Source organism: Chlamydotis macqueenii, chromosome 1 (genome assembly GCF_036417535.1).
Source record: "Chlamydotis macqueenii isolate bChlMac1 chromosome 1, bChlMac1.mat, whole genome shotgun sequence".
In the NCBI taxonomy this organism is placed as follows: domain Eukaryota; kingdom Metazoa; phylum Chordata; class Aves; order Otidiformes; family Otididae; genus Chlamydotis; species Chlamydotis macqueenii.
The window spans coordinates 94,631,269-94,770,858 of NC_141556.1; the positions used below are offsets into that span (position 1 = coordinate 94,631,269).

Here is a 139,590-nt window from a genome sequence, read left to right on the forward strand (position 1 = left end):
CAGAGTGATCACATAAATTCATACAACACATCCCATCTAAATCTTCACAACCATGTCCATGTGCTAGCAACAAAAAATCTATAGCAGCTCGATTTTGCAGTGTTGCATGTCGTATGCTATCTACATCACTAAGCAAACCGTCTAGGGCTAGTGAAGTTAAATTGCTCTGTTTTGCCAGCCAACACCCCAACTTTTGCAGATTAGTTAAAGCACTTGCGACCCCTACTCCTGGGGCTAAAAAGCTGGCTGCTATAATTTCACCAGGAGACCAAAATTCTGCGTGATCATTGCAGTCTGATTGAAATGCATGCTGATAAATTTTCCGTTTATATCTTCTGTGCCTTCTTCTATGTTGCCAAATTTGAGTGTCATTGGGAAGTAATATAGTCAAACAACCCAAACTACACGGCCCGCCCTGCAAACGAGAGGGTATACCAGGCCAGGCTCTGTCTCCACAGATCAAAAACACCCCTGGAGGTAATTGTATTGGTGTATTGCTAGATTTCAAGATATTTGGACTAGTGTAATTGCACCAATCAGTTGCATTGCGATACACCGGCAATGTTGCATTGACTACTTGTCCTTTCTTGTTATGATTACTGCTATAATTAAACATTACACAATAATCCATTTTTATAGAACCCAAAAGTTCTAATTCTTGGGGTTCTACAACTGCTTCAGGTAAATGTGGCATGATCGCATCCCAGTTGTCAACCCTTCCCTTGCCCATGCTTGGCAATGAAGTAACTAGCGACGGCCATGTCTCATTGTCCAAAGGCACTCCCACCAAGCATGTAGAAAATGGGTTGTCAGGGTTGGTCATAGACAAACACAGGGTTGATTGTCTGGTGAGATTAGCAATCGTGAGCCATACATTGGTTCTGGGTGAAGAAGGAACCCAAAATGTTCCAACACTGTGACAAAGCATTAAAACAACAAAACAGCACTTCAGCATTGTTAACAATAACGACAAATGACTGCGTGGACACGGTGATCGTCTGGCTTGATTGATACTGAAGACAAGCATCTGGCGAAAATGGTGGTATAAGATCGATCACTGCCCATCCAGGTTTCTGTTAAAAACAAAAATGATAAAGTCATGAATCAGATTCCTTGTTTCCAGGGTTTTACCCATCTACTTGGTACCCATTTTGGTCCCTCATCTGTTAAAACACAAACATAACCACGACCGGTTAATTTCACTTCTGCTGGACCGTTCCATTCTCCAGTTCGTAGATCTCGGTATAGCACTTTAATTGCATTAGTTTCTCTCTGAATCCCTGATTGCAATGACATGTGATGAACTACAATAGGAGGAGAGTCTCTTCCTTCTGTCAAGCGTAAATAGTTCAACACATACAGCGCTTTTGCAAGTCTCTCAGAAGGCGGTAACAGTTCTCCCTCTTTTTGTTTTTGCAAAAGTGATTTAAGAGTTCCATGAGCTCTTTCCACGATGGCTTGTCCAGTGGGTGAATGAGGAATTCCTGTTAGATGACGAATCCCCCATAGGGTACAAAACCTGCTAAAAGAAGTTGAAACATATGCAGGACCATTGTCCGTCTTAAGCTCTCGTGGGATACCCAAAGCTGCAATAGCACTATGCATGTGCTTCACTACATGTTTAGCTGTTTCACCTGTTTGAGCAGTTGCCCATATTACATGTGAAAAGGTGTCAATACAAACATGAACATATTTTAAACGGCCAAATTCAGGCACATGGGTGACATCCATCTGCCACAGCTGTAAAGACTTTAAACCTCGAGGATTCACTCCAATGCCTAAGCCAAATCCGACTTTTTGACAAGCTGGGCACGACTGCACAATACCTTGCGCATCAGAGACTTTCAAATTAAATTGTCGCGCTAAAACTTTTGCTGATTGATGGAAAAAATCATGTGATACTCGGGCCTGCTCAAACAGATTAATTCCTTGCTGCTGCCATGCAGGAGCAACTAACTTGTCTGCAATATTGTTGCCAATAGACAGTCCATGCTGAAATTGATGACTGCGAATGTGAGTAATAAAATACTCTTCTTGTCTCTGATTTAACAAAAACAATAAGTGTATTAGTAACAGGTATAAGACAGGATTTTTTATCTGCTTAATCATTGCTCGCTCTAATCTCTGAGTGGTTCCCACCACATACAAGGAGTCTGATACAACATTGACAGGTACGTCAAACCAATGTTGAAAAACCCACAAAACTGCTCGTAATTCTAGAGTTTGTAAAGAATCCCCAGCATGTCCTGAAAGTAGCTGTTGATGCCACTGATCCACCCACACTGGTTCGTCTGTTTTCCAAGTGAGTTTTAATACAGGCTGCTCCTCAGAGGCCGCTCCTAAAAAGGCTGTGTAATTAAACGAGCACCCGTTTGGGATAAAAGATCCCGACCAATTAGAGCTATCGGTAAATGTAGCACATACGGTCGAGTAGTTACCATAGTGCCATCTGAAAAATAAAAGGAAATTGGTACTTTACTGATCATTGTTCGTTGGACACCTCCTACTCCCACTACCCCTGTAGTTGCGGGTACTAGCGGCCACTCGCCAGGCCATTTGGATGCAGGGATGATGGTGACGTCAGCTCCAGTGTCTATGAGCATTGACACTGTCAGGGATTGTCCACTAGGGTGCGCCATTGTGACCCTTTCCTCAGGCTTTCCTCTGGCGATGTCAACAGCCAGCAGCACCTGAGGCTGACCCGTGGAAACAAGGCCCCCGTGGCCTCGCTCCACAGCCTGCGCCCTGGGCACACATGCCCGAAATGGCACCGACTGAGCTATTTTCGATTGAGCTGGTATGGTAACAGGAGGAGTCAGTGTATAGACCATAATTTTTATCACACCACAATAATCTGCATCAATAAGCCCTGGCACTACAAAAATGCCTTTCCGAGAAACAGAAGAACGACCTAATAGTAATGCACTTAAGCCATGCCCTAATGGTCCTTTCTGATCAGAATCTATGAGTTGTACTTCAGATGTTACCAGTGTAATATCTACTGCTGTTGCCAAGTCCACCCCTGCGCTTCCATATGTTGCGGCTGCGCAACGGTCCAGGCACCCCGAACTTGTGTCGTCGCGCGCGGGTGAATCGCGCTCTGCAACCTGTTTCCCGATCTCCTGCACTCTTGGGTGTTATGATTATTTCGCTGACAGTTTACACACCATCTTTTCTGTGAATCATTCAGGTTAATCCCACGCATGCTAACAGCTATTTGGCTTCTGCAATCCTTTTTAACATGCCCTATCTTTCCACAATGAAAACATTTTGTATCTTTTTGTCCTCCTTTGCTTTTTGTTATTAGAGGTTTTACAACCGCTCCTACCGCAGCGGCCATCACGGTCGCTTTTTCTGATTCTAGCATCCGCTCTGCAGCTTCCAACAGCTGAGCAGTAGTAGAACCTCTTGGCAGTATACTAAAAGCCTTTTTGGTCTTTTCATTTGCATTATCGAAAGCAAGCATGTCTAAAAACTTAGTTTTCATTTCAGGATCCAAATCAGGATGTGCCATAATAGCGTTATGCAATTGATCAATAAAAGCTGAAAACTTTTCAGTGGGGCCTTGCTTCACTGAGGTAAAGGTATGTCTAATATTCTCATCATGTACACTATTCAATGCTTTAAATGCTAAATCTCGACTGAGTTGTAAAACTTCTGTGGCAAATTGTGCTTGCCAGTCTGTCCTGACATAAGGACCTGCACCCAATAACATTTGAGCTTGTATTCCAAATAAAGGATCCCCATTCTGTCTTGGGATAGCGGCTGCATTTTCGCAAGCCGCTTGCCAGTTTTGATAAAACTGGATTTGCTGAGATGGAAGCAATATCATTTGCACAATCATCTTAACATCATACGGTGTCAGCAAATACGCAGAAAATACATGTTGAATAATAGATTGACTGTACGGTGATTTTAACCCATATTGAGTAACTGCTGCCTTAGCCTCTTTTAAAACTTTCCAATCCACTGCTTCCCAAACAGGACCCCCATGCATACCCCTCACAACTGGAAATGCAGACGGAATAAATTGACCTTCAGATATAGCATCTCTGATTACCCCCCTCCACCTATTTGCCGGATATCCCACCCCGCTCCCCGTTAATAAGGTCGCTGGAGGTGGCGGCAAAGGTGCTATGGCACCGATCTCACCCGATATGTCCTCGGAGATAAAAGTGTTCGTTGGAGGTGGTTGCGGGAGTGATGACGCTCCTGCACTGAAAGATGATACCGGCACAGGCTTCACTTGCGTATCCCCCATATCTGTCGCCCGCTCCTTCTTTCCCTCAAACGGCGGCAACGGTGGATACAGAGACGTGCTGACTGGTTTAGGTGATGAAAAATGAGAGCCAGAGACTGAGTTGTATCCCGTCTCTTCTGCTGTTGGCGGCGGAAGTTTTACCAGGTTGTCGGCTTTTTCCAAGGGCTGGTCCCCAAGCTCTGGAGCTGCTACTGCAGAATTTTTGGCTGCACAAACCCTTGCGGAGACTCCATTTTCTCCAGCTACACAGGCAGGAACAACAGCTGGAATAGTTGGTTCTCTGAATAGCATACTTGTCGCAGAAGAAGTTTCTTTTGAATCTTCCGGAGTTAACGCGGCAAAAGCAGAAGCTGCTGCCAAATGTTCTGCCTTCATATTTTTTAAAGTTTCTATGATTAAACTTCCACATAGCAGAAAGCTTACTCGCCTCCTTGGATCCCTTACATACTTCTTCCCACAGCTCTGCCCCTATCTTTTCCCATGTTGGGATTTCAAAAGCAGCATCAACTGTGAGGATCAAGTCCTTTTTCTTTGCCCAAAAGAGCAAAGCTTCTAGGAAGGCTGAGTCATATCTTAAGTCTCTCTTAGAGAGCATATGTTGGAGGAGCTTAACCACTGCTGATTCCTCTTTGGTCAGTGTGGACCCCATCTCCTCCCCGGCCGCTCGCCTGGCCAAGACGAGATTCCCACTGTACCTTTTTGCGCTTTAGCGTCTTCCGAATGCCGGGGCAGCACTCGATTTCGGCCGGCTTCCGTCCCCTCACTCCGTCGGTTTTCTGTCGTGAAATTCAACACCGAACCGAGGGTCCCCGAACCCTTTCTCCAAGGGTCCCTGTTCGGGCGCCACTTGTCGACGCGGAAGTAACCGACACTGCTGACGACCAATATGATCAAGCAAATGCCACTTTATTGCCTAGATAGCTCAGGTTATATAGACATAGCAAGTCATTCATTGATTGGTTAGTATGTGCTGTCCGTACTCCTAAAGTCATAATTTGATTGGTTAAAAATGTATACTGGATATAGTCACGTATTTCTTACTTTGTCTATTGTACCGTTGCTTCTCAGCATGTATACTCGCTTTGTCCATTGTGCTCAGGTCCTGTTCACTTCGATACATTCACCCATATTCCCATCTGCATAGCTCACTTCGCTACATTCGCGTACATTGATACACTTGCTCATATTCCCATCTACTACATCGAGGGCCTACTGCCTGCAGAGGCCTCTGAAACAGTCCATTGTGTCTGGATTGTTCACTACGTGTCCATTGCTTTCCAAATATCCCACAGGCTTCTGTTGGAACGGACCTTCAAAGGTCATCTAGTCCAACCCCCCTACAAGAAGCAGGGACATCTCCAACCAGATCAGGTTGCTCAGAGCTTCATCCAACCTGGCCTGGGATGTTTCCAGGGATGGGGCATCCACCACCTCTCCCAGCAACCTGTTCGAGTATTCTACCACCCTCACTGTACATTTTTTTTTCCTAATATGTAATCTAAATCTGCCTCCCTCTATTTTGAAACCATTATGCCTTGTCCTGTCACAACAGGCCCTACTGAAGAGTTTCTCCCCATCTTTCCTGTAGGGCCCCTTGAGGTACTTGGAAGAATGGCCTTAATGTCATATAGGTACACCCTAGAATAAAGTACATAAAATAATGAAACCTGAACTAAGATGGGTTTATTCTTTCATGCAGAGAGATTGTCTACAGTTCCAGAGTGAAAAAGATTTTCGCCTATGATGATGACAGATTTTACAGGGGAGCATACGGTAAGGTTGGGCTTTACTAGAGTAGAGCAAACTGGTTTTAAATGGAAAATCTCATCAAGAGTACTGCACTGCAGTAGTATTTCAAATATGCTAACTGCTGTAAGAAACACTAGCTGAATTTACAACTGAAGAATCTTACAGTCCAAACAGAAAAGTGGGAGGAAGGGAGAGGGATTTTTTTTTTTTCTCCCAACAGTAATTTTTTAAAAGCCAAAACAGCAATTGTAAAGGCTGCCAAAATAAAAACCATTGAGTATTGCATTTTTATATAGGTAATGAAGGATAAGCAGGAATCAACACTCATTTAGAATGTATATTTGCCAAAAAGAAGTATAAATGTATTATGCAGCTGTATCTGGAACAATTTATAAGTGCTGCTTCTTCATTCTATAAATGGCATTACTACATGTCGTGGTTTTGTTAGTGAGGGGGGGCCTAAGGTGGTAGCTTCTGTAGGAAACTGCTAGAAGTCGCTCCCCTTTGTTCAGTGGACTTGGCCGGGCCTAGGGCGGACCTGCTGCTGGCCAAGGCCGAGCCGATTGGTAGCAGAATGTTCCGTGATAACGCCTCTGTGATAACGTATTTAAGAAGGGGAAAACAGAAGAAAAAAAAAAAAAAAAGAGAAGATGTGAAGAAGCTGAGCGGGGGCAGAGGCGCAGAGTGGGAGGAGCAGGCCTCGTGGGCCTTGCAGGCCTCACCCTCTGGCCTCTTGCCAGGCGGCCGACTGGGCCCGACTCGGTCCGGCCTGGCTGCAAGAAGTGGAGAGGAGATGCGTAGTCTGGTCCCGATCGGGGCTGAACTACGACACTACAATAGAATCAGTCCTCTAGACTATTAAGTATATGATTTTAAGGTGCTATTCAAGTGAACTCTTAAGTGATAACCTCCTATACGTTGCTTCAGAACTTTTCAGTTCACACCTCAAAGGCAATTTTAGGAAGGGAAGTCATACCTGTGCCTGATGTAAAACCATTTTTTTGTTTGTTTCTGCTTCCTGAAATCTTCAGAAACCTTTCACAATGCTTTGTAAAGAGGTATTTAAGTAGATGCTCAATATTACATACACAGGGTTTAATTTGGATTCACATATCCTTGTTTTGGAACTGAAAAAGCAATGTTATTGCTAGCTGCTGAAATAAGAGCATAGGAACTTCCTGTTCATAGTGCATTGGGAAATTACAGTCTCCAGCCTTTTAGGAGTGAGGAGAGAAAGGGACTGAGAGAAGTGGTAGACAGCATGCTACTCTGCGAGGAAACTGCATTTGTGTGTTCCTAATTGTTAGAGAATGTTTCCTCTGCTTCACCTTTCTCCCCAGACATCTTTCCTTAAACCATGTCTGCCTTTTCTCCTGCATCATTGCGTGGGGAGAATATGGGTAGCTTCCTTCCTACTAAATATGATCACTTTTGTGTGAATTGCCCATATTTCAGTAGTATAGCAAACAAGACTGCCTTCCCATCTCCTTTGTGTCTTTCATGCCTTCCTGCAGAATGAAAAAATCAGATGAACGTGCGCATTTGCAACTTCTTTGTGTGTTTCCATTCCAAGAAACTAGCAGGCAGTAAATGGTTTATATATCGTAGAATCTGAATTTTTATTTCTCCCCTTTTCTATGTGTACTTATTTGTGCTGGTTTTGTGAGACAGGAGATTAAAAAAAAAGGAGAAGGTAGCATTTTGTAACCTACTCTCTATTAGAGTTGCTCTGTTGAAAAGCAAAGAATTTTTTTTTTTTTTTTTTAAATTTGGAAGTGTAAGAAATAATTTTCAATATGCTGAGCAGCTTACGTAAGGAGACTTGCATTCCATGAAGGAGCTGGGCTCCAACTCAGGTCGCCTACATGAAAATGTTCACGTCACTTTCTGTCCTAGTAATCAGCTTTATCAGATGGTATAGAGAATTTAAACATAGTCGGAAAGTGATTTACTGTGTTCTAAAAACCTCTGTTAGTTCAGCAACAAAAATTTAAAGTTATATAGTAGCTTGTACCAATGTATTTGCCAAATATAACTTCATATAAAGCATTTGCCAAAACAAAATTACTGTGTTAAGATGATAAATTAATTTTTGAAATACTGATAATTGTGGAAATGCAATGCTTGCAAATCTCTGCTGTTAGGACAAAAATCCTATAAAAGTAGGATGCTAACCACACAAAAGGTTACCTCATGTTTACTATTCTACAGCCAGTGACAGTCAGTAGCAAACTAAAGAGTTATTAGGAAAATAAAAGGCTCTGATAAGCTTAATTTTTTCAGTTGCATGGCAACCACTTTCTGGTATGATTCTTATCAGCTGATCAGCCATACAAGTTGAAAAATTATCTTAGCTGAAACTAGAGACCTCAATCTAATCCCATGAAAGTTTGCTGCATGGACTTTCATTTCTCCTGTTCCTGGATCACTGTGGCTAGCTTATTCTGTCATCCATTCCACAATTTCCATGTGGCAAGTGCTTGCAAGGATGAACAAATAACTGGAGAGATTAGTATTAATGCACTGCTGTTGGAATTTAGCAACTGAAATCTGTGAGAGGCTTTACAAGCAGCTGGTTTACTACAGACCGGCAAGAGATAGTCTCTATCAATGAGTACTTTGTTTGCAACCACTTTCAAATCTGAATGCTAATACAACAGGTTGTCTTTATGTAGGTCCTGTATGGTGGTCTATCACTGCATTGACATAGTCTTTTTAATTTGCAGTGGTTAAAAATACAGCACGAACTAAGCTTGAGGAAACTAATTGAGAATTCAGAGTATCAAGAGGAACTGAAGTACGACTTCAATGTAAAAGGGGAGCTGAGGCATCTGGATACAAATGAGTCCTTTGTTTTCAATTATTACAAGAATGCACATGAGCAGAATCATAAACACTATCAAATTTTGGGACATTTGATTACCCAATATGTTTATGAGCTCCTGGAACGACTCTGCATGCTGCAGAAAGTTTATATTCCTACTGATGCTGCAGAGGATGAACCAAGAAGTTTTTTTTTCATGAGTGAGAATGCACTAACAAGTTCCTCTAGCCTAATTGTCCTTCTTCAAGACCGTGGAGTTTTCCGTGCTGGACAGTGGGGGCAAAGGACAATTATCAGTGAGGGCCTGGGGCATGGAACACAAATACCGTTCATCCAAATGGCCCTTCAAAGCCATGGAGGAGTGATTGTACTGAATCCCAATGACAACTTTGTTGATCTGAAGAATGAAAAGGGGAGGTTAAGCTCTTCTGCCAGGGAAGAAGCACTGACTTCTACACGGTCTGTCTGGTGGATCCCCAAGAGGGGCAGCAGCAGCCCCGAGGAGCATACCATGTATGTGTGGGATCACTTCATTTCAAAGAGCGCAGCCAGGAACGTGGCCTTCATTGCCCATGGCTATGGTGGCTTGGTGTTCATCGATCTGCTGGTGCAGAAGAAATGGGAGGTGATGAATAAAGTGTACTCTGTGGCATTCATCGACTCCATGCACAACACACAGCACCAGACTAGAGGCAATCCACAACTACAAGAATGGATAAAGGAACACTGCCGTGAATGGGTGTCAAACAGTAAGCCTCTGGATAAAGCTGTGAGTTCTGTCATGAAGGTGAACTGTCCTACTGTTTCTGCTGGAACAGAAAAGTATGATTTAGCACCCTCCTGCTGCTTACATGCCGTCTTTAAGTACCTGAAGAGCACGCTGAAAGCCAAGACCACAACAGCCTTTAGGTATTCACCTGTTGCAACCAGAAGCAGCACAAGTAAGAAGAGAGGCAATAAATAAAGGTATCCTGGTTTGTTCTGGATGGTAGTCTCTTCCTTTCATAACTACCCCTGCACCTTTCAGTTGTCTAAGGACCTTCATCTCACTGGGGAGCAAGTTACAGTTCTAAGTTTGAAGCTTGCTTGTTTGTTTGTGAGAAACACACAAGTTAATTATTATGAAAAAAGTGCATTGTTGAAAGCTTTAAGCCACAACCCTTCAGCTAGCTGTGAAATTTAAAGTTGCACAAAAATAAAGATGTTAAGGTATATCAACTCTCATCTGTATATTTTTTTTTTTTTAATAAACATTTTGCAAGTATGGCTCTATAATCAGAACAAACTATCAGGAAAACACTAAAGTGCATAGCTTTAATTAAAAGGACAAATCTGGAACACAAAAAAACATGTAAAGGATCTATTTTCTCCCCACTGTATACCACATGGTGCTTAAAATTTTTCAAGGGCTGGAAAATTCACATTGACAGGGAGCTACAAACTACTACTTCCTCCGGTCAGAGACGGCATGCCCCAAACATGATACAGTGAGCTAAAGTAATTTCAGTTTTAAAGCCAACTAAGCCAGTGGGATTACTGGGCATGAGCTGCTATAGAAATACAACACTCTAGCAACCTGCATTTATCAAACTGATACAAAAGAATGGCATTGCTGTTTTCTCTTAGCTGTTTGATTGTAGACAGAGGTGGGAAAAAGAGACAGGTTTTAAATGTCCATACTCAGGGTTTGCAATTTATACAAGCAGAAGATCAAATAACCTTTAAAGCAAATGTAAACAAAACAGTTATTCTGAATTTCCAGTTTAATCCTGTGGGAATTAAATGTGCTCAGTGGCTGTAAAAGAGCTTTGAAGGATAACAAAACCTTGCTCTACACCTTCAGTTCCCATCTCCACCAAAAAAATTGCTGAATAGTAGTACTGGGTACTAGAAAAAAGAGTGTCAACTTCCCTTTTGTATTTATATCCATTTTGGATTTCAGTCATCTCTACTACTGTTTGAAAAAGCTTCCCTTCTGTTATCCAGCAATGAGTAAAAGTGTAAAATTCCATTGGAAAGGCACAGTCAGTTGAATGCTCTTGAGAGCAAGTATAGCCTTTTAAATAAAGACAGGTTTACTGTTACTGCATCTGAATGAAAGTGGTACTAAATAAGGCAATCAATAGACTATACAGTGCTTTAATTCACTTAGGAAGATTGCCCTGGAGATGCCATCATTGAGGATGCATATAACCTCTCTGTTTTGTAGGTGCTGCTTAGCATGCAACTTAAGGAGTAGTCACTTACATGAATTCTATGCATGAACATATAGCTTTATTTAAGAGAGAAGTACAACGTGACAGAATGTCTGTCTTCAGGAGGAGACCAATATGATCCTTCAACATAAATGCTCAAACTGTCCCACAGTGTCAGAGGTGGCTAAAAAAGCTTGAAGGAAAAAAGGGATCTAGAACATCAGCTATTTCCATAATTCTTTATCTCAGGTCAACCCATTAAATTCCTTGGTAGAGAAGGTCATATTTAGGAATGTTGTTGGGATCAATAGGACTTCTCACAATGAGCTTTCCACGCATTGCTCCACGGTAAATCACTTCAATCAGATCTATAAAGTCTTGCTTTGTTTTGAAGCTTCCTACAAATTTGGTATGATCTGGAGACCTAAATATAAGCATAAGATAAAGGCAGAATTGTAAGGTTAAAGTGTTCAAAGCAAAAACACCTAAAGACAAGAAAAGATGTATCATGAAATTAGGTGTTCTGATTCATCATTCTTGAAGAATGAACCACACTGGTAATGGCATAACCAAGTCAGGAATATACTGTGACTGCCAAAGTCCAAAAAGGTGCAGTGTCATGTCTAAGACTTTAACCATACCATTTTTTTTTTTTGCAGAGTCAGGCATATTTAACAGCAGACACCTACTTACTGCATCAGAGCATATTTCAAAACACTTCTTAATTTTACATCCTTCTAGCTTCCTACAGAGTTCTCAATGCTAGATGCTGGTAACAAATTTATAGTTTTCAAACATTACCCTCCCCAGACATGGTAACATAGAGAAAGACTGATAATTCTTACAGACATAGTAGATAATGCCAGGTAGGATGACATACCCATAATCAACCTTCATGTGTTGTCCATTGAAGAAGAATACAGTAGATGGAATATAGCTGATGTCAAAATACTGGGTGTACACTGGAACCTTGTTCACATCCACCAGGTAAATGACTGCCATTTTACTTAGGTCATGAGCTGTCTTTGCAAGCTGGCAAGAGTGAGAAAGATGGATGACAAACGGATTGAGACACAAGGGGATAGAGGGTGGCAAGCTTTATAACGCCCATTTCACTTATGTCTTATCAGCTGAAGTAGGGATAGAATATAATCTCTTATGTACTAAAAGCACTTTGTATACCCATTACAATAACATAAACATTTGCTTAATTTTCAGACTGCTTTATGAATATAGTATTATTTCATCTTACAGTTGTCACCAAAATTTTCCTGAGACACCATATGATCCAAAAGCAACGTATGACATTCTCTTGTATGCAACATGTATACTAGTAGCTTTTATTTAAAAAGAAAAAAAAAATTGCTCTTACAATATCATCGAGCTGCAGACAAACAGCATCGTTATCTCTTCCAAACCGGAGAACCAAAACCTTCTCGGCCACGCTCTTGATTGCCTGATCCACTTCCCTCTTACAGGTCAGTTTGGGCAGCAGAAAACTCATCTCGACAGACCGCGGCTTCCACTAAAATCCCTGCCTGACAGTTAGGAAAAAAAAGCAAAAAAAAAAAAAAAGGACCAGGGAAGCTTCTCCACGCTATTAAAAAAAAAAAAAGAGAGAGAGAGAGACATCATCGACCACTGCCCAGCGTTCACAAACCCCTCCGGCTCCAGCTCCCTCACCCCCCAGCCCAGCACGGCGGCAGTGCCCAGACGCAACCCCCGCCCGCCCCCGCCAACCGTAACGGCTCTCTCTCCGCAGAGGGGCGGCGGCGGGGCCCCACCTGCAGCCCCCCTCCGGGCCCGGAGGCTCCCAGGGGCTCACCGCACCCCGCAGGGCCCTGCGGTCGGTGAGCAGAGGAGAGGGCCGGAACCTTCCCCGCGCGGCCGCGGAACCCCGAGGCCGGCCCAACGAGCACGGCGCTGCGCCCGGGCGAGAAGACGCGGCGGACCGACCCCTGCCTGCGCATGCGCAAGCCTCTCCCCTGAGGTGAGCTGGAGATGGCGGAGGGCTCGGTGCTGCCGCGGTACGGCTGTTAGCTGCGTTCCCCCCCCCCCTTCCCTTCTCCACGGATGGCGGCCAGGCGGGCTGGAGTGTGGCCGGGGCTTGGTCAGGTGCAGGGGCAGCCGCTGGAGGGGAAGGCCTCTCCCGCCCCGCGTTTCCCGCCACCGAGGGTACCGGCGAGAGATTCGCCCCCAGGCCGGCGCAGCCTGAGGCGCCCCGCCACGCTCCCCTCCTCGGCCCGCCGGTGGCTCCCGGTAGCCTTGCGAGCTCCCTCTCACCCCCTTGCCGTGCCGCCCAGCCCGGCCTTCGCCGGCGGGCGCGGGTTGGGCCTGCGGCGTGATGCCCCGGAGGCCGCGCTGTCCCGCCGGTCCCTGCCGCAGCAGGAGGGGCAGCGGGAACTCGCCGGTATCCCCGGGAGGGCTGTGGGGCGCAGCTCGGTGCTTTGAGGTGCTGCCTCTCTTGTCGCAGTTCGGTTCAGTTGGGGGCAGCGCTGCTTACCGTGGTCTGGCGCGCTCCCCACGCAGGATTTCGGCCCGCATCACGGTGTAGGGATCAGGCCTGTGGGTTGCCACACGTGGGCATCTGTGCCATGGGAAGTAACCGAATTATTCGGTCTGTGAAATATTAGTGAAAGACTTTTCTGTTCCTGGGATTAGTTACAGTGAAGTCATGCTTAAAAAAAAAAAAAATCAGAAAAATATTTTCAGTCCTACAGATTTAGGTTCTTCAAAGAGATTTAGAGTCGTTCTTGTAATTACATGGTAGTGTGCATGTTGGACGTACTGAAAGGTAACTTGGCTTTTATCAAAAGCTGTCATTAAATATTCAGATTATGTAAATCTGCCTTTCAGCTGTTAACTTAATTTACATTACTGGAGCTCAGATTAACTGAGAAACTGATAAATTGATTACTCCAAGCTGGACAGCGTGGTTTTTTGATTGTTATTTTTGCCAGTATGCTTAATGCTTAAGTGTAAAATTATGAACATATAGAGTAACACTTAGGAATTTTTTTTTTTAAGTTCACACTATTAGATTGTTGGGATTTTTTTGTTCATTTTATCTTAATAACTGTAGAAAATGAAATGTCAGTCACCACTTTGACCAATTGCAGTATCGTAAAATGCATGCCAGTTTACATTTCCTGATAATATGCTGCTCTTTCTGTGGCTTTTTATCTGGGCAGGTGTGTGTATATATATATAAACTCCAAAATTAGATATAACTTGTTCTTCTGTATATCAAGCTGTTTTCAGGTGGAGAGTTATTAGGGAGATTATGAATTTTGATTTTAAAATTTGAGGCTAATTTTTATATTTTGGCCAAATCATGTTTTCTCAAACACTTGAAACTTCACTGATTTTATTTAAGTAGGTTTGCATAGGACAAGGAAAATATTGAACATTTTTTGGTGTTTTTCTTTGGTAGCTTCAGTAGTTCCAATTCAATGTGGAAATGCATACAAGAGGAAAAACTTCAGTACTGAAGTTTGCCAATAAAACTTTCCCAAAATATAATGGTAAAAAGAAAAACGCAATCTTCCTTGATACAAAGTTGTTCCAGAAGACGTTACTTGCTTTGGTTGCGAGGGTTCTTGTTTGTCATATGATACAGACAATTTAAATAGATCTCAGACAATACTTAGAGGTTGTTTGACCACACTTTGAATTGCGGTAAGCGTAGCTGGTTTAAGCAGCAGAGCTAACTGTGTCTATTCACAACAGTGCCGCATACACTGCTTTTATTTAGAAAACAGTAGAAAAGCAATAGTGGAAGTAGGAATTTCTAGTATTCTCCAAGAAGTGAGTTATCGTCTGTCAGTGTTACTAAGGATGAAAATCTTTGTTTTCTTCACGATTTCTGACAAGTTATTTTCCCCTCTTATTGGTGTTTTGCAGATAAGTGTATGAACACAGCACATGTCTAAGTATGCAGTCTGCTAACGTGCTTCTGAGGAAAATTGTAAGAAGTTCTGTCCTTCCATTTGCTGTACAACATGGGATGAGAAAGGATTTGTTTCCTCTCAGTAGAACTCTGAGTTTATCACCTTGCCTGAAGCAGGACAATTCATGCAATCCCTCAGAAAAACTAGATTTAGATGCGTGGAAGAAGGTAATGAAGTCTGGGTTGCAAGAAGTCAGTGAGACGGTCTCTGAGCATAAGGAGCTTTCCACTTTGGCTGCTGCACGTGAGCTTTTGGAGATGTGGAGACTAGCTGGCAGATCAGTTCCAGAAAACATCAGTGAAGAACAGCTAAAAACCTTTGTGGAATGTCCTTCCAAGTCAGCCAAAAAGAAGTATTTGAAATATTTGCATGTCAAAGAACTTCACAAGAAAAGCGACAAAAGAAAGATGGAAGAGAAAAGGGAAAGGAGGCTGGAAACAGAAGAGCAAACTGCTAAAACTGAGACCAAAAGGAATTCGTTCATATGTTTGTGGGCCAACTGTATGGACAGAGCGTACAATTGGAGGGTCGCTCAGTCTATGATCTTTGGCCAGCCTCTGGTATTTGACATGTCTTACGAAAAAGACATGTCCGTCCGAGAAGTCGCAAATACAGTGAGGCAGTTAGTACTAAGTGAAGGCTGCAACCGAAGATCTCTGGATCCGTTCCACATCCACTTCTGTAACTTCAAAGAGGACAGCCTCTATCATAAGGAATTTATCAAGCATTATAGAGAGGCATGGGGCAAATTGCTTATCACTGTGACAGACCAGTGCTACACAGACGTCTTTCCAAAGGATAAGCTTATCTATCTCACTGCTGATTCTCCCAAAGTGATGAAAACATTCGACCACGATAAAATCTATATTGTCGGCTCAATGGTTGACAGGAGCATAAAAACAGGAGTCTCTCTAGCACGGGCAAAGCGATTGGGGCTGGAGACTGCAGCCCTTCCGCTGGAGAAGTACTTGCTGTGGAATACTGGTGCCAAAAATCTCACACTGGATCAAATGATGCATATTTTATTAACCTTGAAAGATACCGGAGACTGGAAGAAGGCTCTGGAATTTGTGCCGAAAAGGAAATTTTGTGGCTTTATAAGCAAGCCTGTGCATGAACTGAAAAAGACTTTAAACCTGATGAACACACTTAAACTTGGAAAGAGGCAGGAAGACGTACGAAAACAATTTGCCAAGAACTACTCTAAGAAGCGAACGCAAAAGTAAAATGATGGGGAAGACAATGATTTATTACGGGCAAACTGTGCCTGGGAATGCTCCAGTTTCTTGGGACTTCTGGAACTGTATTCAGCTCTTTATCTCTAAAAATGCCTTTGTTGGTTGAGTTTGAAAGAACTGTTGTTAGGGATTTTTTTTTTTTTTTTACCTTAGTATTCCAGCTGTTTGACACACATTATTGAAATTATGTAACAGAAATGAGATAATCGGTTTCAAACAATTGCTCTGTACAAAGAATATAAATCTGTTCAGTTGAGTCATGCTGGGCCAAGAGTGATTGTAACGGAATGTAAAGGTGGTTCGTCAGGGGCACCTCAGGGCTTTGGGTTTGCAAAGGGTGGAGGCCACCTGCAGTCGTCTTCTAAGAGGTTAGCTAAGATGAAGTGGAAGAGACCTTCTCCCCTTTCCCCTTGATCCTCTTTTGAGGATGTAGATGAATTGACTTCTGATAACTAAACGAAAAGCACATGGTTAAAACCTGGCATGAGCCTAGGGAGTTGCACAGTTGGTTTCTGAGTGTTCTATCTGTCACGAATCAAGGAACAAGGAAGGAATAATCCAAACTTTTCTTGACCCTGCCAAAAAACACCTCATGTGCTTCTGTGTAAGACTTTTATCCCTGAGTGCTCGTGTTGTCAGTCCGTGTAGTGCGGAGTTCCCCAAGTGCTGGCGCTTTGATCAGCAGTACATCCAGAAGTGGAGAGCCTTTTAAAATTTCTCACAGCTGAAGATTTATTGACAGGTCTCCCCATGACAGCCCGCCTTCCGGCTGCGGAGCTGCAGTCGGGGCGTTGTTCTGCTGACTGTAGGAGGAGGGATTTCTCGGCGCCTTTACAGGTGCTTAAATCTTTCTGATTTAGGCCAGTGACTGCCCCAGCAGTCGGTGACGGACCGGCTGCGCGAGCGTGCGGCCGCCCCTCTTTTTCCTCGCCTGAGGAAGAGCCGGCATGGGCGCCGTGCGCTGCTGGGGTGCGCCTCTTGGCATTTGCCGTTTCTCGGCGAAAACGCGGCCTCTTCGTGAACCGGTTTGCACTTGGGAGAGGGGAAATATGGCGTCATTGCTCACGTGAGCTCACGGCGGTGAAACAGGGATGGTATTTTTTCCAGCACTGGCGGGGGCGGGGTGGGGGGGCCGTGCCAGTGAGCCGGCGGCGCTGTGCGTGGACGTGATTCTTCCGAACACCCGTGACGCGGGGTTCTGCGTGTGACATCGGGGCCGGGAACCGGTGGGGGTGACGTTCACCCGCCAGCCTGGCCCGCCTGCCCGCGTGCGCAGCCCCGCGTCACGCCCCTTTCGCGCCCCAGCCTACCCGCCGGAAGCGCGTCAGAACAACGTCACTCGAAGCTTTCCCGCCCTCCCTGCCGGCTCGATAGGTGACGCTTCCGGGTACGTCATTCCCGCTGCGCCGGGGAAGGCGGGGTCAGTGTGGTCGCTCTGGCCTCCGCCCGCGGTTTCTCTATGGTCGGGGGAGGGCCGAGGAGGGTGGAAGAGCCGCGGCCGGGCGGGGCGCATGCGCAGCGCGGGAGGTGGAGGCGGGGGAAAATGGCGGACGGCAGAGCTGAGGGGGAGAAGGCGAAGCGGCCGCAGCCCGGAGGAGGTGAACACGTAGCGCCTCTCGCCGCGTAGCTGCGGGGTGGGCAGGGGGCCTAGGCCGGTCCCCTGGGGCGGGGGGGGGAAGGTCCGGGGGAGCCGCCTGCGGCCGGGCAGGCCTGGGCCAGGCCGGGCGGTGCCCGGCCCTGCGGGTAGAGGGGGCGGCCCGAGCCTGAGGGGGCCGCGCTGGAGGAGAGGCCGCGGTCTGGACCCGCTCTCCTCGCGCCGGAGGGTTAGCCTCAGCCTTGCAGCAGCTTTTAAAAAATGTAATAGCTTCTCCTTGCCCACGTAAATGCATTATTTCTTTCTCTAAAAAAATGCGCAGAATAGTTCTGCCGTGTATTGAGAGAAATTTAACTTAATGCTGGCAAGGGTGAAGAAAACACTTCAAAGATTAGCTTTTAACAGCTGTGGTACCTTTTCATGACAGTGAATCTTCCTTATCAGCTGTTTTAAGCATCTTGGTTTTTTTGTTTGGCAGCAATCTGCAAGTTTTCTGTTTGGTTTTATATTATTTATATTATTACTTGGACGTTCCTGTTATCTTCTTTCCTACTTCTTATCACTTCTCCTGAAATTTTTAATCATATGTTTCTTTCTTTTCCCCCTGACTTAAAATTGAGAAGATAATTTATTTGCAAAGCTAAAAGATAAAGCTTCCCTGTCCTGGTTTTTTGTTTAAGTATATCTGTAGGCAGAAGACATTTGTTTGATCTGTTGAAAGATTAAATTAAGCTTGTAAACCAATTAGGATAACTTCAACAGTGAATGTTATTTCTTATAATCGCTAAGTATTAACAGTAATACCTGATTTTTACCTAGTTCCTTGAGTCTTGGTTTTCCATTGTTTTGTTTTGGTTTTTTTTTTTTTTTTTTTTTTTTTGGTTGGTTGGAGTTTTTTTTTTTTGTTCCTCCCCCCACCCCCCGTGTTAGTAATACAATAACTGGGCAGCGTCAGTATGGCAGTTATCCGTACCATCTTGTGTGATGGAACGTGATCTAATGAATTATGGTACATTACCCCTAAGGAAGGATAGTTACTTCCTGGTGATTTTTGGAAGCAATTTAATCTTTAGCTTTTCCCAAGGTCAGTGGAGAGTTTACCTTAAAGTTAATTAGTTGTGACTGTTTTTTTTTCCCAGCACCACCAATTCTCAGGGGCAAGACATCCTGAAATGGTGTGCAGTTAGCACTGTCAGTCTTGTCACTTAAGCTACCTAGGTAGTGGAAGTTGTTCACTTGCGTAGCTTGTTGATACTCTGAGAAAAACTCATCTGTGAAGTAGGACAGCTTTTTATTGCAGTGATCCGTGAAAAGATCACTGGTCAGACTAGTTTTTGAAATACTACTGTTGTTTTCTGTAGGTGAAGTATGACCACCTTGAGATCTCTAGGAAATAATAACGAAGCCTTAATGTCTTGGAAAATATATAAGCATTGGCATGGGTGGTGGGAGACCTGTTTAATGGATAGTATACATCTGAATTTCTAACCGTTTCCTGTGGAAATAGAACAGCACAACCACTCACTCCCATCCTATCCCAATTGTCCTATGCCCTTTATAGCTCCTTCAGCAAGTATTTCTTTCAGCAGGCTACAGTTCATCCAAAGTGGAGCCTAGTAGAGGTAGCATGCAGAATGCAGTGATGGTAGGAGCTAATTTTAAGAGAGAAACTATTTAATATTTTGGTGAGAAAACAGTTGTGGGTAGATAGTGTTAGGCTTCATCTTATGCTTAGCAGTATTCTAGAATTTGCAGGCAAAGAAGCAATCTGTGGTGTAATTAGCTTCAAGCTAGCATTAGCTTAGGAGCCTGGACTGTTCCTGTGAGCCCTGAGATTTGAGCTGCTGTGGATTGTGTATCTTACGGAAAACAGGACTTTTAGGCCCATAGTTCCAACACTTGTAAGGCTAATAAATCTTCTACCTATCCTCAAATCACCTTACAGTCTATAATGTACCTGGACTGGACTCGTAGTTGCATGATCTGTTTAATGTGATTTCGTGAATGAGCTGTAACAAGCTTCTCATAACCTTGCAGACTGCTGTTTGTAAAACTGTGCTAAGACAACAACCAGTACCCAAGGTCACTGTGTAAATTTTTGTTGTTTCTCTTTTTCTCCTTTGTTTGTCACTTTTATATCTCATCTTTCTAGGTCAAATTTCTAGTGGTGCAGATTAGTACTATTTTTTTAATAGAGTGAGATTGATTAAAGTTATTAGTTTGGGGGAGGGTGGGGGGGTGATCTGCCATGTTTCCAAAGGTGAATATTAAATTCATTTTTGTTCCGGTCACTTATTATCTTGATAGCTAGAAGAATGGAGTAGAGGGGGTATATTCTGCTGCTTATGATTTGGGAAATAGCAGAAAAATATATATAGATGATGTCCCTATTTTTTCTTTCTCCTGATGTTGTTTGCTTCCTTTTTTTCTCAGAGCTACAATGTTGTTGACCCCCAGTTCAGACTAGCTTCTGTCCCATTGCTCTATCTTATTTAATAGCTTTTTGCTGTTAGAGAGCAGTGCAGAGAGCTTTCTTCCTCAATGGTCTGAATTTGCTGTGCGTGGAGGGTCCTGTTCTCCACTTGATATAGTGGGGAACTGGTGCTAGCTCCAGTTTTTCTTAGACTGATAGTATGAGCAGTTTCCTACTCACTCCCCAGTGCGTGGAGTTTTTTTTTTTTTTTTACCTTTTGCTACTGCAGTGATTCGCTTATTGCAGCAGCAGAGAGATGTGTTTTTGCTAAAGCATTTACTGTGTTCAGTACAAGTTTTCCAAGGACACCTTTGTCTCTTGGTGTAGCTGAAGAAGTGTATAGGAATGAAAATGTGGTTTGAGTGCTTTTTCTCTGTGGATCATTGTTCAGCTGCTATGTTTTCATGATTTTCTGCAAAACCAGAAAAGATGAAGTCTCTCTCTCTCTCTATATATATATATATGTTTTTCTACTGCTGATTCCTTCCTCAAGCAGAGCTTGGCAGATATGTTACAGATGAGATGCGGACAAGCAGTGACTTGAGACAGCTGGATTCACTGTAGTCACTTCCATGATTTTAGAGTTGTGCCAGACAAGCCTAGAAACTGGCATGGACATGTTTTTGTAGAAATTTAGTAGAATTAATTTTAACTTAGATTATCTACTCTAGGTTTGGAATTGGGATTCCAATTATGAAAGCTTATCTGTGGCAACTTAAACTGTAAAAAGATTTAGTGACCTACATTTAATTTACTACATGAACTTTGACTTTCATACTAAATAAAGAGATGGTGCTTCAAGATTGTTTTCCTGGCTCGTAAACAAGAAGTTCTTTACAAGTAGTGGAGTGCTTGCAGTTTCTTCTCCTCTTTATGTTTTTGCTGTCCACTAAATGTACATTGGTGGAAACTGCTGTCACTAAAAACACCTTACCTATTGCACCCAAAGTATAATGCTTTTTGAGGTTGCTGCTCCCATCAATCTGCTCAGTAAAAATAGCTCATCTTGGTAAGTTGTTTCGACTTCACCAGGACCTGAAGAAGAGGCAGAAAAACCTGTGAAAACTAAGACTGTTTCTTCCAGTAATGGAGGAGAAAGTTCGAGTCGCAGCGCAGAGAAACGGGCAGCTAATGAAGAAGCTGAAGACTTCACCACAAAACCTGCTCCTGCCAAAATGTCCAAGTTTGGATTTTCCATAGGCAGTCAGACAGCAAAGAAGACATCTGCAATATCCATCAAACTAGGAGCAAATGTAAGTTATCTGAGGGCTTTTAATTTTAGCGAAAGTGGGGCAAAGGGGGAAGTACTTTGGGGAGGCTTCCTTGCAAAAGGAAAGCCTTGAATTACATAAGGGTAACTTGGATAAACTTTAAGAAAGCATTGTGGGGTCAGCTAGTTGTGCATGTAAATGTGTAAATACTTCAGGGTGATTAATGCCAGGTCATGTGTCTTAGGAATCATAACACTTGATTGCAATAAACTGTAGATCTCTGAACATACAGAATAATTTTGTAATGAGATTTAATAAGTCTGGAATAATTTCCTGAGGGAAATGAGCAGGCTTGTTAAAACTACTCAAGCTACTTTGAAATGAGTGCTGGGAGCTCTGTTGCATAGGCTGCTTAAAGCTACAAGAAAGCAAGTACTTTCTTAGATGGCTTCATAGATCATCTTTCACTCCAAAGCATAGGGAAGTATAGTTCATTTTTCATGACTTTGTGGGTTCTTTGCAAGGTCAGTATGATTTGTTTGTACTATATGCATAGATTTCTAAGAATTCTGATCACCTTTATTGTCCAGTACAAGGTATCCTTGTGCTTTTTCAAATGTGAATCTGATGCTTCTCTTTACTACCAAAATAGTCCTCTACTAGCTTGGGCAAGGACAAGCCAGATGCTGTCTCTCCGTTTGATACGGTTCATTTATACTTCCCACGTATCCCTGTGATGGATACATTATAAATCCTTATCTGGATTAAATTCAAACTGTAGTCATGAAAGGCTTGCACCTGCAATGCCAGCATTTTACAGATCTGCAAAAGATGAAAAGAGTGCTCTGTTATTTTGAAATGGGAGGGAGATGTGGCTTGGCAGCATATAAATGCAATCAGGTCATCTCAGACTTCAGAAAAATTGACAAAGCTGCTTTCTCTGAGCCGCTAGCAAGCTCTGATTTCTCAAGTAGAAAGATACTTTCAGTGGCAATAAATTTGGCTCAGGATTTCCGGCTCACTGAATTTAGTGGGTGACTGACAGTGCTGAAACTTACCCTGTTTCTTTTTTTTGTAATTTTTACTCCCTTAGTATGTTACCCATTTCTGTGGAGCTGATGCTTTAAAAAATAGCACAGTATTTGTACGTTATACACTATTGGTGAGGAATAGCTGTGGGCAGTCGCACAGGGACTCTGCTGCAGTACCAGCTTCGAAACTATGAGTGTATATGAAATAATCACCGATAAAGTCAAAATGGAGGAAGCACTGTATATGATTGATTCAGATAATGGGTAGTACTGTAGAAGCAAACTGTAACTGATGAGTCAGTGCTTTCTTAGTGGTCTCAAAGTTACTTTTGCTATCTCTGCTGTATTAGGTATCACAGTTGTGAGTTTGATACCTTCTTACACTTAAAACAGAGGAAGGTATTTACTAGAAATCAAAATAATACTTTTTAAAGGAGCCTTATATTAATCAAACTGTGCAATGCACACTGACGCTAGTTTAAAATTATTGACTTGTTTTATGCCAGAAAGCTGTTATGTTGTTAAAAGACGAGAACATAAACATGCTCGTCTTGCTGGCATTGATGGATAAGAATACTCCAAAACAGTAATGGGAGCAGTGACATAGTAAAATTTTGAATACCACAACTTATTCAGGTTCTGATTTAATTGTTCATGTCATGCACCAGTGGCTGCATACCCCTTCAGTGTGCTAGAAAGTTAAGACTTGCTTGTGGGGAGTTGTAATATGAGAGGACTTGGCTTGCTTTTCAGAGCGTATCTCACACAAATGAGCAGCCATTTTCCGTTTTCATTAGGGAGAAACCTTTATCTGCTTGATTAAAACAAAAACGCTTTTCCTCCTTATTGCCCGTTTCAGTGAAGATGTTTGACTTAATTTTACCAAAATGTTTAAAATAGCAGGAGTAGCTTGAGTTAGTAGACTTACTTTACTTGTGCATTTGGTCTTTTTCAGAAGCCTAAAGAGCCTGTTCCAACCCTTGCTCCAAAAACCCTTTCTGTAGCAGCAGCTTTCAATGAAGATGAAGATGTGAGTAATAAGCCAATGATCAACACAACTTAAAGTACCATTGGTGTGGGTTAGAGTTAGGCAGAGAGAGTAGGTCATTTAAGGTTCTTTACTTAAATGTCAGGGATTTTCAACCTAGAAACATCTCTTATGTTTCTATTTAAGAGTGTTCAACTTTCTAGCTCTGTGTTGGTTCAAGAGAGTGCTGATAACTTTTCCCTGAAAATGAGATGCACAAGGTAATTTGGATTAATGGTGGCTTGTTGAGGTGAACAGTTGTGCTGCTTCTGGTTTGCTAAATATTTTATTGTTGTGTTACTGCTCCTTCTTACATAGAAGTGGAAAAAGGATTTTGTATTTCTTTCTGTAACCTTGTAGAACCTCTGTTTTGTCCTAAGTCACTTTGCTTTCCTATAGGGCTGTAGTCCATACTTCATCTTGTCGGGTGTTTGAAAGATAGCTCCCAATCACACTCAAACCTCCTTTCTCTCTGCAGAGTGAACCAGAAGAAATGCCTCCAGAAGCCAAGATGCGCATGAAGAACATTGGAAGGTAGGTCAGCTTTTAACTCTGGTTTGGAGAAGGGTGTGTGCGTGAGAATGCCTCCTCTAGCACAGGTCAGATTTTGCAGATGGTTTAGAACTATAGGAAGGTAGAATAGGTTCAGAAAGTTTTTCTCCAGAAACAAGAAAATTTTAATACAGATATTTTCAAATGTTTCAGCTGTAGGTTAAAAGTAGTACATTGACATTTGCATCTGAGTTTTATTTGCCTTCTTTCTGATGAAGAAATTGATTCTATATTAAATAGAAGCTAATTTTCTTCTTAGAGGTAGGAGCTGGGAGTTCCTGCTTGTTGTTAAACTTTTTATCTTTCTAGTTCTTCATTTTATAAGTTGCTCTGAAGTAGGGTAGTCTGGTCAGATTTTTAAACTCCCATGCACAGGGAAGATGAGAATAATCTCTTTCAGAGAGACAAAGAATAGTTTGTTTACTTGTAAAACAAATATATATAATTCTTCTGCTTGCCACAGATTTGAGACAATATGGGGCCAATACTAAAATAAATAGGGATGTTTTCAGAAGAGGCTTCACTTAAATTAGGGATGAGTTTTGAGCATGTGTATTTTAAAGATGCTTATAATGATAGACTGCTTTTAAAGTCAGTCCCCTGGAGACTCACAACTGTTTAGTGGTTTTTTGTTTTGTTTTGTTTTTTTTTCCTCCAGTAGCAAATTTGGATCCTCAATTTTATAGCCCTTGCAAAAAATTCTTCACAGCTGGCAGCAGTTACTGCCACTCCCACCTCCTTTGCTGCCCCATCTCATCACTCTGTCTTGATATGCTACAGAGAGGTGGATTCTTTGGCCAGTTTACAGTTGCTAATAGTGAGGACTCCCGATGTAATGGCAAGAAATGTGTGGTAGTTTCTGGCGACAGGTTAGCTGAGAAATTGGTGTTTTCAGTGTCACGTTGCACAAACTACTGTAGGTGAGCTGATGTTCTCAACTGGTCTTGTTCTGCTTTTCACAGGGATACACCAACCTCAGCAGGACCAAATTCCTTCAATAAAGGAAAGCATGGGTTTTCTGACAACCAGAAGCTATGGGAACGAAATATTAAATCTCATCTTGGAAATGTCCATGACCAAGAAAATAACTAAATGATGTGGATTGAGAGTTGGGTGTTTGGGGGAGGGGAGGGTGTAACATTAAAGGAACAGTTTCCTTTTTTAAGAATGATGTAAGACTATCTTTGGAGCCACTTTTTTAAGATTTTGAGTGGTACACTAATACTGAGTTTGAAATTAGAGGTAATTTATGTTTTGTATACAGATTTCAAGGCATTTGCTAATTTTGTAGTTCCATGTGATTAGTTTCAAAAGGTTACAGATAATAAAGAAATTGGAGTGGTACCTTTTTAAGATTTTTTTTTTTTTTTTTTTTTAATTTGGTCAGTGATTAAGGTGGATGAAAAAGGTTACTGTCTCTTTAATTGGATTAACATTGAATGCTCTTGCATTCTTACTTCTGGCTCCCTCTTCGTAACAGGAGAAACAGTTGACTCCTAGGAATACTGTTAAAGAGTGAGCATTGTCTTGTGCTAAAAGTGTTACTGGACTATTAATTTGAATTTAAATTTATGCAGGAAATAATAAGAACCTGGATTATTTTTTTTTCTCCCTGCAGTCACCTTTTGTTAAGTCTCTGCAAACTAGGAGTTATGTTGCTCTGAGTGGCTCTGGTAACTTAGTTCTAATTTTGTTTAAAACTTTATGTAGGATGTGTAGCCTTCTGTAGCCTGTTTCATCCTAAGGAAATGGGCCTTGTCTGTATATTAGATACAGTCTGTAAAGAATATTCACTACAAAGGTAAATCAGTATTTTCAGTGTGCTCCTCTTAAATCATTAGCCTTGAGTAGTACTTGTTAGCATTTCCTTGTGGTACACAAAAGCCGCCACCAAAAAGACAAGCTAATGTACATTAAGCTTCACATTTGGTTGAAATATTTTTCTTTACTCTGCCTAGAAGGAATAAAAGCCACACCAAAAATTGGTAACTCACTGCTTAAGTATGAAAAATCTAAGATGCACTTTCCCTGTCCTGCCATTTAAAACAAAATACCTTGATGCCTGTGACTTCGGTGGACCCTATCAGGTTAAAGAACACCACTGTATTTGCAGTTCTAATGCTTCTAACAAGTGTCGACTTCAGATACAAAACTCCACCGTTTCCTACCTGTTTGCCTTTTGCAGTAATTTTCAACAATTACATGAGTCTGGTCAGTTCAATTTCCTAGTGTTCATACTACAAAACAGCACTGTAGGATTTCAAACCTAGTAATGACTGTCTAGATTTCAGTCAAATTTAGATTGCATATTTTTAAAACATTTTACTACCAGAACTGGTTAAACAGTGTTATCAACAGCAACGTCAGCAACACCACCCCCACCCCCCAAACAAACATAAGGTTGTTTTTAAACTCAAATGCCTGATAGTGTTGACCACTAAATTAATTTCAGCCTGGAATTGGTTGTAGGATTCAATATGTTAATTACTTTCATCCTGCCTCCAAAACCTTTCTTCATACTAAAGTTGAACCTGCGAGTGCAGAAAGGAAAGTGCATCTTGAAGTGTATTTTTTTTTTTTTTAGTATATTAGGAAAGATCTGACCACTTAGACTTTTGAGTTTGTAAGTTCTAAAAAATATTTTTTTTTGTATTTTTGTATTGTATGTGTAATCTTTTTTCTTTTGAATTCTGATGCAGTTGAATACCTGTAACTATTTTCTTTAAAAGCCTTGTTATAAACGTAACATAAAAACGTATACATTATTTTTTTTTCTATAGCAGAAATCTTTGATTTATTTGAAACAAAACAAAACACACTTTCAGGGCTTACAAAACTGATTTGGGCATTACTGGAACTAAGCAAGGCAAAATGAAGCATTTACTTTTCACTTATTTTTATTACATGTGGTTACGTTTGTCAAAATAAATCCCTTTAAGATAGTACTAATTCACAGTGAATAACTACTTATTTTATCTTACTCCTTAGTAGTTACTTGATACTGTCTCGGTCACTTGTATTAGGAAAAAGCAAAAGGGAACTTTGAGTAAGAAAGACAGGATGACTTAGAGACCTATTTGTTTTGAGTTAACCTGCCGCCCAACAGTCTTCCGCATCTTTGGCTGAAGTAGACATTGATTTCGGCAGAATTTTCTGGAACTTCAAAATCCTTTAGGAAATTGCTAGGCAGAACAGCGGACACACTAGGAAATACCTTCCATGCAAGTGAGAGCGCAAAAGCTATATTTATCTTACTTACTCCCATGGTTAATAAATGTAATCCTAGACCTTGTGAGAGACTGCAGCAGCTTCTAGATCTCAGCTGAAGGTGAGCAGAGATCCTGCCTCACTGGGATGTATGAGTTCTGTTCCTTCTCAGTGTTTCAGGGAAGAGAATTGATCAGGATGGCCTAAACTCACTCAGGAATGAGTGCCTAACAAGCTTGATCTTGTTGCTACGAGGGTGTCTGCTGGCGTTTAATGTCTGATGCTTGCAGGAAATAACTGGTCTGAGAAGTATTGTCGAGGCAAATGTTAGCTCGAACTTCACCTGAAGTTCTAGGCTTTTTTTATCACAGTCAGGGTTTCGCATGAAGATAGTCTCGGGGCATGCATGTGTTATTTTTTTGTTCTTTTTCTAAGAATATTCAGGAATCCTAAAACTCATGGTAAACTACCTGATTTAGCTATCAAGTGCTTCCAGGAGATATGCTGAGACCTTTAGCTGCTTGTTGTAGCAGGGTATGTATACCTATCAGTGGTTGAAATGTCTATCCGTGTAACTATCAGAGTTTTCTCAGAAGGCTTGTGCTTGCTGAGCAGTAGAGCTTGACCTAGCACCTGAGCAGCTTGCAAAACATTCAAGAACATAGAAGTAGTTATTCAGTAACCTTCTCTGTGCTACCCTGCAGCATGGCCACTCTTGAGCCTGCTGTGTTGTGAACCAATCCAAACTCGTCTAATGATAACTATTGTTATACTAGTGATAACTGAAAAACAAAACAAAAATGTGCAGTCAACTACTAGTGGCAGTGTTTCAGGCAATCCTGGGTGTAGCCCCTTACACACCTAACTTAATTTCTTTAAAAGCGTAGGAGGTGGACTGTCCAGATTCTTAGTATCTGTATTTTACCAGCAGAAAGAAGTACCCAACCAGTCTGTCTGTAAGATAAACTGATGGATGCTATTTTATGGGGTTACTCCCATGTTGTAGATGACCAAGTTATGGTATTCAGCCAATTTTGACAAAACCAACCCCCATGTCCTAATCTGACCACCACGGAAGCAGCCACTGCTACCTTCAGGCCTGTTGTGCTTGATCTCTGCGTCTGCCAGATTTGTAGAGCGTCTCTTTGTCAGAACCCATGCAACTCTGCTGAGTTCTGTGTGCTGCGAGTGGCTTTACCAAAGCTTTCGTTGTGAGGAGACTGGGAGAGAAGGTCTGCTTTTGACAAAATGGTGACTTCTGCTTCCTGAAGAGGTTTTAAACTGTTGGAAATCGGCGGTGTAATTAAAACTCTTTCTAGGCCGCTGTAAGCTAAGATGATAAATCTGTTTGGAGAAGCAACAGAATTTCAAGAAGGCTTTGTATCTGCATAGTTAGTAGCCTTAAAAGGTGTTCTGCAAAAAGATTGAGTTTTTTTAAAATTCATTATAAAATTGTAAATTGAGAAATGATGAGTAGTTCTGCCCTTAATCTACAGAAAGGAAGGTAATGTTCTAAAATCACCGTTATTTGTCTCGTTCTGCCAAGAGACACCAGAACACCATAAAAATTGGATAGTTAACAATTTGCATCTTTACTTTATGCTGTTGGCACCTTCCTTATTTCTTCTGTTAACGAAGGGATCTCCTACTGTTCTCTAATTTTGATATATTAGAATAATTGTAATCTTAAAAGCTATATAGTGCTTACTTAGGAAAGCTGCTTGTGTTTAACAATTTGGAGCCATTGCCTCAGGGCAGATGCATAGTTATCTGCAGAATTAAAAGCCTGAAACATGAACTGTTACACTTGAACTCTATATAGCGTGTTAAATTTCTGTTTATGAACTTCCATTTAAAAGTCTGGAGTGGTGGGAGTCCAAGCAAGATTTACTTACCAAAGCAAGCTTCAGACTTTACAGTACAGTGGCACCTTTCGCAGTATAGATAGGAATATGCCAGCTACCCTTTAGTCTAGGTACAGTAGGTAAGCGTGGCAGAGACTGTCACAGCTAGCAATTAGAGGATGTATTTTTTTATTTGCTCATCTGGTGACATAGTTCTTAAATTTGGTTCTTGGGATTGGATTTTCTGATGAGACAGATGCACAAATAAAGCGTTTGTGGTTCTGTAGCAAGAGCTCCACTGAAACTTGATGTCATAAGCCTATGTTTATTTTCCTCGCAGTGCAAGTTTATTAATCCAAGGTAATGCAAGTCGTAATACAAGCATAACTATCTCTCCTTTTCTCCCGCAGCTTCCCATAATTTGTAAACATAGTTGCATATAAAGTGTTGGCTGATGCTCAGTAGCTTGTTATAAAAATCATTATTCTACCTTTGCTTTTGTGAAAGAAGTGTAACTGTGCTCGCCTTTCACGTTCTTATGTACACCAGCTTCTACTGTATAGAATTGCAGGCACCAAATACAGCAGTGGAAAGAGTAATTGCAAAACTAGCGAGTACCTTAGGCTGTGCTTTATTTTTGTACTCAGATGCTTGTTTAACATGGTCTTGTGATAAAAAAAGCTTGGGCTACTACACATCTAAAAGCACTGAGTAAGTTAACACTGGTGTTACCATCTGCAAGGGAAGGCTCTTCAACTAAGACAAGAAATACTGCCCGCAGGACAGAACTTTCACAGGGGTGCAAGGCAAACTGTTAACTTTCTGAAAAGTCCCTTCAAAGTCACAGTAGACTTGTCAGCATATTCCCCGGTGCCTGATGGTGGCAACCAAGTGACCTGGGGCCTCTCACCTTCAGTTGTGGTCAGCAAAGAACTGCTTGAGAGGTGCTAGGTTCCCATCACATCATCATCAGCAGCTGTAAGACTGGCTTCTGAATGTTACCGTATTAAACGCATACACAGTTCCAGGGCCGTAGAAATCCATGGCTTGCTCTTCAACAGCCAGGAATCAACAGCCAGCTCCAGTGAAAACAAAAGCGGGGGGGAAATTATCCACACATCACTTTGCTGGTTTTCAGCTATAATTGCTGCCCTGTTGAGCAGTAGTTGTTCAATGGTAGGCTGTATTACTTCTTCAGCACTTGGCCTTTTGAAACCCCTGGTTTTATTTAATTACCTACTTCCCACTTAGCTTGCTTACCTATATGGGCTCACAAAAGAGTTGATTGATAGACTAAAACGCTCCTAGCATTTCCCCTAGGAATGAGGATGAACCACAAAAAGTAATCAGCCTTTCTGCAACGTTGCCTGGAACTTGCTCTAACAGCAAAGGGCAAGGTGCAGGACACTGTTCCCAGACCAGGAGTTGCCTTCAGCCAGGAGAGTGACACTGGAGGACAACTTCTAAGCCACAAGCCTTGTGTTCAAATACTCGTCCCAGAACGGAGGCCAAGACAGAAGTGCTGTGTGATGCTTGCTTCTGGGTGGAATTACTGTACGGAAAACCAAGTCAAGAGAAAGAACCTCTGAAACAAACTAAAATGGTTACAGCTGGGTATTTGGGGGGCTGAGCAGATGCCTCATCCACCAAGAGCTCTTGCAGCCAAAGTGATTTCAGTATAAAGATATGCTGTGCTCTCGTATAACCATGTTCTGACACAATTTAGGAGGGCAGTGGGTTTCCTTTCCTCATACAAGTTAATTCTTCAAGACTTGAGCAAAAATTAAAAAAAAAAAAAAATAGGCATTACCAGATATCTATGTACATAAGTAAGGCTAAATGCTGAAAAGGAATAAATAATTCTTGAACACTTATTTTTGTCCCCTGAAAAAAAGTGTTACTTGAAAGAATAATTAATGGCAAAGCTCAGTTTATTTAATGACAGAAATAAACATAACTTTATACATCTAACACTAAATAAAAACAGCAGAATGTACAGATCAAATTCATTATGTACAGGAATTCACTTGAAATACTTTATAAATGAACACTTTTCATGAACATTATTTAAAAAAAATCAAATTAAATAATATCAACTACCTATTTGCAGTTTGACTTTAAATAGATTGCAGAAGAGTAGTGAACATCTTAAATTAAGAGCTGAAATCTAAAGAAAAACATCAGGCAGCTTCACGCATACGGGAATAGCAAAGCTAAGAGTGACACTCCCTACTGACCTCATGCCTTTCTGAAAAGGTAAGGCACAGGATGTTAGGAAAAGGGTGCTGCAACATCCAGCTTTGATGTTCCTGGCTGAGTCTTGTTTAGAAAACAACTTTCTGTGATTTTGTTGGTTGGTTGGTTCGTTTTTATTTTTAAATGGTAGGCCATCAAGCCAGTTAAAGTATTTTTACATTGGGTAACAAGGCTCTGAAGTTCAGATTCACTTCCGTCCCTTCCATAGGTTGGGCAAAAAATAAATGCACCAAAGATTAAACTGAGGTGCTGGTAATATTCTTTTTGTAAGGTAACACACTAAATATACAAATAATGTTCTAGCACTATTTACAGCTATTTTTCCTTTAACATTTCCTCACTTTAACAATACATGATTATTTGTAAGATACAAACATGGAAGTAAATTTCAAAGTTTACCTAGCGTTCTTTTAAATCTTTTCCCATCATAATGGCAGTATTTCAATTTTAAGCAGAATGGCTATCTCCAGATTCTCGACCATACAAAAATTCAAGAGTTACAGCTAGCAGTATTAAGTGTTCATTTTAGTTTTACTTAATTTGGTAATTTTAAAGGGCTGCAGGATGTATAACTAACTGCATTACTTCTCTGCAGGAAGACCTTGACCTTTGAAATAGTCATCTACAGATTAATTCTGAGGCAGGAACTCAAACGACATGTTGCTTAAAAAAATTTCAACAACTGCTTATCTACATGCTTGCAAAGTATAAAAAGAACAGTCCATTCTGTAACTTAGTAGACAGATACTCAAATAGTTAAATAAGATGAAAGGTAGAAATACTATTTCAAATGAGGTGGTTACTTTGTCACAGATTTTGCTTAAATTTTGTTAGGTGGATCTGTTTCTCAGGTAGCACAGAGTTAAATGCATGTAACTTCATTTACGAGGTTTACTTGGCAATATTACTGGCTTCTGTCTCCTTGGATATCTTGCTGCTGTCAAAGTTGGGAGACATTTGATAATACTATAGACTGAGAACAATTTAAAGAATACAGTTCTGATTGTTCATGTGCACAGCACATTCAGTTACCTCGACAGACATGTTTCTTGCTTAAAAAACAAAACAAAACAAAAAAAAAAAACCCAAAACCCAAACAAATGAAAGAACCCACAGCTTGTACAGATTAACACGTGCACTGTTCATGGTATAAAATCAGAGACATTTAAACCTGGGCCAAGCATGGCTGGTTCATGCTTAGTTGCAGGAAAACCTAGTCAGAATTTTTCCATGGTGTAACATCAGGAATTAGCTTGCCCTAGAAGTATTTTCTTACAGCAGCAGTAATAAGGTCTTCTGGAGACTTTGTTATTTTCAGAAAAAATTAATTTTTACCCCATACTAAGATTTTCATAGTTCTCTGTCCTGATATTGCTACGTGTCCCATTTGGGAATTAGCAAGGCTCCCGCTTTCAACATGACACGAGGCAAGATCAGACCGTAACTGCTGGACTTTTCAGGATATTTATATTCCCAAAGAAGTGTGCCATTAAGATTTTTTACATTTGAGAGTTTCTGCATCAAATGTAATGCAAAGTTAGAAACATTCATCACGCCATTGCCTGATTTGGATACATACAACAATGCCGGCAATAGCTTCCTTTACGCAACCAAACATCATTAAATGAAACATGGTTGTGCACAGAGGCTGAAGTGCAAGCTCCTCGCTTACAAATAAAAAGAGGTTTACTCCTCTAAGTAGTCTCCCTGCAGTGGGCTGCCCTCTGGTCAACTCAAATTCACCATTCATCTCAGAGAACTGCTTCCTCAGACTTCAGTGGACCTCCACCCATTATCCGTAAAACATTTTGCAGTGTTTTGCTGAACCTTCGACCTGCCACCCACTGACCTGGAATTTAAATAAGTTCTTCAAAACTGGGACTCACTAACTGCCAGTGGTGCATCTACCTAAAGAAAAAAGTCTCAGATTTTCTGTATGTTGCATAAAGCACACACTGCACGAAGCATCCTACCATCCTCTTGTCTTGGGGCGTAAACAGACAGAATCCAACACAGATAATTTGCTCATAAACTATGAAATGCACATAAAAACAAAAGTAAAAAAAAATCTACCAATACCTGTGCATTTCTGCTTTTCAGTGCAGCCTCTTTATATTTTTTCTTTTCATTTTTTTTTTTAAAGTTACAGCACGATACTTACTCCATGACACAGTAAACATTATTATTCCAACTTTTTTTTTTTTTTTTTTTTACAGCTATGGTCAGTGCAGAAATTTTTGCCTTCAAAGCCTTGGCTGACACTGAAGCATCTTAACTTTTTCCCTGTAATGCATGATGCAGTATTTCATCACCAAGACGTTCAGTACTGGTGATTAACTGTTTGCAAATAGGTATCACTGTAAACCTCAGATACCCAGCTAAATACTTAGCTCTCACAGATCATAAGACCTCACACCCTTCTTGCTCTCTCAAATACTGTATTCAGTCTGTCTTTGTAACATGGGCCACTTCTACTTCTACAGTTTCGATGGCCTGTGTCGCTTCCGCCAATTTCTGTCCTTGCTGTTGCGCCAATACGTAATTTACCACCTGCATGATGCTTTGGTCAGAAAGAGTAGAGACTGAGGTACATTCCTCAGTAGCTGCAACTGCTTCGATGGTTTCAAGCGTCTCTCCTGTCACTACCACAGTCTCAATTGCACCACCACCAACACTAATCTCTGTTTCTTGTTCCTGCACGTCTGCTGCTAAAATGCTGATTGCATGCTCCACTTGTGTCCCTTGGTTATGAAACTGAAGAGTATCTTTTTCCAGCATAATTTTGCAGGGTACGTAGTCCCTGTGAAACTTGGTCATGTGCTTCCGTAGCGTCCGAGCATCTATGTAAGCTTCATTGCACACCGGACAGACGTACGGTCGTTCTCCGGTATGCGTCCTCACGTGACGCTTCAATGAACGTGCATCGGCCCAGGCTACTCCGCAAGTCAGACATTCAAATGGCTTCACACCTGTTCTCAAAGGGAAGGCAAGGAAAATCTGACCGTCAGCATTGGTAAATATGCATAAGCGATGATGAGAAGTGACAGGGAGAAGAGTACTAAAAAAGAACAAAGGAAATAACTTTTTCCATGTAAGAAAGACATCTTGTTTACCATTTCTGTACTACAATATAATGCAAGCATAATAAATTCAATGGTAAGATTTTTCATAAGTGCTCTGCCCAGTCTAACATTTTACTTTTAAAAATTTTTCTTTTCAAAATTTCCATTAATGCAGCTTCTCCCCTATTTTAAGAACATTGCACTTAATTTTTTTAATTTTTTTTTTTTTGTCGGTGATGCCCTTCTGAAACCATGTTTTATTTAATAGAATTTGTCACTTACATTCTTAGTCACTTTGTTTCTGTAAATCTTACTACACGTCTCATCAAATCAGCACTTATTCTAGTTAGCTTGTAATGCCATCTACAGCTTTTTCCATCCTCCTCCACACCATGTATGTTCAAATACTGCATCTGATGTTTGTATAATCTTATTCTCCCTTACAACGTGAGTTCTGTGGCCTGTAGTATCTAATGGGGCATGCAGGTCACGACAAACACTATTTCCATACTGGCTTTTCCTCTGTAACAGTCACTGTAGATTTAGGCTAGGTACCTATTACAGGACACTTTCCCTGTTTAGAAACAAACACAAAATCTCTATTTCAATAGTTAGACAGCTCTTAGATTTATCCGTAACAGCTCTTTAAAAGGAGACATGCTTCAAAAAAGTGGTCTTTTGCCCCAAGATAGGAGCATCTATAGACTACCAACACAGCTGGAACAACCAAATACTCAAAAATCAATATCATACTTACATCTAAAGTAAAAAATGCACATACTTTTTTTTTAATTATAAAATGTTTTCATATTTTCCTCAAACATCATATAGTTTACTGCTTGTTATAAATCACCAGGTTGACCAACTTCCAACAGTGGTCCTTTTTTTAAATTCAGGTCAATCACTCTCCTGTTTGAAGAATATTTTGTTAACCTTTCAAACTGGAACATGTTTTACATCCAATTCTTTGCGACATATACACCTTTTAATCACTTCTAAGAAAGTTCCTCTTCATTAACGTTCTGAGAAGCACAAATTGTCATTGTCCCTGTGTGTGACTGCAGTTTTAGAAAGATCTCAGCAGCACTTTTGGGAATCACAGGAAGCAAGTTAAAAAACCAGGACTGGCATAAAACTAACTGGAGAGAATATGCAAGAACTTCTGTGCATCTTGCAACACAGGACACACAGAGACTCAAAGAAACAACTACTCCTTTCTCCGTCGTGTTTTCAGGGGTTGAGGGATGTCATGACTACTTGTTTTCTACATACCTTCATGATTGTTCATGTGTCTCCTATATTCCCGAAGTTGTGTGAATTTTCTTCCACAATGCTCACAAATTCGTTCCAGATTTTGTTTTGCTCGTCCTTTTTTACCATGTGTGGCTTTCTGTACATGTCTTCTGTACAAAGCTTTCTCATAAAATTCTTTACCACATATATTACACCTAAAATGTGTTGAGAAATCTATTGAAACCATTATTCTGTGCTTATGTTATGCTTTTAAACCAAAATGCACTTCAATTATAGTAGACAAAGTCTAATGGGAATACTGTCTCATATGACAACTAGTTCCAGAATTAGAAATAATATTGTTGTACTGAGCTACATTTTCTCTTATTCACAGCCACAGATCCTCCACTTACCATTCTAGAGAAGTGAGATCACATACAAAGCATTTCTAACTTCATAATTACATTTACCCTCTTACAACCTCATATGTATTCGTTCCAGGATTGCACCAGCAGGTTAACAGTTGGACCACACCACCTGAAGTCATCCATCTGTTCTCCAGCACTCAAGACCTCAGTCAACACCAATCAATTGGACTAGGCAGTTCCTTGTTGACTGGCTGTAGATCTGTATAACTGCATACTGCTTAGTACATTTCAGCTGTTAAATGCATTTCCTCTTACCTATAAGGGTCTGTGACAGAATGAGACTTGACATGAGAATACCAGTCTTTCTTCCAACTATAACATTTTCCACAGAACTGGCACTGAAATGGCTTCACACCCAAATGTTTATTCATATGCTGCCGAAGATCACGAGCTTCATAGAAACTCTTTTCACACCTGTAACAGTAAAGGTTTTAGCATCCCATGCATCAAATCTTTGGAATAAAAAAAACTAAGTGTGAAAAAAAAACCACAAAACCTTGGTGATTCTCATTTCAAAAGGCACTGAAACCCTCTTCTTTAATGGCAACTAAAGACTCTGAGAAGACAACACCTACCGTGTCATCAATATCTATATAAAGCACAATTCCTTTCCAAACTACGGAAAGTTAAAAAGGAAGAGCAGCTTATTTGAGAGTCTGGAATATAACTTGAGGATCTCTGAAACACTTTTGTCTGTTATAGGCAACTTATTATTTCTGTTATTTTTATGGGGAATAATCAAAGGCAAACTGACTGGAAGACATCAGAAATTTGTATTATACCATATGAACTTATAAGGTTAGTAACAGCTGTTTCTTCCCTTAACCAGAGATGATTAATTATTGATATAGATAACTGGGATTTGTTGTTTGTAATGCTCAAATGTATTTTTTTTAGAAATCAAAAAACAAACTCAGAATCCTACAAGAAAGCATCTGAAAGTAAAAAACCACATAGCTACTGATTATGGCTACAAATGCAAACACACTCATTAGAAAACAACTGTATGAAACTAGAGGTAGGTAACAGTCAAAAACCAAGCTTTTGCTCTGCAATGCACCTATTAACAAAAGTGCATTTTTTACTTTTATGCTTTAAAAGTCTTATTCCAGGCCCGTGAAGAGTTTTAAACTACAACAAGGAGCTGCTTTTAATCGTTAAAATTACTAGGATCATTAATGTTAAGAAAAAAACCCGACCAAAAACACCCACCAACCAACTTACTGAGTACACTGATATCCACGAACTTCAGGCTTTGGCTGGTGTTTTTTAATGTGTTTACTGAGTCCTGATGCCCTGTGGAAAGATTTTCCACAGATGGAGCAAAGATACTTGGATTCTCCTGACAAAACCAAAACAAAACATATTACAAAGCCAGGCCTCCGTATCTCTGGAGTGCTTTGTGAGAGTGTTTTTTTTTCTTCTCATATAATTTATCTTAAGTAATCAGAGCTGTGCTACAAAGAGAAGTTGGTTTAATTACACACAGATGGATTTTTTCAGTGTATTTTGTATGTGCCAATGTAACAATACAGAGAGGTGGGAGCAGCAACTCTCAATTACTTTATTGTGTGTTTTTAAACACAGGTACAACACTGCAGGTACTAATTAGTCATGAAAAGTGAACAGCCTAAAAAATTGCCCTCTTGTGTGAGGAAAAAAAAAGAACCCAAAACCAATTGTCTGTGTTCATATAATATGCAACTTCTCCAGCAATGCAGCATTGCTTATGGATGACTTACACCTTGAATTTGTGGAGCAACACCTTAAAATAAAAGTTTTCTGCTCCAATTCATCAATTTAGGAGTGCTGAGTACTAATACAAATTCCTTCACTTCTGGAACAAACTGCCTTAACAAAAACAGTCTCTTACTTTTGACTCCACCCAACTCGAGAAACAAGAAACACAGACAATTTCTACACATCACAATTTTAAAACTCTGCTTGTATTAAATTATTATGCTGTCATCTTTCACATGCTAAAATCTTTCAAGGTAGCAGATTTTATAAAATTTCAGTATTAGTACAGCAAGTCTTGTTAAAACATATAAGGAGATTCTAGAAATTTAACTTAGCATATTTTCCTCTGAAAGGATAGGCTGGAATTGCAAGCGCTTGAGAACATTCCAGCCTGTTGCCTATTTTTGTTGGACTGACAAGACACAGGCATCAATACGTACATAAAAGCACAGGAACAGACCAACCACGATTCCTTGTTCTTGTATCTTTTGCATAACAACATTAAGCTATCGTAAAATAAACCCAGAAAATAAATGTAAAATGACTACTTACCTTTATCTCAGCTGCCTGACCAGTAGAAGAAAAAGGAGAAACTACTACTTAAACAGTTCCTTTGACGCTGAAGAACAAGGTTAAAAATCAGCAGTATACAATAGCCAAACAAAGCAAAAGGATCCTTTTTCTCATTACTTACCTGTATGAATGCTCTTATGTTCCTGAAGACTTCTTTTTGTGACAAAAGACTTTTCACATAAGTCACACTTGAATTGTTTCTGTACTTCATGGAGAGCTAAGTGCATTTTCAATCCATGCTTATACGTAAATGTCTTTCCACAAACCTAAAAAAAATCCATATCCGGTGGAATAGGACAAATAAAACTCATTATGTAATAGGTGTTTAACTTCAAACACAATAAAACCTCCTGTATTTCTCAGGAACAAGGATGGCCAAGCCTGTGAGTTTGCACCAGTGACAGAACTGGTCTGTTAAAAAAGAATACTGAAGGGAAGACATTCTTCTAGACACTGGAATATGAACTTTCATGATTCAACTTCATTCTAGTTTTCTCAGTCCTGGGTTACAAGAATGTTCATCAGGAATGTTACAGTCGTTTTCCCCATTCTGAAGTGACCTAACGTAACCTAAATTTTAGGGTAGTGTGTCAATACTAAAACATCAAGACAACATTACTAATTTGATTACAGAGTAAAAGGACTTTCTCTTTACCTTGCATGCATGTGGTTTCACACCTGTATGTTTGAGCATATGTATTCTGAGAGAATAGAGCTTAGGTAGAGTTCTCCCACATATGTCACATATAAATTCCCGTTTAGTTCTCCCTTTCACCGAAGACATGCCTGTCTCTTCTACATTAGCAGCTGCAGTGTTCACTTCAGTCTTCCGAGTGTGCCGGACAAGATGGGCTCGCAGGGAGGCACCATACTGGAATTCTTTTTTACACAACTGGGAAAGAAAATATTACAAGTTTACTTTGCATTTAATAGTCCAAAATTATTTCACAGAAGAGTTTTAAGTATAGTAATATGATTAGCTAGGTCTATAACCTGACTCAAATAGGCATTTTATCTCAGGTTAATTAATATTTGTAAATTTTGAATTTTATGGCTACTGACAGAACCACTTATCACTTCCCAGTGAGGCTAACTTCCAGGCTAATTTAAACACAGTTGCAAATTTACTGCTAAGGTTAGAAGTACAGCCCACAGCAGCACTGCCTTAAGCAGCAAGCGCACCTCCCAGTTGTACGGTGCTGTCAGGCCATGTGGCTGCACCATGTTTTACTCCACCCCATCCAGATCAGGGCTGCATCCACCTCTGAAATCCGTAAGGAAAATAAATACAGGAATTAAAAGAAGCAAGAAAAATAATTACTATGTCATTACTGAATTAATTTTCATATAGAGGGAGGTTTACAGATAAAAACCCACCAACTTACTGGACATTTATAATCTTTAGATCTTTCATGTTTCAGTGAGTGCATTATAAGTGCATAACGCCGCTGGAACACCATTCCACACTCAGTGCATTTGTGTTGAGTTTCTACTTCGTTATTTTCCGTAGTCTCTCTTTTGGGCTGTTTCATTTTTTTCCCTCTTTGTACCAGCTTCATGGCAACCTAAGTTGGAAAAACATAACCCTTGAATGAATTTTACTACCCTGTATTTTATATTTCCTCTGCAAGTTGGTCCTAAAAGCTGATGTTTCTGTGTGTTACTATAATACCACATAATTTTGCTCAGTTTACTTAGCTGCTAGACAGTTACCCCCTTTCAGTTCACTGCAAAACTAGAGATCACATGGTGGGTGAAAAATCAGTCTTCTTTTAAAACCATAAACGGATTACAATTATAGGCAGACAATGACTTACCAGTTCAGAGAGAACTATTCAGCCCTGAGTAATTGCCTAAGTGAGAGCTAAGAGAGAGTTACAGAGGAACCACAAAGTACTGCTGGTCACAATTTCTATCAAAAGTTTCCAACCTTTTCCTAAACTCCAACTTCCCTTTTCAGGATTTACATTTACTTTACTAGGAAAGTCATAAGATTTTTTAAAAGTGGCCTAATTAATTTTTACCAGTCAGCAAAAACTGAGTTATTAATAACCTATAAAAAAAATTCACAGTATTTAAGCAAAACTCTTTCCTGCCAAGAGCATTCCAGCTTTACTAGTGGGTTTTTTTGCTAGACACTAGTGTTTTGTTGTTAAGCAGTATTGGCAGTGCTACCTGGAACTGCTAATCTATTTTACTTTGTAGAAACTTGCTAGGAAGTGATCAGGCTGAAATTTCCTGTATCAGATATCTCCCCTTCAGGTTTCTGAGAACAAGGAAAGAGAAAAAAGTACTCCATTTCTTCTTCCTGTTCTCTCAACAAGTAAAATATCTAACAGTTTTTTAAAGCATGCCAGCCCTTCCATGTCTCTCAAAACCAAACTGAAACTCAACACAGGGACATAATGTTTGTTGGTTTTGGTTTTTTTTTTTAATTTGGGTTTTGCTCTTAAAACTTATGCAAACTTGGCTAAATTGTGAAGCCACAAAAATAATTTTGTTTAGTAGATTATTTCTAAGAGCTCAGAAAATAATCCATTCATACAAAGCATGCTTCATCCTCAACATCTCCATGCCAATTTCAATTACTGTAATTCAAAAGTCAGCAGCATTTTTCCTGCAAACTTTCCTTCCTGTTATTCTTCCAGCACCAAAACTGGGAACTCAGGAAGGAGTGTCTCCTTCCCAATGCTTGTACAACATCCAGTGCCCATGGAGGGGAGTTGAGGGATGCATGAGACAAAAATGATAAAAAGCTATGAAATGAGTTAGGAAAGCAAAAGCCTATTCATTAATCAAATTCTGACCAATTATCAAAACCAACTTCTTTTTTCCATAGGTGGCCACTGTCTGTAGACCTCATCTGTCAAGGGGCCAGATTTAAAAACTGCAAAGTAAGTTAACAGGAGCTGTTCCCAAAGGTAGATATTCCCCCTCCCAAAACAGAACAAAAACTTGTCATTCTCCAACCATCATAAATAGGTTGTTCAAATATTTTGATTGTGCTGGTTTTAACATCTGGGCTTTAAGTTGTCCATCTGTAAAAGGAGACTAAGACTACAATTTCTTCCTAGGAGGGCGTTGTAATGATAACAAATTATCCCCCTGCCTGTGGCACTGGTGGCTTTAGTATGTAAACATCTCACAGAACATCTCTGAAAATTAACAGTTCTTTTTAAGATTTAGCCAACAGGGAATGAGTAAGGCAAAGTGTATCCTGTCACAAAAATGAATGTAATAACACTCAGTGAGGTGAATGTCAGCTATCCATAGGCACTAAAAGTGGAAAGGCTCCTGAAGCGGAAAGAATAACAGGATCACTTCATTTAAAAAAAAAAAAAATTGAAACAACTAATTTAATTACTAAACATTTAATATGCCCAAGTGTTTGAGTTTTTAACACCGGTGCTCTTTGAACCTCTCTTTTTTTTTTTTTTTTTTTAACTGACCTCAATCTGAAGGTAGTAGGACTGCATTATTGTGACTCATGACTATGTCTTAGATCTACAAAGGATGTCAAATTTTTCATCCCAAATACCCTGTTTTCAAGTCTTAACAAATGTGAGGTCTCACTTCTCTAACAGATAAATACGTTTGTCTATGACTGACATACACACATGCTAGTTAAGAATTAAATTCCAAGACCATTAATAATTTTAGGGAGAAGATACACCTTCTGCCCAACCGTAAGAAGCTGTGAGGAGGTACTCAAGCTGGGCTAAAGTCACTAAGCATTCTAAAGACCTTCAAGATTGAAGGAATTTTGAGGCCAATCTTGTTTGTTTTTTGGGGTTCTTTTGTTTTTGTTTGCTTTGTTTTGTGTCATGTCCCCCCCTCAACTGCCACATCTTAGAAGTTACTTTGGTTTGTAGTAATGTTAATCACTCAAAAAGGAAAAACATTTGCTAGACTGTGCTTGGAATCAGGAAATAGTCTTTTCACGTTGGTCTTGGAACACGGGACGATTACTGACAACAGGCCTATACGCATATAGAGTACCTGCTGTACTGCAGATTTTGGATTCGTCTTTCTATTTTGCAGTTTTTTTTCAATTCCCTTATGCAATCTGATATATCCCCCTTCAGTAACGGAACGCTGGCGAAGCTTGCTTTTGTAAGTATCATCTTGGCTGGAAGCTAGGCTTTCCAGCTGTGAAACTGAAATGCTCTGTTCTTTACTTTGTGTGCCACACGTTTGCTTGAGTGTTTCCAAAGAGTCTTCAGAAGCAGTGTCCAGATTTGCTTTACTGCTTTCATTTTGATCTGTCTCAATTTCCGTTTGACTTTGTGTGTCCATGGCTTCCACAGCTGATGGCTCAGCCTCTCTGACAGGCACAGTGCTATTCGAAATGCTCTCCAACAGCTGCATCTTGACATAATTTTCAGTTGTTTCACACTGCTCCACAGGCTTCGAAAGATCATCTGGAGCAGTCTCCGCAGGCTCTGAGGGCAGGAGATCAGGCTGAAGCGCTGCTGCCTCCTCTGGCTCAGCAGACGAAGGAGTTCCATTCACAGCTACCGGCACTTCACTGGCTGCAAGCTCAGGTCGCTCAGCACTGTCCACGGGCTGCATCTCAACTTCAGTCTGCTCTGCTAAATTTTGTGTTGACTCTACTGTTTGAATATCTCCCTTTTGGTACACTGTAATTTGTTTCTCTTCCATCTGTTTGTGCACATTTTCACAGATTTCAAGGACCTCTGACATGAAGAGATGCCGGGCAAGCATGGCCACTTCCGCCATACTACAGAAGTCAAAAGTTAATTCTGAAGTATAAGCAAATTCCAGTAGAGGCAAGAAACTGGACTTGCAGAACCCTACCAGAAATAAAACAAGGGATTAGAGCAAACACTGATGACCCTGAATTACACCAAAATATCCCATGATGAATGCAACAGTTCACCTTTGATGTGGTTAAGTCTGAAATTTAGATTGAAAGACACTTGGAAGTAGCATTGAAGCCCCTCCACTGGGACTCAATTGTCATTTATGCAAAAGAGTCCACCTTGTGTTATTTGCTACGTGGAAGTAAACAGAGACAACTTTTCTAATAAGTAAATAGAACTGAGGTATTTTCACAATAAAATTCTCGAGAAGAATGTTTCAGGATGCTGGGAGAGCCACAATATTTTTTGAAGAGGATTAACCCTAATTTAACCAAAGTCCTTCTGGACCTGCTACAGTCAGAAAGTAGTCAGGACTTAAGTAACAAGTGATGTGGCAGAAAAATAAGACACGTAAAGGTGTGGATATATAGATAAAAATGCTTAAAAGTAAACATTTGGTATAGTTTTCCACAGTCCTGGAAATCATAAATCAAATATATAATTTGGGGGACCTTCTGGACCATCACTCTAGAAATCTATTGTTCATGCATGCCTATCGCTCATGCAGAGACAGACACAGTTAAGAAACTAAGAAGAACGCAACACAGCGGCATATGCTCTGTACAATACTCTTCATCAGTACGAAGCTATTTTTAGAACATTTATTTTAGGATCGTCTCCTATCTTTAAGGTACCAGAAGGTTTGAAAAATAAGCAGAAACAGTGTTTTACAGACATAGGAAACAATTTAGTATTTGTTCAGCAAAGAGCTCTCTGAGAAGCTAGTTAGCATCCTCTCTTGATGTATTCAAGCATTTGATAATGATGCCTTTTTTAATGTTTGTGACTAATACAAGGAGAAAACACACCCAAGCAAGGTAAAAATCAATCCAAAACTTCTCAGAAATTTTAAGGTGAAATCCCATAGTCTGTTCAATATAGAAGATCAGATTATGCAAAACCAGAGTGATCACTTTAGCACTAAAATCCACACAAAATACTTTTAAAGAGAGAAAAAAAGCAAGATAAAATATTTGGTTGTCTTGAACACTCAAAAAAGATGGAATCAAACACCATACACCTTACTTAGGATATTATGATTTCTAACTTGAAACCCACAACAATTCACCTGACAGATCCACTACAGCTTCATGACTAGAGACAGCTCCCTTTTCAATGAAGAGCTCTCGGAAGTACTCGCTGTTGGCTGCCAAGACAGATTTGTGAGCTTTGTACTCCTCTCCTTCAATCAGCAGAGTCACATCACAGAACTGATTGGAAAGCCTCTGCTGATTCAGTTGGTTTAAGACTGACAGACAATGTTTGGAAGATGACTGCTTCACAAGGCCCTTACTGTCAACCTGTCATAAACAACATTACGAGAACTTCATTACATTTAGACTGTGCCTTTTCAAGCATTCACACTGAAACACAGAAAAGGATTATTTTCTGCAAATGTACAATAATTTCAGGCCTGTATAATATACAGTTTAATTTTACTATTGTTTTCTTTCTTTAAATGCGTCATCTCACCCTCCCTCCACACACAGTTAAAACAGACAACTGGAAAAATGGGAAGACACGGGTATTCAAACAGTTCTTTGACCTTTATCATTATTGTTCAATGCTACAGTCTGAACCAGTTTCTAGATTCAAAAGTCTTTATATGTGTATGAGCTCCCAGTTATCATCAATAATTTTATATATAAATACAGCATAATTTATTAAGGAACAGATAGGATTCCATGAGAATCTTGCATGTGATGCTTTACTACTTATGCTTTTGCCATTCATTTTCTCTTGGGTCCTACATGCACAAATAGGAACTGGAGTGATTTTTTTTTTTTCCCCAAAGAGGACATACTATAATTAATTTCATGTCATATATACCAGTAACCCGTTTCCAGATACTGAATATCCTTGGCAAAATTTATGTCATCTTATCATTGCAAGATTATTACAACAATGGAAAATAAGTATGTGACTAAGAACATACTAACAAACATCTTAAATACATTCAGATGTAAACAATGGTACTTACAAATACAAGCTCATGCTTTGCTATTGGCTTCTTCTTTACAGGCTTTGGGGATGCAGCTGGGATTGATGACGTATTACTTAATTCATCATCTGTTTCATTACTGTCTTCATGAGATTTTGCATCCAGTCCTAGTTCCTCCAGCATTTCAGAAGGATCTGACAGAGATCTAGAGCGATCTAGCTTTTCCTGGCACTTGCTGCATTCCTTAATGTAATCTTTAACCTGCTTAAGAATACCTAAGAGAAATTAATTGAACTTAATTAGACTTCTAATCTTCACTCAATTAACTTTTAAACACACAATTAAATACATAGGTGATTAGCAAAACAATACTACACACTTCCTGAGAAAAATTAAGTCAGTCACCTACACTTTCCACCTCTGACTTCTTTTTACCAGTTCTGTTGGCCACTACCATATGCCACTACCGTAATCCACCGTTACTTTCAGATAGAACATTTGGAACATCACTGTATCAAGCAGACTCTCCTAGAAAGATTTTTAAGGCTAGAAAAAAATACTTGTATTTGTACATTCACCCTAAAGATCCCAAGACAATGAAAGCTATAACCAGATCCTGTGTTTAGCCCAGAGGTGGATCTCAGCGTGTCCTTAGTGAAGGGGACAAGAATTGGAAGGCTCACCTAAGGCCTTTTGCAAAATTGGGACCAACTGTGTTATATGCAATGATGCTGATGTGTATTATTAACACTGATTTAAACCAATTGCTTATAATTTGGGGATTTAAAAAAAATAATTTCCCACCACTACTTTAACTTAGAATCATAGAATGGTTAGAGTTGGAAGGGACCTTCAAAGGTCATCTAGTCCAACCCCCCTGCAAGGAGCAGGGACATCCCCGACTAGATCAGGTTGCTCAGAGCCTCATCCAGCCTGGCCTTGAACGTTTCCAGGGATGGGGCTTCCACCACCTTTCTGGGCAACCTGTTCCAGTGTTCTATAACTCGCACCGTCACTAAATAATCTTAAATGCTCAACAGTTCCTAAACTCAAGGTCCTCTTTTAGGTACCAAGGCATTTTCAGTGTATGGATTTTAACCCAATTAATTTTCTTCACTATAAATAAATATAAAAGCATACATAGAATGTGTCCCTATAGATCAAAATCTAGCACAGCTCAAAAACTTGCCTGACACAGAGTAAGACTTGCACTGCTCACACCTTTTCAGAGCATGAGATGCATTGTCATTACATATGTATCTCTGTAAGGATCAGGAAAACACAGACTTCAGGCAATCCAAGACATTCCAACCCAAGACATTCATGCCTATTTCAAACATTTTTACATTTCCTTGATTTCAGCTGAAACCAGGACTGGTTCTCAGGACAGAAGGCTTCTGGACTTCATACCCCATATTTAACACCCTTCCTGGCCACTGGGCCACACTCCAGCCCATCGCTTCCCAGTTACAGAGGAGACAGACACAACAGACCGGCACCTATCTCAGGATGACAACTGGGTCAAAGCTGCTGTCCATTAGCAGCAGAAGAGTGTTACAACAGCAGGGGAAACCAATGTTTTCAAGGAAACACAGATAAGAAACAAAATGCTGGAACAGAAAGCAGGGCATGAATTTTAGTATTCTTAGAGAAATAAGAGAATACAGGTTGTGCAAGGAGAAATAACCAGGAAGATAAAAAGATGCAGAATAGAGAGTGCCCTCTTCTGACGAACAGAAGATATACTGAGGTCCATTAAGGAAGTTTCCTGCATAGGATGATAGCAGATGCTAGAACAATCCAACCTCAGGCAGACATTGAGAACCCAGATAAAGGCAAGACCACCATCATCCAGAATGGATGTATCAACTTTGAGACACCAAATCCTTTTTTTACGTCAAAGATCCTCAAGTCACTGCGATCTGAACTGTAAGAATGGGCTGTAGCTAGAGCAAAAAGCCTCCGAATTAAGATCAGGAAATCTAAAGCTGAAATGACAGACGTGCTGACTGATGGATCAAAAAAAAAGTAGTAGAAGAGAAACAGTACAAAGAGAAACTGGGCCCTGTGCAACTGCTTAATGGATACCTAAGAGTAACAGCAGAACATCGAACCCAACAGGAACACAGACACCAAGTCACTGGCTCAGCGAAAAGGCGGCCTGGACTGGGAACTATTGCTGTTCATACACTACCGTTTCTAACAGCTATGACACCACCCAGGGCCCAGCTGAGAATTCATTTGGTCTTTTCGGCTTCTCGTTGGAAGGAAGAGACAAATACAACAATGAGCGCAAGGACTACGAACCGTCACTGGCTGCTCTACTATTTAAAGGTGAAGACCATCCACATGCTGGCTGGAGAAGGTATTGTGATGTTAAAAGCCAAACGAGGTCACAGGGAATGGATTATCGCCCTACGGAATGGGTACAAGTGGAGAAATTGCTACCTTGAGTCACGCACGGATAGGGACTGTCACGCTCTGTGCTTCCACCTCTTCAAAACACGGCTACCGAGGACGAAGTCAGAGGACGATCCGCTGACCCGGGCGTACCCGGCACGGCCAGGCCGGCCGCCGGAGGGGCGACCCACGACCGCAGCCCACAGACCGCGCGTTTTGGGACGGGGCGTCTAAAGGCACCGGTTAGGGGAGAGGCGACAGCTCCCCCCTCCCACACCCCCCTCGCTTTCTCCCGGGTGGGCACGCAGCCGCCTTCTTCACAAACCCGGCGCCGCGGGAGCTGTCACTCCGCCAGCCACCTCCTCCTCCTCCCTCCCCCGGCCTCGGCGGGGCTTCTCCCGCTGACCGGCCGCGGTCCCCGACCCCCCCGCTCCAAACTTCCCGCCCCCCCCCCCTCGCCCGGCTCACCTCGCCACCAGTACTTCTGCGAGAGCCCCTGCCAGGTCTGCAGGCGGGTGCGGTGGGCGCCGTCGGGCGCCAGGTGGGCGGCGCGGATGAGGCGGGCGCGGCGCTCGGCCGGCAGCACCACCTCGAGTTCGGCGAAGCGCTGCTGGTCCCGCTGCCGCCGCTGGTAGTAGAGGGTGCCGCCGCGCACCACGTAGCAGGCGGCGGCCTTGCGGATCTTCCGCTTGGCGTTGCCCTCCGTCCCCGGCGCGTAGGGCTCCCGCTCGTTGGTCAGGTAGCGGAGGATGGCCAGGTAGCTCTCCTCGCTGGACATGGCGGGGCCGGCGGAGAAAGAGGATGGTGGGGGGTCGGGGGGGTTAAGGGGCGGCTTCCCCCCTTCGCCGCTGGGCAAGGGCACGCCGCTCCCGGGGGGAAGGAGGGTCGGGCTCTCGCCCCCGGGACGGAGGCGGTTACGGGCAGCGTCTCGCCGCGGGACGCTAGTTACATGCGGCGAGCCGGTGGCGGGAGAGGTGCCCCGGCCCTCGCCGGTGGGGGGGTCCGTGGGGCTGCGGAGGCGCCTCCCGGGGCTGGGAGAGCACGCGCTGCCGGGGGAAGGAGGACGGGGGCGCCCCGCGCCTCCGCCGGCCCCTCGCCCCGGTGCGGGGAGGCCGGAGAGCGCGGCCGGCGGGAGCCGGGCCCGGGGGGGAACTGGAGTTTCGCGGCCAGCGGCGGCGGGTGGGAGGGAGAAGCTCGGGCAGCAGCAGCGACGGAAAGACAAAATGGCTGCTGCACAAGCGGAAGTGAGGTCAGAAGCCCGCGCGCATAGGGAGGGCGGGGAGGGGCGTGTGTGCAAGGAGGGCGCAGCTCCTAGGGGGAACAAAGCCGCCATCTTGAGACCGGGCAAAGGAGAGGCCGGGCGGAAGGGTGAGGGTGGCCATCTTAGAACCGGGCAGAGCCGTGACGGCAGGCACGGCCATGGCGCTGGGAGGCGGCGACGCTCGTAAGTAGATGTCTTTACAGCCCTAGCTCGGAAACGAGCAGCCTTCCCTTCAAAATTGCCTCAGGAGTAGGAGGCAAGTACGAGAAAATTGGAAATGTGGTTTCACGTTGCAGTGTGAGCATACCTATCGGGAACCGCACAACTGGTGACAGCCACACCAGCACAGGCAGGGTGGCATGGCAGTTACATCTCAGTGCGTTGAGTGCATGCTCTGTTTTATTTGTAAAAGGAAAGAAAGAAAATCTTTTGAACGTCACCTGCTGGTTTTCCTTGTCCCAGGTTCTGACCTGATTTTATTGTACACCCGTAACAAGAGACAGGAGGCGCAGGAGCTGCAGGATGCCTGTCCCCGGGCAGGAGCATCGCCAGTAGCAACCCCTCCCATCACTACTGCTTGCAAGATGGCATCTGGACTACTGTCATCCCACCAAATACAAAGGTACTGACTGGATGGAGCAAGTCCAGCAGAAGGCCTCAAAGAGGGTCAGGGATCAGAGCAAGAGGGATGAGGAGAGGCTGAGAGCCGGGCTTTTTCAGCCTTAAAAAGGGAAGGCTTTGTGAAGGCCTTGGTGCTGTCCCCGGCTGCCTCACCAGAGGATACAGGGAAGCTGGAGGCAAACACTTCTCAGAGCTGCATAGCAATAGGCAACAGGCATAGGTTACAATACAGGAAATTCTAGTCATAAATGAGGTTTTTACATTTTTTTTTAAACTATGGTGGTGGTCAAATACTGGAACAGGTTGTCTTAAGAGGTTGTGGAACCTCTATCTTTGGAGTTGTTCAAGACTCAGCTGGGTACAGACAGCCCTGAGCAACCTGATCTAAACAGACATACTTTGAGGAAGGGGTTGGACTAGATGACCTCTGGAGGTCCTTTTCAACATAATTTTTTCTGTGGATCTATGAAAAAATCTAAGTATTCCATTTTTAGTGATAAATACTTAATAGAGGATCAATTACATTGCATTAGACAAACATAAGGACTTTAATCTATTAATTTCCATGTTAATTCATTGCATTGTATCTATGTTTGAGCTGAATAATGTGCAGATACATCAGGTTAATGCCCTGCTCTGAACAGCCTGCTGCACTCACTTGAGGCTTGTGAGAGGAGTAACCTGATGGGCTGTTACTCTTACTCTGTCTCACTGTGTCAGTCAGAACTCATGAATAAATGGCAAGAGTAATCTTAAAGTGTTTCTGTGCACCTCTGCAGTAACAGCAGGCAGCCAAAGCCTGCAGACTTCAAATATTGACATGCTAATTAGTCATATCTGACAATCAATCCCTATATATCATTAATGGTAATTCAAGCAGATTGTTTGTAAAAACTCTTTAGCTGAAGACTTGCACAAGCATACATGCAGTGTACCAGGTGCTTGATAGAAGATATTGATATAATCAGGATTTTATATAGTTGTCACTAGCATAGGTAATGTTCAGTGGCGTTTTCAGCCTTCAGTTTTATATGATTAAAAATTCCTTTCCCTAGAGCATCAAGCAGTTTTCCTTGCCCTCTTTTCCCCTCCTGTTTCTGGCAGCTTCACTTTCAAGTGTGTTTACCAGTTTAAAAGCTTTCAATTTAATTCTAAACATAAGTAGCTCCTATGGTTTAGGTTTAAGAGTAAAAAGCATAATTGGAAGATAATGGTGCAAATTCCACTAATGTAATCATGCTAGACCTATTTTAAATGGCTTGCAAACTTGATCTAGACCTCTATCTATTTTTCAGTAAACCTAAACCAAAGTACGATATAACTCAAAATATAACCCATAACTCAAACTGCCTGTTACAGCCATGTTTTTGAAGCCGAAAGAACTGTAGGAATCAAAACTATGAACAGACAGCTGTGTTTTTGACTAGTTGTCGTGCCTGAACTACGACACTAGTGTGGCAAGATAACAAAGCAAACGCTCAAAGCCAACAGGTATTAAGATGTGGCATTAATAAAATGAGAAGTATCTGATACAGAAAGTAGAGAAGGTTCATTTTCCCCTACACTTCTAGTAAGTCAGAGAACATGGCTTTACTGAAGCTCTTACTGTCCATCAAAACTATGTCGAAGTTTGGGCACACTGTCTACCCCGTGTAATTACTGAAGTAGACAGATGAATACTGTACATGAAGAACTTAACAAATGGCCAGCCCCTCTATGGGTGGGACCATGAGGAATTACAAAGGGAACACCTATCTACATTCTCATAGGTAAATATGAACCTAAATGGGCTTGACATAAACGTAGACTATCAGCTGCATTTGAAGCTCATTCAACCTGTTACCAATATTGCAAGTGCTCCTAATTAGGCCACAATTGCAGAAGAATGGCCATACTGGATCAAGAAACCCGTTTAGCTTAGTGAACAAGTGCAAGGCAGCACCTTCAGAGCCGTGCTTTTCCTGACACCAGCTTCCAGCAATACATGGTTTTGTTACTTCCTGACCCAGGAGTTGCATCTGAACCTTTGCACATAATAGCTATGTGGTCCATGAAACCATCCGTTCCTTTTTCCAATGCATTTCTCCTTTTATCCTTTTTTTTTTTATCTTGCTACATCCATTGCACAATACAGGAGGTGCATCAGCCTTTTAAAGGTGTGTGAAACAGTACCGCTGGTAAGTGACTTTTAGTTTGCATCTCTGAATTCAGAAACATCCTTTTACGCCATTTGACAGAGATATGAAATAAACTTGTACTCGTATGCTGTTTTGTCCTTCAGGTAAGAACAGCTTCTCAAATATCAGCCATTTGGGTTGCTCATTAAAGACTTACGAAACATGTGCTAATACAGCAGATGCTCTAAGAAACCAAGTGCTTTATGGCAAGATGTTTTTCAGTCTGCAAAAGCAGACATGGCTGTTTCATAAGATTAATTTTCTGCAGTATATCTCCCACAGCTGAAGAGAACATGGCACAAGTTATCAAAGTTAGTCGGATGTTTATTCAGCACAACTAACAGTTTGGCAAGTTAGCGCTTTCCACCAACACGGGGAGCAGAAACCTTGACTGGCTTCACAATCTTCTGCTTAGGTGCTGCCTTCGTAGGAGCCTGTAGAGAAATAACAAAGTATGAGCAAAGAGAAGCAATTTATCTGAAGTCCTGAAAGTATTCCTGTGTATTTAAGATTCTTGACAGAAATCAGGCAATTTAAATCAGATCACATGAGAATTAGATTAGAATTACAATCTTTCAGGTTAGAATAACGTTAACAGATTGTTACATACATACCACTGTAAGCCAACATGTTATGATGCCAACATAGCAATTCATAAGCAATAATGAAATATATGCTAGCATTCATAAATGCATTGTTACAAGTTCCTAATAGTGAAGATGTCACAACCAGACAAGTTTTTAGCCATCAAGAATCTCTGACATATGGTCAGAAAGTTGTTTTACTGTAACATTTATTTCCTCTGTAAAAAAAGTTCATTCTATTCAGCTGTTAGGGTATGTTTAACTTTTGTACTAAGGTTTGGCCAATGTGCTTCCAGATCAAAATAGATAAGCAAATGCTTCTTCCAAACATAAATGGGAATTTCCAACTAAGCGCTGCAACAGAACGTTGTGTTGAATATACGTTATATTCCATCCCATGATTTCTGTCCACCTATCGCAGCTTACCTTTGCAGCAGAAACAGCTGTTTTCTTGGTTGCCTGCTTAGCCTTCTTGGCTTCTTTTGCAGCCCTGTTAATAATTCACAGAAAAAGAGTAACAGTTATTTGTGTCTGCCATTCACTGTTTCTTTGTCTCAGCACTGTAAGAACACCCTAAGATCAAGAAAGATTCCCAAGATCATTATTTCAGGTTTATCCTCTGCATTCAGTACCCTCTAGGGAGATTACTACAGAGACAGCAGAACTGTGTGTGACAAAAGTAATATTTTCACAAAGGGAGAGGGCAAGAGACGACCCTTCTCTGTTGCTAGTATCTCTTGCTGAGATTACTCAGTATTGCCTCCAAATATACTGATTTAAAAAGAAACAACAAACTCACAAAAAAAAGCTTATAAACCACAGAACTCTAAGAGTTTAAGCTCTTGTGTGAGGACTCAAACTTTGAAAAGTCTAGGATAGCTCAATTTATCTCCAATTTCTCACCTAATAGCTTGTTCTCTCTGTGCCTTTCGAACTTCGGGCTTCTGATTTCGTTTAGCCATAATCTCAGCTAAAGATGCACCAGTGATAGCCCTCTGAAACTTAACAGCACGACGCGTGCGCTTCTTTTGTACCTCTTCCTAAAATGGCAGGAGATGAAGACAGACAATTAATACCACGAGACATTAAATAAAAGGCTTTTCAAGACAATTATAGAAACAAGCTGCTATTAAGACTGAAGCTATTACAAAACTGTACACAGAAGTAGAATTTTACTGCTCACTTCAGAGATAAGAGATTTCCTGATTAGTTAAAAAAGAACAATGTATTCTCCTTTGCAAGGTATATAAAAAAAAATTCCTGGAAGAATGTCAGAAGTTCAACCTTCTGTAACTCCCAGGAAAAAAAAGGGAGGAGGGATGAAGTCCACTTTGATGGACTCTTCTGAAAGGAAGACAGTTCCCAGCTGTTTCAAGCGGGATGACGGTGCTGGGCAGCAGTATAGGCCATCGAGCATCAACCTTCCTTCTCCAAACAAACTGGTAAAAACATTGACTTATAACACATATATAATCCTTTCTAAATAATCTTTTGCTGTGCAAGTGTAAGCAAGAGCACTGAAAATACTTCATGCCTTAGTAATTAATCTTTTTCATGCAATGACAACTACATAGGAAAGACCTACTAAGTTACAGCCCAATGTTTTCAAGAAGGGCACGTGAAAAGTTCCCTCATCCTTTAACCCCCAAATCATCTGAAAATAGGACCCACCAGATTTTCAGCTCTCTATGCTATCACCATACAGGAAGTTTACAAATCCAAACTTTTAGAAAGTCTACATATTAAACAGCATTACCCACCTCTGTAAAACTGTTTTTTTAAAAGATACGCCATTCATACAAGTGTTAAAATCAACTGAACCTACTGTGGTTCTCAGTGAGCCCTCAAACAAGTCATATAATACAAACAGAAAGCTTTTGCTGAACTGGTTAGCTTTCAAACTTAAAGCAACATATAAACTCATGTAAAGGCACTCACATTTTCACCATTATTGGCCAGTCTTCATCCTGGTCATATGGGTCATGCTTCTGCTAAACACCAGCATACTCAAGTTACCTCTACTCTAACAGACCAGCGACATCTTTTCGTAGAAAACTTTAGAGCGCTGTTAGCTGGTATATACTTACTGACTGTCCTTTCTTGTGTTTACGCCTATACAGAACAGTCCAGTTGATTTGACGGGGGTTTCTCTTGGAAAGGAATGCAGACTCACATTTTGCGTTCAAGAACTGAAAAACCTGGGAAGGTAAAGAACTTTGTGTAAGCTTTGTTTCTATGAAAGACAATTTTACAGTTTACATTAACATATCAAGTAATTCTTTGTTTCAGTGTTTTTCAACAGTGGTGCTTTTGTATTTCTTTACACAGCTCTGACAATTAAAATTTTAGAAGACAATTTTAAAAAATCTAAACTTTGGAGTTTTGTTCCATTGATCAAACTGATCTCTTAACAAGGCATTCTAAAGCAGCTTTTTTTTTTTTCTGAGGAAAGCTCAAATTACCACTTGCATCTACTGCTGCACTGTGTTCTAAGCGTAGTATGAACGGCCATATCCAGCATCATACTTTGGAAGGGTCTGTCCTCAAATAACTGCACTTCCTGAATGTGTAGGTGAGTCAAAACTTGGCCTACGAAACACAGGGAGACCAACACTCCACCCAATTCCTGCTTGCATAGTTACACAAATCTTCTTGCCTAGAATAACAGACAGAACTAGCAGACTGATTTGTTATTAGCTATACAATTCAATTTAAACTATAAAGCTAATTCCCAGCAGAGCACCTGAGGATTCCATCTACTTACTTAGCTGTTACTTCCCAGGAGATTCTGTACAGCAAGATAACGGCACTGCAATATCCAAAACCCAAACCCTCCTTTTGTAGATATGAATAGCATATTTATGACAATCCCATCTGTATGAGATTTGACAGCCTAAAAGGGCTCTCCTCCCTATTTTATGCCAGTGATCCATGCCCAAATTATTTGCAAATTCAGTTGTTTGCTTCAGCAAATCTCTGCATTAGAGGCAGTACGTCTAAACAGCATTTTCTACAGCACTCCCGCACTTTAGACCAGATGCTTTAAGACACCCTTCCCAAAACACAACCCAAAACCCGGCTCAAAAACCCAAGCTGAGGATAGTTCTCCCGCGCAGCAGATCTGACGGTAATCGCGGTACCGGGACACTGACACAAGCAGAGCCAGGCTGTTCCCACACCGCTCCACACGAGCCGTTCCGGGAGGCGCTACCCCAGCACCGCCGGAGACGCCGGGCAACACCGAGCTCCCCGCCGCGCGTCCAGGGCGAGGCCTTCGCTTCCCCTAATGCCGCCCGCCCTCCCCTTTCTCCAGGCCCCGCTCCCACCCGCCACCGCGGCTGCCCGCCCCTCTCGACTCCCCGTGGGGCTCGCCCTACCCTCCCCGCGGCCCCCGGCCTCACCTTGCCGTCGGTGCGGGCGTAGCGGCGCCCGTGGCCCGGGTAGATCTTGTACCCGCTGAAGCTGCACAGCTCGACCCTGCGCGGGAGAGAAGAGTTAGGGGAGAGAGCGGGGTAGCGGCGGAGGAAGACGCGGCCCCTCCGGCAGCCTCCCCGTGGCGGATGGCCCCGGATGGGGCGGCGGGGAGCCGCCAAGGCCCTTACTTCATGATGGCTGCAGCTCCGAGGCGGGCGGCGGCCGGGAGGAAAAGGAAGAGAGGATGACGGGTAAACGGCGTTCCCTGCGCCGCGCGCAGCACGCCGGGGCGGGTCCGACCCCTCTCCTCCCCCGCGCAGGGCCTGACGGGAGGGAAGGGGAGCGGGGCGGGCAGCGCGTCCGCGGGTGGAGAGGCGGGCGGGGGTACCTGCGGGAGCGGTATCGCTGGACGGGTTCTCCACTCTTCGGTTAAACTCCCGCCGGGCGGCTTTACACACAGGATAGTCCGTCCTACCGGGAATAAAAGAGACTATTTTCCCCCTCGCGGAGCAAGGCAGCCAATCGGCGCCCGACGCTCGGTTGCCTGGCGGCGTTGGCAAGCGGGAAGCATGGCGGCGACGGGGGTCGTGGCGAGGACGGAGGCCGTTTCGCCGGCTGGAGCCGGTAAGGGGAACATCGGAAGCAGCGAGCCTACGGAGGGCTGCGGGGCCGGGCTGCGGCATGCCGGTGAAGGTTTGTTTGGGTCTCCGTTGTGTGCTGTGGGGCGGCCGGGCCGCGCGGCGCACCATGGGGGCTGTAGTGCGGGCAGGGCCCTGCCTTTGGTGCGAGCGCGGAGTTTGAACTACGAGTCCCGAAAGACCTTGCGACCGGCGGTGTAGGGCTCCGTGGAGGCTCGGCTGCCGGGGCGCGGGCGCGCCCCGTCCTTTCGGGGGTGAGGGGGTGGCTTAGCCGCTCCCCTCTCCCCGCTCACGGCCAGCCCCTGAGGTCCCCAGGCGGGGCTGGAAGCGGTTAGGGCAGCGCGGGGCGAGGGGACCGGCGTCGGCGGGGCTTCTCGCAGTCGGGCAGGCTGTCCTGAGGCGTGGGGGTCGCCGCCCAGCAGCGGGTTTGGCTCTGGACGTGGGCAGGGGACGCGGAGAGTGGCTGTCGTCCTGCTGAGGCCCGGGCCCCTCAGGAGGGATGTGCCCGCAGCCTCGTAGGCGGTAGGCCAGGAGTTGACGTGAAGCCATTTTTCCTACAGTGGAGGGCAGAGGGGTCTCGGGAGACAGCGCCTCCGCCGAGGGTGCTGTTTCTTGCTTCCCGCCTCTGTCTGGAAGGGCCGTGTGTTAAAATAATGCAAGTCTGGCTCTGAAGGCTTAAGGGCTCAGTGAGTGAGCAGAGGCCTGAGCAAAAACTGCGAGTTTCAGAGGTCTGTTAATGTACACAGCTGCCCAACCCAGTAATCAGCAATTCTGAAACATTTCCAGGGTATTGAGAGCCCATTAGGAAAATCTCATTCCTGAAGTGTTATACCAGTGAGTCTTTATAATATGAAATCATATTAACTTTCTTAAGATATATATATATATGCATAATTCATGCTGTATACTGAGTAGTCATGCTTAAGCAAGCAACCTAAAGTTTGTCACAAGGAGGAGAAGGACAGACCCCCTTGAAATGGGATCTTTGCTTCTCTGAGTCTTAAAGCTGCCCATAAAGGATACCCCCGAACAACTGAGATAGAGGAGCTAGGATGCTGGTGCTAACACCTCTACGAACCTCCCCCCCTCACCGTTGTCTGGCATCATAGATAAGTAACTGTAGCAAGGCTGACTTCACAGGTGTCTAGATCAATAGAGAAGCAGGTGGATGATGACACCATAGAAATATCGTTTCTTTGCAAATGGTAGCATGTGTGTGTGTATTAAGTAGCAGTTAGGTGAATCATGTTGTACCCAAATGCTTGAAAGGTATAAGAATCACATGTAAAACCACATTCCAGGTGCCTCAGTTTGAATGGGACACCTCATGTGCATGAATAAAAGGATTACTCTTGTAATTCTGTACTGCAGGTCCTAGCCTCTATCCTCAGTCGCCATGGGCCAGTCGTGAATTTTCATAACCAGCCCTTGGATAAAAGGGAAGATGCAAAATTTCTCTGTTTGGTTAAATTGACCAAGTAGTTGCAGAAGTGACTATTTAAGTGAGAAACATGCGGTACCTTCTCCCTGAATGTGCAAAGACAAGAGTGTTACTATTTCTGGTACTGCTGGCTCTTCTGCATTGCTGCTCTTCAGGGCTCTTCAGGTGGGTGTGGATTTGAGAAGCAATGGAAATGTAATAAATGTCATCAGAGATGCTTCTTAGAAAAGCGTATTCTCTAGTTGACAAAATGGTACACCAAAAATGTTTGTCTCCATCCCTGGCATAACTAAACCCTAAAAGCCTGCAAACTGTAGGAATGCTAACATGTGGTACATGTTAGGGTAAGAACGCTATTGTGGAACGAGCCGCTGAAAAAGGCGGCAGGATTTACTGAGCAGAGAGTAGCAGAAGAATGGTGCATGCATGTAAAACACACAGCAGAGGCTTAATGTATGAATATTATTATTAGCAAGAGTCACTGTGGGTACTGTTTTACCTCAGAGCATGATCAGCACAGAAGATTCAAATACCAAAATACTCCACAAAATTAAGTATCACTTGATTGATTCAAGTAGAGAAGGTAATAAAGGATTGGTAGTGATTATCAACAGATTAACAGTAATAGCATTTAAAGGCAATGCATCTAATCATTACTACATGAAAATAACTACAGTGATTAAGAAAGATACATCACCAATTGCCCTATTAATATGTTACCATCATTCAGATCCACAGTTGCTGGGGAGCCCCGCTTGCAGTGAGGATTTGGAGAGCCTGTCCCGGCAATTGGGAGGTCCTATGCAGTGCATCCACTCGTAGGTGAGGTCTCCAAAATCGCTGCAAGAGGGTCCAGCCTTTTACAGTGCTAAATAAACAACGTTCATTATTCTAAAATGTGGAATCATCTGGTTTCACTTATCCCGGTGCCCCCCATCCCCACTAGAGCTTGGCCAGAGCTCAAAAGAGGAAAGAAGGGAGTTGCTGTGATGTAACGCTTCTCTTTTGCCTATTTTCTGTTTTTTTTCATACAGCAGGCCAAAGAGTTGTTATCCATTCTTATGATATACTTTCTCTCGCTCTGTGTATACTGAAGAAGTTATAATTAAAACAACACAATCCTGCTGAGCATAGCAGAGGGATATGGATCATCCATGGGTCAACTCTTTCTCAGGCCTGTTAGTCAGGTCCAGTCACTTCATTCGGTCCTTTGACCCATGGAAGACTCCTATCCTGAATAATTCTTATTAATGTCCGATATTACAATATTAGGTATGATTCACTTATTTATACAATTTAAATGTGATATTAAAATTGTATTATGGATTTTAGATCAGGGGCATAGGCATTGCCCTCCACCCCTCTATCAATTTTTGTTCATCAATCATAGCTACCATTTGCATTCCCTTTAAAACATGCTTAATCGATTGCCTAAAACAAGGAATCAATCACGGAATAAAAATCAACCCAACAGTTGCACAAAGGAGAAAGAAAAGTATGCGTTTAACCCATGGTCCCCCCGGCTTCTTGAAAGTAAGTTCGAGTTCCATTTTGATGTTGCCGTGCCCACTGGGAATTGCTGTTACTGGTTCTCTGCGGTCCTTCACGCTTTGATGTATCGTAATGTGAACAATCAATTCCTGGTGAGAGAGTTCATTTGCAGATGCTTCTACATATACCTCCCCTTTCTTTTGTCCTATTTAGGCAATAAATGCCTTTTTCAGGAAAACGAAGTCACCAAGGATCGCCATCTTTGGTCCAAAATTCCATTCCAGCATGAACTGTGCTCAAATTGCTAACCCACCATTTAGGTTGTACCGGTAGGGCTAGCCAAGGCCAATCTTCAAATCCTCCTGGGCTTCCACACACCCAACAGTTGCCGACATTGAATGAGTTTGCTATTTCTGCTCATAAAAGTAAAAACCTGTTTCCCCAACCCATGTTCTGATTACAATGGTAACGTAAAATTAGTAATGTCAACAGGAGTTTCATTGTCAATGTGTCCTTTTCCATCCATGAAAACCAATCAGTGTTCACATCAGTCTTCATATCCAGTCACATGTGGAGTATCCTCTCCTAAATGGACTGTTGCAGTAAATGGGTAAGTTTAGTGCAGGATCTGTAAAACAAGATTCGATACCATCTAGTTATTCTCATATACAACACTTAATTTTTTTTTCTTCATTACATTATATAACAGGGTTAATATTTGTCCTAAATGCGGAATGTGTTGTCTCTAAAAACCAAACAATTCAATAAATCTTTGCACCTCATTCTTATTACATGATACTACGAAGTCTAAAGTTTTCTGTCGAGGTTTGGGTAGTATTTCCCGATGCCCACAGTGCCACTGAATTCCTAAACATTTTACTGTCTAAGATGGTCCTTGAATTTTAGTAGGATTAAATTCCCATCCTTAGTTTCTCATATGCTGAATTAACAATTCCAGTTGATCCAGCACCTCTTGTTCAGTTTTTCCTTGAATCATAATGTCATCATATCGTCAATGTAACATATTATCTGCGTGGTGGCTGGTAAAGTCAGTGAGCCCAAATGCTCAGCCACCATCCGGTGACAAATAGTAGGGAGGGGTGTGTATCCACCCCTGAGGCAGACGAGTAAAGGTGTGCTGTCTGCCTTGCCAGGTAAAAGCAAACTGATCCCGCTGCTCCTCGGCAATGGGTACTGTAAAGAAAGCATTAGCCAAATCAGTTACTGCATGCCAGGTTCCTGGATGTTGTTATATCTTTCTGATTAGAGTAACGTTGTCTGTCACCACAGCTGTCAGCGGTGGAGTGCATTTATTTAACTCTCTATAGTCTACTCTAGTAGAGTAGACCTTACTAGATGAGTAAGGTCTCATCGCTTTCCTTACTGGCCACACTGGATTATTCCAGGCAGTAGATACAGGTTTTAAAACTCCTGTTTCAAACATATCTTTAATTCTCTGTGATATCTCCTCATGCTCTCCTGGAATTCCATATTGTTTCATAGTCGCTAGTTTAGTGGCAGCGGGGATCTGTGCAGGAGGTATTTCCACTTTTCCTACCAGGATTGTATTAATACTGATATGATTTTTTCACTCCAAACTGGTACCAACTGTCCAGGAGATTCAAAGTCAGTCTCCTCAAAATATCCGTCCCTATTATGTATTCATGAATGGGGACAATCATGACTGAGAACCATCGTTTCAGGAGGCTCCTTATTTTCATTTCTATTTGTGTTTGCCTATTTGCTTGAATTTGTTTCCCTCCTAAACCTGTAATGATTACAGGTTGTCCTTTAAATTTCTTAGGATTCCCATATATTAAACAGGCCTCTGCTCCTGTGTCAATTAAGGCTCTTACTATTTGTGAGGACCAGTTTTTCCAAAATATCTGAAGCTCCACATGGGGTCGCCAGTCCTCCACGGTAGCTTGGCCGTCATTTCCTTCTTTATTATGGTGGACTATTTCCCTAGTCTCTTTCCATGAATACAAGTCAGCGTACGGTTCCCAATCCTCCACCTCCCCTGGAACAACCGATCTACTTGTGGGATACGTCTGCAAGCAGATGTGAAATCCCATTGGGGTTCCAGAGAGGGTGCCATAGGCTGAGTTGTCCCTTTATCTTTTGGTTTGGAATTCTGTACCTTCTTACTAGGTTTATACATTCTCCATAACTGCAGAGTCGGAACACCATCAATCTTATCCTGAGACATACTGTCTCTTAATAAAGCCGTAAACATTTCTCTTCGAGTAGTCCTGTTTTTGCCACATTTAGGATTATCCTGAGTATCTCTCTTTCCTGCACTTCCTTGGGGGCTCCATTCTCCAAGGTCACACCTAGCTGCATGTTCTGGGTTTGCCTACAAGCAGGAATTTAGATCAAATGCCTACACATAGATAGGTAGCTGTCAAATTGCTTAAAACTTGAAATCTTTGAAGAACTTAAAAATCTAGGGGCTTTTGAAATTTGGAGTTTTGAGGATCACACCTTTAAATTTAGCTACCAAAATTTTGTGCTGCTTCCCACTTCAGAGGATCTGTTACTGACTTTCCCAGAATTCCAGCAGAATTCTTCACTGGGACAGAGTCTGGCATCCATATCTTCCAGTATCTGGATCAGTTACTCTGTGTTTGGTCTGAAGTAATTTGTTTCAATTTTACATGGAAAAGAAACTTAATTTGTATTTGCAAATTAGCCGCATGCATTGTTGTAAAACAAATCTGTGTATGTCGTTTTGATTTTTTGGTACGTATTCTCATATATAAAGTGTTGACTTTGAGACTTCTTTTTTTCCTTCTCCTTTTTCTTCTAAGGTTTGGTAGTCAACTGGTCAGGTCAAGGATTGCAAAAACTGGGTCCAACCTTACCTTGTGATGCTGATACTCACACTCTGATTCTGGACAAAAACCAGATAATTAAACTGGAACACTTGGAGAAATGCAGGAGTCTGATGCAGGTCAGTGTTACTTGACTTGAATTTGCTGTGAAAGTATGGTGCTGTGATGCTAATTAAAATGCTTCTGCTTTAAGCTATATCATGTAATTGAAGTTAGTTAGCAGTTACTGTTGTCATAGGAAAATAAATGATGGCTAACTAAAATAGAAAGCTTTGTTTTCAGTGTAGCTCTACAACTGATAGAGGGAGTGGCTGTTTTGCTAGTTACCTAGGTAACTAAAAATGAACTAAATAAATCCTCCTGAGGAGGATGTCATAAGGACACTTAGAAAAGTCAATGATAACCCAAAATTTTGATACTTCTTAGCTTTTGAATATTTGAGCTTTGAAACCTTGTGTATTTGTAAACATGCAGACATACATACAGGCCTCTCCCCTCCATTTAGGTTGCAGAACTCTTCGCAAAGGAAGAGGATTAATCGCCTCAATTTACAAGAAGAAAGAAAAGTCATGTGGATTAGGTTAAAATAGAAAGAGGAAAAAAAAAAGTGAAGTGAGAGGGATCTATGTGGTCTTGTTAACGTATCAATTCCTATAGGCCCTGATGTTGCTAGTGCTTATCCTTAATTTTAATATTAGCAGCAGTCCATTTAATTTTCTGAGGGTATTAGTGATAACAATGTTAAGCCTGTGGATGGTGCTTGCAAAAATCAGAGTATTAATTTCTCTGGGGCAAAGCTGTACAAGTCCATTTTGATTATCACTGAAAATGCCTCCAGATAAACTTGAAGTCGCCTAACAGCTTCTAGAGACAAGCTAAGCTGAGAAAAGAGAGGTGGGGTTTGTTGCTACAACAAATCTTCACCAGTCTGCCAGCTTGGTGATTGTGTTATTAATGTGTATGTCTAATCAGGATTCATCCTTTTAAAAAGTTTGTGATTTACAGTCCTATTAGCATAGGACTTTTTTGAGAATCACGTGAAATCTATTTTATTCTCTGCCCTCTTAACAGTAGGTATGATTTTTACACGAGAAATGGTGCAACAATTTGCACAATGATTTGAAAATTCTGATTTTAAAATCTTATTTTTGTATGACATGACTCCTTATTCATTCTCCTTTATTTAGCTATTGCTAGGAGGAATATTTCCTCTTCAGTTTGTAGAGTGAGTTGTGAAGACTGTTTGATCAGTAATTTATTTCCTGGTTCTTGCAGTTTTTTGTGTGTGTGTTATTTGCTTGAAAATGGAATACATAGATTTAAGAAGTTCCTGTTGGATTAGATTTTTAACCACTAAAAATAAAAGCCTACTGTGTCTGTACAGTTTAGTAGTTAAAGCTGTTTCTTTCATTTGTGTGTCAATCTGCAGCTCTCTGTAGCCAACAATCGTTTGGTGCGAATGATGGGTGTAGCAAAATTGACTAAGCTCCGGGTGCTAAACTTGCCTCATAATAGTATTGGGTATGTGGAAGGGCTGAAGGATCTGGTGCACCTGGAATGGCTGAACTTGGCAGGAAATAACCTTAAGGTAAAGTATTTAGTCTTTATACATTTTCCAGAATTTAGTGTTGTAGAAATTTGGAAAATGCCGCAAAGAAATCTGAATATGTTTCTGGTTTTAATTGGAGCAAATGTTGAAGTTTTATGTGTAATGGTTTATGAAATAGATGAGGGCAACTTTTGGACAAAAAATTTCTAGGAAAAAAAAATAATAGAATCATAGAAGGGCTTGGGTTGGAATGGACCTTTAAAGGTCATCTAGTCCAACCCCCCTGCAAGGAGCAGGGACATCCCCGACTAGATCAGGTTGCTCAGAGCCCCGTCCAACGTGGCCTGGAATGTTTCCAGGGATGGGGCATCCACCACCTCTCTGGGCAACCTGTTCCAGTGTGTCTCACCACCCTCATTGTAAAAAATTTCTTCCTTTTATCTAGTTTAAATCTACTCTCTTAGTTTAAAACCATTACCCCTTGTCCTATCATTACAGGCCCTGCTAAAAAGTTTGTCCTCATCTTTCTTATAAGCCCCCCTTAGGTACTGGAAGGCCACTATAAGGTCTCCCCGGAGCCTTTTTTTCTCCAGGCTGAACAGCCCCAACTCTCTCAGCCTGTCCTCATAGGAGAGGTGCTCCAGCCCTCTCATCTTTGTGGCCCTCCTCTGGACCCTCTCGAACTGGTGCATCTTTCCTGTGCCTAGTGCACCAGAGCTGGACGCAGTACCCCAGGTAGGGTCTCACGAGAGTAGAGTGGAGGGGGAGAATCATGTCCCTCGACCTGCTGGCCACTCTTCTTTTGAAGCAGCCGAGGATACAATTGGCCTTCTGGACTGCAAGTGCATATTGCCGGCTCATGTCCAACTTCTCATCAACCGGTACTCCCAAGTCTTTCTTGGCAGGGCTGCACTCAATCCCTTCATCCCCTAGCCTGTATTGATACTGGGGAGGTTCCCTGATCTAGGTGCAGGACTTTGCACATGGTCTTATTGAACCTCATGAGGTTCACATTGGCCCACTTCTTGAGCTTATCCAGGTCCCTCTGAATGGCATCCTGTCCCTTAGGCACGTCAATCGCAGCACTCAGCTTGGTGTTATCTGCAAACTTGCTGAGGGTGCACTCGTCTATGTCATTGATGAAGATGTTAAATAGTACTGGTCCCAGTAACAGACACTTGAGTGACACCACTTGTTACTGACCTCCATCTGGACATTGAGCTTTTGACCGCTACCCTCTGGATGCAACCATCCAACCAGTTCCTCATCCACTGAACAGTCCACTGATCGAATCCATATCTCTCCAATTTAGAGAGAATAATTTGGAAGACTGTGTCAAAGGCCTTACAGAAGTCTGGGTAGACAACATCAATAGCTCTTACCCTGTCCACTGGTGTAGTCACTCCGTCATAAAGGGCCACTAGGTTGGTCAGGTAGGACTTGCCCTTGGTGAAGCCATGCTGGCTGTCTCAAACCACCTTCCTGCTCACTTGCATAAAATAAAACGTTTGATATCAAAAATGTAATGGGAATTGGGAAATAGTCACAAAAATAATTATAATCTTTAAAATGAAACTGTGTAAAAATATGGTTTTCATTTTGGGTTACTTATCTGGTAGGTTGTTGGCTTTTGATTTTTTTTTTAGTTTTCAAAATAATTTGTAATTATTGATACTTGGTTTTATTTAATGACTGAAAAGAATTACTGTGAGTAGTTGACTTCTTTATTTTTGTAGGCCATTGAACAAATCAATTCCTGTCTATCTCTTCAGCATCTTGATTTGTCAGACAACAACATAGCTCAATTAGGCGATCTCTCCAAGCTTGTGTCGCTGAAGGTAGATGCTATTTTATCTCTGGTTTTGTTACATTCTTTTCATAAATAAATTTTCTTTGAAAATTGCTACCTTTTAAAGTATTCGTTATTCAAACACTAGCTCTTAAAACATTTTAATTAATCGCTATAATTTCTAGAGGGAAGCACGTAAGAATTCTTTTCCTTGTTTTCACATGGCAAAAACTGAGGCAGTGATTTTTCTATAACCACTCTAATGATTTTGATAAAGATAACATGGTGAAATCTTGTTCATAGCTCTTGGTTCTCTTATGTCATGAATCAAAACAAAACACAGTGTTAACTCTTTCAGTGTGAACACTGTAGAGAAAAAAAGTTTCCAAATACGTTTTTTGTAACTGTGACTGTACTTCAGGTCTGTATTTTAAAATTAGAAGGTTTTGCTCTAAAATATAAAAGCAAGTTTTCCCTTTCTGGAATAAACAAAACTATTTTTGATACCAGAAAGCATTAATTACAGTTCTTCTGTGTGTATTGAGCAGATATTGCCTGAGCGTAACGTGTGATGGTTTTGATCAAACTTACATTTTGTCACCGTATTTTTGTTTTATAGACTCTGTTGCTGCATGGAAATATTATAACTTCACTTCGCACTGCACCTGTTTGCCTACCTCCGAATCTGACTGTTTTTTCTTTGGCAGAAAATGAAATCAGAGACTTAAATGAAGTAAGATATAGAAGATATATCACCTTATCTTTAGGTAGACTGAAAACAGATAGTTGGATAGTTCTTTGGAGGATGTGACTGAAGATGGGCTCACTTCTTTGAAACAACCCATGTTGATAGAAATAACTCTTAGGAGTTTGTATTTGATAACTGTACTTGCATTAGCTGCACAAACTAGGTGATGCCTTTTAAAATTTGACCTTGAAAGAAACTTTGTCTTTTTTATTTTATATTTTTGTATTTTTCAAGGATGTCAGAAGTATACTTTGAGGACTAAATTTATAGACAGCTTTTCCTGATTGTCTGAAGGTTGAAAGCTGAGCTGATTAACGGCTGCAGAGGGCTTCTGCAGTTGCTGTGTTTAGAACGGAGGTTTGAATTGTGCTTGTTGCAACTGAACATTTTTGGGCTCATGTTTTTCTTTATCTATTTCTCAAACACCATGTAAGAGAAACAAATATTCTACCTGTGATTTTTATCTTTATTGTTTTGTTTGAGCAGTGAAAATTGTCAGTTGGACTTCCATGTTGGAAGAAAAATCTTATTTCGGTTATACCTTTCTCCTCAAAAGAGGACAGTGTTTCTCCAGGTTTTTGAATTGCCATTTCTTTCGTCAGAATCTCAACACCTGTTGTAGTGAACTGGAATCACAGAAGTACTATACCTTTCTGTACCTAAAGTATCATTCCCAGGTTTTTCAGAGAAGGCTATAGTACCTACAGGAGAATTAATGGGAAAATGGCAGCAGTTGATAGAAAGTCCTTTGAAGGTGTTCATGTTCAAAAATCAAATGTAATTTTCAATGTATTTGTAATTATGTTGTTGTGTGTGAGGTGTCTAGATTTAACTAGGAGAAACATGGTATGTTCTTTAAGCATTTGACAGGTTCTGTTAACAAATACTTGGGGTTTTTTTGTTTTTTTTCTCAAGGTTTCTTTCCTGGCCTCTCTTCGTCAGTTGGAACAGTTGTCAATTATGAACAATCCTTGTGTGATGGCCACGCCTTCTATTCCTGGCTTTGACTACAGGCCATATATTGTCAGCTGGTGTCTGAACCTTAAAGTTCTTGATGGATATGTGATTTCTCAGAAGGAAAGGTGACATAATAGTATTAAATCTCTAAAATTATTAAGTAAAGTATGGCTAAACTGAAATTGTGGTTTTATATAATTAAAAATTGGAAAAGTGCTGATGATCTGAAATTCTGTTTGTCTTGCTAATGGCCATACAAGAGGTACAGGCCGATTAACATTGGTGCTTTTGCTAAATTTTTCATCTGTTACACAGGAAGTATTATGTAAGATCACAAGTTTATTTAAGTAGAAGTATAAAGTTAAGCTTTTGTTTTGTTACTCAACTCACAGTAGCACTTTTACAAAGCAAAACTGTGATAGCAATTTATTGATGGTCTGTTACCCAAGTTTACAGCTTCTTTGACTTTGCAGAATAAGACAATCAGCAGATATTAAAACTATTGTCTGGGGGGAAGCTCAAACATGCCCTTTTATAAAGGGCCTGATTTGCATGTGCATTTCTAGATTTGACACTTTTTATATCAACTAGTCAAATATTATTTTGCTCGAATCACTTGTTACTGTATCATTGTGGTTGTTACATCACTGTGATATCTGTATGGCAGCAGAGATGTCTTCTTAAAGTTCTTGACATTAGAACAGTCTAAGTGTAAATATTATCTGGTATAAACACATTCTAGTCCAATACACTAACATATTCCAGGACATTAGTGTCATTTTTCTCCAATACTAAAGTAAAAAGCTGCCTTTTTGGTCAAAAGTAAACCGATTCATTATGACTTTCCCAAAAAGTCACCTGTAAGAATTGTGAAATTTTTTTTTCAAGACTAATGGAGCTTCTCCTGTATTAACTGTATTATTATTTTTATTATTATATATAGATATATTAAACATCCTCAGATGGAAGAGCATTTAATTTAAAAACTTATTTCAATTGTTGAATACTTTTGGCAAGATTTGCTCTCTGTGCCTATTCCGCATGTTTGTGTGAAATTTTCTGTTTCTGTGAAAGCTTTGCTGGTGAGTTCATTGTCACAAGTGTGTTTTCAGTGCTCAAAGAGTACACACAGATAAAGCAGAGACTGCACAGTTTTGTTCAGAGGTGTTTTTTTTCACCCATGTTTATGTGAGGGAAAAATTTATTCATTATTCTGGTAATGAAATTCCCAGTTTCTCTGAGCTCATGTTCCAAGTTTTGATTAGATCTGTAGACTAGCTTTTAGGTACTCACTAGAAAAAGAGTAATCAAAGGGGACTTAGGAGTTTTATGCCATGCACGAATGGTGACCATTTTCCCCCCTTTCTAACAGTTTGAAAGCAGAATGGCTTTATAGTCAAGGTAAAGGAAGGTCATATCGACCTGGGCAGCATGTTCAGCTGGTCCAGTACTTGGCTACTGTTTGTCCTCTTGTGTCTACTTATGGGCTCCAGACTGAAGAGGATGCCAAACTGGAAAAAATACTGAGTAAACAAAGGTGAGAACTTCTTATTTCTCTATTGTTAGAGAATGTAATTAAGAACGTAACTGTATGTCTTGTTATGTGTTAGGTATAGTATTTCCCTTTAAGAATGTCAAAGCAACAGTGAGGACTAGAAATGGGAAGAGTAATGGAGGTACAAGATCTATCTAGAGGGGAATGAGAAGCAAGACAGCAGCAGCAGGAGTGTTTTCCCATGTGTTGGGCCATCTAGGGGCAAATTCACTATGTTTTTCAGTCTGTGCTCTGTAGGACATTCAAGATTATTTGTGTTAGGACTGTGATTAAAATAAACTACCTACTGGGATTTTTTTTTGCTATGGAGAGAATGAGGAAAACCTCAAAAAGGAGCTTAGATTATTTTTTTGTTCTAATAGTAAATGAAGACTATTGTGGTACTGTTAGCATGTTCTTTCTTGGTTTTAAAGTTTAGATTGTCCTTTGAGAGACACTGTTTCCAGTGATGCACTTGATAATCTCTGCATCTGGCACCACAGGTCTGTCAGGGAGGCCTCTGTAGAGCCTGCTCATAGCCATTTTGCTAAGGTCTATGTAAGCAGATCAGGAGAGTTACCGTGGTGCACTTTCCTCCCATCAAAAGGTGAACTAATTGGGATTAAAAGCTAGAAAACATAACAATACCACTATCCCTATTCCTGAGGACCTGTTGACAAACTTTTTTTTGCAGAAAGATCGGGGCAGAAGACTCAGCTCAAGGAGCAGGCTATATAGATGGCGTAGTCTGGGTAGAAAGTTGGGTAACAGAAGTGTTGTGGTAAGCAGAAGGGCGGTATGTAATCAAAAAGACTGGAAACTTGAGAGCATCTGGAAGAAGTACTGCATACTTTCTCAGAGTAGATTGATCTCCAGGAGGAATTTATAGAAATGTTAGAGCCGTTTCAGAGGAGAAGGTAGAATAAAAGCGTATTGATGTTGGAATTTCCAGCTAAGTGCTCTGAGATTGACATGATGTTTCTGGGGAAAATCCATGAAATCAGCTTGCAAAGTATAACTCTTGAAAAATTTTTTTTAAAAAGCAACCAAAAAACCAAACCAAATAAAAAAAGCCTCACAAAAAAAACAGTCTCCCAAAATCCCTATTTATGATTAAGGCAGTTTGACTTGCTGACCTCTACCTCCCAATCTTTGAATTTAGCTGGGCTGAAAGAAGCTGTGTACTTTCTCGGTTTGTGACAGTGTTTGTAGATTTGTATTAGGATTTTACCCCTTTAGGGGGTACCCTTTCCTTATTTCAGTCATCTTCAAATGTAAAAGACACTCTTTCCATTCCTCACACTCCTCTACGCATGCATGCATAATGTGCCCTGCAGAAGACACTTAAAATGCCTGCATATGTTCCTTGTGTGTAAAAATACTTTGTGGTTTTCAGTCTGTAGTCAGAATTGCATGTTGGATTTTTTCTGTTTTGGTTTGGTTTGGTTTTTTATACATGTAACGAAAAAGGGGCAGGAAGAAGGGGAACAGGAGCAGTGTGTACAATCCCCTACTTTGTGAGTAGTCCTGTTAGTGTTTTGTGGGTGTAGGGATCTGCATAACTATCTTCTTGTTTTAGAATGGTTTGATCACTTGTTTCTTTTGAAGTAGTTGATAGTTTATTTTAGATGTCTTCTGTACCAAAAAAAAAATTTACAAGAAATATAAAATCTGCTGGAACTCTGTGCTCAGGCTCCACCAGAGGCAGCTGATGCATCAAAACCAAAATGAAGGACCACCTACATCTTCTACTCCCAGCAAAACCCTGCCAGTTACTTATGAACACAGCAGTCCAGCCCAGCCATCACAGCTAGTTCTTGAAAGTGGTAAGAAGCTAATCTGCATCTGTGATCTAACCTGTGGAATTTATTTTTTTTTAACATAGATAACTGTGCAGAGAACTTCAGAACAATCTGTTATGATTTTATTCTATTGATTTTTGAAGATTTTCAGCTGAAGTTACACTTTGTTTTCTAAAAATACATTCCATGTTTATTCATGTCTTGAAATGCTAGTAAGATTGTTAGGTGAAGAACACAATCCAATAAACTAAAGAGTTATTACTTTGACTGTTCCGTCTGATAAAGTGTAACTTCTCCAGGGGGAGGCAGTTTGTGCAATTTACTGTACTCAGTATTTGCAAAGTTTGTGGATGTTACTATGATAAGTAGTTATTGTCCTTATTGCTATGTAGAAATAATGCTTATAATTACTAGAATTTTAGATCTTCTTACACACTCAGGTTCTAACTATCTAAAACAAATTGTGAATCTCTATGACTTAAAAGAAGATATGTTATTGAAATACTATGACACTGTTGAATATGGCTTTCTGCCTATCTAGAACCCATCATCCAGAAGAATTCTTGGGTTGGACCAAGTGCAAACGATGATCATTCCTATGCAGTAAAGAACACTTTTCTTCTTGAAAGAAGTTTTCACAAGGAGCTATACCTTGAAGATATACAGACAGATGAAGACAAACTAAACAGCAGCCTTTTGTCCTCAGAATCTACTTTCATGCCAGTTGCTTCAGCATTGTCTCCAGTGTCTCCTACTTCAGACCTGAAGCTACATGGAAGCAGTTTGGGCCTAGAAGATGATGATATGGTGATCAAATGTGTGAGAGATGTTCATAGTGGAGAAACAGCTAACAAGCAAGAAGCTTCATGTGTTACAAAAGAGCACTCCATCAGAGCAGTGGGAAGTGTGGAAACTCAAGAGAATATCAAAGAGAATATGCTGTTGCCTTCTCCTGATCCAGTAACAGCTAGTCTGACTGCCAATACTGGCAGTGGTTCAGCATCCTCTGCCGACCAAGTTCTTCATAGTCACCCCAGCACCTCAGTAGGTGCCGAATCAGGAGTTACAAGTCTCTGTCCTGACCAGGTGGCAGGAGAAAGTTCTGATTCATTAGCTGTTTTTGATCAAGGTGCAGCTGAACTGCAAGCTAAAGCAGCTACCAAGCTTCAAGCCTGCTGGAGAGGATTTTACACGAGGAACTACCATCCCCGAGCCAAAGAAGTGCGATATGAAATTCGACTAAACAGAATGCAGGAGCACATAATTTGCTTAACTGATGAAGTAGAAAAGTAAGTTGAGGTCATGCTGTGTATTTTCAAATCTGAATGAATATAACCATCGTTCCAGGATGTTTCAGGACAGGTATAAATAGGTCTTGATGTAACTACTCACCACAGAACCTAGCATCGGTAATATAAAACTGTAATTACATTAGAGGATCAATTCCTGTAAGATAAGCACAGGTATGCACACAGCCGTTTGTACTCTCCAAGTGCCTTCTGTGAGTGGGTTGATTTAGAATACATTTTTGTGTTCCTCTGTTAGTAGGACTTGCATGTTTCACTGCATAACCAAAATAGAAATTGCTAAGTGTGTAATTGCTAGGAAACAAGTAAAAAAAAAAAAGGAAAAAAAAATCAGAGTCTGTGAATTAACTGTCCATATTGACAGTCATTCCTCTGTTACTGATGAAAAAAAGAATTCTCTCTCTGCCTTGCACGATAGAATTTTAAAACATGATTCTGTGCTTGTTTCTGGATTTTTTGATCCTATGAATCTATGTTTGGAGGAGATCATTATCACAGGTCTTCAATTTGTAAGATATCAATTGTGGATTTAGTTAATACCTTTCAGGATCAGCCTGGGAACAGGTGGTCTCATAAGCTCTTTTCCTATACTGTCACAAGGAACAAAAATTCTGTGAATCAGGTTGAGCCCTCAGTTAACCTCTAGAAGCTCCCAGTGCTTATGCATCATACCTACATCCAAGTGGTATCAGCTGGGGAGAGCATGATTTGAAGTGAAGAAGCGCTATTTTGGTTTTTGAAGCACGTCTACTTAAAATGAAGTGCTCAGGTTCAGTTTACAAAAAGATACTTAAAATATTAGCAAGTCATTAAATGTGCTGCAGCAAAAGGAAATAGAATCTTAATGTAACTGAAAAAGGAACTTGGAAGTTGGCAGCTGGGTATTGATAACAAGCCAGACTGCAGTAATGTCTTAGTGTTAGGCTCTGTTGTATCCTTCAAGAGTGCTGTTATATAAGTAGGCATTTTTCTGTATTCTTGTTAATCTTGTTACCCAAATGTTACTTATAAGTAACATAAGCTGCATAAGTTTGGATGTGTGTTCTTGCAGACTAAGAAAAGAAAGAGAGGAAGATAAGATTCAGAGGCTTGTACAAGAGGAAGCTGTGAGATTTCTTTGGAACCAGGTAAATGGTTTTAGTCCTCTATTTTTCTGTTTGCATATGAATCTGAAAGGCATTATTTCATACTGTGGATCCTGAAGAGATAGTCAATATGGTTCATTTTTTTTACCAGTGATGACGTGAGTGGCTTCTTAGAATTTGATTGTTGTGTTGTTTGCTATACTGGTATTCTGGGGAAAAATAACATTCAGAAGTGTTAGCACAATTGTCCTGGTTTTGGCTGGGATGGAGCTAGTTTTCTTCTCAGTACCTGCTGCGTTTTGGATTTAGTTATGGGATTTGGTATGGGAAGAACATTGATAATACACTGATGCTATTAGTTGTTGCTAAAGAGGCCAAGGCCATGTTCCAGCTTCCCAGATTTCGATAATGTGCAGGTGCAGGAAGCTGGGGGGGTATAGCCAGTACAATTGACCTAAACTTGCCAAAGAGTATTCCATACTATCAACATCATGCTCAGTATATAAGCGGAGGTTGACTGGTGGGCAGCATGGCAGCACGCTCTCTTTCTCCTTTGCTTGCTGCTTGAGATAATTTTTTCAGTTTTGTTTTTGTGATCGCCACTTGGGACAGGATGTATCAGTCGTCAGGTCATCGGGTGGTGAGAAACTGTGCATTGTCCATTTTGTATATTTTATTGTTATCATTGTCTTCCTTTCCTTTCATCTCAGCCCATGACTTTTTCTTTCTTCCCAATTCTCTATCCCACCCTGCTAGGGAGGTGGAGGGTGAGTGAGCAGCTGTGTGGTATTCAATTGCTGATTGGAGTTAAACCACAACATGCAGTAACACTGGTTTTGTAACAGAAGGCTAAATTACAGCCTGGTGTGAGAAGGAGGACAAAATGCAAGGGAAGCTAAATAAATGTAGCAGAACTGTGAAGAATGGTGACTGCTGGGTGCCCAGGGCAAATGAAATGGTGTCAAGCTATGTTGCTTGTGAGAAACTCATTTCTAAAGTAGGAAAGTTATTCATACATCTTCTGATAAGCTATTTTTTCAACAATAAGATTGTTTTCTTAAACATGGGTTAGAATCATAGAATGGTTAGGGTTGGAAGGGACCTTCAAAGGTCATCTAGTCCAACCCCCCTGCAAGGAGCAGGGACATCCCTGACTAGATCAGGTTGCTCAGAGCCTCATCCAGCCTGGCCTTGAACGTTTCCAGGGATGGGGCCTCCACCACCTTTCTGGGCAACCTGTTCCAGTGTTCTATAACTCGCATCATAAAAAGTTTTTTCCTAATTTCTAATCTAAATCTACCCCCCTCTATTTTAAAACCATTACCTCTTGTCCTATCGCAACAGGCCCTACTAAACAGCCTCTCCCCATCTTTCTTGTAGGCCCCCTTGAGGTACTGGAAGACTGCTATCAGGTCTCCCCGGAGCCTCCTCTTCTCCAGGCTGAACAGCCCCAACTCTCTCAGCCTGTCCTCATAAGAGAGGTGCTCCAGCCCTTTTATCATCTTTGTGGCCCTCCTCTGGACCTTCTCCAACTGGTCCATGTCCTTCTTGTGCTGGGGGCTCCAGAACTGGACACAGTACTCCAGGTGGGGTCTCACCAGGGCAGAGTAGAAGGGGCAGAATCACCTCCCTCGACCTGCTGGCCACGCTCCTCTTGATGCAGCCCAGGATGCGGTTGGCCTTCTGAGCCGCAAGGGCGCATTGCCTGCTCATGTTAAGCTTCTCATCCACCAGCACTCCCAAGTCCTTCTCCTCAGGGCTGCTCTCGATCCATTCTCTGCCCAGCCTGTATTTGTGCCTGGGATTGCCATGACCCAGGTGCAGGACCTTGCACTTGGCCTGGTTGAACTTCATGAGGTTGGCACGGGCCCACCTCTCCAGCCTGTCAAGGTCCCTCTGGATGGCATACCTCCCTTCCAGCGTGTCGACGGCACCACACAACTTGGTGTCGTCGGCGAACTTGCTGAGGGTGCACTCCATCCCACTGTCCATGTCACCAACAAAGATGTTGAACAGGGCTGGGCCCAGCACGGACCCCTGAGGGACGCCACTCGTGACCGGTCTCCACATGGACATTGAGCCGTTGACCACCACTCTCTGAGTGCAGCCATCCAGCCAACTCCTTATCCACCGAGTGCTCCGTCCATCAAACCCATGTCTCTCTAGTTTAGAGAGAAGGATGTCACGTGGGACAGTGTCAAAAGCTTTGCACAAGTCCAGGTAGATGATATCCGTTGCTCATCCCTTGTCCACCGATGCCGTCACCCCGTCATAGAAGGCCACCAAATTGGTCAGGCACGATCTGCCCTTGGTGAAGCCATGTTGGCTGTCACCAGCCACCTCCTTGCTCTCCATGTGCCTTAGCATGGTTTCCAGGAGAATCTGCTCCATGACCTTGCCAGGCACAGAGGTGAGGCTGACCAGCCTGTAGTTACCTGGGTCTTCCTTATTCCCCTTTTTAAAAATGGGGGTTATGTTCCCTCTCTTCCAGTCATCGGGGACCTCACCAAACCGCCACGACTTCTCAAATATGATAGCCAGTGGCTTGGCAACTTCATCTGCCAGTTCCCTCAGGACCTGCGGATGGATCTCATCAGGTCCCATGGACTTGTGCACCTTTAGGTTCCTCAGATGATCCCGAACCTGCTCTTCGAGTACAATGGGCAGTTCTTCATTCTCGCAGTCCCTGCTTGCACCTTCTACAGCTTGGGTGATGGGACAGGAACTCTTGTCGGTGAAGACTGAGGCAAAAAAGTCATTGAGAACCTCAGCCTTCTCCATGTCTTGGGTAACCAGGACACCAGTTCCCTTCTGGAGGGGGCCTACATTTTCCCTGGACTTTCTTTTGTCCCCTACGTACCTATAAAAGCTCTTCTTGTTGCATTTTATATCCCTGGCCAGATTCAGTTCTGCCAGGGCTTTGGCCTTCCTTACCTTATCCCTGGCCACTCGCACAGCCTCTTTGTAGTCCTCCCAGGCTACCTGTCCCCACTTCCACCCTCTATAGGCTTCCTTTTTTACTTTCAGTTGGTCCAGGAGCTCCTTGCTCATGCACACCGGCCTCCTGGCCTTTTTGCCCGACTTGTTTTTCATCGGGATGCACCTCTGCTGAGCTTGGAGGAGGTGCTCCTTGATTATAGACCAACTTTCCTGGGCCCCTCTTCCCTCCAGGGCCGCCTCCCATGGCACTTGGCCCATCAGGTCCCTGAAGAGGCCGAAGTCCGCCTTCCTGAAGTCTAGGGCAGAGAGCTTGCCACGTAGTTTCCTTGCTGCCCCGTGGATCTTGAACTCCACCATGTCATGGTCGCTGCAGCCAAGGCTGTCCTTCAGTTTCACATCCCCGACCAGTCCCTCCCTGTTGGTGAGCACAAGGTCGAGCATGGCACCCCTCCTTGTCGGCTCCTCTATCGCCTGCAGGAGGAAGTTGTCATCCACGCATTCCAGGAACCTCCTGGACTGCCTGTGCCCTGCCATGTTGTCTCTCTGGGTTAGTTATATCATAAAGATTCTCCGTCCTTTCTGTTTTTAAGAGCAGATTCCTTTTTCTCTAGGTACTTGAATGGGCTTGTGTGCTCTGTCATGTTGGGCATCTAGGTTTAAAAGCCATTATTTAACAGTAGGAAGAACATATTTTCCCTGAAGGTAGAACAAACCTTTTGTTAGTTCACTTGGTCTTAAATTTTATACGAAAGGTTTTTTTGCTGATTGCAAGAAATATTCTAGAAATCAAAGTACTTTCTTAATTGCATTTCATAGTGACATTCTCTCTATACTTTACAGGTTAAATCCCTTCAACAATGGCAGCTTTCAGTGACACAAAATTTACGTGCCGCTTGCCAACCTGGGATCCCTTCAGCCGGTACTCTCTGTCCATCCGAACCATCTATTCAGTCATCCACGCTTGAGCAAGAAACCCCACCAGTTGTTAGTTCTGCTTGGTTAGTTCCAGCTAGTGATGTTCTTCAGGAGAAGTCTTTGTTGCAGTTCCCAGATTCTGGTTTTCATTCTTCCATGGCTGATCAGATGCTTGCCGGTGACTTGTGTAGCTCTGAAAAGAGTTTAACAGAGTCTGAAAAGAGTTTAACAGAGGCAACTGAGAGCTCTCTTTCAGTGGAAACTGTAAAACAGTGTGGCAACTCTCTTTCAGCTTATTCCTCAGATGTAGAGGATGGCCATGCAGAATGTGAGCAAAGTAGAGAAAGCTCTAGCGACGAGCAGGACAACAGACTAATACAACAGTATTTGAAATCTGTTCAGCAACTGGAAGACGCTGATGAAGGGACAGATTGCACTGATGAAACAGAGGGTAGCTGCCCAGAAATCGCTGTTTCAGCGGAAAGCCAAGATTCTTCGTCTGACACTGTCTCTGTAGATCTCCCTCAAGATACATCTTCCCCTGCCCAAGATGAAATCAGTCAGACACCAGAAAGCTGCAAACTGAATTCAGGAATAGTAGAAGGGAAGCAAACAGACTGCGATTCTTCATTTCAGATGCTGCATGTTGGCATAGCTGTATAGTAGCTCAGTTCCACAACGGACTGGGGATTCCATTTCACTTTCCTTTGCTCTTTGCCATTTATACAAAGCTTATTTTTAATGTGTGCTGTTTCAGATTTTGACTCATGTTACCAATCTATGTTTTAATTAATATTTTATTGGTGTTACTGAGGACTGACACTAACTGTGCTAAACTGAATTCATCAAAGTTCTCAGTGGCAATCGTTATGCACTTTATTTTCAAACATAAAAGTAATACCATAATAACTCGCTTCCATTAAATTAATTCTGAAGATTGGGGCTGTTGGGAATGGGATGTTTGCTGTAAATTAACTTTGGTGAATGTATTAGTAAGTCTTGGAATTTTTTTCTAAAAAGCAGGATTGAGTTCTTAGTTTGCAAAGAGAAGGAAACAATATGGGAAAAACACAGTCAATATAGGCAACGTGTCCATGTATGGATACAGCCTGATGAGAAAGACAAAAGCAGTTGCCTTTCAGATTTCTTGGTCAATGTTTCCAAGATTCATTCCATAAAATGAGTGTCCAAGTCAGTGACTTCTTTTTGTTGTTTACTTGAAGCTGCTGGCTAGGAATTAGGTCATTTACATACACACTGAAACAAGGACTTACAGCATTCAGACCTTAGGGAGCTTCAAACAAATTTTGACCTTTGTTTGCCCTGGGGTTGAATTTCCCTGCTGTCTCAGGTAAGACTCAAAGTGGAACCAGTAGCAGCCTTTACTAAATAAGAATTTCCTAAGGGCATGTGATTTGGGAACATAGTTTCCAAGACTGCACTGCTGAGTTACAGCAGCAGACTCAGTGACGTATCTTTTGCCTCCACAAGGATGCTAATGTCGTTGTGGGATTTGAGTCTGCATAAATTTCAAGATGTTAGTGTGTTTGGATCACAACTACTTCTATCTACAGGTGTAAGTAATAAAAGCAAATGCTGTGACTTAAAACTATTTCTTGACATCTCTGATTTATTTGCTTTTTTCTCTGTATGTCCAGTATTTGACATTCTGATTAGATGTGGATTAACAGGCGTATTTCTTCCCTGTTGGCAAATGGGCTGTTACCTAGGTTATGCTTTCCACTTAAACACTGGGCAAGCAATAGGGTTTGTATCTTGCCCAGCTGTTGCTATGTTGGTTTTTTTTTAATGGAAAAAGGTCGGGTATCTTAGTGTACCACAGAAGTGGCAAGAGAAGTCTATTTTGCCAGGCAATTTGTGATGGACACTGTAAAAAGTATCATCAACTAAATAAAAGTTGATGTTGTGACTTCAAGGGGTCAGTTCAGTTTGCTAATACTGCATTTTGCAATATGTACTGGAAGGCCAGTGTTTCAGTAGTTTGCTAATACTAACGTCTCTGATACAAAGACCCATGTATATTATAATTCTCTGAACCCACAGGTTAATTTCTGGTGCTATGGGGTCATTAAAATCAATTAGTGCTGTTTTAAAGTTACTTTTATGGCCATGTTACCATGTAAAATAATTTAACTTTTGTAAAAGCTTTGGTTGCTTGTCTACCTTAGGTTCTGAGCTGAAATTTACCACTACTCAGGAGTTTGGCATGAGGCCAGTATCCACTTGAGGCCTCAAAATAGCCTTTATTTAGAACAAATGGTGTGTTGGTCTTGTACGTGCCTTTTGCCGAGTGGTGAAGTTCATGTTGGAAGCATAAAGCTTGCCTCTGTGCTTAAAGTAACCATCATCTCTTTTTCCTCAGTCCCAAAAAAATAAGTTCTAAGGCACTAACCTCTCAAAAGAGCTGTCACTGCAGTCAAGTTGACATGTTACTGTGCCTTGCATACATGAGAGCATTTAAAAAAAAAAAAAAAAACACAGACAACTGAGGTGGTAGATTCTTAATGCGCTGTCTTTCTAACTCAGTCTAGTTACGTCATGTTTTTAGCATAAGCATATGAATAATTACAGCATGAGTGTTCTTGGGTATTGAAAGTTGTACAGGTGCATTAATGTATCACAGCATCTAATTAACTGTGCAAAGAACTGTGTAGTCTACATCGTCGTACCCTTGTCCTCTAAAGGTTCTCAACTTAGATTTAAATCAGCCGTGCTTGGAGATCTCCAGAGTTCATAGGATTTGACTCTTTGACTGTCAGTCTGTTGAAAGGGAAAAAAAAAAAAAAGTCTTGTGTAAACCTTTGAAGAGACTTTCTTTGTGTTTTGAGAGATAAATTATTTATGTCTGTGAAGTGGTTGTTGGACCTTACACTCTGGAGGCAGTGGTTAGGTGTAATAAAACAGTAAGTTCTCTTTTGTGTCACAGTGTTGTAGTAAGCCTATGCAAGACCTGGGAGAAACTGGACCACTGTCTGGATAAAAATGTTTCACTTACTGAAGGTGCTGAGAGACCATATGTATTTTTGCTGTTTTGTGTTATTGTCACTTTTGCTGCAGATTTAGAAAGAGGAGAAACAACTTTCATTTTGGAGGTGTCAAAGGGAGAAAACTTGGTCAAACTTAATTTTTCATGGAAGCCCTAGACGTTTCTTGGTATTTCCACTGTTATTAGGGCTTACAAACACACACTTGAGACAACTTATTTTAACTAATGCATAGGTCAACTGTTGGCTTTTTTTTAAACTTGTAACCCATGTATCCAAAACTGATTTTATAAAGGTACAGCAAAGTGTGTACCAACACGTAATCAGCTTTCTTTTACTCTTTTGGGGAAGCTGTGAAATAGGATTTTTTTTTTTTCCTGATGTTCTGAGAAGTATCTTGCATGTGTAGAAGATGAGTTGCCTAAATATACAAAAATCACAAAGAATGTTGAAGCTTTGGATTAGTTTTTACACAGTTGAATATAATTAATTTGTAAATACACAAAATACTTTCATCCTGACCATTAGAATACATACAGGGAAAGACGTAGTAGGCAACAGAGTGAAAAAATAAGGAATCATACTGGATGTATACTTAAAAATGGCTTCTTTCAGTCCATTTTGAGCCCTCAAGGAATCATAATATAGAAATATCATAGTTTAGTATATGGCTTAACATTTGCTCTTCTTTGTCTGTGTAAGTTTTCTTAATCTAGATATGTAATATTCTTTTACCTGGAGAGAGATGCACAGCTCCCTCTGGAGATGATGGAGATTTCATAAAAGAATCAGAAGGCCTACTGTATGAAAATCCGTGTCTGAAATTTCCCTGTATTAATATTGTATGTCTTTCAGCATTTTCCTTTTGCAAGGCTTCAGACTCAACAGAAGAACGTGCTTTGTAGAAAGAAAGCTTGTGTGTTGTACTTTCTTCTGAGCTGATGCCCCAGTGTTGATGGAAGAGATTACTAATGGTTGTCAGGCAATGTTGTCAGCTCTGCTGTGAGTACAGTTTAAGCGCTTCTTTAATTTGCCTGAGGAAAATCAGCTAAATATATCTCAGACTAACAATTTAAACTGTGCCACACAAATAGTTTTGCTCCAAATTGGGTGTTTGGCACAGGGAAGCCTCTTTCAGCTAGCCTATGGCAGAAGTTACTCTTTTGCCTGCTTTTCTGAAGGTGGGGACAAGGAGGAAGGTGGAATTTACCTGTATTTTCAGTTTTAATTTGCAATGGTAACACCAACTCTTTTATGACTGCTGTTTTAGTTTTCTCCCAGGTATTTTTATAATTCACAAATTTCAGTCTTTCATGTAATCAACAACGCATGTTTTCTACTGTGTATAATATTTGATAGACACTGTTTCGGAGGGTATTTGGAAAGGCAGGAGAATATAATGAAAACAGGCCTGTTCCCATTTTGTATTTCAAGGGTTTTTTAAGGTATTTGAATTATATTGATTCCTTTCTGTTGGATAACTTATTTACAAAAGAAACACACAAGGCAATGCCTTTAATGACGGTAAGTAAATTTCTGTTTCTGCCTTCTTCCATGAACTGAGCTTAATGGTCACAACTCCGTTTTTAGTACCTGAAACTGTCATTTAAATGAATGGGACATTTAATTGCTGAATAAATGCAGCAATTCTATTTCTTTTTTTTTTTTTTTTTTTTTTTTTGTAGTGACTCTTCCTGTGTGGTGCTATTTTGTAAACAAAGTACGTGTGGCAAGGATGGAATTTTTAAAAGGTACTGAACATTGGCCTAACTCTGCTTTCATTTCCTTAAAAGAAGCAGAGTCATGCTGAAGGTCAGTCCTTGTGAACTGGCTGTCTAAATTGGAGTTTGATCATATTTACATCTCTAGAAGTGTTCTTGTACCACAAAGCAAGAAGGCATTAAGACTGAAAATTTTGTTTTGTTGCTTCTAAAGCACAAGCATCTTTCAGCAAATACTTGAAAGTCCTTGTAAACTAACAGTTTGCTTATAGTTAAGTTCCTTAAGCAGCCATAGATTCTATTTGCATGCAGCAATTTAAATAATGCACTTAGGAGCCAGCCTGTCTGTATATTAAAAAAAAAAAACGAGTTTTGGTTTTTTTTTCCTGAATAATTTTATGTTATTGAGCTTGCAAATTGTTCCTGGTTTTTATGAATTTGTATATATTGTCTGAAGAACTCCAGTCTTAATTTCTACTCGTAGCAAGTTGTTTGATGAACGAAATTGTAAGATACATTCCTTTGAGACTACCTGGGTACTTTTTACTGGACTTGAAGTTACAATGTGTCTCACGCAGATACACTTTTTCTGGGAGGATAGAATTGTAGCCTTTAGCTGACACTGAATAACAATAAAATGTAAAAGCTGGTCAGTTCCCCTGCTTTTAGCTGGTGGAAAAGAGACTTTTTTTTTTTCTGTTGTATTAAATTTTTTTTTTTTCCCTTTGGGACTGTGCCACCCAAATAAGTAAGCATCAAGTATTCATGAAGTCTTTGAAAAAGTCTTCTTTCATAGTTACAGGCTTTTTCCCAGTTTGGCTTTCTAGGCCGAGTTACTGAAAAACATTTGCTTTCTATATGCCTGTCAAAAAGTTGAGACTTTCTGTCTATTTTTAAATGCTTTCTTTGTGTCAGTAATGGAAAAAGCACGGGATCCTTCACTTGTGAAAGCATACAACAGTATTTATCAGGAAAGGTGCTTTATGTCTTGGAAAGTGCCACACCAAATTTTATTGTATAAGAGCTCTCAATAAGAAACTTGTTTTCTGGCTTTGTAACATTTATAAGTATATGGGCCAAATTCACTTGTAGCATAATTCTACTGAACTAAATTTTGTTGAGTCTTTCACAGTAATGGTCTACCTCTAAACTAGAATCTGAAAAAAAAGAATAATTGGGCATCAATTTGTCTTTCTACTTCTCACTATTTTCTGTGAAGAATGGTGGGTGGTTAAATTGGTACAGTTCATATATTTTCTATAAGTGTTTGCATTTCTGGATTTATTGTTTCTTAAATATTTTGTTTGTACCTCTGAGTTTTGACTTTTAAATAAATGCTTTGTACATTTATTGAAAATCCTAATTTGTACTTGATCTTGACTCTTATCATAATAATAGTCATTTTTGTACCATTGGAGGGCCTTTTTGGAGATGAAGCATTTAGAAATACATAACAGTGATGACAAGGTGAGCTTTAGTATTCATGACTTGGTACAGCTGAGACATCTAGTGGCCCACTGTTTCAGTGTTGAAGACAGTAAGAGTAGGGTACTTGAAATTTATACACCAGTTGGTTAGTAGATGCCACTGAAATTGGTATTGATGACTGGCAGTCCTTTGTTTCTATATTGTCCCTGTCTTTCATGTTCAGTTCCCTACTGTGTTAGAATTAAAAGATGTGTCAGTATTCTGTGCAGAGCTTTCTAGAAAGAGAGTTAAGGCTATGGGCTTATCAGGAGAAGTAGAATAGCAAAGCATATTGTTCCTGCTGCTGTTTTATTTTGGTCAGGTACCTGGTCTGTGCTTAAATGAATGAAGACTAATTAAATGTCTTTCAGGCTTTGACACACAAACAGTCCAGGAGCTCAGACATATATGAAAGTCCTATTTTACTGCAGGACAGTCATCCCAAAGGTAAAAACAAACAAACAAAAAAAAAAACAAACAACCAACCAAAAAAAAAAACCACACACACACACACAAAAAAAACAAAACAAAAAAAAACACCAAACAAAAATAACAAACCAACAAAAAAACCAGACCCAAACAACAACAAAACCCCAAACCCTCAAAACTTTGTTTTGCTTAGCTCTCATTTCACGCATGGAGGTTAGTGGGTATTTTTAAACTCTTTACTATGTGTTTGCACTTCATTACACTGAAAAAGTTAGCTGAGGTTTTTAAGCGAGACTCTTCTTACTCTTCTATGAAGATATTTGAAAGACAGAAGTGGACATAGTTAAAGTGGCTTCACTTCAAGTCTTAAAAAAAAAAAAAGCACTGCTGTTTTCTCTTGGAGCAGTTAAGACCTTAAAGCTGTACTATTAGTTTAAATGCTGTGTACTGTAGGGATAGTAACCATTACACTTCGGGAGCTCAGGTTGAAGGTCCCTTTTGTCCCTGTTCTTGATTCATATTTGTCATAAGATAGGACATTAAGATATTTGGCTAGAATTGGAAAATAAAGAGATAAATATATCTAGTGGACGGTTCAAATGGAAATAGATACTTATGGACTGAAATCCTTATATATGCCAGCAGCTGAGTTTCTTTTGTGTATGACGGTGTGATTTGAAAAACTTCTCTTCAGTCATGTGCAGATGGTAGGTGAGGTATTTTGCTCCTTCATTCAAGTGTTATGATCTGAAAACTAACTTTTCTCTACTGTATTGATACAGTTGCAAAAGCACAAACCGTTTTGTCCAAGTATAGCTTGCATCAGTTTATCATTGATTTCAAGCCATAGTACTGCATTTGTGAATGATCTGTGGCGATATAATGCATCAATTTGGGGGATAGGTAGAAGGAACCAAAGTATACTTTGGTGTACATGGGACAGCAGATAGAGATCTTGGCAGATCTTTATTGCATGGGCTTCCTTAACCTTATCTGTGTTGCTGATGGAGTTAATTCTCACTTTCTGTCTGTAGCTTGGCACGGGTTTTGCTTATACATAAGGATATTTTCAAATGTGTCCCTTGTGACACTCCTATCGTAACTTCTTGTGGGTCTGGAAAGCTGTGTGTGACTGCCACAAGTCCTGCAAGCAATCCACATTGTTCCTTGGCGCTGTGCTGCATTCCCTGCAGGAGCATCAAGACCGATGGAGTTAACGTGCCACCCTGTGCGATTGTACCTGTTGTCCCAGTGGGGACTTCTTGAGGATTCCTAGGACCTTTTCAGGCACAACCCAAGTCATTTCTGGCAGAATTTGTGAATGTGAGGGCTTTGGGATTGCTCAAGTTGATCTCTTTGCTTGACAAGATCCTGTTTGCCTACTCTTTCTGGCATGTGCAAGGCAACATTGAACAAGGAAGAAATAGCAGGAAATTGTGTACGCAATGCCTAGATAAAACCAGTTGCAGCCTCTTTAATTTTTCTGTAAAAACTGGGAAGCCCATGGTCACGAAGGATGCCCTGGAAAATGTAAGGTCTCTGTACATTGTGTTGAAATTGTTCCTGTGTTGGGCTGAAAGCAGTAAACCGTTACAAAAGCCTAAACAATTCTCGAACAATGTGGGGTTGTGAGGATCGGCAGTGAAGCAGCCAAGGCTGTTTTGTTAGTACTGTGCTGAACTGCATTTGAGCAGCAGTCTTTGTGTTGTCTCTTCCTGTTTAGTTTTGTTACACCAGCTGAAGGGACTGGGAAGTTCTCCAGTCCCTTCAGAACTTGCAGCACATGTTTTCTGGTGTGGGAAGTGCATGGACAATGAGCTGAGGAAGTTACCACTGCTGATGAGTGTAGAGGCTGTGGGACCTGAGGAGAAACAGGAGACACTGAGAAACTCTACAGCCTGAACTTGCTTTTCTTCTTCCTATCATTAGCTCCTACAGCCCCTTCAGCTTGAAGTGAAAGGTGGATGCACGTGCTATTGGAGTCCATGTTTTCAAGATTCATGCCACAGCTCTCTTGCAGTGCTGAGCTCTCCAGGGTGGAGTTCATTCACTTATCCTCTCCTCATTGCAGCTTGCTTGTTCTCAATTTCAATACTTGTTCTACAGCAGATTGGCTGTCCTTTTGGTCTTTAATTCTCTGGCTTTACTCACAGATACTGAAAGTCTTAAGCACATGAAGTAGCTAGGACAGGTAAGCTACCTTTCTAACCTCCTTTTCATATTCGTAGTTGCCTGGTGCTTTCTCTTCTTTGGTGCAGCAGTGTCAATGATAAACTCCCTGGATGTGCTCCAGGCAGCCTTTGGCTCTGAAAGGGAGCCCTGGAAGAGCTGCCGTTAGTCCCAAAGGGGAACAGAACAGTCTGGGGAAAATGGGAAGCTGTGTTCCTGCCTGTCCCTGGAGTGGGGAATGCAGCACAGCTGCCTGAGTGAGGATCTGCAGCAGATTTGCTGGAGCAGAAGGGAAGTGGGAAGTCTGCTTGGTGCCTGTAGGTAAGCTTCTCTGTCACCTTTTGGGAAAGGACTTGAGGAAGCTGGAAGCGGATTTTTCTGGCAAAAGCTCTGTCCCTTCACAGGCATTAGATGATGTGAAAAGGGTCTGGGCAGCACCAGATCAGGGAAAGACTTTTTCCAACCAAGTCAAATATACCTTAGTTGCCACTATGCCTGAAACCAGGGGATATGCTAAACTTGTGTGCAAGGTCAGAGTGAAACTTGCTGTTCTAGGAACTGCAGGAGGACCACAACAGATGGTCATGTAAGTGAAAAACGGTTGGGGAAGTGATACAGGCGTAATGTGGCAAAAGGGGACTGGTTGAAGTTGTGTACAGAAAGGGAACAGGACGAGTTGTACTGTTTGCAGCCTCTGTCCAGGACTCTGTCCAAGGCATCGCTCATTAAATCTCATCTTACTTGAGGACAAACGTGTTTAGTTTGCTTCAAGGGGTAAACCAAAACATTTCCCAACACTTGCCTAAAATCAAGAATCAGTTCAGTAATCCCAGATGCATTGTCTAATATACTGTGTATTATTGACAATTATTTGCAGGTAAGGGAGAGAAGGGCAATGGGGCCAAGGGCTCAGCATAACTTCATCTTACTGCATGTAATTCTGGAAAAAGAAATAAGGAAAGAGTGATTCTTTTTAATTATCAATCTTTCTGTACTCCTCTCAAAAATAACTGCCAAATGCTTCTGCTGTGATAAACCAGGAGGGGTGTAAGGGGAGTGACAACTGCTGAAGCTGTAGTTTTCTGGGGTTAATGATGTCTAGATGTTGCATGTGGAATGGACCTCACCAAAGCCGTTGACATTCAGATAACCCAAGAGCAAACAGGCTTTTACAAGGTCCCTTCTACTGAGTCTGGAGGCAGATGTTCAGTGATCATTTTATGGCCTCTTTATGCACAAAGGCTTACCACCTTAGAGATTAGAAAAGCACATTTAATTAATTATTAGGTCTTTATCAAGACCAACTACAACAATAACTGAAGAATTAATGGAGAAAAGGAGTGGGGATCCCTTCCCATCATTGGGGAATGGTGAAATGTAAAATGTGGTGGAGAATAGCACAGCCATACCGATTTCCTGTTGAGAGAACTGGTTTTGTTGTTGCAGTCATCTTCCATCCCCTTACCCCCAACATCAGTCCACTTATTTTACAGATAGATAGCTTTGCCTTGGGTCTTGCTTTGAACCGAAGAGTCTGGAGGAGAATTTGACACACAGCATGGCTCATGAAGGAAGGGTGAAATTAAACTGCTGTAGGATTGATAAACTTTATATAGAGAGAGGGAAAAAATCAATAACAAGTATCTTTCAAGATACTGTGTTTTTAGTGTTGTGCTTATACAGCCAACAGGCTTTCAATTCTTGACTAACAGTGTGATGTGCTAATAAAAGCTGGTGCCTGTTGAGACTTTTCCTTTCTATCTCTACCAGGTAATCGCTATTGTAATGGAGGGAAAGGAGGGAAAAAGTGAAAGAGATCTCACTTCTAACTCATTTGAAATAGCTACGGATAACGGGGCTGCGGGCAGGAGGCAAGAGGAGGCATTTAGTATTTGTAATGGCTAAAGTATTATGTTCACTGGAATATTTCAGGCACTCGGTCTCTGTGTGTGCCTGGTTTTAAGCAATAGAGGTATTCCTTCTTAAAAATAAGACTGAGCCTTTAGCTTGTGCTTGTGCAGGCACCAGCTAGCAGGTGAATGTTTTGGAAAGAGATTCTCCCGAACTTGTACGGTGGTCACAGGTGATGGCAAGTGCAGCTGCAGAGGTCCTGTTACCGGGCTGAAAACACCTTGCTGCTTTCTTTGGCTTCACCTACTGCGACTTAAAAATTACAGACACTTCCCTTCCCGGAAAAAAAAAAAAAAAAAAAAAAGACGCCTAGAAAGAACCGCGTGCGCTTTTCCGGCTTTTCTTCCCTTTGGGATCACTATTTTCAGGGCCGCGGGGCGTAGTCACCCCCGGCCCGGGGCCTGCACTTTCCTCCCCGGGGCCGCAGCCCGGGCGCGGGGGAGGTGGCCGGGGGCGACCGTTGGCGGGCGGGGCGGGGCGGGGCGGGGCGGTGGCGCGATGGCAGCCGGTGTCGGGGGCGGGGCGGGAGGAGGGGCGGCGGGGCCGAGAGCTACCCGGAGAGCCGCCTCCGGGCCGGGGGCGAGGCCGCGCCTGGCCCGGGGGAACGGCCGCGGCTGCGGTGAGGGGACGTGGGCGCGGCGGCGGTGCCTGTGGTGTGCGGGGGTTGTTAGGGGTTTGGGGTGAAGCCGGGGAGGGGCGGCAGTAGGGTTGGGAGGCTTGGCGGCCTCGGGCGCGGGTCGCCGTGGCGGGGGCAGGCGTCCGACTGAGGCGAGGGGTTCCCGGGGCTGGCGGGCGTCCTGCTCCGATCCCCCCAGGCCGGCGCGCCCCGCTGTCCGGCCCGCCCGCTGCTCGGCGGCGGCTAAAGGCGCTTCGTGCCCGTGCGGGGGCTGCCGAGTTTCGGGGGCGGCCTCTTGTGCCGCTCCCCCGGGGAGGAGGTTGGGGGGTGGGGAGGGGCGGTGCGGGCCGCCGTGGCAGCCAGAGGCCGGCCGGCCCCGGGGCGTGCGCCCGGGCTGTGCTGCGGGTGGGAAGAGCGCGATCAAAAGTACCTTCGCGGCACTAAAATGCATTTTTTTTACGTTGCCGGCAGCAGCACTTCCTGCTTTTGCTTTTTTTTTTTTTTTTTTTTTTTGTGCACCACCCCCCCGTCCGGTACTGGTGGGTGCGTGCTCCCCGGCGTTGGGCAGGGCTGGTTTTCCCAAACCAGAGGGGCTGCCGCAGGGAGCTGGAGCAAAGCCGAGCTCGTCCGAGTGATCCGGGCTGACCCCTCAATGTCAGCCTGCCGTTGGGGCTCAGGTCCCCGCTCTTTGGGGAGCGAGGCTGAACTGGGAGGGAAAAAAAAAAAAAAAAAAAAAGGCAGCAAAATTGGTTTTCTGTGACCGCAGCTCGGAAACCTTGTGGCTCGACGAAGTGGTTTTGCCGTCACCTGCCGTGGCTTTTGGCAGGGCCGTTCTTCTTCGCAGGGTGCTTTTGTAGTGCTGCTGGCTTGGAGCTGCGCAAGGGTAGGGAGCTGACAGTGCTTAACGACTTGGAAAACAAAACAATCCTGTAATTGAGCGTGAGAGAACTTGAAGGCCGATCACAAAAACGTCACGGACCTGGTTTTTAATCTTCGGCAAGATGGGGCCCGAAATAACACGGAACAAAGCTGAGAGAAGTGATACTTAACAATAAATAGCAGAAAATTCAAAGGTATAGGACCGAAGTGAAAAAAAAAATAAACCTTTAAAAAAGAAATCTTTGGATTATTGTAGAAACACAAAATTAATTTTACGGTTAAGAAGTCTTAACTGCTGTGCTATTTTGCATTACTGCAAGCCAACCACCAATATATGAGATTTTATTTAAAAATATTTATATGCCTTTACATATTCATGGTGGCTTTTTTTTTTTTTTTTCCTGTGTTGTTTCCAAGGTTATTTTTGGCCTTTTGCATGGATGGCTTCAGAGAATGCTCCAAGAATAGGGTAAGGATTTAAGGCTTTTTGGTGTACTTATGTGCTTCCATTATATAAAAAATGAACTAGATCAATTATTCAGGGATGATGAAACTGGAAGTGTGTTAAGGCCCTTCATATAAAGAAAGCTTTAAACCTGTACATTTGAATGTTTTAGAGCATGTGATGTTTACCGAAATGTAGAAAATTTTGAACAAAAATACATGGGAGTAGCCTCTATGGCCTTTTTAGGTGTATGAAATTACATTTGATTAATATTCAGTGTCTCGTGCTTTTTATTAATTTGAAGAAAATTCTCAGCAACAAAGTTGGAAATTCCCTGTTTCTCTAATGTATTTGTTTCTATTCCTCAAGTGGTCACATATGGCCTTAAATTAGCATTTTAATATATTTAGGTATATTCATTATCAGTTATAATTTAAAATCCAAGTTTATATTTTATACAAATTTAATACTTAATGTTAGTGCAGAACTGTTCCAACAAAGCTGCGTTTTTGTTGCATTTTGTCAGTTTGATGCTTTTACTTTAATGGACGTGTTGCTCTTTCAATGCTTGTTCATCAGTCAGAAATACAATTTCTGTAATTCTCAGCAAAGCGTTTGAAGTTATAATTTCTGTAATCCTTGTAAAGCAATTTCCTGTGCTGTCTGTTTTGAGACTGTCCTGGTTATACTAGTAATATATTTCAGTTTTCTGGTCTATATTCATTTAATGAATGAACGAATTAGCTAATTTTGATATTGAATGTATCATTATGTTTAATTAAATTCAAACAGAGTTCTTCTTAAAGTCTTAATAAATAGCATAACTTCTAAGTTATGCTATTTGTAGACAGTTATACAAAGTTTATCTAATCATTTGATTATGTTATTGCACTTGGTGGATGGTTGTATGAGTAATGCTGCTTTGAGAATATTAGATTTGAAGAGACTGGTGTCTTTTGACTGTCTCTCCTTGCCATCTGTTGTCTGTTTCCAAGTTTAGAGCTTCTCCTTCTGCAAGATCAGTACCCTTTTTGCTTGCAAAATGACTGCCTCAAAACTGTCCCTCTAAAAAAGAAGGAAGACATAAGAGTCAAACTGAACAAGCATTAAGCTTCAAGAACTGTTTATCAGCAGTTACTAAATCTATCATTTGACAACGGATCGGCTCTCAAACAGCTTCAAAGAAACAATATGCTTCATGAAAGTTAATTTTTATTTTAAAATGACTATTATTATGTTTATTAAAAAAATCGCAAACAACAAACCCCAACACCTTGCATTCTTCCCAGAAGTTTGCTTCTTTTTACCACTAGAGCTGCATAAGAGTACATGATGTAAAAGGAATGACAAAAAAAAAAAAATCCCCACCAGGGAGGATGTAGTCTAATGTTAAAGAAGATTTGTCAAGTTCAATTTTAGTGCGTTCAATTCTGTTAGATATCTTCTGTTTAAGTGATAGTTGTTTAAGCTATTTTTTCCCTCCCTCTCCCCAGAGAAAGTATATTTTATCTTGTTTATCCAGACTTGCTTCAGACCTTAGTCTTTAATAACAACTTACTGGAATCTCTAATCAGGTAAATAGGGAGATGTCTAAAAACACAAGTCTCTACTGAAAGTCTTGGGCTCATGATGGCTGGATGGTGATAGTGTGGCCTAATGGATAAATAGGGAGATTGTTGTTTGTTTTGGGTTTTTTTGATTACCAGAAAGAAATTTTGCACTCTTCTTTTGCTTTGTTTTGGTTTTTTGTTTGGTTTTTTTTTTTTGTATCCAATACAAGTGAGAGTGGCTTTATAGTAAGGTTTTGCCTTGATGTACCCAAGAGAATTAAGTAATGTGATAGATAGTACTGTTCAGATTAATGGCACAAACATCTGTCTTAACAGTTCTATTGTACCAGTTGTTGCCATGCGAACTGCCACATTTTATATGCTTTCAGTATTAGACTTGACTTGACTTCTACTAGTATTTTAGGGACTTTATATAATTTTTGTAAACACATTTGCAGGAATGAAGTGGAAGTCAGCTGAATTCTCCTGTGCACCACTGGGACGAAATGACCTTCATGTTTGTGGTGAATGGAAGTCATGGCAGCGTCTAACATGGGAGGGAAAGACATGAATGGACAATGTGGCGTGACTCATTCAAACTGCAGATCTTCTGCCTGCTTATGGCAGTACTGGCTATCGTGGTGCTGGTCCATAATTTTTTTCAGTTAGAGGTAAGTGAAGCCTGTTTCTTCTCCAACATGGCCTGAGCAATGTTGTTCCTCTTTCCGTGTAAGGTTAGGATTGTGACTGACAGCATTTAGCTACAACTTGGAATCACAGACAGTTCACGCTGGAAGGGATGTCTGGAGGCATTTAATCCAGCACCTTCCTCAAGGGGCTAACTTCAAAGTTATCTTGGATTGTGCAGGGTATTGTTGAGTTAAGTTTTGACAGTCTTCAAGGACGGTCAGGTTTCAGAAGCTGCCAAGTGCTGCACCCCTCTTGTAGTGAATAATGTTTCTTTTGTGTGCAGGTGGAAGTGGCCTCTTGTCCTTTTAGTGTGTACTTCTGATTCCAGTTTTTCTGTAACTCCCCTTTAGGTAATGAAAGACTGCAGTTAGATCCCCTCTCGGTCTTCTCCAGACTGAAAAAAGGGTCTGGTTCCCTTAGTGTCTCCTTTCAGTCATGTACTGCAGTCTCTATTCATCTCAGGGGCTCTTAGCTGGTCTCTCCAGTTTGACTGGAGTCCAAAAATCAGATGTAATGTTCTAGATGTGGCTTCACCAAACTCAAGTTGAGGGGAATTATCACTTTGCTCAATTTGCTGGTTGTACTCTTGTTAATTCATTGCCACAACGCTATGCTGTTGACACGTGGTCAGTTTGCCGTCCTCCAGAATCCCTACAGCTTTTTCTGCAGAGCTGAAGTTGCTGTTAGCCAGTTCATCTGCAGCCTGTACTGCTGCAACTTTTCTTTGCCTTTTCCTCTCTGCTGTGTCTGACTTGCATATTTCTTCGTCTTACTCATCACTTTAGTGCAGAGGTGCTTTCAAACTGCATTATTCAGTAACCTCAGACTAAAGTCAAAACAGATAAAATCACGGAGGATCTGTTCCAGGGAGCCTTGGAGGCTGACCCTGCCCACTGGCTGCCTGCCTGGCCAGACTATCCACTGCGGCATTTGGTGGGTGAGCATGAGGATGCTTAGCCTAGCGCCTTGTTAAATTCTAGTGATCTTTTATGCGTGTTAGCCAATCAATAATTGCTTTATGTTTTTAAGTTGTGTATATCTTGCTTGCAGAGTCTTTCTTCCTCCTGGATAGTGATGCCCAAATGAAATGATCCAAAAGAGGGGCTGTAAAATTCCCTCTCACTCTCAAAAAGATATATTGAATTGGAAGAGGTTCGGATAAGGGCAAGGAAGATGTTTGAGAGGTCTAAAATCACAAGTGGAACAGGATCAATAACTAAAGAATGAATGTTTGTTACCTATTCCAGTATGGTGGAGACATTTAAATAAAAACTGCAGATGCTGAATTGGAAGGAAGCAGGGGTGTTTTTTTTTTGGGTTGCAGCAAAGCTGCAGAAGTTCTTGCAGCAAGACTGTGTAGCTACTAAAAGCATGTATTCAAAATGTCAGGATGAATTCATAGAAGAAAAATCCATTAGGGGATACTAAATCTTAACGATGTCAACCCTAGTGTTTAAGAAGTCTCTAAGCCATAGTGCTAGAAGCCTGGATTATGTCTTCAGGAGAACTATAACAACGTGCTTAGCTTCTATCCTTTTCCCACATACCTGCTGTTGGAAACTACTGGAAATCAAAATACTGTGTTTGGTGAACCTTTGGTTTGAGTTAGCATGATCTTTTTTTTTTGTGTAACATAGAAAAACTTTTCTTTTGTTGTCCTTTCTGTGTTTGGTTTGGTGGTTGTTTTTTTTTTTGGCCTAGGATTTTGCATGAAGAGCAGTTCCAATATTTGGAATCTTGGATTATTTTCTTTCTTTCCTTTTTTTTTTTTAATTATATTTCTTTGAGAAAAGGGCTCTGGCAGAGCTTTGAAAGTGAAATGAAAAATGCAGTATGGGTGTTCACTCTCTGCTTTTTCTTGCCTCTATTTGTAATAAGTATGTACGTGGCTTTGTTGACCTTTACATATCTGAAACTCAGTTAAGTATTGTGTTGCTGCTAAATCTTTATGCCATAACATGCAACTCTAACCCCTTTTGTTGTCTTGATTTTTCTGAATGGACCTGCTCTGATATTTGTCTCTGGCTTTGGCATAGCTTTCCAGGCAGTCTAGTGTAGGTATCTATGCTGATTCTTTTCAGTCAGATATCAAAGCCAGAAAAAGTCTTAGAAAGCTTTCACAGAAGATCTGTAACCAAATCCGTTCAGGCTCTGGAAGAGAGCTTATTGTTGATTACTGTTGAAAAGGTGTTTGCCAAATGCATCAGACTTGCTTCTCATCCCCAAATCATCTTATCTAGCTGGCTAAAGCTAAAGAGCTAAGGTAATTATCAGCTAGCCCCTAGCTAGCCTCCCTGCTTTTTCTCTTTAGGATTTTATGCTTTTTCATGTTAGAATCTTCCCTCTTGAATTTTTAAACTACTAATGATACTCTCTCAGCAGTCCTACCCATGTCAGAATTTTATTTTTCTTACTCTGTGTTAAAAAAAAAAAAAAAAAAAAAATCAAGCTCTCCACAAAACGTTTGACAGCCTGCTTATTGTTTAATTTGCTTTTTAGTATGAAATAAGTCCTCCCTTGAGGACATAGGTGACCACTGCCTTATAGTACCAGAATAAATGTATTGTATTTTATTTTATTTTTGCAAGTACAACCAGTCAGATAAAATGTTTAGTAATTTTCTGGGAAGTATCAGGTTGTTGCTGAGGAGCAGCGTTGTGCTTTTAGGATACAGGAGAGTTTGTACATTTGTATCACTGCCTTTGGAGTGACAGAACCACTTCAGGATTGGTTGTGAGCATTCTTTTATTTAAAAGTGCTTAGAAATGAGAGTGTATGGGAAGAGGGAAAGTTTCTTGCAAGGATGAAGGAAGGAAAGGTGTGTGGAATAGTGGAATATGTAACAAAGTTTTTGTGGTGTTTTGTTTTGTTTTTTAATTCTTGCTGCTAAATTGCAGGTGCCTACAAAAGATAACAGCATCATCTTGTTTGGATTATTGCTGGAACATTTGTCTGTCAAGTGATGGCTTTTTAGGATTGACTTTGACATTTAGAGTAACTTAGCACCCTCTCAGTGCTGTGAGTCAGTAAGGACAGTGAACTGATCTCATTCCTGTCTTAGACAACAAATAGGGATTAAAGTGTAAAATTACTGAAAATAAGATGACTGACATTTCAGTAATCAGTATTTGTACAGTTTCAAATATTGTCTGCTGCATAAATTGAGACTCTCTGTTGGGTGAACTGGAACTTTCCTGCCCCACCCCATGCCTGGGAATCTCCTGTGATGTTTCCTGCTGTAATGCTAGTGACAAACGCAGGTTTTCAGCAATTGTTCTGAATGTACTGGGCCAAGCTAAGAGTTGCAGCTGGTGGAGGATACTGGGCTTTGAGATGGAGTTCTACTTTTTCAGCAGCAATTGAAATACTCAACATTTTTTCATCATTACTGCATTTAACTGAGGACAGGTGTTCATTGCAGGCCTAACCAAGTAACAGTGACCCTTCTAGAATATCTTTGAGAGCATGATTGCCTGAGTGGATCTATATGTTATATCTAGTTTTTGCTTAGTTGACAGTGAGAATGCTAAAAGTTGTGTAGTTGAGCCTAAACTTTCATTAGTTCTCCTGAAAGTATAGCTTTCTTTTTATGATGTCTCTCATGCACCAGAACAGCTTGTGGATTTGTTTGTGCTTAATTGACTTGTAATCCATTCTGTCCTGCCTGCATTACTTGGCAGACATCCATTAAATGACTTTGTGATCACATTTTTTTCTGGTTAGCCACAGAATGCAGGAAATAAAAAATCATTTTAAAAGCCCAAACAAAAAACCAACAACCCTCTCCCACTAAAAAAATAACCCAAACAAACCCAACAAAAAAACAAACCCCTCCCTTGGGAACTGTGTTCAAAATCAAGACACATTGAGTAGAGTATATATGGAAATAAGCAAAGCAGGGCAAGTGTTATTCAGTGTGGAGGCTGTATTAAAAACTAAAAGAATCTATGTCATAACATAAAGGAAGAGGACCAGAGAAATCTCGAGAAATGTCTTTATCTGCCCTACTTAAAGAAATTTTATTTTGTTTTGGCTGCTAACTAGAGAGCCCCCAGTTCTGCATGAACTCACTGTGACTTCTTAACATACAGGAGCCAGAGAGATTTGGAAGTGCCAGTGAAAGAGTAAGGAATGCCTTCAGGGCCATGTATATCCATAGGTACAGGAGAGCTTGGGCGCTTGTTTGGAGAAGAGCCTAGGAAGCACTTAAGAGAGGAAGATGGTTTGGAAAACTTTTCTATTCCAGTCAAGGATCTTGGGTATATTAGTTGACTCTGAAGCTTTCCTTGCCTTAACTGGAAAATGAAATCTCTCTAATATTTTCTCCTGTGAATAGCATACATGATGTAGTTTACTTTCACATGTAAGCTGATAATTCTGCAATAATACTTGGTCCTGCTTGGTCTTGGGAGAGAGCTGTAAAGATGAACAAGGATGTAACAGAAAGAGTGGTCCTTCAGGATGTTGAAGCAGCTCTGGTTTTACCTTCATAGAGATTTTTTTTTCCTTTTTTTTTCTTCCCCTTGAAGATTGACTGAGGAAATATTTGTGCTATGATCTATTCTGCTTAATGGGTCATAACGTGGAGGTGCTGTAGTTGAAGTGACAGTGCTTGTCCGCAACCTCAGCTGCATACAAGTGAAGAGCTTTGGCCTGGTGCTTTGCTAAAAAGGCTGTGTAGGTGGACTGCGTTAGAGACATCGAACTATGTTCTCTGATCTTTTTTCTGGATGCATGAGTTTGGCTTAGTGTTCTCTGCACCATTTTCCACTGAAAGATATGGGTATGCCCTTGGAAAGCCTTCAGAAAGCCGAGCTAGGCCATAAATGACAACTTCTACCTCTCTGACAGAGAGATTGGGTCAAAAACCCTGAAGGAATTTATAGAAGGTTAAGAACAGTGACAGGTCTGTTTTTAAGGCCTTCTCAGATAGCCATCTCTCCTCCTCATTTGAAAGGATTTTTTTTTTTCCCATGTCCCCCTACCTGAAGTACCAACCATTGAAGAAACAACTGAAACAGAGAAACTTTCTCCTGAGAGCTTATACTGAACACAAGAATTAATCAAACACATATATTTTCTCTCCACCCCTCCTTAGGAAAATGCTTTAATATTTTTGCTGACTGAGACGTTACCAGATTGTTAGATGCATCAAAATATATAGCTAACTTTTAAAAATATTTCATGCAGTATTCTCTGTGTTATGTATATGCATGAGCAAGTGAAAGGAACAAGTTGTGAAAGTATCCAAAAACCGAAACTTGGCTTAAATCAGGAATGCATGTAGGCAAGATTTAAAGTAGAACTGTGCCTGAGAGTCATTCTCAGCTTTTCTGGAAATTTACTGGGTTAATAAAAGTAACATGCAGTGATAAGTTTGCATTTTGGCCTGCTGTGATGCGAAATAGAAATAATTATGAACTACCTCAGATGGCCTTCAGGGAAAATTTGTTAAATTCTGGGTGGAAATGCAAAACAGAAGCAAAAGCTTCCATTGTGATAATACTATTTTGTGTATCTGTGGATACCTGTCAATTTACATTTTGTAGTTAAAATGTAACAATTTGCAATTTCCCCTTCTATAGTTAACATGGATATCAAACAGAGAAGATTCTGTGTATCCATCCTACATCCTGGTGTGCTCATTATCCTCTCACTCTTAAGCTGATCAAAACCAACTTCTTATGTACCAGGCTTCAAAAGCCTGCACATTTCTATTGCTTGTTAGGTTTACCTTTCTTCTAGAAAAAGTATATTGAATCTCTGTGTGGTTTAAATGACTTTGACGTACTGCCAAATTCAAATAAAATGTAGCAGGAGGGAAATGATTTAGTATGTATATGAACTCTAGGTAATATTTCAATGGGCTGAGAGGTTTGTAACAATAAATAAGGTTTTAATGTAAGTGCTAGGAATTTTAGTACATGACTGAGCAGTTAATTATGGTGGAAATGAAGGGAAAACATTAGGATATTGGTAAGTACAATGACCTTTTAAAATTTTTTTTAATAGAGTAGTTTTTATTTTTTCGCAATCTTTCAAATCTAAACTAGTGTCGTATCCAATGCCACGTGAATGGTATGTTGTATAATTTTAATCTCTGCTTGAAAAACTATTTGACACATTTTGTTTTGCTATGAAATACGAGTATGCTTAAGTTCTATTATATATACCTGATAATTAAGTACTCCTTAACTGCTGATTTTGTGCATATTTGAGACGTAAGTTTGGATTTGCTGACTAGAAATCTCACAGGTAGCTCTGGAGTCTTACACTCTGCTATTTTTAAAATTTCCCCAAGGCAAATCTGCAAATTTGTGTGATGTCATGAAGAAGATGGTATCTCTGCAGTCATTTGATTTGTGTTTTATTTGACACTAGAAGAAGCTGTATATAGATTTTAAAATATTAAACAAATACTTTTTTTTTTTTGCCTTTTTAGTCGTAGATTGTCCTAAACTATTTTACTTGCCCACCAGTTCATAAATTTGTTGCCCCTGAAGCATTCCTTTATTTTCTTCTATTTCTTTCAACCTGTACATTTCAGGAAAACCCCTATTTCAGATGATTAGATAAGAAGCAATGTGAGTGTGACCAGATACATGACTGCAGATACTACATGCAGCAGACTTCTCTAGAAGCACCTGCAGTGTAATGTCTCAAAGAAACCCTGTTTTCTTGCATTATATTGTGCAGCTATTAGACCTCATTGTGCTCAAAGACTAAAATATCACTATGGTAAGAAAATTAAACATGAGTTACAATTTCCTATTTAATCATTTTTGTAATTTTTTTTCACATTGTTGCTATTTGCAGAATACACTGGTAGCCAAAATACTGCCAAAGAAAATGCTGGGCCTGATTTATATAAAAGCCTCTTTGCCAGAGCAGGGTAATCACAGGTTGCCTACCTGTTTCCTTAGAAAGCCCACAGTCTAGATTTGTGTCTTCTAGTAAAGTTGCTTCATTTGGTCAGCTTCAAAGCTCTGTAAAGTGAAGCCCGGTGCTTGGGCTCATTTCCTGACAAAGCATCCGTTATTCATTGTATTTCATTTAATCGCACAGTTTTGGGTAATCTTTTTCCTTCCCAGCACCTGGATGATGACACAGTTTCGGGATCAAACTGGATAACAGAAAACAATGTCCAGCATTCTCTATCACAGACAACCAAAACTACCAGGAAGCCTTACTGTGGCTACAAGCAGCAGACTTTGTCCAAAAGGGAACAAGCGGAACAGGAATCATTGCTTGCTGCAATACAGTGGCCAAAAATCCCTGATGGCAAAATTGCCTTTGCACAAAGCACTGATCCTGCACTTAGTGACTTTGTGATTATGAAACCCAGTGGGTTCTTCAAGGTGGGTGATCAGTTAGAGGTACTTGTTCATATGAAGGATTTCCAAGGAAAACCCAAGCAGTATGGTGGAGACTATCTACAGGCACGAATTCACTCCCCTCTTCTGAAAGCTGGAGCAACAGGAAGGATTGTAGATTGCCATAATGGCCTTTACAAAGTCTTCTTTACCTTGCTTTGGCCAGGAGAGGTCAAAGTTTCTGTGTCACTTGTCCATCCAAGTGAAGCAATCCAAGTTCTCCTGCGTTTACGAGAAGAAAGGCCAGACAGGGTCTATTTCAAAAGCTCCTTCAAGTCTGGGAGGTATTCGGAAACCACCGAGTGCAATGTCTGCTTGCCTGGAGATCTCCCAGTCTGTAACTTCACAGATCTCTACACAGGTGAGCCATGGTTCTGTTACAAGCCTCGAAAACTGCCCTGTGCCAGCCGGATCAGCCACGCCAAGGGTGGATATCAAAAAGGTCTTCTAACGCAGGAGGAAAGCCTCTTTTTCCAAAGGTAGGCATATTGTTGAATTTATATATACTCAGTCAAGTAATTTTTTTTTTTTTTTTAAGACAAACTCTGGGTTATCAGGGAAATACAACAGATTTTCTTCGAGGAGGTCTGTATCTGCAGGAGCAGGTGTTTGACGTGGTTGTTAAATATTCTCTTCTCCATTCAGCAGTATAAGAACACAGTAATCTTAAACTAAAGAATCTTGGAGTATAGTTCTCTCTCTGTGCTTTGAATTCAACCACGGTGCACCTGCTAAATTTCAGAAGACCATGCTGCCTAAATCTGGTAATGGTTTGGGGGACTGTTTCCTTATTTTTTGTTTCCACACCTACACTTTCAATACCAATAACAGTGCTTTGAGATGGTTTTGGTTTGGTTTTTTTTTTTTTTTGGCCAAGTCTGATCTGATCTACCTAAAAAAGGTCCAGGTTTTAGGCTTGTTTTTACACAAAATACCCGTTGCTTTTATCCTCAGCAATAGTCATCTTAAATGTAATGCAATGTGTTCTTTCTTGCTCAGTACGACTTTCAGATCTTTGGAGTAGTTTTAAGTCGGTCATGATGAAAACACCTGGTAGGGCAAACTGCTGAGCAATACCTGTGTATGTGGAAATGACCTGTGCATGTTATATAAAGTGTCAAACTAAAGTAGTTTCACAGTCATCTTTTTCTTCTGCAGTCAGCATTTAAAAAAAAAAATCTCTTAGTGCATGGGTAGACATGATAGAACTACTTCTGTATATACCCTCAGCTGCAAGTAGACAGTTAGCTACTGTGTAGTGTCAAAATTATAGTTGCAGGCTACTGCTTGCTTGGTGTTGAAGGGAAGTGTTTCAGCAGTATGTCCATTTGAGGCTTAAATTGGGAACGATTTTAGAGTAGTAGCTCCAAATAGTTTAATTAGGAAAGTGTGTGTACATGCCACTGAAGACCAGAAAGCAAAACTAAGTATCAGTGGAATTGGTTTTGACTATCAAGTTTGTAAGTAGGTCTTTTGACTTCCTGTGCCCCAGGCAGGTCACCTGTGAAATATGGCAGATATTGATTGGTGATGTTTCCAAATAAGTGGGAAATTTTTTTGCTTGTTTTGGTTTGTTTTTTGTTTGTTTCGTTTAGCTCTGAGATCCTTGACTGAAATGACTTATAGAAATTCCTAATAATTTATTTCTTAAATGGAGAAGAACATTAGGCAGAGATTCTCCTCAAGACAGCAACAAAAGACAGAACAAGAGCTTAGTATTAAATGCCTGCATCTGTCACAGCTGCACAGTAGTGATATGTGTCGTATACAAAATGACCAGAATTCATTGATGTCCACAAACAAGTACTTTTGAGGTTTCTTGGTGTTTGGAGGATGAGCTTTGTTTCTGTATTCACCAAATTGCTGTCCTACTGGAAGACCTTCTTGCTGGAGATCTCCGAAGTTGGCTGGACGTTGGCTGGCACTACCGTCTCCCCCAGAGGCCAGTCACACTGCTCCTAGCCTAGTCTAGACCTAGACCTGCAGGTGGTGGTGGTGCTGGGCTGCCAGAACCTCCGCTGTGTGCTGCAGAGCAGGCTGTGGGATTACGGGGGCTGAAAGCGGTAACTACCTCGACAGAGGTGTTTACTGCAGAGGTGTTTACTCTCTCACCTGTAGAGAGCTGGCAGGGGCTCCCCTTTCAAGGATTTGTCTTCTGGCAGTGGCACGCGTACCACAAACTGGGAACTTCCTATCTTTGTGGTAAATCCCCTAAAGCTTGTTGCAGACCTTTGATAGCTTTATCTAGGTTTGTGCCAGTGAAAGTGTGCACAAGATCTGTGTCCTAGTGCTATGAAATTTTGAATCCTGACTAACAGTGATAGTGGTCTCAAGGAAATTAAAACAGAATGAATTCAGCTATAGGAAGTAGAATAAACTTAAAGTAAAAAAAAAAATATTATTGTGAATCTTATGTGCCTATTTGAAGTGGATTAAGAAAAAGTGAGATTAATATTTATCCCTGGAAATGTTCAAGGCCAGGTTGGATGAGGCTCTGAGCAACCTGATCTAGTCGGGGATGTCCCTGCTCCTTGCAGGGGGGTTGGACTAGATGACCTTTGAAGGTCCCTTCCGACTCTAACCATTCTATGATTCTAATATTACCTTCAAATTTTACTGCCTTACTATATTATTATTTTTTTTTGTTCAAGTGATGTGAATATCAAAAGGCCGATACTCTCCAGTGGACCTGATTCAGTGATTGTAAAGCCCAAGGCATTTACAGGTACAGTGAACTTTATAAGATTCTTGTTTGTAATTCATAATTCCATTTATAAAAAGAACAACAAGCATGAGGTAATAATTGATTTGTTTGTTTTCATAGCATGGAATAGAAATTAACTTCTAAATTTGCATTGAGAGGATGAAGGCTTTTGGGTGGTACTGTAATATAAGTTCAGTACCAATAACGAAATTGTCTAAAATTATGTACATAAATGGTATTTTTAGCAAAAAAATAATTAAAAAAAAAAAAGTTTGTTCTTTTGGCAAAAGTGTCTTTCTTTTTTTTTTTTCCCTAGTGGTTACTCAGGGATGCAAAATGTCTTACATAACTGTTCACCAAACTCTGAAGTTAATGTAACAGAACCAGCTGTCTGGCATTTCTTAATTTCTTTCTTTGTTAAGAATTTTGTCTAACAGATTTTGACAATTTTCATTGAAGTATTACTATCATTTGTGTTACCACAGGATGTCAGAACCTACAGTTGTGGACCAGAACCTAATTGTTCTGTACCCCATCTGAAAATAGAATAGAAAGACAACCTGTACTAAGTTAAGCTTGGAGGTTTTATCTCTTTCATAAGCATGTGCCTGCTTTTTATGCCTGTAAAAAGCCTGCATAAAATGTGATACACAGAGAATTACTTCTTAATTAAAAGCCTTTCAGATGTATTTTCTGTAAGGTTGTAGGAGACTTTAACTTAGAGTTCCTGACCTGAGCGATAAAGTCTTAACAGAAAACAGCCTACAGAATTTCTTACTTTTAGTTTTGCTGTTCACTAAAAAAAAAAAAATAGAGTGCTGTTATTAGGCCAGCAGCACTTTCCCCCATTTCTTTCTCCAGATCCTTTAGATGACCTGGTTTTGTTACTTTTTTAATCTTATGTATTTCCTTGCAGAAGCTGCTGCAAATTTGAAATTTTATTATGTCACTGTTCTTTCAGGAGTTACAGATGATCAAAGCCTGCCTACGTTTCCTGAGGATTAATACTGGATTAGAAAGGGTTGATAGGAGTAGCACAGTATTCCTCAGGGAAGTTCCTTCTAAGAAGAACAGTTTCTGAATCAATAAACTCAATACATTGGTATAATTATTGTGGATGTATGTATTTGTTAGGATTGATGGCACAATTCATTGTTCTGACATTGTTTTTGCACACACCTTTCTGTTTGGGGATAAACGCAGATCAAGCTGATTTTTAAAACTTCATTCTTCTGAAATACAAGCTTTTATTTCAGTTCTTGATTTGTAGCTTTTGCTCTCTTCTACAAAATCCAAATGTAATAGCTTTCTGAATTCTGGAGCAAAACTAGTATGATACTGTACACAGATTTGAAATGCTAGTGTCTGGTTTAGTGCGAGGCACCAAAAGTTGTCCTGGTACCATCTTTATATACGTATGTGTAGTCTAAGAATCAATTTAAAAGGTAAAAATTTGAAATGTTTTTACATCAAAACTTAATAAACAAACGAACTGAAGCTGTGAATTCATGTTATGAATTAGTCTTTAGTTACATGACCACGTGAAGGGTTTTTTTCCTTTTCTTTGTAGGGTACCTGTTTTGTACGTATTGGATGAGTCAACATTACTAGTTGGGTTTTTTTTTTTTCTCTTCCTACATTGTCCCTGTTGCCTGATTTAAATAATCACCCAAAGATAAAATTTTCTAGTGGCTTTTTGTGTGGTACTCGTGATTATAGTCTTTGTGTTACACAAACATAATAGTATTTTGCTTTTTACAGTAGCTCTGTGAGGTCTAAGGAGATTAACATCTAGTAATGCAAGACACAGAGAATATTGTATAGAAACAGTGAGATAAAAAATGACTGTTAGGAATGAGTGTTTAATTTTTTTCTTTTTTTTTTTTTTTTGAGTGTTTAGAATTTGGCTACTCCTCTGTTACAATAAAGCATCTACCAGAGGATGCTTCTGGACATTGGAATTCCACTGCCTGTACTTTTATATAGTTAAAACAGTCTTTGGCATGATTTTGCCCATGGCAATGGATGCTTTCCCAAACACCTGCAAGTCAGAACAGGGCAGGGACTGTTCTTAATGGGTAATATCCGCACCAAGGTGGGTAAAAGTGTTTAAACAGCTGGGGGTACCTGCTCCACGCAGCTGGTGTTGGTACCAGGGAACAGCTACATGCTTGTTCAGTTTAGGTGTTCGAATACGCATGTGGTAAAGGAAGAACCTGTAACGACCTCATGGAAGTTCAAAAACATAAGCGTGAGACTGCAGCTTCTCATCCTGCAATCTCTGGCTCTTGCTTGCAACGTATCATCCAACTTCTGAGTTAAACGGGCATCCTGCAGAACGGAGCTTCCCTAGTGTAGTTTAATTATTCCTCAGAGGGCTGCCTATCCCAGGCAGTGCAAGGGGAAGGGGCTAGATAGCAGAGAGAAAATATGAAATCCGTGGAATTAGAGACTCTATAATTGATACACATACAATTCTTGGTCATAGCTTTAATTCTGCCATTTCTTGGTTTTGGAGTCTGTATGACTCAGGCTTTGCTCTTCTAGCATGGAGCAGGAGTGCCGAGGTATGTGTTATTCCATAGATGGATTTTAGTTTTTCACTTTTCTTTTTAAGCCGATATGAGGGGCACCGGGTTGTCACCAGGGGGCTGGCGGCCTGCGCTGGGGGGGCCGGGGAGGGTGGAGTGTGCGCGCCTGGCCGCTAGAGGGCAGCAGTGCGCTTCGGCACGGGGGTGCGGGGGCAGTGCTGTGCGGGGTGGGGGCCGGCCCGGGCTGCAGGGACAGGAGGGTCCCGGGCTCGCCTCTGCCAGCGCTCCTCTCTACCTCTTGCAAGCATCCACCATTGAACGCTTCTACCCAGGTGTGAAAGATGTCAGGCATTTCCTTTTTTTTTTTTTTTTTTTTTTACTTTATCGTTTAATTTAAACCACACTAAACTGTAATTGTTCAGCCAACTCTATCAGTAGCTGCAGGTTTTGCTGCAGAAATAGGAGGTGAAAGACTTGAGCTTACGGAACTGTGATGCATCAAGCTTTTTAATCTACAGGGTACATCATACTCTTTCGATTTAAACTCAGGAAGACGTTCATACATCACTGGCTTTCTGTCCATGAAGGTTATGGAGGCTGGTGTTGTTATATGGTAATTTCAAATAATTCTTCTCTTCCAGATTCAAGTGGTATGGACAGAGCTGAAGATCCCATGGTTTCCCCTTCTGGTTATTATTATGAAGACCAGTGGATGTCCAGAACACACTGGATCCATCATTTTAACAAGTCAGATGATATAACCAAGTGTTTACAAGGAAAAGTAATCCACTTGTTTGGAGACTCTACAATAAGGCAGTGGTTTGAATATCTGACAGCATTTGTTCCAGGTTATTTTTTTTTTTTTAATTTTATTTTGTCCTTAAAGACCTTTGCAAAGCTTCATTTCTCACATCTCAGACACAGAGTTGATATTACTGAATGACAATGACAAAACAAAGGAAGAGGAAGGACAAAACATCATCAGAAGTGCTGGCAGAAAGGCAGGCAGTCAAATGCTTGAGCAGACACTGGAAACATGTAGGCCCAGGAAACAGAGCCACAAGGTATCAACTTAAAAGTTGTCCTTGTAAAATGTTTCACTAATGAGGATAGCTCTTGTGGCTGTGCAGCCGATGTCATTTAGGATGCCTGCGTAAGGCCTTGCAGTGTTCTGGTAATACAAGTAATTTTGGAATGAAGTAGCAAATTACTTCAGTTACTGTTGGTTGGTTTGGGACCCTTTCTTGTATTTCCCTTGTTTTAACTTAAATAACAGAATTTCAGTAGCCAATTAGATACTCCTATCTCACCTCTTACCCCTAAAGCAGTAAAATTTGTTGGAACACAGGCTTTGAGACTCCTTATTGACTACATGTTGAAGTTGTCTTTGAATTTCATAGAGTTTTAAAGTTGCCAGAAGGGTTCCTATGAGCATTGGATTCATAGGGCAACAATGACTGAAGGAGTCCATTTGGAAAATTTCTTTTTTTACGAGAGAGAAAATAAAATAGTTTGGGAAACTTGGAGAAGGCATTGACAGCCTTGTGAAGTAGAAGTGTGCTGTCTTGCAAATTTCAGCACCCATAAACTCCACTCTGAAATACGCAGCTAGCACATGTATGACCCTCATCTTCTGTTTCTTTTTAGAGTTCTTAGAATTATGTTCAAATTTCCTTATCTGCTGCTGCTTTCGCCCTGTGGTCCTAGCATCTTGTTGATAGTTTTAATCTCTTATGCCATCTTTCACTAATGATTGCTCTTGGGTTTTCAGATCTAGTGGAATTTAACCTGGGGAGTCCTAAGAACGTGGGTCCTTTCATGGCTGTGGACCTGAAGCACAAAATCCTACTGAAGTTCCGCTGTCACGGGCCACCCATTCGCTTTTCAACAGTCTTTAGCAGTGAACTGCGCTACATTGCCAATGAGCTGAATGGCATAGTAGGTGGGAGAAACACAGTGATAGCCATAACTATATGGTCCCACTTCAGCACTTTCCCTGTGGAAGTGTATATCCGGCGGCTGAGGAACATTCGAAGATCGATTATTCAACTGCTGGATCGCAGCCCCAAGACTTTAATCATCATCAGAACCGCTAACGTTCAGGAGCTTGGGCCAGAAGTGAGCCTCTTTAACAGTGACTGGTATTCCTTTCAGCTTGATTCTGTCATGAGGAAAATGTTCTCAGGAATTGCTGTGCACTTTGTGGATGCTTGGGAGATGTCTCTGGCTCATTACTTGCCACATAACTTGCACCCAAAAGAAATCATTGTTAAGAATCAAATAGATGCATTTTTATCTTATGTGTGCCCTCTGCAGACTTAGTACAAGTGGGTATCCTTATGTCATCTTTTGCTGTAGCTGATGTAAAGTTGCTCTTTGGAGCTATCAAATTATGCTGGATGGTATGGAAGAACTCTGGTTACTGTACTTGCATGCAATACAAGCGGAGTGGCCTTAACTCTGGGTAGCTGTGAAGGGTGGTAAAGAGGAGCTGACTGTTCAGGCCGTATCTTCCTGCAAGATTGATTCCTTTCAACCTTATCATTCATATCTGAGATTATGAGAGAGCACCTTAAATTAAATTGACAAGATTCAATAAGAAATTACGTGAGTTATTAGCTTTACTAGTTGTCTGCACAATATGCTTGACTTAATCCATACCACACCGATTCTGTTGCCAGGGTCTTGCTACTCAGAACTGTGTGTGAAACCTGGAACAGATTTTGGAGCAGCCTTTCTCTCAATGTTCCAGAATTTGAGGGACATCCCTTCCACTTGTATGTCAGAGAAGCACAGTATCTGTTCTTCTTTCAAAGTCTTAATTAGAAGTATGAAGGGAGTGTACTCAAATCACTAATATCAATCAAGGAAGCACAATCAAAATATCTATAGTATTAAGTTATCAACAATTTGCTGAAATTTAATAGAGTACACTAGTTAGGCACCCTTCGTGTTTACAGATAGCTGCTAAATAATGTAAATAGACAGTATTTTAGTTTGTTTTCCTGTACTACTGAATCTCTTCTGAGCTTTGATATACTGTCTAATTATTGATTTATCTGTAATGGAGAAACCTGTATATTATGACCTCAGTGAAGACACTGTCTCAGGCAGTTTCTGCAAGTTCAAGTTGCAGGCTCACCTACTTGAATCTTGAAGCATTTACTAATGAAAGTGTTTCCATTCCCTGTAGGGTAAAGCTATTCCGTTATGCTCCTGCAAAGCTGACCTTCTGGTAATTGGTCTTGTACATCATTTGTGCGTTGTGTCTATATGGAGAAGCCAAGTGATTGGACTGCACTTGACGATGTTTGGCAATGGGTGACAGTAACAGGCATGCGCCAGTGTCAAGGCCGTGCAATGATGCCCCTTCTATGTTTGGCAGTTTTATCACTTATTTCTGAGCTTCGCTGCTGCCAATATAAAAGGTCAAAAAAATTGCACCCGAAAGCCAAGCACACACAGGGTTGCCCTTCATACAGAGGCTTGGTAAATATTTGTGGTTTTGCTGGTGTGAAAGCTGGTGGCTTTTGGGCCTCCTGGCATGGTGTTTTCTGCTGCTAATTTAATTGAGCTTGTCTATAGTTTTTTAACTAGGAGTGCTTTGAAAACCAAGTCTTGATTAAATTCAGCCCCCAAATTAAATGGCGAAGAAGTGTTCCCTGTTGTCTTATTTCTGGTCCCACTTAGGCCAAAGGTAGTCTTTACCAGTGGCTTTACCGAGAAATGTGTCAAAACAGCAGTGGAGTGCTTCTAAGGAAGCTCATCATGCTTAAGGAGAATGTGAAAGTTAAGTCTTGGTGAGCAAACTGAGAAGATAAAAATTAATAAGGCAAATTGTTGGGTTCCACAGAGTGGAATAATTGAAATGTCTTCATATTAGAAATGCTTTACCCTTTGCCAGGTTTGCTGCTATGTTAGAAATATTGTGCTCCTATTGCTGGAGCCCCAAGAAAGCTAATGCTACCACCTGTAGAAACAGTTGGTTTTGTTTTGTTCATTTTAAAGGACAACTGAGAACTGTTTTAAAAACAAATGTAAATGCTTTTATCATATAAAAGTCATCAGTAGCATCCATCTATAAACTTACCGATTTTACAATGTTTAAAAATGACTGGAGGAGTCACATACACTGCAGTAGTATTTATTCTTAGCTTTTCAAATCAGAATTAAGGAGATCCAATTTGCCAGTTACTACAGACAACTGCCTTGTGTAGTATCTGTCCATACATTAGCTTTAGGTAGCTATTTCTTACTTTAATATGTTAATGGCAATTTATCTGCTGCTAAGAAGAGAACACACCAATTCAGGTCTGGGAAGGGAAACCACCACAATGCAAAATGACCTTTCATCTTTTCCAAATATGTTTTTTAAAATAGGTAGAGTATAAGGCTTTCATCCTGAATAACAAATCTATCCAAATAATGTTAATGAAAATAAGACTTCAAACTTTTACTTTGAAGGAAACTACTTAATTTGTGGACTAACCATTTGACTTTCCTCATAAAGCTGTATCATGTGTGGAAGTGTTGTGGCAGCATGTTTCTTTTCTGACTGTTGTAGTGCTTACCACTGCTCTTCGACAGCAACTTTATATCGCTGTTAGCTGCTAAAAACAGATAGAGAATAACCTTTTTTTTTTTTTTTTTTTTTTTTTTAATGTTTTGACAATTGAGGGAAAGAGGACAGGACTGCTCTTAGCAAAGATGTCTAATTGCTTTCTGGTAGAAACTCTCCCTTCTAGATTATTTTTTTAATAACAGATTATCTAACTTTTAGGCAATGAACTTGAGGGAAATTGGCAGTTCATTTGGAATGAGGACCAATATTTCATTTCTTTGGGCCCTGGAACAGACAGGGAAGAGAAAGGGAGAAACTGAAGATTTACTCATGTTTCAAGATGAAGACTAGGGCTACTATGCTTTTATATGTCATTCAGTTGAACTAGAAATTATTTTTAATTTCTATTCTTGTCTTGTTACCAGTTGCACCAGTTGTGTATGTACTGTATATGGAAACATAAAAGCAATAAAATATTTTTAAATCAGTTTCTTTAAACCTTTAAGCTTCTAAATGGATTTTAATGGGGACTTAGGTGAAGGAGTTGGTTATTTTTCATGTAACTTAATATGAAACAGGATTGGAAAGAAATTTCTCAGTTGTCAGTTAAGTATCTTCATTTACATGTAAAAATTTATTGAATGAGATTTTTCGAAGCCCTGTATTCCTTTTCTTTCCATTTTCTTCACTTGAAGGGAAGAAATTGTATTTTTTTTCAGTATTTTCATTCTTGCCCTGAGCCTTTTAATAATTAACTTTTCAATACAGATTTTTTTTTTTCCTTTTTAATTTCTTTATTCAAAATCCAGGTCACTCAAATCCCAGTGAAAAAGATTGTATTTTTGTGGTGTTTATCAGAGGATTTCAGAGCAATTTTTTTTATTATTAAGTAAGTAAAATCCGTTTTACAGATTAGACTGATACATAGTGATTTTCTTGTTTCTCATATATATCTTGTTTCTCATATATATCATGTTGGGCTGATTTATTCATTCTAGAAATTTAGTAAAATCATTAGTTGAATTGTTGATGAAGAGAGAGAATAAAAAAATTGTTGTTTCCCTTTTTTCAAGTTCTCAGTTTCTTCTAATTTCATCTGCTATGCAGTGCTAGTGCAGCTCTGCTTTATGAGATTTGAATTATCGTTCTTCATTTTTTCACTTGTTAGAGGTAAGCATTTAAAAATAGGAATTTTCTTGCTAGAAGGGTCTGTATGACTTTTTATGTACTACAGGTGACAATTCCATGTATATGTGACAAAAACAAAGATTTGAAGTTGTCTCCTGGGAAGGATGAGGGTATTGGGGTTTTGCTTTGTTTTTGTTGCACAAGTGTGGGTTAAAACATTGTTCCACTCAGGACAGTTTAAGTAACAGCAAAAAACTTTGATCACAAATGCGTATTTAATTTATAAAGCACTTACTTGTTAAGTCCAGATCACTTCATGCTCAGTTTCTACTCAAATGTATTTAGACTGTTTGGAAGGCTCTTGTTACCTGTTGGTAACAGCAAAGGATTCTATATCTGTGTGTTAGAAAAATAACTTATTTTCAAGGTTTTTTTTCTATTACATGTATATTGTTGAAATGCTTACAATACAAAGAGAGTTCTAACATCTTATTTCCTGATGTGATCAAAAACAATTTCAATAGCCAAAAAGCTCAAAGAATGAAAAGTTCCTAATAAAAAGGGCAAGTTTAAGTAAACTGTTTCAGCTGATTTAGTCTCAGCTTATCTTGTGTGCCATGACCCCAAATACTTCATATTTCTATAGTCCCTTAGTTTTACCTCTTACATTTTTGTGCTGTGTGTTGGGTAAATGTTTCACGCTATGGTTTATAGATTAAAATCACTTCTTTTTTCTGATGATGTGTATTTGGAGAGAAGTGATCTGTGCAAGCAGCACAAGCCTGGCATGAGACGTAGCGCTGAAGCACGCTGATATTTCCTGTTGTCAGCGTATCAGGTCTGACACATAATAAAAGCTTGTTTGTAATCTGGGCTTCCTTCTTTGAGGGCTTTTGCAACCCAACCAGCGAATGGGAAATCCTTAAACCACTTCATTTAAAAAAGTAGTATGAAGAACACAGGAGATGTGATGTGGTCATAGCTTCTTGAGCTTGTGAACAGTTTTTACTTCAAGCAATGGAAGAAAAATCGAGGAGAGATCCATTCTATCAGTCAGTCAGCGCGTTCAAGGGCCATAGGGCATCTTGTGCTGTGTGCCCGCCACATTTGCAGGGTCACAGGGAGAGGGAGAGAGTGGAGCCTGTGGAATGGCTGGAGAGCCAGGGTGGAGGAGCTGGGGAATGGCTACAGGGTTGCCTTGGAGCTAGGTTGCAGCCAGGATTCACAGCTGGGAAAGAAATCTGCATTGCCCTGTGTGCTCATTTCCTCTGCTTATAGCCAAAAATAGCCTGCTTGACTGGGAAAAATCCCTGAACTACAAGTTCCTGGAAACTAGAAGAAAGTACACTGAGGCAGTATTGCTGAGTGTTCACTCTGTTTTTCTGTTCTCCCTCTCATTCCGTGGCAACCACTGAAGGAAGCAGGGTACGGGGCAATGGCCAGTGGTGTGTTCCTCTAAAACAACGAGCTGAGTTCAAGCCCCAGCCTGCTCTCGCCAATGACAGACACTAGATAATAGGGCAAAGGCAAACAACCTTATTCTCAGAATTTTGCTCTGAAAACTGAAAGAGAAGTGTACTGCTATCATGTCCCATCTATATCAGCCTTCACCTAGCCAAAAACGGAGGAGAGACACTGCAAAGCATGAGCTGCCTTTCAGTGTGGTGTGAGGTCAGGGCCGTGGCATGCTTTGAGAGGAAATGGTAGTGAGGGGTAGGAAAGAGAGGGAAAGCAACAAAAAGGGTAGGATGGGGTTGAAGGAAGGACAGCATGCAAAAGTCTTGCTCTGTGACACCAGGGAGAGGAAAAAGGTTGGGGGTTTGGTCATGTGGATGTTTCCAAAGGCAATATCAATCATGTGGGAGACAGTCGCTCCTCTCATACAGCACATTCAAATATATATACCTATATTTATCCAAATGTGTCAAAAAAGGAACAGTTCTTCTTCAGCCACCTCTTCCTCTACTCCCTCCCACACAGCAGTCTCGTAGCAATCATATGTTAGGTACTGTTCCAAACTTCCTGCTTACAGTTGGTTTGAAGCCACATACGTTGGATTTTCACATGTTTGTAGACATGACAGATGTCAGAGGTGGGGAACTTTTTAAAACAAAACCAAAGCATTTATTACCAGAACCATGAGGAGTGCACAGGGAGGCTTTCATTCTGTGCTGTGTGCTGTTCAGAGCCCGCTGTGACTCAGTGAAGGCACATAACTTGCCTGAGACGGCACGAGTGCTTGGCAGGGAAGGGGCTCAAGCCTCACACCAACAGAGGGGCATAGGAGGGGACAGGAGCCTCGCCAGGGCTGGCAAAAAGCTGAGACTGCATGGTTTCTGAGCCGGCTGGAATGGGATTTCTTGTGCCTCTCCCATGGTTTTGTGCTGCATCCCCAATTAGGAAGATGTTGGGTAACTTTCAATATTAGCTGTCTTTCTTACAATACAGGACCAATGTATTTGAAATCGAGGAAATGTTTTATCTCCCTGAATCTGGATCTTTGAGTCTTTCCTGAAATACTAATTCACCACGATGCTTGTCACCCAGATCTGAACTCTCACGTAGGGTAACCTAGCTTGTATCTGGGCAATCACTCTCTAAAATCCTGTCCAAATTACTGTGTCCTCCCTCGCTGTTAGTGTTACTAGCCTCTTGTGGGTGAAATAGCCTTTTTGGGGTGAAATAAACTGGTCTGCTCTGTGAGTCTGTCATGGTGAATGGCACAGTAGCTTCTCTACCTGGAATGGGAGAGAGGGATTTGTGGGAGGATGCTAAAGAATGAGGAGTGTGTGAGCTATTTTGTGTGAGCCCTAGATGCAGAGTGAGCACATCACTAAACTCAAGTGAAAGTACAGCATGCCCTCCCCCACATCCTGGCTGTGTCAGCTGGCATGGGCTTAATAGACTAGGGAATCCTTAATGAATGTGGCCAGAAGAGGGCTTCGAGGCACTGAAAAAGGGCCTGGGACGACTCTCAAACGAAAAATGTAAGCCACAATGTCATAGTCTTGGTGGTGGTTTGTTTTCTAACTCCTGGCTAGTTGTATTTTGAAAACAAATTGCATGAACACCACTGGATGAAACTCTTTTACTTGGAGTTCATTTTAGAGTGAAATTCAGTTGATGACATAAACTTTGATAACTTAGGTGGGCTTAACACTGTCCTTCACAGGATGACTTTTTGCACCCTAAATGTTCTCTTAAATCTGACTTTTTTTTTCCCCCCTATATCACAAAAGGATCCAGAGGAGTAAACTTTACTGGGACAGAACAGTCCATCTCAAGTCACTTCTTCCTGCAAAGCGGAAAATTTAGCAGACTGTGGTCTGAGAGCAAGACTGTGCTATGGCAGGCAGTGTTCCCTGGTTCAGTCATACATTAAGCGTTTTGTCCTACCCTTCCACTTGTTATACTCTCCCTTCCCTGGCTCACTCTGTAAATAGACAAGTGCTTTTTACCTGGTGCCCTCACACTTGGGCCCTCTGTAGGGACCTGTTGTTTTTTGGTTCAGCTTGATATGGGGGTCTCCCTTTTCACTCTAAATCTCTGCTGTAGGTTGTTTGCAGAGATCGGGACTGGTTATATGACAAGCCCTATTGCTCTGCCATGGCATGGCAGCCCGCTGTGAAGAATCTTGCAAAAAGAGCTTCCAGGTGGGATGTGCGGAAATTAAGCAGCTGCGAAGCACCGCAAAAGTACCTGCAGTGAAAGAACCACAACAAATTCACAGGTTTTGGTTTGTTTTTTTGGTTTTTTTTTTCCCTCGCCATCCTGTGCTCAGTTCTTTCCACTCCTTCCTACCCTCTGGTTTTCCCTGGGACGGGTGAGTCACGCTTTCCAGTCCTGCCTGCACTCTTTCTCTGCCTGAATCAGCTTCTCTCAGGGAATTGTCGCTTGCTGCTGGCAAGACAGCTACGTCTGTCTTTAGCTGCTTCTTCCTTCTAATGGTTTCTTCTCTTTCTGCTCCACCTTTATCATTTTTACTCTGTGTATTTGTATTATTTGCTTCTGCTGTGTCTTGTCTTGTTTTTACCTTTTTATTTGATGAGTAAAAATAGAAAAAAAAAAAGTTGTGTTATGGAAAAAAGATACTGTCTTAAAAATCCAATGGAAAAATTCAAGAGCTGTAGTAACGAGCAGATATTAAAATTATTTTATGTTGTTGTAAAATGTGTCCAATATATGCCTATCTTCCAATCCCAACAATTTCATATCTGCTCTTTGAAATGCAGATTCATTCAACACATTTCTTCCTGATGTCTTATTGTTCCTGTTCTTCTGTGCAGCAAATATTGCTGCAAACAGATATTTTTTGATTTCTGACTGAAGCCATGAGCTTTCATCCCATCCTGCCACACATCAGCTGTTTGGCCGTGGTGTTGTTACTCTGCCCTTCTGTGCCTCGCTTTGTTTCTTTTTATATTTGGATTTTCCTTGCCTTTGGAGCAGGGATTGCCTGTTTGCACAGGTGAGTGGTGCCCAGGAAGGGGCTGACCTCACATTTACAGCTTAAAACAGGTGTCCCCCATGGCTTTAGGAGCCAGAGCACACCTGAGCTGCCCTGATCCAAGAGGCAGTGACATCTGGGGAGAAAGGGATGGAGAAGCTGGATGAGCTGAGTGGTGCTCCAGGTGCTGCTCCCACTGCCTGTGATGTCGGGCAATTTGTGCCCCTCTGGGGCTGCAGCCTCCCCTCTTTGCAAAGAGGGCCAGCGAACAACTGAATACCAGCCCCGGCTGGAACAAACCACCCTTATTTCAAAGAAAAGTATTGAGCCCATCAAGATCATCAGTTGAACATGTTCCAGTGATATAATACATCTGCGAACAGGAAGATGGAGCCCACGCAGCATTTCCTGCCTGCAGTGGGAAGGTTTCAAAATGATCACCTTTGGGAAGGAGATGTTCTCTCTTACCTCCCTCCTGCAGCTTGCTGAGGGTGGGGGTAAAGTCCTGAGAGGTTTTTGTTTGTTTGTTTTTAACATCTATCTTCCAGTGCAGGAGGCACTGGGGACGCAACGGGCAGGGGGGGTAAGTGGTTCAATGCTTTCGCCGTGTTGGTGCCAGCTGCCGGGAACCGTATGTGTTAACTGCACTTGGGAAGGGGTAACAAAAGGCACTGAAGCCACGGGGTGTTTGCTCTGAGAAGATCTGGGTGTCCTGTCCTTGCTCACTGTGTTTGATAAGTCTGATGAATCCTGGCCTCTGCTACTGCTGGAAGCAGAAGAGAAGGGAGTGTGATACAGATGGATCTGCTCACCTTTTAGGAAAATCCTGGAAACTTCTTCCATGCTGAAGGTTATAATATCCACTGGAGCAGGCGACTATTTTACATCCGATACATCTGTGAGAAAGGGGAGTACTTTTTTTTTTTTTTTTTCCCAACAGCCCCTCACGTTTTCATCAGACTTCTGGCTGTATGGAGCTTTCACGCTGACTGACACTAGCCTCCGTGAAACTCATCCTGACCTTTCTGAGGCTGAAATTGCACTGAAATCTGGGCAGTTGCCAAGGAGAGACGCTTGCCCTGCTTCACCTCCTGTTCTTTTATCTGTGGGGCACCGCATCTCTCCCGCTCCTTATGTGACCGCTACGCAGGCACCTGCTTGTCCAGGTTACCCTGTAGTGCTAAGGCTGTGAGAAAAGGGGCTGTGAGATGCCGCTGGACTGCTTGCAGCCATCCAGGCAGCACTGCAGGCAGGAGGTGGGCAAGGAGGAAAACCTGACCCTGTCAGGAAAGAAACCCTGCTGCGTTACACGCCACAGGTTTCTCTTTGCCCCTTTGTTGTACAGCCTTCTGTCATTGTTCTTGCTGTGAATCTTGCTTCAGCATTTTCTAGACCCTTTTTTGGCAGTGTTACGCCAGCCCGGGGTTTCCTGCCAGCCTCTTTGGCAGGGGAATGTCCCCGCCAGGGCTTACCCTGCCTGGGAAATTCCACTGTGCAGAAAAAGTCCAGGGAGCCACGCTCGTACCACCCTCCTCCTCCACCCTGCCGCTTCCTCTCACATGTCATAACATCCCCCGTCGGTTAACCAGGGCTGAAAGATAAGTGGCGTGTGATCCACTGCAATAAAAAGAACCTTGTGAGTACTCAGCCTGGAGCTGTAATAAACCTGGGGGGGGGGAGGGTGTTTAGGGTGCTTTTTTTTTTTAATATATATACTTTTTTTTTTTTTTCGTGTGACCAGAAAGCCAGAGTAAGCAGGACTTTCTGTGAGGGAGGGGGAAAAAAAAAGGTTTCCTCACTGCTGCTTCTCTGTTTCATACTGTTAAACCTCAGAGGAACTTTTCAATCACTCACACAGATGTGGCCATAAGGAACGATCTGTTGCCAGTGGGGTGCAAAGAACTGGCTTATGTTCTGTAGAGCTTACTCTAACTTCACTTCTCCGGCATGAAGGTAGACTATTATAATTTTATTTTCTTTATTGCTTAAAACTTGTAATTGATTTGAACAATATTGGCTTCTCATTATTTTCTTACTTCTAGTAGTTTTGCAAGGGGCTTGTGCTATAATTGTCCATGTGTCTTTTGAGGTTGGATAGGGAAGAATGGCTGGCTTTTGGGAAGGTAATATGGGTAGTAACCAAGTGTGAAGAAACCTCAGTGACTGGTGGGATTTTTGAAAGCCCACAGTGGATCTAGGGGCAAAATACCCCTAAATAGCATATTGCCCAATACCTAAATTGGGCAATTCTCTCTGAAACAGTCTCCTTTTCTCAGGGGAGGATGTAGTATCTTTCCAGAGTTAGGATGGATGGATGGGAAGCTAAGCTCAGAGAACACTGAATGGAAGAAACATTGTTAGTGGAAGCAGGTGTTTTGTGTAATCTTGACTTCAGTGTCTTTCCTGGCAGCTCATCAGTAATTTGGGAATAGCAGAGCATTGCCAGCGTACAATCCTGCCAGCTTCAACAGGAGAGGAGTAAACTGTCATGGTGCAGTGTGAGACAACACAGGGAAACATATATAAGAAAACCATCTACACCTATTTTCTTGTAATTTAGCAAAAAATCTGGGGGAATGAAAAGAAGTAAATTTAATTAACTTAAACTTCACTTTAAACTTTGTTATGCTAAAGGTTCTGTTAAACCAAACCATACTCTCTTCATCCTTTGGTGAGGGTTTCTCTGGCTTACCACATGAGGTCGGTTATGCAGCACCCCGGTTCGTTACCCATGCCCATATCTGGCAGGCAGTGACGGCACAGCTCAGCACTAAGCTTCTTGCAGAGGATGAAATGCGGTCTGGATTTTAGATCCCCCAAGTTTAGGGGCATGTTTGCACCATGATGTCATCAGATACTCGCATATGTCTGGGGATGAGCGGCTTGCAAGTATTTCAGATGGAAGCCAGGTATTTTCAGCTGGGACATCGTGGCTTGCCTGGAGGCAGGTAAGGAGAAAGGGTGACACCCTAGGCTCTCTCTCAGCCAGACTGGGTGACCAGCAGTCAGGAAAACTGTCACCTAGGGATACTGGGAACAAGGCCATATTTCTGCTACAAACAAAACTCCAGTGTCAGCTTGGTTCCTGAAGAAAGTGATTTATTTTTGGCTAGTTAGATCTTTTATTGACTTTCTTTACAGCAAGTCATATGTTTCCTGTTGCATTTAATGGCAGTGGATAGGAGGAGGGTGTGTGTGGGGAGGAAATACCCTCTGCCTTCAGGTGCCAGGCACCGGCTGAGCCCTTGGATGCCTGGGGCAGCGGAGCAGCCTCAGCCCTGCACTTTTCCCTGCATAAACCAAGCCCCGCTGCCGCTCCAGAGGTGGCGGTTGGGATATCTTCATCATCATCAGTCAGCTGCTGGAAACGGGCTTCCAGCAGCTCTCCTAGGTATTGGGAAGCTTTCCTTCCCACCCCTGGGCTGCCCGGAGCAGTGGGGTGGCAGGCACAGCCCCATCCCTCCCTTTGGCTCTGCCTTCTACTGCAGCCCAGTCGGCCTGACCTGGCTTTGTTTCTACCCTGGGGCTTTTGGGGCAGCAAAACTCAGTCCTGATGGTGCTGCTGAGAAACCTCCATGTGACTTTTCGCATTCCCAGTCACAAGCTCCTGAGACAGAACGTACGAAGTAGAAACAAGAGCTGCCTTTACTCTTACTTTCTTCTTAAGAAATTGGCAGGAAATTAAAAGGAAACTTAAATATCCATGGGCTAGCTTCTGTGAAGAGCAGCGTCCTGTAAGACAGGATGTGTCTGGCTTTGGTTGGTGTCTTTTCCCAGCTGAGCACTGAAGAAAGGAGGCAGCGCCTGGGAACAGAGCTTTGCACTGTGCCCCACCAAATCAAAGGGTTTATTTCCAACTTTCTTGATGTTTTATGCTAACTCGTGCGTGACTTACATATTACTGTAATGTGTCGTTACTGTCATGGATTTATTTCTAAATGTGTAGCAACTGGCTGTTAAGTCTGTAGAAGCAAGAAAAAAGATGGTATTAGTATCCTTTCCATGGTATTAATATTCTTTATGTGGACATCTGTGGTTGAGACTTATGTGGCAGCAAATTCTGATGCATAGATGGAGCAATGCTGTCCCAGTTGAAGATTACTGCACACATTTAACTGAAGATAAAGCCTGCTTTACTATATGCAGATCTTCCCAAGCACCAGGAAAATTTTCATACCACTGCTCGGAAGGAACATAAAGTTTTCCCTACTGTAACAAAATTTTATTTGGTTACCTTGGTTTAGGTGCTTTTTTAAATGAGAAAATTTCCTGTTTATTGAATTTTAGTCTGACTGACGGAGGACAGCTCTACAGCTGAGTTTCAGGACTTCCCCAAGGTCAGACAGCCGTGTTTTGAAAGCTGGAATTTCTCTAGTGAATGAAAGTCTGAACCAAGGCATTGAAACTCAATAAACTGGAAAACACAGTGGAATAAGAGCAAGATGTAAGATGAGGGCGTTCCCTTCAACAGTCTTTGGAGTGTTAGCGTGGCACAAGGGCCTGTCTTCTACTGTGGTTGCCTTGTTTCTGCCTGGGCTTCCCTGCCCGCCGGCCTGCACCCTCGAGCTGACGGCACGCTCGCGGGCTGTGTGGGGTGTTGTGCAAATCAACGCTGAGGCTTCCTGCCGGTGCTGATTCTGCCGTGCAGCTGTGGCACGGGGGACCTGCCTGCGTCCTGCCACCGTGCCTGGGGTTTCTGGGCTTGTTGGCCCAGTATGGCAGAAGCGACTGGTTTGCCGTATCCAGGAAGTGGGTAGATTTTCAAAACCTGCCTGGACAATGTTTTTGAGTGGAAAAACAGGTGTTTGAGAAGCCTGGATGTATGGCAACCTTGACCTTAGATAGGTTATCCATTACTACACTAAATTGAGAGACTAGAAAAGCAGGGCCCTGGGTAGATTGCAGTTTGAAAAAATGTATTTTTCTGGGTTAGTCTGACTAAGATAAAGCAGATTTTCCTCTTGTCCTTGTACTAAAGAGTGGAGTGCTGATGCTGCATTGGGACAGCTCTGCAGTCTCTGCTGGAAAGAGATTTTGTTTTACAGGTGGTTGAAGTTGTTCTTGTTTGCAGAAGGTAGGAAGACTGAAATGGAAGTCTGCCAGAGCTGTGACTACAGCACAGGCTCCTGTATCTGTCAGCAGAAAATAAAATTAATATGGGCTCAGAATGACAGTTTTGGCCCAAGTTGGTGGCCTGAGTTAGGAGGAAAAAGGTCTTCAGTATGAGTTGTGAGGAAAACTATGCTTACCTCCACTGAGACTCCTTAACAGCACTGAGAAATGGCACTAACTCCCTTTCTAAACCAGAATGTCGTAATGAGAAAAATATTCTGAGGCAAGAACGTGCACTATTTACCTCATCTATGTACACATTGCATCCTTTACAGGTGACATATGATGTTGGTCTTTGCTATGGGGAAACGGCCTTCTGCTCCTTGTTTACGCTCTGTGACATCAGTGGTGTGTGTATTCACCCTGTGTTCCTACTGCAAGGTGCTAATGAGATATCTAAAGTTATGAGAAAACATGACTAACCAGGGCAGTGAGTGCACTGAGAGGAATGTCCACAAACACAAGGTGTAGGTACAGGGAAACTGTTCACTTGTACAGAAATCAGATCCACTTAGCCAGCTCTGTATCAGTTGCTGGGTTTGGGGTTTCTTTTCCTCTGTACTGATTTTGGCTGCTTTATATACAGACAGCGTGAAAGGATCTACTTAGGAGCAACCCACTTTGTTATTTCTTTTTTCAAAAATATCAAACAACCTGGGAGGGAAAAAAAGCAGAATTGAGAGCATTCTTTGGATCAAAGGTGCAAGCCCCCAAAGTCAGATGTTAAATAAAGAGTCTGAGTTTTCCTTTAATATGAAGAATTATACATGTCCCCTTTTGAAGTTCAGACTAATCCCAGAATGCCAGTCTTGGAGACCAATGTCTGGGAAGAATGTAGCAGTACAAGTATAGCAAAGAGGGAAGAAACACTGACTCCTCTGTACTGGTTTTTAGAACAAAAGTGTGCCATGGACCATTTCCAACCTGCTGACGTGTAGTCTCCTGAACCATTAAAGCAAACGCAGGTATTGATCCTGAGCAGTCTCTAGGAGCGGGATAGTTACGAAGCTTTTACCTTTGGTTTTCCTGATGCTGTTCTCAAAGCAAACTGAGCGTTTTGTTGGATGGCTTGGGGTTTGCACGCTCTGTGGAATACGCAAGCATGCGGAGGTGTGGTGGCAGAGTTCACGCGCCTTGGCTCACAGTCTGCAGCAGGAGAATAATGACACCCACTGGAGCATAAGGAGCATTTGACATCCATACAGCAAATATTCACTCCTATTAAGCAACTGGATTGTAAACTACCATTTCTATTTCCAGTTTAAGAAATACCACAAAGATTATACTGCTCCAGAAATGCATTGCAAACCCAAGTTCTTATTACTAGTAGTTTGTTCTCTGCTGCTTTACCTAAAGGCAGACCCTTGTCCCGTGCTGCTGCTCAGGAGGTGGACTGAAGGGAGATGTTTATTCTGTTGCCATACCTGCTGAAGTGTGAGCTGCTCTGAGAGCTGGTGCGCTCCTCACTTGCAGTTAGGAGGGACTGCGTGCCTGGCAGACAGGGAAGGCAAAGCTCCACTTTTTGGGCTTGATGTATTCATTCTTTTATTTATTTATTGCTTACATCCCCTATAACATTCACCCCAGTATGCGCCCCAGGGATCGAGTGATGCAGGCACACTGATTTGTACAGGCTAGCCCATTTGTTATAGCAGACCGGCCACATCCGTACAGCGTAACAACCCCTTCCTAGCCTTGGTCTCTTCCGAGCCCCATGTGGCCTCCTCAGGAGGCATCTGCTGTTCATTTGTTTTTTTTTTTCCTTTTCAACTGTTGGATGTGTGTCTTGGAGCTACAGCTTCAAGGGCATTTTCTGTGAGGGAAGAGCAGATAGGATTACGATGCAAGTTATAGAACACTGGAACAGGTTGCCCAGAGAGGTGGTGGAGGCCCCATCTCTGGAAACGTTCAAGGCCAGGCTGGATGAGGCTCTGAGCAACCTGATCTAGTTGGGGATGTCCCTGCTCCTTGCAGGGGGGTTGGACTAGATGACCTTTGAAGGTCCCTTCCAACCCTAACCATTCTATGATTCTATGATTCTATGATGCCTTTTTGGAGAATAAGCTAACATACAGGGAGACAAGTGGCAGAGTCTTGCTCATGCTGTGTCTAGGGAGCAGCTCTGGAGCAAACCATGCCCAGGCTTCACCCAAAGGAGCTAGTTTCTCTCACCAGAGATCCTAGAATTGAGGTCACGTAAGAGCACTGTTACCAATCCTGGGACCAGGACATGAGGGTAAACTGTGGGGCCATGTCATTTGGCTTTTATAGAGTTAGGGACTAGGTACATGAGGGATTAGATCGATGGTGATCAGTTACACATGAAGCTATAGGGTGTAGGGAGGATGTATTTGCAAGCACACACAAATCTCTGCCCGAGCTTTGCTCTACATTTATTTGAGCTGAGAGTGCTCAACCTGTTTGCCTGGCACCTGCCTCTGCTGCCTGATGCCGCCTGTGGGCTTTGCCAGGCTGATCCCAGGCGGTTCTGCTGGAGGTCTCCTTTTGGCTGCCTTGCTGCCCCTTCACAGGGCAGCCCAGAAGTCCCCTGCCCCGCAGCGTTGCAGCTCGGACTGCAAAGCTCGTGTCAGAAAGGATAAACCAGAGATGGCTGAAAGCCGGGTAGCAAAATTTCTCCCTCAGCCTGAATTTGTGCTGTTGTTACTGAAATGCTCTTCTCAGTATGAGGGCCCAGATATGAGAGGAAATCTCAAGGTTAAAATTAAAAAGGGTGTTGAAAATGCATAAGCTTGTTTTAACAGAAAAGCCCTCAAACACTGAGCAAGCTTCTTGATTTCGCTGTGACTTCGGGCAGTGGGTTAGTGGTTTCCATGTAGCAAGGTTGCAGTTACCGGAGGCCTGACGCAGATGGGAGCCCAGTACGAGCAGGTCCAGTGCATCTTTTCGGGGCGCTGGCTCTGAGTAGGACGGCAGAAGGGAGACAGGGGACTGTGGCTAGCCTAGACTCTTAGTTGGTGCTGAAAGTCTAAGGTGGTGGCTTTCAACCTTTTTGGCTTTTGCAGTGAGACCCCTACCCAGCAAGCGCAAGCTTTGAGAAAATAGGGTTTTGTTTTGTTTTGTTTTATCTGAACTGTCGGATTCCTTCAGAGTAGCTCAGGGGTGTGCACAAACCACACACTCAAAAGCAGCGATCAAAGCTGTTGCAGTGATCAAGTATTATCGGTATGACCTAAGCCAAGGCTTATTAGCTTTAATTCCACAATACTTGTCCAGGCTGTGTTCTGAAGGGAAGGAAGGAGTGGAGTTTTGGGAAACAAATGCATTTTCTTTCTTATTTTTGCAGTGGTCTGAGATACCAAGATAAGCACTCCTCACTGTTTCCAGATGTGTATAAGGGAGGTTTCAGGACCAATGTTGCTAATACTGGCCGCTAGCTGGCATGGTTGGTACACCCCAGTAAATGGAGGTGGTGCAATAAAAACATGGGGGAGTTAAGGCATCCTCCTCTGCGCTCGCCTCACAGCCCTCTCCAGCTCTGGAGGTTGATGGGTTGCGCTGAATTACAGCTCTGCCAAAGCAGGCTGAAACTGCCTGGACCATCACAGCCCTGCAATGCCTTCCTGGCTGACCCCGCTTCTCCCCAGTTCGGTGCTGTCGCTATGGACTGCACAGGGTTTCCCGTTGGGAGAAGACGTGATGAGCGCTTTTGGTCTCCACCCTGCCCAGGAGGAACTTTCTTAAGCTGAAGGCGCCTCACTGGGTTTTGGTCACCACAGATGTTACGTAGTGTTTGGGCCAAAAACCAAATGCTCAAAGTCTGCAGCATTAATAATTAAAATTTGTAGATGTAGCAATAATTTACCAGTAACTTGCATGGAAACACTTTGAGAGCAAAAGGCTGCTGGAAGCCAGCTCGTCTTGTGCAACCGATGGGTGTGTGTATTTTTGAAAGAGCCTTTTGTTACCGAGCTCGGTGGAATTAAATTTGTCCTAATCTGCTTTAACTGGGAGTAGATTTATGCCAGAAGACCTGATAAATAAGATGTCGCTGATGAAACAAGTATGAGTTGAGGTATCAGAGTGTTGCCTGGATTTTGTTTTGAAAAGGGAGAGCAAGTCAGCAATTCAGCCCACTCCAGGAGAGTGAGAACTTTGGAAGAGACAAGAAAAAGAAATTCCACACCCTCTTTAAGACAAAAAGCTCATTAAATTGTTTTATAGAATAGTTTTCATTCATATGTAGAGGCTAATCTTCAATTAAATCCATTCCAAAATCATTACTGAGTAGCAGGGATAAAGGCACTGTTTGTCCCTGCCTACGTGTGGTTTAGGGACCTTCCAGGACACAGTCAGACTACAATCAGAAAAATCCATTTTTGGTTTGAAAACCACTTTTAATCTCGACATTTTAAATGGAATTGCAGGCAACAGTGATGCCCAATCTAATTGTCTGGATTGTAGACTTCTCAGGTTCACATTTGCATTCGTTCATTAGAAGACAAGATCCATTTGCCCCAGTAGCTGGAGACCCTCCTGGGTAGATTAAAATGACCTGCTTTCCGGGCTACCTGTCAGGGATGAGAACACAAAGGTTGATCAGTCAGATCTGCTTTTGGAAAGCTGGGTTGTGAGTCGTCCCATCAGCCACCGAGTGTGCAATGAGCATTTGGGGGCTGAAAGATCTCTGAGCAGCAAGTGCTTTTCAATGATGAAATACTTGAAAGCATCTACCTCCGGCTAAGGTATCGTAACCAAGATCTAAGGCTTGAAGGACAGCAGAGAACCATCTCCTTGCATGTTTAAAACACATGGCCTGATTTCACAAATCCCAGCTTGCGTAAAGAGGTTCGTTAATTGAGGGAGAAGGTGTGCTTGGGAGACAGCTGCTGACTAGGAACCACGTCGGTTTTTACCTTTATTAGACTGTGCTATTTCTGGCACTACTTGGCATCTGATTTAATTTCACGGGTTACATTTCCAAATTTTATCGTGACTACATAAAGGCAATCCATGGTGTAAAACATCAGTCTTTGGAGTAGAAAACTACCTAGCTGATTCCCAGCAAAACCCTTCCTTCACCTGACAGTGAAATAAATATTTGAATGATATAAAGTAATTCCCTCCTGCCTCCTCATGGGCTGATTAATATAATTTCATGTTGCACCTGTCCCATGTTTTTTAATACAATTAAAACATGTATAATAATCTAAATTACAGACCTCCAATTTGCATAATATACTTTAGAAATACTGTGCTGTTTTACTACGTATTTTTTGGGACAGCCACGGCGCTAGAAACATCCTAATCGCAACCTCATGGACAAAACCGCACGCTCGTGACCTCAGTGGAAATGAGGAAAGCAGAATTATTTGTCTGACAAGTAGAAATCTGAAAGGTCTCCCCTGTGAATATTGGTAATAACGCAGTGGTGTTGTTAACAGCAATCGCAGGCACACAGTTTCGCCCACTTTTCGTTTCGGCATTGTGTTGCTTACCTGCTTCTCCCTGCCGGCCTCGACCGAGAGGCTTTGCCACCGCAATATGGTGCAACCTAAAACCAAAATAACTTCTGTGCCTGCCCCCTGCCTACTACACGCTCCAATAACAGAGGAAGAGAGATGACTCATCTCTGTTGTAACTGCTCACGTTCCCCTTCTCTTTGGATGCTGCCCACTTGATGCACGCGACCAAAAAAATTCCCTGTCGTCCCAGACCAGCCTCCCCAGAGCTGAGGCCTGACAGGAGCAGGGAAAACGCGTCGTCACACCTGGGGCGAGGGGTACCGCGGGGACATGAGCCCGCATCAGCAGCGGCAGGGGGGCGATGCTCGTGGTTTCCATCCCTGCAGCTGCACAAGAGGGTGGAAATACAGGGTTGCGTATGTCATGAGCGGGGGCTGCAAAAGCTGCGGGACGCCTCCAGGGAAAATCTTGGGGGACAGGGTGTGGGGTGGCGTCCATCACCATCACCATCATCCTCATCCCATGCCATGCCATGCCATCCCCATCATCCCCTCTCATCCCCATCCCACCCCAACTCCATCCCAACGTCATCCCCCCCAACCCCATCACGCCCACCCCGGGGGGCCGCGCCCGCCCTCCCCGGTGCCCTTCCCCGGCTCCGCCCCTTTCCCCGCCCCTCGCGCCCAGCCCCGCCCCATGCGCCGCCGCTCCCACCGCCCTTACGGGAAGCGCGGCCCCACCTCGGCCGCCTCCGGCCCCGCCCCCGCGCGCGGGGCGGGGGCGGAGCCGCTATAACTGCCGCCGTCCGCGGTGCCAGCTCTTATTCACCGCTGCGTGGCCCGGTGAGGGGTGGACGTGTTCACTCCTCCGCCCACCGCCCTCCTCCTGCGCCGCTGCCCGCCGCTCCGCGGCACCGCCATGATCGTGGAAAGCAGCCGGGACGCGGCGCCCGATGGTGGCGACGGCGGCGCCCTTAGCAGCCCCATCAACCTCGCCTACTTCTACGGGGCCTCGCCCCACTCCAGCGAGGGCAGCTGCTCGCCGGCCCACTCCGCCCCGGGCTCACCGGGCTCCGACTCGGACCTCTCGGTGAGCAGCCGCGGCGGCGGCCGGAGGGACCCCAGGGGCGGCCCCCGTCCCGCGCTGCAAGGTACGGCGTGTCCCGGCCCTCTGCGCCCGGCGGAGGGCGGTGGCGGAGGGCGCGGAGCTGCGGTTCCCCTCCCGCCAAGCCGGTCGCGGGTCCTTTTGGGCTTAAAAACCCCTGGAGCGGTGAAAAACGGGAGCTCCGCTTCGGGCAGGAGCGTTTCGCCGTGGGAGCGGGCGGGGGGTGCCCAGGGAAGGAGAGAGCGGAGGGGCCGCACGGCCCTGAGATGGCGGCGGCGGGAGGAGGCATCGCCCGGCTTCTCTCTGCGAAACTGGGAATTTCGGTTGCTCTCCACGCAAGTTCCCGCATTTATTTATTTATTTATTTATTTTGTATTTTAAGTGAAAACGGACTCAGTGGCTTAAATTCGGGTTTTGCTTTCGTTGTCTCAACAGTGGAGCAACACATGGCGGGGGGGAAGCAGCACAGAGGGCCTTTCCAGGGGGTCCGTGTGAAGAACTCCGTGAAGGAGCTTCTGCTGCACTTCAGGAGCAGCAAACAGATGTCCTCGGGCTCCACCACGGAGGAAGGCAAGGTAACCAGCATTTTTCAGCGCTGACATAGTTGCTTTTAATGGTTACTGAAGTTAGTCAAATAAAAAAAAAAAAGGTATGCGATAAGGCTAGAAATGAGCATACTGCTTTATCTGATGGGGGTAGAGTCAGTGATTTTCCTTTTCAACACATGATGGAGGAACAGAACTGGGAAATAAATTAGTGAGATGGTTTACTGACGGAGAAGGAGGCACGAAAAATGTTCTTAGTAAGCTTTATTTTCTAAAGGGAGTTTGGATAAAGATACGTTTGCGTTGTGAAACCACAGAAACTCCCTGTTAATTCGAATGAGGTCATTCATTGTAAGAGTTGGGGAATCTTCTCAGAGGAGAATCATGCTATTGCACTCCTCCATGCGGAGCACACAGTATAAAGGCAGACCCCCTCCAATCTGAAAAGATAGAAGTAGAAAAAAAAAATACAAGAAATTATCCGAAGATTAAAGGAGATTTTTTTTTTTTGAGTAGTCTTTCTGAGTGCGTATTTCTGAGCTTCCTAGATAAGTGTTGTCGTGGGAGAATTTTTGCATAGAAAAGTTCAGGACATTGGAAAGTGTAAAATTGACTGGCTTATTTGTGTTTAAAAAAAGACTTTAGCAAGGAACAGTGTCTTCCTCTAGATTTTCTTGAGTTTTGTGGTATTGTAACAAATAGCTTAAAAAGCCTTAAGAAAAATGGTGGTTTTCATTTAAGTTCCACAAAAGTCTTTCCATTTTCTAACCTTAATTAAAAGCAATTAAATTAGGGTTAGACAATCATGTAGTAGAATTATTCTAAGGTATTTTCTATGTTTATAGAAGCAAGTCTGTGCTGCTTTCTTATTAGCTTTGTTTTGTTCTCCTGAAATATGTACTAATATACTAATGGAATAATTGGGTTTTTTTGTTTTTTTTTTTTCTTGAAAGGCACAAGGAGGATTGGTGAACTACGAGCAGTACACAGGTAAAAACCCCTTTCTTTAAATACCTTGTAATAAGATTTTAAGAGCTGATTGTAAGAGTAACCTCCAAATGGATTCTAAATGAACTTTATTTTCAACAGAGCTGAAGAACATACTAGGTCACAGTGGCAAAAGAAAGGCTCCTGAGCTCCTTTCTGATGGACCTTCTTTCAAACGCCAAGCTAATGTTCACACACACCTTCTGGTAAGTTATCTTTTCCATGCTTTTTTTCAGTTTGGTTTGTGTAGTCACAAACTGCCAGATACAGTAATACAGCTTAACTTTCTGGGGCTGGTTTTGATATTTTTTTCTTTTTTTTTTCTCCCCCCCTCTCCCGACAGACACCACCCCAGACACCAACTTCTATGGATAACATGGAGGAGACTCATAAAAATGACCCAAAGCACGACAGCAATTCTGATCTGCTTCAGAACATTATAAACATCAAGAATGAGTCAAGCCCTGTTTCGCTGAACACAGTGCAGGTTAGCTGGTTGCACACTGTCTCCAGTCACAACTCACCTGGTGAGCAGTACCAGGACAGCCCAGGAATACAGGCATTCTCCCCGTCCCAGAAGTACCAGGCGTTCCAAGATCACACCTCCCAGCATATGCAGCACTACCAGTTCCCTCCATCCCAGAACCAGGACTTGTCACAGAGCTATCCTTCAGATGCCTCTCTGGAATACAGGCCGTTTGCTGACAATGACCAGTCTCCTGGCTACCAGAATACCTTTGAGAGCCATGAACTGCAGTACTGCCCATCGCAGAGCTTCTCCTCCCTCTTGAATGACTCTGAAGGCTCAGAGGGCATCTCTGTTCCTCTCCAGCCGCTGACCAGTGCCCACCCGCAGGCTGATGTTGGCCCCCATGCTCCGAACTTCAGCTTGCTTTCCAATAATATCTGCGGTAGTCTGGAGCGCAGTGTCTCTTTGGCTACTTTGAATGTCTCTCTACCTGACCAAAACATTGCCAGAAGCACGACACAGCTGGGCAAGTCATTTTTTCAATGGCAAGTGGAGCAGGAGGAAAACAAACTGGCTAACATCTCTCAAGACCAGTTCCTTGCAAAAGACTCAGATGGAGACACGTGAGTGCTGTTTATCTCTGTGTTTCTGATATGGAAGGCTGGGGGATATTTCTGTTTGGGTTTTGGTGGACCTTTAGTTGTAGTGGAAGCTGTTCATTAGCAGTGTTTCTGTGTAACGAGTGCAGTGGTTTCGCTAATTGAATGAAACGTCATCTTGCTGATGGGTTGTGATGCAGAGGGTTGCAGCACACTGAGTAGAAAAGGTGTTTGTCTAGTTGTACTTATCACTAGACTTTTATCTAGTAAATGGGGATAAATAGATTCTAGTTTAGGTGCTTTAAATTGCCATGGGAAGAAGGTACCTGTGTTCCTGTCTTAGTCGCCCAGAGGAGATCTGTGGCTGGCAGCTTAACACCACTCCCATGTTTGGATCTCTGTAATGACTTGAGCCCTGGTTTGTATGGTGGTGTAACTCTGTTTCCCCTCTTTCCCGCAGCTTCCTTCACATTGCGGTTGCCCAGGGCCGCCGAGCGCTCTCCTACGTTCTTGCAAGGAAGATGGCTGCCCTGCACATGCTGGATATTAAAGAGCACAATGGCCAGGTGAGGTTCTCAAAATCTTTGCACCTGCTTTGTGCACCTGAGCTCTCCATATGTCTGGACCTTGGGGAAGATGCAGTGAAAAGCGTATTTAATATTAACTCCAAGGTTTTGCCTGCATACTAATATTAACCTTGAGCTATTAATACTTCTTGGGATCACCTTGAGCTGGTAAAACTATGTGCTCTGCTTCATTTGTCTGGGCTTCCTGGTATTCATAATCACTGCTTAAATAATACCAGGTAGCTAGGCTTTTTATTTGTTTTAGTTGCTCTTTCCTGTTAGAGATCAGATGACTAATAGTTTAAATTTTCTTCTCAATGTTTGCAGAGTGCTTTCCAAGTTGCTGTGGCTGCCAATCAGCATCTCATCGTGCAGGACTTGGTTAGCTTGGGGGCTCAAGTCAACACCACAGACTGCTGGGGTAGAACGCCGTTGCATGTTTGTGCTGAGAAGGGGCATGCTCAGGTCCTTCAGGTAAGAATCAGGCAGCCATAGCTCTGCCCTGACTGTTAACACTTATACTTTGTATTAGTTGTCTTGGAAAACTGAAAACGGCACTCCTCCCCTTATCTTTCTCTCAGGGTTCTACCGTAATGCCTTAAAGTGAGACAGAGTTTCACATTATGGTTCTTACCAATGTTTTGGAGTAATTTGGTGGAATCCTTTAGTATACAAAAAAACCCAATAAATAAGTCTCCTCTTAATGCCATTGTTTATTGCAACTTTGTTGCAGTAAGGCTGTGTACAAGCTTGAGGAAGTAATATGTGGCTTGGATAAAACCTAAATACATACCTGTTCCCACTTTTGTAGGCTATCCAAAAGGGAGCCATGGGAAGCAATCAGTATGTGGACCTTGAGGCAACAAACTATGATGGTGAGTAGTTAAGAGTTTATAATTTACAGAGTTACTGGATGTTACAATGTTTTATGGCTGCTGATGTGGAGGTTATTCTGGGTTGAGAAGCAATAAAATGGAGTATATCTTTGCGAGGTTGAAATTTACAATTACAATTGAAATTATATTACAACTGGCATATCTGTCAGATAAAAACATGGTTAGTCTGTGCCTGTCAGGACCTCTTCCCTCTTACATGTGATTGCAGTGTTTGGCATGGAGAGTGTAGGTGGTAATAGCTGTTGTTAAAAATGTGTGAGTGCCAGCAATACATTGGTAGATACAGAAGCCAGAATCTCTGACACCAGAGAGCTGTTTTAATCAAACCACTTTCCATGTAATAGCTCTTTCTGAAGTACATTGTATTAAAAACCAAATTAAATTTAAAAATCAGAAATGGATTCTTTTCTTATCTGCTGGCTGAGAGCTCAGAGTAGGTTGACTTAACTCCTCTAGTGATGGACAACCCAAATCTCGAGCCATTTAAGAGCAATCACTGTCACTTACAAATGTGGAACTGTCCCTGAACTTGACAGGGAGAGAAGCTCCTTTATCCATTGTTCAAACCAAGCAGCAAGTCAGTGCTTCTGTATGACATGTACTCATTGATGATTTTTTTTAATGTTAAGGTTTGACGGCATTGCACTGTGCTGTTCTGGCCCATAATGCTGTGCTGCATGAACTGCAAAACAGTCAGCCACCTCACTCCCCTGAGGTCCAGGCGCTTCTGCTGAGAAACAAGAGCCTGGTAGAAACCATCAAGACTCTAATACAAATGGGAGCATCTGTTGAAGCAAAAGTAAGTACAGCAGCTTTGTGTGAAGTGCCAGATCCAGATAGAACGTGGAAACGGAACATGCCATATCTCAACTTTTATTACAAAGGAAGTAGATTAATTTGAAAGCTTCCCCTAAAGCTTAATTTACTGAAGTGGGATGACAGTGTTGCATTTATTCATAACAAGGTATTAGCAGTGCAAATGAATGATGGGGAATAGGGGAGGTGGCAGTCTAATTTCTAAATCAACAATGATGCTATGCTGGCTGCAGCCGATTGTGTCTTAAAAGTAAGAATATGCTTGGAGCGCTCTGAGATATCTATAGTAATAGGGCAATTTTGCAGCATGTTCTTGAGCTGGAAATTTTAGTTAAAACTGCTTCCCCATCCAGTTTAGGTCTGTGTTGGGCCAGATCATTACTTGATATAATGTGATATTGTGGCTGTGTGAGCTTACTGCCGAATGAGACCTGGTCCATTTTTTATTAGATATTTGTATTAAAATATATATTCAGATTGTCTTTCAGTGAACTGTAGTGCAAATATGTTTGTTCAACGTTCTGCAGATACTTTGCTTTCTGTTTTATTTATATGCATCTTCACCCTGGATAGATTAAGCACCTGCAGGGAAGACTAACAGTTCCTTTTTTAATAGGATCGCAAAAGTGGTCGCACAGCTTTACATTTGGCAGCAGAAGAAGCGAACCTGGAACTCATTCGTCTCTTTTTGGAGCTGCCCAACTGCCTCTCTTTTGTTAACTCAAAGGTACGATGACTTTTCTGGAATGCAGATATGATCTGGGATGTGCACGTGTGTGGCACGGTGGGTGTCCTGACTCTCGTGCCCCTGCCTTTCCTTCACGGAGTTACTTTGTCTTGTCCAGGCTTACAACGGCAACACAGCACTCCACGTGGCTGCCAGCCTGCAGTATCGGGTGAGTCAGTTGGATGCTGTGCGCCTGCTCATGCGAAAGGGAGCTGATCCGAGTGCCAGAAACTTGGAGAATGAGCAGCCAGTTCATCTGGTTCCTGATGGCCTTGTAGGAGAACAGGTAAAAAACCAAACCCTCTCCTCTGCTCCCATCTATAAAAAAGCTTTATTTCTCTCCAAAAGCTTATTTTGGGTTTTGAGTTGCAGCTTTTAAGGAAAAGATTTAGCAAATGCCATTTTATTCAGAGATCTTTAGTTTTAATGTCAAGATCAGGTGGAATATACAAAGACCTGAAATCATAGGTTTCCTTTGTAGCTTTTTTTTTTTTATCTCAGAAGGTTTTTCCTGTCAAGCTAAGTTGTGTGGTTTTTTTTTTTCTTTCTTTGTAACCTTGCATCATGCTTGAGGTAATATCCCTCCTCTTGTTCCTCTCAGTATGGCCTGATATCAGGCTTTTGTTGCTCTTATTGTAATTAGTAAAGGCAATTCTTAGGCCTGAATGACAGATCAAGAAAATTCCTTTTTCCTAGGAGCTATACAAATACATGATGAAAAAGGTGACTCTTGAGCTAAGAAGCTAATAACTTAAGCAATCGAGTCATTCTCTTGCCTTTCATTGGCTCAGATGCTGTGAAACTGGATCAATTCTGGTGTAACTGAACTCAGAACCTAGGGCTCGGATAGATGACAAATGCAGAACTGGTCTAGAGTTTGTTGTTTTTTGTTTTTTTTTTAATTTATTTTCAGATTGTGACTCACTTCAGGATAGTTAATACTAATGTTCTATATTTTTCTCTTTTCCAGATAAGACGTATCCTAAAAGGGAAGGCGATTCAGCAGAGAGTGTCGCCATTTTAAGCTCCATGTTTCTTGGAGTTCAGCAACTCACACTCACTGTCAGTCAGGCAGTCCTAATGTATCTGTAAATAGACCATTTGCCTGGTGTGGGCAAATGTTAGTTGTTTCTATGAAACAAAAGTATTTTGTTCACTATTATATAGTGGGTTATATAAGAGTAAAAAAAAAAAAAATTGAAACCCAACAATCAAATTCCTCTGAGCAAACGGGAATGTTTCATTCCCAAGTACATGGAACATTTGCCTGGGTACCTGGATTTCATAGCTACGGCAAGAATGATTTTTATTTAAACAACCATACAGATAACTTCTGGACAAGGACAATTCTACAGGAAATAATTTATTTAGAGAGGGCTGATACATGTCAACATTGCAGAGTTTTGGGGTTTTTTTGTTCTGTTTTTAGTAACACTTAAGTGCAAGAGAAAGCAAATATTTTTGAAGTTTAACATTTATTTATGTGACTTTGTAGCTTTCTTCCAGTATCTCATGCAGGATTGTATATAGTCACTGGCATTGTTGTACAGCTGTATAGTTCTAAGAGTCTATTGATTGCTTGGGGGAATGAACTGAAGAGACAAGTTCCTTGACCTTGAACTTGCAAATTGCATATAGAATTTTAATACTATACTGGTGCAAATTGGGTAAATTCTGTTGTTTTGAAAGATCGAAGACCAAAAATACTGTTAAGGTCGATTGTCCCCAGCACAGACTTGTACATGCTTTTAGAGTTGTTAATAAAACATGAAAAGCCATGCTTTTTCAGGGGACTGTATCAGTTTTTTTTCATACCCAGTAGATGTTTTTCTTTTGATGGAACAGTAGATTGAGGGAGAAAGATCATGATTTTTATAGTGTATATAACTTTGTTGAACTTCAAGGAGTATGATCCTGGTTCAGTGAAGGTTTTTAGCATGTACTTAGCTGTTGATACATGCTGAAATCTCTCCATGTTAATTACAATACTTCAATATGTGTAAGCCCCACTAGTGTCAGTAGGACTTAAGCACATGCGTAAGTAGTTTGCTGAATTGGGCTCTAGTTAATTCTAGAGACTTAGTGTTTTTCACCTCCGAAGCAGAGTTAGTCCATTTATGGTTTTACCTTATAGGTATAGTGGCTAGCCAAGTAATATTTGAAGTTAACGTTTTTCTATTTTTTAATAATTATGGTTATTAATGCAAAATGTATACTAATGATGCAGTATACTTGTGTTCTGTTGAAGAAAACTTCCTTCTGTCACTTTCTGAATGATCTGTGCTGAGCTGTAATCCAGTAATGTTCTCTTTATGGTCTTTGCTCTTAGACTGCTTTTGGATCACACACAATTGTCTGCCATAACTGTTTAATCTGATTGTGCTATTTTGATAAAGTATGTCTTGTAGACAAGCTAACTGAAAGAATCTGATATGTGGAGGCCTAGTTGCGATGTATTTCTTGAAGGGTCTCATGTAACTTGTGTTTGAATAAACATGCTGGTTAAATTTTGGTGGTTACTGTCTGTGGTACAAATGATGATGAAATCAAGCTTGAGGTAGAACTGATTTAGCACAGTAACACTGTGAGACTGGTGAAGGTCCATTTGTTGAGGATGAAATGGATTCTTTCCATGGCCCTCATTATGGTTTCTCTTGTGTGATGCTGGTGCTTGGGTGTTTTGGGTCATGCAGTTGCATTGCCTGTGTCTTGAGTAGATGTGCCCCAATAGAGTTGATAGTCACCAGGTTGTTATCTGAATGCTTATCCCTGTATACTGGAAAGAATGATAGCAGTTCTGTCCATGTCATGTTTTCTCCATGACTTCCTTACCTTGATCCTCAGCTCTTACAGCTTGGGTACAAGCAGTCACCTTAGCACAGGTGAAAGTGTGTGAGCAAATGAGGCTGTACACATAAGGAAAAACTCTCCTTGCTTCACAAAAAGATGGGCTCTGAGCTGGCCATGACCTTTCAGGAGGAAGAACTATCATCACAGACTGTGCTTGCTGAGCACTGAGCTGGTAAGATGGCAACAGTTGAGAAAAGCAGATGAAGCATTAGCATCAGTAGGAAAGGAACTGAAGAAAAACAAGAGTACTTCTGTGCTACTGTATAAACCTGTTGTCCACCCCTGCCTTACTGCTGTGTACAGTTAGGGTCTCCCCTCAGATGAAGGTTTTTTAGGACTGGAAGAGGCCCAGAGGTGTGGAAGAACTTCCTTGCAGGGAGCAGCAGAACAAGCTAGGACTCTCCAGCTGCACAAGCAATGGCTGACAGCAGGTAGGACAGGCCTGCAGTGTCACATCAGGCCAGAGAAACCAGATCGGGATGAACTGCTCACTGTCCCTTCCAGCATGAGAGCTGGAGGCTCTTAACGAAGATACCAAGTACACAACAGACAACAGGATATGATTCCTTGAGATAGTTAATCTCTTTAACTCTCCACAGAGGGGTCCTTCTAAGCATGCACCTAAGCTCTCCCCACATCAACAAATGTCTTGTTTCCACCAGATTCAACTATGTGAGACAGTCCTCTCTGTGTTGAAGGATGGAGTACTGTACTGCACCCTTTCCCTGCTCTCAGCTCTTCCCTGGGGACTTGCTAATGGACACCCTTGCAGACCTGATACCAGACTAGATTATACCCTTTATTATATGGTTCATGGGTTCAATCTGGCAGGAAAACTCACTTTGCAGTGAGTGCTTCAGGGGAGTGCTTGCAGTTCCTTTGCTCTGCTCCTGCTCTGTGCAAAAACTTGTCCCTGGAAGTCTCAAAAATGGCCTTTGCTGAGGTAGGGTCACAAAGAGAGGAGGCTGTATGTTCTTTAGCAGATAAGAGTGGGAAATGATGATGGAGACTGGAAACAGAATTGAATTTCTAGTTAGGGTATGCAAAGATGAAATGGCACCTCTGTATGTGAACAGCTAACTGGGCCCAGATTGTGTTGAAGCTGCTGTCATCTGTATCTCACTGCAAGTGATCTTGCCTTAGACTTTTTTTTGTGTGTGTGTGTTTAAGGAGCTTGGTAGTACTGTTTCCACTTCATTTCCATTTTCTTTAGAAGCGGTGATTAGGCAGGAAAAAGAATTGCTGATGAGATATTCTGGCCCTTCAGATCAGTGCCATCTGACTGCCTGACACTTATTTCTGGGTGGTGTTGACTGAGTCACCTCACAAAGGGATAAAGAACCTTGGGCATGTAAGGGTGGCGGAGCGTAAGCATGTGTTCAGTCAATGCCTGAGCATGAAGTAGGTGCTGTTGGTGAGAGGCATTTAGCAAGTGTTGCAGTGCTTTTGTGACACTTGTGCCCTTCTGGAAGGGGCACTCTTAGCACTCCAAGTTAGAGAACTCCCAAGGGGAAACTGAAGTGTTTGAAGCTAATTTAATCTGCCTAGAGCCTAATCTCATTATCTCAAGAACTCAGTAAGCAATTTTACAAGAAAGCATCCCTACTCTGAGCGTAACTGACTCATTTTCTCTACTATGATATTGGGAAGTTCTGGCACATCTGACATGGTACAACTAGTTATTAGGCACAGGAACAATCCCTTTTTACTATGGGGCAAATGACACAAAATATTTAGCAGGCTAATAGTGTTTACCTGAAAACTTATGGTGCTGGGAAAGTGCTGAATAGCTTGCAGATGATGCGGATGCAGGAGCACGATTTATTTCTCTGGTAGGGATATTAAGACACATGGAGCTTTGTTCCCAGGATGTATCTGATTTGTTTGTCTAAGTAAGCCAAACCTCAGGAAAGGGTTGCTTTTTGATTTTTGTGGGCTACTAATCTGGCTGGAGTTGTGGAAGGTGGCAATCCAGGATTTACAAGAAATGCATTCTGCTTCTGGGGATGGAAAAAGTACATTTCCCACATTTATTGCTCATTTTATGTTTTTATGAGAAAAATAAAACATATCCAGGAAGTACGTTCTCAGAGAGGCTAGGTGTGGTAGAAGCGACTTCAAAGATACGACGTGAACTGCTTGTTCTTCTCGCCTCACAGTTTGCTTATCTGGTTGCCTTTCTTTTAAAAATACATATGCTCCCCTATGTAAGGGAAGAGCTGAGGATGATTAAAGTGCACTGAGCACGGGAAGCTAAAGAACAGGTTCCTGCAATTAAGTAGCTGACAAAAATTGACTTAGACTTTCAGTGCATTCAAAACACTTCTATTGTTATCTATTACCTTTCTTGAGTGTTTGGTGGTAGTCTTGGCCTGAGAGACTGGTGGCTTGGGAGAGTCATACAATTGACTCCTCATCAAGTTGGTTAAGTGCCATCCAGCCTCCAAGACTGCTACCTTCTACTTTCCCTGATTAGGACAAGGACCAGCATTGCTGGTGCAGGCACTGGCCTGTGCCTGGGTTTAGGAAGGCAAGTGGCACCCCTAGAAGTCGAAATCTTTCAAGCAGCATCCACCTCCCTACCCCACTGCACCTGGAGCTGCAGCGAGGGCTAGCCTGGCAGCATCTTGTGATTTTGAGAGTAAGCCTCTCTTAGCATCTTTTAATTTCTTAATTAATTAGACAAAATACTAATTTGAGAGGAGAGAGGTTTAGTGTGCTCAAGGGATGGACTGCTGATATTTGTCTCTAAATGAGGCAGAACTAGCCCTTAAATGAAGTTGTTCCTGACAGGTGGCCTTGCTATCAGGGAATGTTCATCTGTATACAAAGCCCATATAGGCAGCTCTGTTTCCTGGCAAAATTTCATGAGTGTTGCTGGATAATGGACCAGTGTCTGTTGGTTGGTTTCTCCTTCAAGCACCCGTATTGGTCTTGCTGGAGAAAGGTAATATATCTTGGGCTGTGTTTGTTCAGTGTGTATTTGTTTTCAGCTGTTGTGATTAAGAAGCTGACTCAATAAATCTTTGTTTTACCTGGTAAACCTTACTCTTAGCTCTGAAAACTCTATCTAGGCTGTTTTGAGAAAGTGATTGCTGCACTAACATACCTATACTTCCCAGGTGGTTTTCCTCTTAGTTTCTGGTGAAACGTCCCCCTTCCCCTTTGCTAGTCAGAGAGCCTGAAGGAAAGGTGACTAAGGTGGTGCTTTAGGTTTAGAAGGGGGAGCAGCCTATCGAAAGTTACTCATTGGTTCTGTAAACTTGTCTGGGTTGCGAGTCAGACGGATGAGTCTGAGTGAGATGTCTTCATGTGGATGTGGTGTGGAGATGCTTTTGCATATGTTTAATGAAAGCTTCTATTTCTGTTCTGGTCTTGGTCACATATATGACCTACCATGGTAGGTACCATTCAGTATGTGTAGGCTGACTGTGGCTGGTTTTTAGGCCCCAAATAAAAAAAATCTCTTCAGCAGCGCTGAGCTCTTTCCATTGACTTGACCTGAGAGAGAGGTAGAATTTGGACCATTTCAGTCTGTGGCTCCTTGAGATAACCTTCAGTCATTGCTCATGTGGCTCTTGAGGCTTTTCTAGGAAGGCCCAGAGCTGCCCTGTAAGCTTCGAACTTAGGCTGGCTGTAAGAGAGGACTGAGAATACATAAACACCATGATTTGTGGCCAGGCCATAAACCCTATGGAGCTGGGCAGGTACATCTTGTTATTATCCTCAGGCAAACCACAGGACTTTCACTCAACTAAAACCAGCCCAGTAAGTGATGCCAAGAGGAATTGTAAGAACAATTGGAAATCTGAGGTCACAGCAACGAAAGATGTTGAGAGATGCTGCTACGGTGCTACTATGACCTTGTCCTTTGCACTGCACGGCAGCTGGATGCACTGTGTACGAGTAAGAACTGGGTCACCAGTGGCAGCCCATGTACATTTTGCGGGGAAGTGTTTTAGGAGCAATTTGAGGAAAACCATCAAGATAGTAGCATGTTATTATCACTATTCATCGGTAGATTTCCAGGTGGCTTCAAAAGCCAGTAATAATCACTAATCCCATCAGCTAGATAAGAAAACAGAGGCAGGGAGAAAGAAAGAAGCTCATCTGAAGATACTCAAAGAACCACAGGAGCTTCATCCCAATGCAGTGTAGGCTTGCTATTATCCTTCTAGTTGCCTGCTCTTTCTGAATTTACTGAATAACGCAGTGAGCAATGACTGATCTGTAGGTCATTTGTGTTTAGTTTCTGTCTTTTCTGCTTTCACTTTGATCAGAGACCCTGCCTGTGATACTGCTTTTGCTCGCTGCTAGAATTCTCAGGCTGTTCAAATCAGCCATTGGAGAAAAACTAAAAAATGAGCTGTAAACTCCTTTTCCCTGAAAAAAAAATTTAATCTCTCTAAGCCAGAATTGCTGGAAAAGGAAGAGAAAAACAGACCTAGACTAGGAAAAAATACACTAGAGCAAATTCAGTATGCAACTACTGCAGGGAATTCTGGGCTAGACCCATGTCTAATCTCGTTGCATTTTGTCAATATTTGAGGCAAAACTATGAAAGCCTTTTTTAAGTAAGGCAAAAATTTTATAAAGACATTTTTAAAAGTTGGTCATGAAACATGTTTAGGCATTAATGGGTTTCTCAAAAAAACAAGGGAGATTGTTAAAACCGAGGAATAAACATTTGTCTTACTGGTATGGGCTTTTAATGGTACTTGCTCCATCAGTACATAAATGCCCTGATGGAGCAATACAGAATAAGTCTTCCTATTGGGACACGGGTGGCAAGATTCAGCTCAGGACACAGATGACTCACCAGGAGGTAACTATGCCATTGGGTCAGCTACTCTGGTGCTCAGGACAGATGGACTTAGCAAAAATAGTAGGGAGTGGGAAAGTGTCTTTAAAAGCGAGCAGGTCGGAGAGGATGCTTTAGTGCCTAGAATATACAGCTTTTTATCCAGGTCTGTCCTTGCCCCTGGCCCTAGTCGCAGGCTGGTATGGTTTTTCATTTTCTTAAACTTTCTCACACATGTCTGTGAATAAAAAACATGCATATGTATAGTAAGTTTATAATATGGATCAATTTATTTTTGTACTCTGTAGG

At 41.9% G+C, this 139,590-nt stretch overlaps 9 protein-coding genes across 21 annotated transcripts; 6 read left to right on the top strand and 3 right to left on the bottom strand.

Moving 5' to 3' along the window:
* The first annotated feature begins 6,001 nt into the window (after positions 1-6,001).
* Positions 6,002-10,052, top strand: LOC104475416 (putative protein ARB2BP). Its single transcript, XM_010122370.2, has 2 exons — positions 6,002-6,034; positions 8,737-10,052. Exons 1-2 carry the CDS (start codon positions 6,002-6,004, stop codon positions 9,796-9,798), a joined length of 1,095 nt encoding a protein of 364 aa, XP_010120672.2. The 3' UTR covers positions 9,799-10,052.
* A 1,034-nt stretch (positions 10,053-11,086) lies between these two features.
* Positions 11,087-13,329, bottom strand: TXNL4B (thioredoxin like 4B). Of its 4 annotated transcripts, none has more exons than XM_086762057.1 (4): positions 13,313-13,329; positions 12,402-12,626; positions 11,910-12,061; positions 11,087-11,453 (listed from the first exon to the last, which is right to left on the bottom strand). In XM_086762057.1, the coding sequence occupies exons 2-4, from the start codon at positions 12,531-12,533 to the stop codon at positions 11,288-11,290; spliced, it is 450 nt and encodes a 149-aa protein (XP_086618183.1). In that variant the 5' UTR covers positions 12,534-12,626; positions 13,313-13,329; the 3' UTR covers positions 11,087-11,287. The 4 variants fall into 4 exon arrangements, with proteins under 4 accessions (XP_086618183.1, XP_086618168.1, XP_086618193.1 ...); XM_086762042.1 differs by lacking the exon at positions 13,313-13,329 and adding an exon at positions 12,814-12,948; XM_086762067.1 differs by lacking the exon at positions 13,313-13,329 and adding an exon at positions 12,814-12,946 and having other exon boundaries at positions 12,402-12,567.
* Positions 12,891-16,473, top strand: TRMT10C (tRNA methyltransferase 10C, mitochondrial RNase P subunit). 6 transcript variants are annotated; one of them, XM_086762004.1, is made up of 2 exons: positions 12,891-13,019; positions 14,933-16,473. In XM_086762004.1, exon 2 carries the CDS (start codon positions 14,964-14,966, stop codon positions 16,203-16,205), a length of 1,242 nt encoding a protein of 413 aa, XP_086618130.1. In that variant the 5' UTR covers positions 12,891-13,019; positions 14,933-14,963; the 3' UTR covers positions 16,206-16,473. The 6 variants fall into 6 exon arrangements, with proteins under 6 accessions (XP_086618130.1, XP_086618116.1, XP_086618122.1 ...); XM_086761990.1 differs by having other exon boundaries at positions 12,973-13,056; XM_086761996.1 differs by lacking the exon at positions 12,891-13,019 and adding an exon at positions 13,066-13,288.
* Positions 16,474-17,729: 1,256 nt separating this feature from the next.
* On the top strand, positions 17,730-26,870 carry PCNP (PEST proteolytic signal containing nuclear protein). The gene is made up of 5 exons (XM_086762079.1): positions 17,730-17,815; positions 21,317-21,537; positions 23,482-23,556; positions 24,032-24,087; positions 25,068-26,870. Exons 1-5 carry the CDS (start codon positions 17,761-17,763, stop codon positions 25,195-25,197), a joined length of 537 nt encoding a protein of 178 aa, XP_086618205.1. The 5' UTR covers positions 17,730-17,760; the 3' UTR covers positions 25,198-26,870.
* Positions 26,871-31,069: 4,199 nt separating this feature from the next.
* Positions 31,070-48,864, bottom strand: ZBTB11 (zinc finger and BTB domain containing 11). Its single transcript, XM_086762091.1, has 11 exons — positions 48,142-48,864; positions 45,313-45,548; positions 44,401-44,632; positions 42,448-43,262; positions 39,834-40,013; positions 39,104-39,340; positions 38,570-38,714; positions 37,360-37,477; positions 36,391-36,549; positions 35,747-35,922; positions 31,070-34,381 (listed from the first exon to the last, which is right to left on the bottom strand). Exons 1-11 carry the CDS (start codon positions 48,449-48,451, stop codon positions 33,855-33,857), a joined length of 3,135 nt encoding a protein of 1,044 aa, XP_086618217.1. The 5' UTR covers positions 48,452-48,864; the 3' UTR covers positions 31,070-33,854.
* Positions 48,865-52,035: 3,171 nt separating this feature from the next.
* On the bottom strand, positions 52,036-55,996 carry RPL24 (ribosomal protein L24). Its single transcript, XM_086762363.1, has 6 exons — positions 55,919-55,996; positions 55,718-55,793; positions 54,404-54,514; positions 53,220-53,356; positions 52,743-52,806; positions 52,036-52,166 (listed from the first exon to the last, which is right to left on the bottom strand). Exons 1-6 carry the CDS (start codon positions 55,921-55,923, stop codon positions 52,086-52,088), a joined length of 474 nt encoding a protein of 157 aa, XP_086618489.1. The 5' UTR covers positions 55,924-55,996; the 3' UTR covers positions 52,036-52,085.
* Positions 55,997-56,119: 123 nt separating this feature from the next.
* On the top strand, positions 56,120-78,372 carry CEP97 (centrosomal protein 97). Of its 2 annotated transcripts, none has more exons than XM_086762326.1 (11): positions 56,120-56,354; positions 62,111-62,253; positions 63,564-63,722; positions 65,420-65,521; positions 66,092-66,205; positions 67,136-67,302; positions 68,550-68,714; positions 70,404-70,537; positions 71,055-71,802; positions 72,872-72,947; positions 76,686-78,372. In XM_086762326.1, the coding sequence occupies exons 1-11, from the start codon at positions 56,300-56,302 to the stop codon at positions 77,421-77,423; spliced, it is 2,601 nt and encodes an 866-aa protein (XP_086618452.1). In that variant the 5' UTR covers positions 56,120-56,299; the 3' UTR covers positions 77,424-78,372. The 2 variants fall into 2 exon arrangements, with proteins under 2 accessions (XP_086618452.1, XP_086618443.1); XM_086762317.1 differs by lacking the exon at positions 56,120-56,354 and adding an exon at positions 59,211-59,342.
* Positions 78,373-88,000: 9,628 nt separating this feature from the next.
* On the top strand, positions 88,001-110,812 carry NXPE3 (neurexophilin and PC-esterase domain family member 3). Of its 3 annotated transcripts, none has more exons than XM_086762377.1 (7): positions 88,001-88,081; positions 89,375-89,426; positions 91,411-91,623; positions 98,734-99,494; positions 101,667-101,740; positions 104,892-105,098; positions 106,022-110,812. In XM_086762377.1, the coding sequence occupies exons 3-7, from the start codon at positions 91,531-91,533 to the stop codon at positions 106,570-106,572; spliced, it is 1,686 nt and encodes a 561-aa protein (XP_086618503.1). In that variant the 5' UTR covers positions 88,001-88,081; positions 89,375-89,426; positions 91,411-91,530; the 3' UTR covers positions 106,573-110,812. The 3 variants fall into 3 exon arrangements, with proteins under 3 accessions (XP_086618503.1, XP_086618521.1, XP_086618513.1); XM_086762395.1 differs by having other exon boundaries at positions 88,042-88,115; XM_086762387.1 differs by lacking the exon at positions 88,001-88,081 and adding an exon at positions 88,654-89,151.
* A 15,000-nt stretch (positions 110,813-125,812) lies between these two features.
* On the top strand, positions 125,813-134,123 carry NFKBIZ (NFKB inhibitor zeta). 2 transcript variants are annotated; one of them, XM_086762409.1, is made up of 12 exons: positions 125,813-126,071; positions 126,461-126,600; positions 127,524-127,560; positions 127,660-127,763; positions 127,901-128,649; positions 129,086-129,191; positions 129,519-129,665; positions 130,003-130,066; positions 130,717-130,886; positions 131,520-131,630; positions 131,749-131,916; positions 132,601-134,123. In XM_086762409.1, the coding sequence occupies exons 1-12, from the start codon at positions 125,840-125,842 to the stop codon at positions 132,652-132,654; spliced, it is 2,082 nt and encodes a 693-aa protein (XP_086618535.1). In that variant the 5' UTR covers positions 125,813-125,839; the 3' UTR covers positions 132,655-134,123. The 2 variants fall into 2 exon arrangements, with proteins under 2 accessions (XP_086618535.1, XP_086618541.1); XM_086762415.1 differs by having other exon boundaries at positions 125,877-126,010.
* Positions 134,124-139,590: the final 5,467 nt, after the last annotated feature.

Excerpts from the sequence above, each read along its gene's own strand:
- PCNP (XM_086762079.1), top strand. The coding sequence starts at position 17,761 with ATGGCGGACGGCAGAGCTGAGGGGGAGAAGGCGAAGCGGCCGCAGCCC. Across the intron at positions 17,816-21,316 it reads GCGGCCGCAGCCCGGAGGAG|GACCTGAAGAAGAGGCAGAA; the intron begins GTGAACACGTAG and ends CGACTTCACCAG. Across the intron at positions 21,538-23,481 it reads CCATCAAACTAGGAGCAAAT|AAGCCTAAAGAGCCTGTTCC; the intron begins GTAAGTTATCTG and ends GGTCTTTTTCAG.
- RPL24 (XM_086762363.1), bottom strand. Across the intron at positions 54,515-55,717 it reads ACGCCCGCACCGACGGCAAG|GTTTTTCAGTTCTTGAACGC; the intron begins GTGAGGCCGGGG and ends TTACCTTCCCAG. Across the intron at positions 53,357-54,403 it reads AACACAAGAAAGGACAGTCA|GAAGAGGTACAAAAGAAGCG; the intron begins GTAAGTATATAC and ends CTGCCATTTTAG.
- TXNL4B (XM_086762057.1), bottom strand. The coding sequence starts at position 12,533 with ATGAGTTTTCTGCTGCCCAAACTGACCTGTAAGAGGGAAGTGGATCAG. Across the intron at positions 12,062-12,401 it reads GTCTGCAGCTCGATGATATT|CTTGCAAAGACAGCTCATGA; the intron begins GTAAGAGCAATT and ends CACTCTTGCCAG. Across the intron at positions 11,454-11,909 it reads CACATGAAGGTTGATTATGG|GTCTCCAGATCATACCAAAT; the intron begins GTATGTCATCCT and ends GCTTATATTTAG.
- NFKBIZ (XM_086762409.1), top strand. The coding sequence starts at position 125,840 with ATGATCGTGGAAAGCAGCCGGGACGCGGCGCCCGATGGTGGCGACGGC. Across the intron at positions 126,601-127,523 it reads CCACCACGGAGGAAGGCAAG|GCACAAGGAGGATTGGTGAA; the intron begins GTAACCAGCATT and ends TTTTCTTGAAAG. Across the intron at positions 127,561-127,659 it reads GAACTACGAGCAGTACACAG|AGCTGAAGAACATACTAGGT; the intron begins GTAAAAACCCCT and ends TATTTTCAACAG.
- ZBTB11 (XM_086762091.1), bottom strand. The coding sequence starts at position 48,451 with ATGTCCAGCGAGGAGAGCTACCTGGCCATCCTCCGCTACCTGACCAAC. Across the intron at positions 44,633-45,312 it reads CAAAGCATGAGCTTGTATTT|GTTGACAGTAAGGGCCTTGT; the intron begins GTAAGTACCATT and ends TGTTTATGACAG. Across the intron at positions 38,715-39,103 it reads TGAAACCACATGCATGCAAG|GTTTGTGGAAAGACATTTAC; the intron begins GTAAAGAGAAAG and ends GATTTTTTTTAG.
- LOC104475416 (XM_010122370.2), top strand. The coding sequence starts at position 6,002 with ATGATGATGACAGATTTTACAGGGGAGCATACG. Across the intron at positions 6,035-8,736 it reads ATTTTACAGGGGAGCATACG|TGGTTAAAAATACAGCACGA; the intron begins GTAAGGTTGGGC and ends TTTAATTTGCAG.
- CEP97 (XM_086762317.1), top strand. The coding sequence starts at position 59,225 with ATGCTTAATCGATTGCCTAAAACAAGGAATCAATCACGGAATAAAAAT. Across the intron at positions 63,723-65,419 it reads TGGCAGGAAATAACCTTAAG|GCCATTGAACAAATCAATTC; the intron begins GTAAAGTATTTA and ends TTATTTTTGTAG. Across the intron at positions 67,303-68,549 it reads GTGATTTCTCAGAAGGAAAG|TTTGAAAGCAGAATGGCTTT; the intron begins GTGACATAATAG and ends CCTTTCTAACAG.
- NXPE3 (XM_086762377.1), top strand. The coding sequence starts at position 91,531 with ATGTGGCGTGACTCATTCAAACTGCAGATCTTCTGCCTGCTTATGGCA. Across the intron at positions 91,624-98,733 it reads ATAATTTTTTTCAGTTAGAG|CACCTGGATGATGACACAGT; the intron begins GTAAGTGAAGCC and ends TTTCCTTCCCAG. Across the intron at positions 101,741-104,891 it reads AAAGCCCAAGGCATTTACAG|ATTCAAGTGGTATGGACAGA; the intron begins GTACAGTGAACT and ends CTTCTCTTCCAG.
- TRMT10C (XM_086762004.1), top strand. The coding sequence starts at position 14,964 with ATGCAGTCTGCTAACGTGCTTCTGAGGAAAATTGTAAGAAGTTCTGTC.